Source organism: Pieris brassicae, chromosome 5, assembly GCF_905147105.1.
Source record: "Pieris brassicae chromosome 5, ilPieBrab1.1, whole genome shotgun sequence".
NCBI lineage: Eukaryota > Metazoa > Arthropoda > Insecta > Lepidoptera > Pieridae > Pieris > Pieris brassicae.
The window spans coordinates 6684791-6810251 of record NC_059669.1 but is presented as its reverse complement, the minus strand read 5'-3'; the positions used below and the strand labels follow the sequence as shown (position 1 = coordinate 6810251).

Sequence of the window (125461 nt, the reverse complement as noted above, 5' to 3'; positions counted from 1 at the left end):
CATTATGAAAAAAACCCGTGTAAAACCGATCTAGCCTAGCGAAGAAAAGTTGTATCAATTGTAAAAAGGTTGGCATTGCACTCACGAGCCTGCCAGGCTGCGAGTGTTAACATTAATATCGAATTATAACGGCTTTCGAGATAGGTTATACGTATATAATGTGACTAGAAACAAGAATTTTCCAGAGCTCTGGCTTGGCAGAAACTGAGTGTAATAAATTCTTAGCTCATAAAAACGATACATTCAAAACCTGAGTACATCGAGCAAAAACTCAGTTAAGTTGGGCATAAGCAATGTTTTAAGAAAAGAGGGACTAATTGACGACGGACGCTTGTGGTATATAAAAAATAGAGTCAACACTTAGGCCGACTTCATATCGTCAGTCAAATTTTTCTGTAACGTCGTTTTTTCACATACGACAGTAAAATTCAACGCGTAGTAGTCACGACTTTGAAAATTAATCTAAGCATGGTTGGGCGGTGGTAGCACTTCGCCTCCTGCCCGTTGTCCTCTGTTCTATGAAAATAATTAAGAAAATGAGACAATCTTGTATACGTACATTTATCGAAACTTACTACAACACTATTGGAATGGTAAGCATAAACTTGTTTTGGCAAAGTTTTACACAGTCTAAACACGAGTAAAGTTCGACAACTTAAAACTCAGTTGCAAGCGAAAGTTTAACGATGCAATATGTAAATTTATAGTTTAAATATTAACTTGTACATAAACCTTTGTTACGACATTTAATATTCAGTTTTATTTATTCAATATTCGATTATGTCAAAGGCGTTCACGATATTTTAACCAGCATAAACTTATTGGTGGTAGTGGGATTTGCAAAGAAGATAAATATTCTTTCAAGGTTGATTGGTCACGGTATACGGCACCCGTGAGAAGCCGATGTGGTTTTCATATTACACAATAAAGTCCTACGGCCGCTTCTATATGTAATCAATATGTTTTATGTTAAATTGCCTGAAATATAACGATTACCGTCAACATACCCACAGGAAAATCTGCGAGTGAAAGCATTATTATTAAAAGTCTATATTCAATTTCATCTTTTTGTATTATAGGCTCTGCTGATATAAAGAATAACAAAATGAATACAACTCAATATCGATAACGTAATGACTGTAATAATAAAGGCCATTAAAAATGACATTGAAAACATTAAATATCACAAAGTTAACATAGAAATATAATCACGCCATAGAACTAAATATACTTTTATAAATACAGCGATCGCGTGAGAACTAGGATTTATATGATAACGCAATGAACAGTTTTTATAAGTATTGAAAATCTGTAATCATGTTAACATTTTGTAATCTTTGCCTATACGTACGTAATATGTCGAATTTGAGATGTATTTAACATCTTAAATTAAATATTTTTACTGAACATCGTTTTTTATGTATAGCTTAATTACAATTACATCTTTAAATGGTCAATAAGCACAATATGGGATTGGTAAAGTCCAGACCTACGGATTAAATAAATATTACCGACATTGTTCCTACATTTTATAGCACAGTGAACCTTAAATCAGGAGGATTTAAACAACCAATATTGTTGTTGATTGAGATACCTAAAGAATTATTTGTAACGTTATTGTAAGTCACAAAAACGATATTCTTAACACTGAAATCGTTAAGAGAAAAGACAGGGTTATATATCATATCTATGATATATGGTCCGAGCATTTTAGAAAAAATGAAATATAGTATTGTAGTCTGCTAAAACACAATATGTATAAGACAAAGGGCAATTCGTTATCAGGACTGGGAACTATGCATCATTGAAATAATAGTGCAAAATAGCAGTTAATTTCTAGAGCATTGACATTATTAAATGAAAAGGCGGTCTTCGAGCGAACGCTTCCAGGCGACCACTCACATTATATAGGTTCGCAGTGACTCGTGTATAAGACATATTGATTTGTAATAAATTATTATTGTAAAGAATATGCGCTAGTTGTAGATTGCAAGAATTATATTTAAATAAATTTTGAGTACTTTTTAGTTATTATCAAGAAAGCCTGTGAATTTATATCCCGCAAGTATGAAGCAGTTTCAGACTGTACTGCCCCTGTGATGACGTCATTTCATGATTAGGTGCACATTATTGATGGGTTGATGCATTTGAGGTACTTGAACCCGTCAAGGAAGGGTTAATAAAATGATTTATTACTGGAGAGTGGCCTGAGATTTAATTTCGTTTTGTTTGATATTAGGGACTCATTGTTATCTCACGCGGCTGAAATGGGGGCTCGAAATACACGCTTTAAAGACAGCATTTGATTTGATTTATTAGGCATTGACTCTATCCATAAACATCCTTAATAAAAGAATTTATTTTATTTTTCTATAATTATTTATTTTAACTTCTGAATATATGTTTGTTTAAATACTGGTTTAGATAATTTAATGTACCATCTAATTTATTACCTTCATTTTACCAGGACCTGCTTGCACCTATTTATTCTTATATAGAGCATGCAGATAGCCTTTAGCGTTCAAACCCAGGTGAAAAACACCTCTATACCAATAGATTTAAATGCGCAAATAATATGGTGAGAAATACAAGATTTCTTTAAGCCAAAAAACAACAATAATAGTATTGTATATATATAGATATGTCTGCATATAAGTGTTATGATATCTTTAATATATAGTATATATTATATTAGATGTAAAAAAAATACGAGACTTTATGTGTATAAAGTTACAAGGTATAGGAGAGCAGAATACAACAACTATACAGTGACTGATATGAGGACACTGATTTAGCACAAACAAATATTTTTGGTGAAAAATCAATTTCGTCCAGACAAAATGAACTAAATTGCAAACAATTCCTTTGTCTGTAGCCAGTCGCCGACGGAATCTGACGAATCTCCAACGTTATGGTACACCGAGACAACAAAGGAACTCAACAAGTGCAGACGCCAGGGTGTAACCGGGAAATTAAAGGGACCCTACCCACAGGGTTGGCATATTCAAATTCAAACCACTATTCAATATTATATATTTTTATATAAATATAATAAGAAGAATCATGATCAACTCTATTGTCGGTGTAATTTGTCGGAATTTATACCTGGAAAGTGTATCGTGTACGCATCAAATACGTAATTCATTTGATGGAATGAACATTTAAAAAAAGGAATTAATTAGCAATTAGGTTAGCACATACTCCAAAAATATTGTACAACAAAACTTTGTTAGAGATAAATAAAAGAAAAAGGATTATTTTGAAGCCTACTTTTTCACTGGCTGAAGTAAAAAAGTCTTGTCTAGTATTCACATATATGCGCAAATAATCAAAAAAGTAACGCGCCCATCATATACCCAAACCATTTGTCGAATAGGAGTCCATTTATCTTGATTTATAAGTATTAAGAAGCCATCATGATAAACTATATAATTTTTATTACAAATACCTCTGTGAATCATACATATGTTAACAATCCGTTACATATTGTTTGCGATTTTGTGATGAGGCAACCCTACACTCATAGGATACCCTCCCGGGGAGGTAGACGGGAATGCTAGTGGCAATTTTTTCTAGTGTCTGCGCTCTCTATTATATATAAAATATAGCTGCAGTATTGTGACGGTCGCGGCAGTGTATTTTTAATAAAATACAATTATTGGGCACCTTCCACTTAACAAAAATGGATTAAAACAGATATCAACTATGCAATGTTAAATATATTTATAAGTATCTGTACTATAACTTGTACCTTTTCTAAAACAGCAAAACTTTGCATGTCTAATATTAAACCGTTAAAACGATTTTACATTCTAAGACATAAATAAATATATTTTAAAGAAATTGCAATTTCTAAATGTGCGATTTCATGATGCTGCTATTAAAGTGAGTAATTTAACGGAATAATAACAAAAGAAAATCAGCAATTAGAATGTTCATTCTTTGTATATAAATGCGCAAAAGCCACGATAATCTTATACTACGAGATATCTGAAGATTAAAGAACTATATTATATAGTTCTAAGTCGTTCAGAAAGCAACTGCTTTCGTTAGGTCTTCTTGGTTCTCGGAAAAAAATAAGACATTGTTTGTATTATCTAGTTAAATGTAGTAAGATAATATACTCGGAAGATTATTCTTCTTCTTTAAGAAAACATTTGCATGCCTATTTTTATATGGCTGATTGTATGGATTTTTATAATTAATCAATCTGAATTTACCACCTCTTTACGATTCGAATACAAATAAAATTACTACAAATTATGTACGTTATGTATTTTTCTTACATTATTCCTTATAGATAAGTCGCAATCGAGTCGAAGGCAGATGAAATGCGAATAACCCCTGATATATTATTTAGAGCCGGTTTATGACCTGACCCAACCTCGAAATTATTTTCCTGATATTACGTCATCACGATAATGTTCATACTTAATGTCTAAAATAGTAAAATGCTGTAAAATGGTATCATCAGATGTATTTGGTTAATCGCCGACGGGAAAAGTATGTTTTAGGTTGACTAATTAGAATATTGTTTCTTAACACTGGTTGAACCCTAACAGAACCGTTCGAGATTTTATTGAAAGAAAAAAGAAAGATAACACATAATAAAAAAAAGATGTTAAAAGAGAAAGTGCTAGCCCCAACAATAGGACTTCGTGTCGTGGGCAGCTAGTCTCTTCCAGTTTACATATTAATGATTTCACGTGAAATACGATTTTATAATTAAACTTCTGTTGCACAAGAAGAATACAATTCAGCATAGGACAGACAGAGCAGATGTTGCTTAAGATTGTTGAATGTATAATATTTTGAATCAATCGTGAAAATTTAGTTTTTAAGAATGTGGTGGAAGATGTAGCTAACATATAGGTTTGCGTTGCATATTATGTTGTGATCGGTGCTTTGTTCCAAAAAATTCATTGGATATATTTGTCTAACCCTCAAAAAGTTTATTTCAATTGCAATTCACAATATTAAATTAAAAAAAAATCATTACATTAACCCAATAAGTAGAATAGTTTGGTTTAAGTACAGATTACACGCGTATTATTTTGGAAATAGAGTTTCTGGCGCTATGAAATGTAATAGAGAATAGCACTATAATTATAACTGTGAATTAGAATCATAATCCAGTGGCGCTACGACTCTTTGTGGATAGCACGGGTCTTTTTATATAGCATCCGTTTTTTTGATCGTATACAGAAGTAGGTCAGCCGATCAGACATGCCGATTTCCTCACGATATTTTTACTTCGTTACATGTTACATTGAGCCAGGGATCGAACTTAGGGGTGAGAATCGCACGCTGAACCTCTAGCGCTCAAAATTAATATCCAATCTCAAAAGTTTATCGAATCTGGTATTTACTTTTTACACATTACTGCAAATGCTTTTATTTTTCAGAAATCATGGAGTTTCACCCCTTCATGAACTTTTGTTAAAGTTTCTTGACAACAATACTACTATCAGTTACTGATTTTGTTGGTTTATATATATATATTTATTTATATATATTATATTTTTATACATAACTATTCATAGAGTGCGAGATTCATTTACAAGTTTTTGATTTATCGTTAACGACTATATTTTTCATAAAACAGTTGCTTTGATCGACTCATAACAATAACCATTATAGATATGCTCTTTTGTAAACAAAATTGGAGCGAATAAATATTATAGGTATTTATTGACAGTTGGATTTATTGTTGAGCAATATTTTATTCTTTAATATTAACAATTCATTCCATGAATCCGGGGCGAGGTCATATGAAGCACTCACAAATTATTTTAACGCTTTAGCCTCGGGTTATTAGGACATTTGAAAAATGATAATCTTTTCAATAAAACGTATTATCAAATGTATTATACAACATACGAATAGCGAATATGTTACTTGACTGTAGACGGACTTGTTATATCCGAATGCATGTCCAATGACGACGGTTGAAATTTAATTTAGTAAACTTCCCCGAATTACCAATGGTGTTACTACTACACAATTACTGCAAAGAGAAAAAGCGTCCTTATAGCCTACTATAAACTAAATATTTAACTTTCACGAAAACGCGTAATGCGCTTAATATAAACCCCTTCTCTAAATACATGTAACGGTTTAATTAATATTTAATGTACGAGTTGTAGCGGTAATCTTTTTAAGGAAAAAATCAAGACAATGGATTTCAAGTTCCTCTTTCCAGCAGAAACGAGGTCAAAACTGCAGCCGTGGTTGGTCTCATCGAAGAAAGCATTGACCTATTTACATAACACGGCTTGACTTTGTTTTTCCTGCATCTATTTTAAAACATAACAGAAATAGCTGCAATCGATTTATGACGCGGTACTTGATATTATTGATCTGCAAATCTTGTTTAGCACCTGCTCTATTTCAGCTTTATGAACGTTTTGATTGCTTGTTTACTTCCTGATCCAAATAAAAGGCCATTTCAAAATGTAAACAACTCTTACATCCAACTAACAGTGTTGAAACATTTTTTATACAAATGCCAGCGAAATAAGGGCAAACGTCTGATATAAAGTAAACAGTATTCTGTTACCTCACATTTTTGAATACCTTCATAAGGTTTTTCTAATCAACAGCCATTAAAATAAGGTCGGGTATAAGTTTACAACAATGTTTGTTTTCGTTTGTTCCTGCACCAGCAAACCGATAACCTGTGACCTAGTTAAAGCTAGAACATGACCTGAGTTGACCTCTCGGCCTAGGTTAGCGTCACCCGCATCCCTGCAGTCAGCGTTATCAACATTGAGCTCAAGTCTCTCGAGTCTCGACGCTCATGTTGCCCTATATTGCTAGACAACATTCAGCTTTTCGTATTTACTAACAAACCCTAAAGAAAAACAAAACATTTCTACGGAACCAGTTGGTAAGCCTCTACGCTTGAAGATATAGTAGATGTTTATGAACAAAATTTTGCACCTTATGCTTTGTTGAGCTGCTAGATACGAAAACTTGTGTTTACATAGCATTGAGTTTAGTTGATGGAACTGATATAAGACTTGCTTTATGACCTATTTCAACCTACATCCAAATGATACCAATTGATACTGGAGTTCACTACTTGTTCACTGTAATCTAGGCAATCTTAGTAATTGATAATGGGGGTCAAATCTGAACACATTAAGACAAAGTGGACAGATGACAGTTGAATAAGGCTCAATCAGACTGCATACAAGTGGCAGCCACGAGTGACCCAATTACAGGGAAAATTGCTTTCTGACCCGTAATGTCCCTTAAATGAGATAAACATCGCTGACCCTTATTTTTATGTGAACGAATAAAAACATAGAGTATCATTTCTGTCATTTAGATCATGCAAACCACGCCATGCAAATTTAGAGTGCCATCAGTGGCACTTTATATAGCTGCTGGTTGAGTTTCTAGGTGTTTGATAAAAGTACACCCCTAGAAACTCAAACGTTATTTGATTACCAAAAACTTATTTAAAACAGCAGCAAGTGCACTATTAAACAAATTTTATTTAGTCAAAAACGAAGAATGAAATTTAAATAGAAAATAAACATGAACTTTTATTAATACCATATGATGCAATATTATTTTATGATGTCATGCCATGTTTTAATCAATATATAGATATCATAGCGTAATTGATATATTTATACTCATTAGCAAACGCAAGAATGTACAGGAAACAAAAAAATATAATGATCATAGATTTTTAATTTCTTGCATTATGCAAGCTGTATCAAACTGAGCGACGCAGGTGTTCTAGGACTAAAACATCTAGTAACAAGAACAATGAGGTTTACGATAACTATGAAATTCAGATGCTTCATTTAAGTTGTCTATATTCTCACGACATACCTGCATTCTGCAATACCGTCGGGCTTATTTCGACGTGCAATTTGCGTCATATAACCCTATAAATAACTGAGACCGATGCTTCGTTGAGATAAAACGGACGCCAATAAGCAACAACGAATTCCTTAAAACCATCTTATAGGATAGGCTAGATCTTAGTTCATCCGTATGTTATTTCGAAGGCTTACGTATAAGTTACTAACACGAGTTGTATAATGAATAATAATTACAAGGGTTTGTTTGATTGTAAATATAACATAGTTAATTTATAGTAGATAAACTTCTTTTGTGGAAATATGAACTATACAAAAGTTTTCTGTCCACTGCCGGACGTCGAACAAATTTACCTTTGTTTAAGGAACATAATACAACGGTAAATATAATAAATAATTGTGAGTACTACGAATTTACATTATAACTATGCCATTTCAAATTATTGATTTTAACTAGTAGCAAAACAAGTAAATTATGATACGAACTAGTGCCCGTGACTACGTTTGTGTCATATACTATTTCTATTCGTCAACTTTTAATAATAGATGAATTGTTAATTGCAGTCCTAAGATAATGTGTCAGAATCTTAAGAAATCACAAAGGTTTTTAAAAATAAATTGAACCATCTAATGTGCACTCAAGTCGTAAATTAAATCATAAAACATAAAAAAAAACATTTGGTTAAGATTTAAACTCAGCCTGATTAAACCACGATAATGAAGAGCTATAGTGAGACTATATTCATGAATAAGATGCTAACAGATTACTGAAACTCCATCTTTAAAAAGTCGCATTAAAAATAAATTCAGGTCAATTCCGTATTATATCTAAATTTAGCCAAAGTTGATGAGATGCATTTAACAATTGCAAGGTTCATGAACGGTCATGATTCATTTAAGTCATAAGGAATTGAGATTAATGTATTGAGAAATTTATTTGACTGGTACTCTCTCATTTATTAATTATGAATTCTCAAACAAAGTATATATAATTTATAACTTATCGTGGAGCGTTCTCACAATTGTCAAAGAGGTTTAACAACATTAGGTTAGAGGTTAAAATTTTACAACAATGTAATTTAAGAGGTTAATTAATACATTGTAATCTACACAACTAATATATTACTATTTTGGAGCCAACAGACATCGCAAGAGACGATGGCAAGCGGCCGGATGGGATGTCGATGATCCCTTGGAAAATGGGATGGGCTTTATTATGGGATGACACTTGTGTGGATACGTTTACCCCGTCTCACCTCCTTCGGACAAGCAAAAAGCTGGGGGGGCCGTGGAGCAGGCAGAAAATAATAAACGGCACAAATATAAGAGCCTTACCTCAAACTTAGATTTTGTTTCCTTTGGAGTAGAGACTGTTGGGCCGTGGGATTCAAGTGCACAAACGCTTATTAAAGATTTAAGATGGCGCCTGGTAGATAGTGACCCAAGAGCTGGTACTTTCCTGGCTCAACGAATAAGTATCGCAATACAACGAGGAAATGCTGCCACAAAGACCAAACTCTATACATTTGTTTTAATAATTTTTATTATTACTTTGTAGGCCAAGGAAATTGTAAATACAAATTATACGTATATACTATTAAACTATACATTTAATTAACAATTCACACAGTCAACAAGCAAGCTTGGCGGATTTAGTAATGGAGTTACTGGAAGCGCTATTTCTGTCTGCTAATCTTAGCAACTGTTTAGGCGAACTCCAGTTAAAAACAAAGCTGTTTTCAGTGACGTAATGCCCTAGATTTATGGGGTCAGATCGGCAACACCCCCCGCATTTAGGTTGCGGCGAAGCACTCTGTATAACGAGTAAACTTTGTCATAACCGTGCTCTAGTTGCATCTACTAATTTTGGCGAGTTGCTAACTCAGTTTTGAATTTTTTTAGTAATTGATTTTTCTATGGCAGAGATGCCATACAGCCTACTATGATAGGCGGAATACTATGATGCCAACGTGTGATAAATTATGCGAATTGTTTGTTTCACCGAAATATTATATATTGTACTAGTTTCCATTTACAGCTCTTCCCGCGGGATTTCCTGTATTAAGTTTCTTCGACCTCTTCAATAAATCTTACATAGTCAATTTGCATAAAACTACAATTAATATAGTTTTTGACTTTGTCGCATTCAAACAGACAGAAAGCCCGGAAGACTACATTTTATAATTTCTAAGAATTAACAATAAAAATACGTTTACATTTGTTTACGAATTCGAAGCCGTCACCTCGAGAACTAACGAAAAAAGAACGGTTTCTCAATGTAGCAGTATAATATATAAACGTTTTCTCCTGTCGTAAAAAATAAAATTTAAGTGCTTAGAACTTCTTCTTTAGTTGCGTTCTTCATTAATGTTGTTGTGTTGGTGTTACATATCTTCCTTCATTCCCCCTATCTTCGGCAAGCCTCAGCACCTATGAAATACGAAGGACTGTAAGGAACTTAACTTGGTCAGTCCATTGAGTGTGGGATCGGCCATTCTACCGGTCACCACAATTTTCTCTAAGTTACTCTGCGTGCTACATGACTAAAGAAAATCCTTTGATAACACGCTCCAGAAAAATGGGTCATCACTTGTAGTTCTATGAGAATTGAAAAATTCGTTCTTTTCGCTGTCCAGGGAATCCTGAGCATCCGCCTCACAGAGAAACACCTCATTGAAGGGCATCTATACTCCTCCTTTCGGATTTTCAAACAATCCAATTTTAGCGCCGTATTAAAAAGATGGAAAACAATTGATAATCGTATAGAAAGCCTCTGTCGTGTTGTGTCGTGTAAGACTCGGTTTAATACAGAACAGTTTTATCTGTTTACCAATCTAGCGAATTTTCTAATTGAAATGTATCAAAGTTTGATTGTATAACATTGCATTTTCAGATTACCTCAAACTTCAAACGCTAATATGTTTGTACACAATATTGAATGAGATTAATTATATACTGCATCACGCATTAATGCACCTTTACCAACGCTTTGTTCGCCACTAATGAACTGTGCATGTGACTAACATCTAGTTAATGATCGGCCTGGATCTGAATGCGCAGCTGCAAATAACCATTCATTATTTAAAATAAAGAGACTGTTATATGACCTATGACTATAACTTATACATCCTATGACTATACGTATAGATATCCGGCAAAATGTTGCGATATAATGGTTCTCCCAGGAGGCCAAGATACCATGTCGCAAATGGCTTGTTAAACTGTCATGTCATACTCTACGGCTATATGGATGGCTATTGAACGTTGAATACCATGAGTTCAAGTAAGTGTCTATTCCATCACGTTTTCATATTTCAAGAACATCCCTTTTGTTAGGAAAGATAATTAAATAGGAAAGGACAAAAACTGTGTTATGCAATTTCATAACATGTAAACTATTGCAATGTAAAATTTGTGCTTTCATTATTAATTTGATAATATAAGTCACAACTACTGTTTTTAAAATACGAAACTGAAATTATTTGATGTAAAACGTTTATTTTTGTAAACGATAATTATGTTGTAATCATTACGGGCGGTTTTATATTAGTGGAGCTATACTGTGTAATCTCTTCAGAACATGCAACAAAGAATACTATAGAAAACGACGAACTCGGTTTTAATTAAAACAGCTTTCACAGTTTCATTAAAGGGAATTGAATGGCAAATGTTTTTACATTGTCATTTTATCCAAGTAAAGTAGCAATAAGGAATGTAAAGATAGTTAAAAGTTAGTAAAGTTACCTTGATGCGAAACAAAAGAATAAGGCAAAAGTAACCTACCTTTTTTATTAGGATTAAACGTAACAAACTGAATTCCGTCTTTATAACTTTAGTAACGTAGGATTAAGATTAACAACATCGGTCTTATAATAACATTAACACCTTCACCAATTTCTTAGAAAAAAGTGTATTTAAAGTACTTACATTATGACAACAAAACGTATTGTTCACTGCACACCATGAGTCACAAAGCGCGTGCCAAGAGCAAAACTGTACTAAGTACTGCAGCCAAAATATTTGGTCAGACCAGATATAGGAAGCCGATGAATGGTTAATACACAATGCCATGTTTACTATAATCTAAATTAACAAGTATGGTCGCACTATATACGCTTCCAGCATGTAAGGAATGGAGAACATATTAAAATAGTGTGAGATTGTTTTGCCTTAGACGTTCTGTAAGAAGACTTTGTTGTATCCTAACTCTTATTAAAATATGCGAATTGATACAATAGTAAAAATGTATATTATAAATAGCTGCCCCCGCGAACTTCGTTTCTCGTTAACATGACTTTACTTCGCCTACCCACGCCTGTAGTACATATCAACATCGAACATTTTGCTATGCTGCCCCAGAGACAGTTCGGTTTTCCAAAATGAAGACTTTTTAGTTTGTTCTGTGAATTTTTCTCTATCATAAGAGTTCATGTCATAAGTTTTTAATTATCAAATAATAGGGATTAAGTGTAGAGGGGTGAAAATTAAGAATTGTATGTTTGTATGCTGTATCATAAAACAATAAAAACAAAAAAAATATAATAAAAGTTAAGGGGTGTACCACCCTTATTACTTAGGGTGTAAGATAGTTAGTAGCTGATTCTCAGACTTACTGAATATCCATTTAAAAAATCATAAGAATCGGTCGAGCCGTTTCGGAGGAGTATGGGAACGAACATTGTGACACAAGAATTTTATATATTATATAACAATAGAGGTTAGGTAACGAATGATACATTCACTGCAAAAATGGCATAGAAGGCCTTTCGGCCCATAAATGTTTATGCAACAAATGTGCTTGTCTAGGTATTTTGGATTTAATTCCCACTAATTTCATTTTGTAATATATTTGTACATAGCAATGACCTGAATATTCGACCTATATTGGTGATAAATATTCGATTTATGAAATAAATACTAAAACTAGTACGTAAGTGATTGTATCTCTCAGCAATTTATATGCTCGAATGGTTCATGAATTGCGTTCGTTTCAGCAATTTAAGATGTACATAGTGATAGATTTATTGAGATTTAATTTGAAAATATAACACATGTAAGTCGTTTATGTAAAACCTGTATAATCTATTCAAATGTAAGAGGCAAACGCCAAATAAATCTGGATAATCTAGACTATTTTTTTAGTACTTTATTTTCCAATTCATGTCGACTCTTGTACGGTAGGTGAGTATAATCGAGCCAAATAAAGATTGCATAATGTTACTCACATTGTGTTTGTATATTCGGCAAAATCGATTAATTTTTAAATTATATTTCGGCTATACCGAGCAATTATATTTTCTTTATTTGAAATCGAATAGCAAGTTAATTTTTGTATATTAAAATGATACTGCAGTATTGGCTTTTATCCTATTTAATAACGTAAACGAAAAATCGCGGATAAGAACTTATAATAAGTCAATTTTAACGGTCATCAAAATGCAAACCTAATTTAGAATTACTACTTGCCAGCTAGTTGCTTTAATTTAGTTTCTCAGAAGTCCGGCCGATGTTTTCTCACAAGTCACGACTCAAAAAGTGTAATATGATCTTAACAATGGTCGGTATATAAAAACAACATGCGAATGTTTCAGACAAAGACTCTTACTGTACAAACAATTAAGTAATAAGTATTTTAACAAAATATAAAGATTGGCAATCATATTTTAAGTTATTTGTGCTTTTTGGTGTGTAAACGCTTAATTTTCCTGAAAAACTTAAACAAAGCCGTCTTCTTTGTTATACAACAAGATATTTTCTATAATACTAACACCTGGTTAATGGTAACAGCTCAACTATGGGTGTGTCATAGAAATACGGGTTAAACAATTACCACACATACAATTAAGGGCATTTGCGGATGTTAGCATTCATTACTCTTGTACATTTTAATCGATATTGTTGTGTGTATACAATGCTCCGACACGTGTAGATTGTGTATTTACTCTTTATAGATATAAAAAGCTACATACAACAAGATGTTTTCATAAAGTCAGAAATAACATAATTTGAAAAAAGACATGAAATTAATGTAATGCTTGTCATAAACTATAATAGAAGAAAGAACAAATGCCGCCGTAGAGTTCCAAGTTAGATCTGCCCGATATCAATTTTACAAAGGTCGCAAGTCTGAAGAAGTCGGTGTTCTGTAATTTCGAGTCAAGACTTAAGGGTGGTTGCGACTACGGCAAGTTACGTAATTGGTATAAAATACATGTGATTAAATACCTGACATAATAACATTATTTAAAACGATATCGTATCGATTGATGACAAGATTCATGATTGATGCCTTCTAGGTGTGAACAGTTTGTTAATATTTTATTCAGCGGCACGGCACGTTATAACTGAGAGTGAACGTATGCTGTTAATCGTCTTTATACATATTAATTTACTTCTGGTTGCGCCAACGGAAATTACTTGGCCTGTGTATTTTTGTATATTCCATCCAAGCTGTACCAGTTACAACAAGGCGGACACAGGTTCTGAGCTGGCAATAACAATTGGCAACATTGTGCGACCTACTCGTGGGCCAATGCGGAAATTGAGCTTTAAATTTTGCTGTACATATTTATTGTGGACTTTGACTTTGTAGCATTCTCTGACATAATGTGGTTCACATTAAATAAATTTAAAATTTAGTAAAACCATAATTTTTATATATGTACTGACATATATTTAACAACTCTTAATATTGATTTTTGTTTTCTCATTAATAAATGACAAAAATTATTAATTTATCATACAGGTTACAAAGGCCCGATTTGATATATTACTACCTAGAACTCCTCGATGCTTAACCCGAATACGTACAATCAATAAAGTACATTATAATGAAGCCTAAAACCATCGTATTGTATAAGCAATGCATTTAGACGCAGTGTTGCAAGAGGAAGCCAGGCAGATAAGTTGTCCCAGTTTCTCGGCTTTAAACCGCTAAACAAACTGGCGTTCTGTTTGTATGCTCTTACACATAAAATAAATAAGACCTCATTCCTAAACTAATTTTAAATGTTTCTCAATGGAACGTAATATAAGAAAGAGCAATGCGCGATATTATCAGCGCATTAAAATTAAATAATTAACGCATTAAGTGTTCCTACGGGCAATACTCGTAAAACATTACAATTATTGAATTCTCCTTGATTTTATTTACAAACATATAGCCTCACATTTATTTATGTTATTATGTTACAGCATGTTTTTTTTCTTCAAATATAGTACAGCCTCCCATGCACCTGACACGTCGATATTTATGTGTCGGGGTTTCATGTTCGAGTCGACAAATTTTCATACAAATTTAGTTTTCTACTTTCTACATATACTACTGATAATGCATCTTGACAAGGTCCCCAGATATGTTTTCCAACACACAACAACTTACGAGTAAGTGTAATTCGGTTCTGTACACACAGGAAAATAATTCTATAATTAAATGCTATATAGGTTTACTGCTTGACATAATTTTATACACTTTTCAATAAATATTGGATTAATCGTAACATAGCAAGAAGTCCGGAGTATATATTTTCAGTAGATTGAAAATCTAATACATTAAAGATTATTTTAGTGTTTTAGTAGAAAAACCTTATTCAGGATCATATTTGGTCGTTGAAACTTCAAACAAAAATTGAATTTAGGTAGGATGTGTTATACTATCTAATACATATATCTAAAATATTTAGTCACATTATTAGATAGTACATGTTGTTAGTCTTTTTTTATGAAGTTTGCGTAGACTATCCGATTTATATTAACAATGGCAGATCTATCTCAGGCTCAGGGGAACGTAGCACTCTAATTGTTAGTCAAATTTTGAAATTGATTGAGTAGTTTTTGAGATTTTCTCCTTTACAAACATATAGAAACACAAATCTTTCCTTTTAAAATTTTAGGTCTATAAATGATTTATCTAAAGAAACAATCCAGGAATTCAAAATTAGGAGGGAAATAACTACTCTTTACTAACTTGTATCCCCACATAATATTTGATATTAAATATAACTGGTAGTTTAACTATCGGAATAGTCGCACTTTCATTTTAAACTATTACTATAACTTTTACTTTAGGAATTTAAATTTATAACCAAGGTGTGTCCAAATCATCAAAGTGAGGTAAGGTAAAAAGGCTCTAAAAACGTAAATGAAAATAAAAATAAACCCAATTTATTTTTATTTTCATACCCAACCCTCAGCTACTCAGGTGTTTAAAATTCGGCCGTGTATCATCCCCATCATTCCCCAACCCCAAACTACAATGAGTCAAATAAAACCGTAAGTTGAATGATAAATTTACTCTTTGATAATTTCCGAGAATACATAGTTGTTGCAGAATAGGTTCGTTGCCCTTCGCAAATAACAATATCAGGTAAGGTACAAAAGAAGAAATATGAGCGTGCGCTCAAAGCCTTTCGTTGTATTGCGGTTGAATTTAAAAGAAAACCGCAGAATATTCATGGAATCAACGCTTGCAGACAACTTAATTTATACTCGTTTTTTTATGCCCAACTTCTATACAAATACTTTGGTACCGTTGTCTCTGATTAATTAAATCTGAGCTTATTACATAATATATAGCTTATTCCATGTAACATTTACTTTTTCTTTATAAAACAAGCCTTTATTCACACAATTAAAGGACGAATAACTGAAGTGTATATCGATCGCTACAAAAGTGGGTTCATGTAAACAGCGTATTTTTAATAACACTTTAGCATTTATTAATCATACAGAACTGATTAGTTATTGCGTATTTTACTGACAATGATTTTATGCAAGCATAGCATGTTTTAACGTAAGACACTACATCTATTTAATATTCATTCAGTGGTTTTAAACAAATGAAACATTATAATTTATTAATTATAAGTTATATTGCGCAATATGTTGGATTAAATCACCTATTTAAAATTATATATTTACAAGTCCAAGAACTTCAGCTATCAAGGCAATTATTTTTAAGACCATACTATTTGTAAGGCATAGGAGATGAAGGTATTGTTATCAATTTTATTTAAAACAACAAATTGACAGATTTCGATAATTTTATTTAAAATATTACTACGTAATAAGAGTATTGAAGTTAGATATTTATATAGCATAAGCAGTGTTGGCCTAATGGGTTCAGCGTGCGTCTTTCCTCCCTGAGGTTGTAGGTATGTTCGGTCCTGGCCGTGCACCAATGGACTCTCTGTTTATTTGCGCATCTGACACTCGCTCGTACGGTGAAAGAAAACCATCGTGAGTTAATCGGCATTTTTATTAACTTAAAAAATCGATGACATGTATCAGACAGAAAGCTGATAACCTACTAGTACTATGAAATAAAAATGATCAAAGGAATGGCCATCTGAGGCCAAGGTCGATTTAGGGGTGTAGCGTCATTGGATTATAGTTGCATTAAGACGAAGGGTTTTGTTGGAAAACCTGCAAATCTTTAAGGCTCTGCATTCAAAGATCGTGGTGATAATTGTTACCTAAGGGTATATGTGTATTTAAGTACTACATATGATAATCCATACTATAGTTTCATAATATGAAACCTTATAAGACACATGTGGGCCGTTATCTACGAATACATAGTAACCGGCTTAGTTCGTGACCTGCGGGTCGGTTGGGCAAGAGCCTATAAGAATACACCATTAACTTGTTTTAATTCTAAAGTGATGCTACATGATATCTTCAGAGAGACGAGATGTTGATCAACGTTTAGATAAGATTATTCAAAAAGCTTTTGTACCTAGATCCTATTATATTCTGCGCATGAAAGACAAGCTATAGGTACGTTGTACGGATTAACACAAGACTTATGAACTACCAGTACCATCCTAATTACCAATAGACAAGATAAATAGGTATATCTACACTAATATAATAGTTTGTGAGGTTTAGTGGATCCCTCTCTTTAGTGGAAAATTCATTTACCAATTGAAAACTAATTTTTTGTAAGTCCCATAGTCAGTGGCGTAGCTAGGTTACCAAGGGCCCTGGAGCAAATTAAAAAATGGGGCCCCACTGCTATGTAAACTGATTAGGTTTTATCAAATAAAAATATGAAATATACAAATACTTTAAAAATGCTAAGCTACTTGAACTCTTTTTTATGCACTGTACGATTCCTGGGTCATCAGAGTGCTTTAAATAATAGAGGATTTTTGGTTTACTCTATATTACTCCACTCGCGAATAGTGAACAATAGAATATGAGCAAAATAAAAAAGTGCCAATTGCTATGTACCGAATGAATGCAATTTAACAGTCAAAGAGAGTACCTACGTATGGCTATGCTGTCGGAGTGTAATTTAGGAAATTGTCACGCTTATTAGTGATTTAAATGTACAGCCATGGCACGTTCATGCACTGCAGGGTAAGTTATAAAAATATTAAATAGTGCTCGAGTAGGTAGGTACTCTCTGTTTACTAACGACGTTAAAGAGAAACACAAGTGTCGTTAGGGAATCCCCGGAAAAAAATTAGCACCGTTAGTGTTACCACATTTTACGGTGGAGACCATAAACGATCTGCCCGCGGACCTGAATTATGTACCTACTGCAGGTGACTTGCATTTTTTCGCGTTATATAATAAGATGTAGACGAAAACTATAGATTTGACACGATTTATTGACTTGACGGACATATAAAATAAAATAAAATTGAACCACTATATTGACCAGTACAAAAAAGTGTATTGATATTAGCATTAAGAGACACCATTAATTTTTAACCGTTCTCGAATAAAACATATCACTATCTGTCAAATTGACAACACTGCCAACCTACAGAAAGAATTTAGGCGAATACCCTAGGCATAACTTTTGAAATTCTCTCAACTGACTTGTCATGAATAAAGTGAGGTTGCAACCTATTTATTTCGGAAATGGGAGAAATTTAAAAGTTCAGTTCGATCGAGATTACTGGTATGGATTTCAGGGCCTCCTGAGCTTGAGGGTCCCGGGGCACTGCCCCGCCTAGCCTCTGGGTAGCTACGCCACTGCTCATAGTCTATATATTTATTTGGATTATTAGTTTCAGTAGTCGGATTTGCGAAGTAAGTCGTAGAATAAACGTTCGGCGAAAACGTTTCTTGCCTTCCACCAACACTGCCTCCACGATGTAAGGTTTATCGTTGAGTTCTAGAATAAGCTGTGGAGTTTGATAATGCCTACGGAAAACAAATTCTTTCGCAGCGTCTACCTGTATGTCTGTTCGCTCAACTACTTCACGAACTGTGTTGTAGTTTTTAACAAATCTAAAATGACTCAACAGGAAGGGTCAAGGTTGGCAGTGTGAAGCCGAGGTCATAGCTAGTTTATAATAAGTCTGCACTCTGCACAAAGCCGTGGAGAGTGTAGACTTACAAGAGGCAGGAGGCGGACAAGCCAAACCAGTTCCAATGCTCCCCGCACTCCCCTCAATAAAAACAGCTGATTGTCTTCACAACAATGAGCTGGAGAATAACATTATTATTATTATTAAAAGTGTACCTTGTAATTTATGTGTATGTATTATTCTATACAGTCTTTATAGCATTTAACTATTGCGTTTAATCTAGATAGGTCTACTTACTATATCGTATATAGTATCGTCGATACTATCGTCAATAATTTGAAATTTTATTATAGATTTGTAACTAGAAAATGGAAGGAAATGAAATCAGAATTCGAATATAAATCGTCTAAACGTCTAAAGCAACAACTTTTTAATAAAACGATTTCATAAGAATGCAAATAAGGACCATGGTTTGATGAATTCATGCATAGGTGAACTAGCAAAGGGCATACTTGCCTTCAAGTTCATCCAATACAAAAAACACTCGTATATTAAACTTGGTAAAATGAATGTCTTTATGCAGTTAATTGTCTTTGTTTCGCTGAATATCACGGATTCATTATATTCAAGTCAATATCACTTGTGTCGTAGTTTCACTGGGATTAGTTTTGTAAGCAGTCACGACACGATTTCTAGGTAAATATTGGTTCAGTAAGTACTGCAAAGTCTTTGTTTACAATGTTAAGGCTTTAACGTGTTATTTACATCACTTTCCAGTGGCCTGCGAACGTGATAATCGTTGCACTGCCTGCGCACTTTGATGCGCTGCTGCGTCAAAAACATACGAGCTCGAAAGTCTAAATTCGCATACTCGTTTTTCTTATTATGATTCGTGCTAGTTTTTGTCCTTGTCGCTAGGCTAGATCGTTACATCACAATTTATTTTACATCCTTTTCCTGCATTTGACAGATACGACACACTGTAGAGTAAAAGTGACAGCCGCTTAGGGTTGCCAGAAAACTAAAAGTTAATTAGGTACGAAATATTACACGAACTAATATTTGCTACTTGATGCTGGCGACAATACTTATTTCATACAATTATGACTTATCTCCTACTATAATTTTCATTATTTGAATAATAAAACAACTTCAATTGAAAAATAATAGGATATGGGGAACGAGGTGTTATTTTTTGAGTGAAAGTTAGAAATCAGTAATTTTATCAAGGACAGCCATCTCCATTATGTTTTCATAAAATAATAAGAAAAGTCGCAATGAAACAACAACACCTGATAGTTTTATAATGCTTGCAAGTAGTAAAGTTTAATTATATTATATCACATGGTAAGGTATTTACAAATATACAAGTTATGTTGTTTTTTGCCAAAACTTTGCAGAATTGCGAGGTATTTTGCCTTTGCCTGAGTTCTTTTTAGGAGCAGAGTGAGATTCACTGCCGCCACCTGTTGCTGATTCATCATTTTCTGCTTGAGCCTTCAATGTCTTCTTTATGTATAATATCTGTAAATATTTATATAATTGAATATTATTTATTTATGCATTTCTACAGCTTATTATAACTTATCTAAATTCTAATAGTAATATTAATTGTAATAATAATTTTGGTGTTCCTGCAAAATAGAAAGATTATAGGAGCATTAAAGGACTTTATAAATTATTTAGTTTTGTGACATTACTCTTGTTTATCATTTTCCCCTATCTTTCAAGAGTCATGCTTTGAATTAGCAGACTATTTTTATTATTTATTTAGTTGTCTCTCATAATTATTGTTTTATATTGAGATAGTGTTAATATCTGCCCCAAAAGCTGCTTCTCTCTAGACATCTAATTCTAGTTTCAGTGACATGGTTGGTTTGCAATTCCTCACGATTATTGTTAACTCTTCAAACTTTTAGAAATTTGGATTTATAAATTTGGGCTCAGATTACCTCTTGATCAATCCCTTGCTGATGCCTAATTGATCTTTGTTTGTGATTATTAGCTCTCACAATATGACGGTCTACTGATGTTAGAACAGCTTCACATGCATTACACCAGCCAGCAAGAACATCTGCAATGTCAGCTGCATCTTCTAAGCGTGCATCACGGCCTAATGCAACATCTACTTCTACACGTTTGCATTCTTGATCCAATTTACCATGAATTATATCTGAAAATAAGTAGTAGTAGGCAAAAATATTTTTTATACATAGGTTTTGTTATAAGGAAATTAATTTCTTTACCAGTTGTTTCTAAGTATTATTTAAAAATAATTTGATAGCAAAGTAAACACAAAGAATAATTTAATTTCTTAGCATTTTTTTGTGTCACACAATGCAATCAGCATAGTAGAGGTGAATACAGTTTTCAAAATAAAATATACAACTTGTCCGTAATGGCAGCCTACAAAGTTATCTTTTAGAGTAAATGTCAATAATGCTACAGTTTATCATTGTATAGACAACCAAGCTATTAAATGAATGTTGAGGAAATATAATATTTTAGAGTTTTTGGAATAAAATTGAATTATCATATATGGACTTAACACATCCATACATGATCTATCCATAATTATAAATTTCTTTAACTAATTAACACTTACCAGCATAAATAGCTTCTATAATTAAATCTTCTAAATCTCTAACATTTTTAATATCTAATTCTTTTAATAGCACACTGTACGGAATACATTTTTCTTGTGTGGCTAAAGTTGCAATTGTCAAATGTTGCAATTTCTTACACTGATATGGAGTTAATTCTAAATAATCTGATTTATTCTCCAAAAATTCTTTGTAGGTTCCATATGCAAAGAGGTTTAGTGTTTTAAAATGTTTTTCATAGGGTCCAGTTTCAAGCTGAAAAATACAAAAACAAAATTGCTTTATCTGCATATTAGTTTAATTATTCTCCCTATTTTTATCCATTCTACTTAATCAACAATAAGTTAACCTCTTTAATATTCGGCATTTCTAAAAGTTCTCCGAAGACATGAACTCCAGGTGCTTCCAGAACTTGTTTAATGAGTTCGGCACATGCAGAACCCTTTGCACCTTTTGCTAATAAAACAAATTGTTCTAGAGGATGATTAGTAGCAACGGAAAGAAGAGACGACGCATCGTCCTTATCCATAGACATTGAATTCATTTTGAAGAAAATTTTATATTTTAAGCAAGAATATATTGTGGACTGTGTAACAATAAACAGTACTAATCTACGAAACTTTAAACTAATTTATTGATAATATTTATATTGAACATAAAACGTTACAAGTTAACAATTACAATAAAAGTCAAATATGACATCTCTCAATTACGGAGTTTTATCTTTGACAACGATTAGATACAGAATATACTCCACCTATAATTATTCCAATGTAAATTTAATGGAACTGTGGTGATAACAAATATCTGTTTTCAAAATATTACATCACATACATAGTACTTTATCCTTTTTACAGTTCCGTTTCAAAGCTAATTACACCAAAGTAAAAATAATGATATTATTGCATGCTTAAAGAATATTTTATGCCTATCGAGATAGTCTATGCTGTTGACTATTACCTTGATTAAAAAAAGTTAAAACCATAAACAATAAAATGGCGTCTGGTTTCTTGTGTGTGCGATAATGGAATTGTTTTCATGATTTCCGATATTTGATAGACTTTTGTTGAATAGCATTATATTCCATATCTTGGTTGATTGAAAAACGTGGTAAATTACGTTTCTGTAGTCATCCCTATAAACTTCTACATAATATTACGTGCGTGTCAGTGAAGTTCATAGCGTCCTGTGCCGCCTATAAAATAACTTGATATGCATAATTTGCTGAAAATTATACTATATTTGTCAAATAAGTGCGTAAATAACTTCATATTAGTAAAAAATAGTGATATAAATAGTCTTTTTTGGATTTCGGCGGTCTGATTGACGGACCGTGTGTTGCGTTAGTGTGCTTGTGGTTGTGAAAGCGTACGTGAAAATATAATGGCTAAACTGTCATGACACTACTGTTTACTAGTGTAGAGTGGACTTGTGTTGGTTTGTTTATATTTCGATGCGGTGAAAAGTAATAATTTGCGAAAATGTGTATGCCCACGCCAACTAATGTTTCTGGTTTCGCTTATTCGTGGGGCTTCACTAGCTCTGCGGATCTCACAAAGGGTGAAGTCGAAACACCAAGCAGTTTGAGTTATACTTTAGGGAATACAGTAAGTTTATTATTATAATATTCTTAAGTCTCATCATATATGCTGGTTTTGACAGTTAAAAAATAAATGCAATGGTCATTGTTATTTTCTAATATATTTATATAATAAATAAAAATATACAAAAAAAAATTTTGCTATATTTTTTTGCTTAGCGCCAAATATTGAGTCTATTTTTGCATGGTAGTCTCTAGAATAAGAATAGAGCATTAACAGACAAAAATATTATAATAATTCATTTGTAAAACAAATATGTACAGATGAATATGGATTTTTCTTTTTAAAACGAACCAATTATGATTACAATACTTGTAATAAAGAAAAATTATGATTACCATCCATAAATCTAATTTTGTAATTGTATTTCTTTGAGCACAATGCTTTACATATCAAGTCAATTATTTTAAGGTTATTAAATATAACATGAAGTTTTTAATAAAATCCCTGACAAAGTACAAGCGTTGCCCATTCATAATTTCAAATCACATGTAGTAAGCTTCCAAAGCTTCTTGCTAAAGATTATAACAATTTAATTAATTGCTTGAAAAGTAACAACTTAAAAAAGTTACAACAGTTCTCAATTCAAAATATTTGGTGATTAGTAAACATCAGAACAAATTTTACATGGCTGAGTTTCTGGCCTAGTTCTTCCTAATCAAAATCAAACAATCAAGTAATTGATATTACGCAATTAATCACATCCAATTTGGTCTTTATTTTATGTAACTACTGATAAATAGTCATCTTAATTAATCTTTTATAGGTGTCTCCAGAAACAACACTTACTGTTATGTCCCATAAGACACCTCAAGTACAAGAAAAAGTTGGCACAGTTGTTGCATCAAATGCTGGAGCTCAACTCACTAGAGTTGTCACAACAGGAACTCCAGGGTCTGGGCGAAGAACGGCTATGTTTGTACTGAATGAACCAACACAAACACTAAATAGGGTTTCTCAGCAAAACCAGACAGCTACTATCCACAGTGACTGTTAGTATTCTTTATGTTTAAAACCTTTTTTAAGATACTGTGTTTTTACACTTGTACTTTTGCCACTCCTAAGAATTATAATATATAATATTGATTTTACTTAATAAATTAATATATAAACAAGTGTTTATATTAAGTTAATTAATTATATATAAACTATTGTTAATGCTTATATTTTTTTAAAAGAAAATGTAACTCTAATAATAAAATCCTTTACAGGTGCAACTTTAGCATCCAAACCATTTTTAACACCAATTGGACCTATACAATTAACTGCAGAAGAATGCAATGAAATCCTAATGAAAAGAGCCCTACAAGCTCAAGGTATAGCAACACCTGTAATAGACACCTCGCAGCTTAGTCAAACATTATTGAATAATGGTATAAAAACACTATCAGAAGTGACAGCACAGCAGACTCAACAAGAAACCATACAGACATCTGTTCATCAGCAAATCCAGCTGTTACATACAAAACAAGAACCTGGAACAAATAATTCACCAAAAGTAAGTATTTTTATAATTGTGTCACATATATTTTAAAGAAAGAAAATTAGTTAACTTGGTTAATATTAAACTAAAATATTAGCTATGTTGTTGGGTTTGGTTGCAGGTAAAGGCTGACTTTGTTTTTATCAAAGTAATACATAATTAGTATAATATAAGACTACAAACATTTCATAAAAATATGATTTTCACTTGTAAACATAAATCAAACCTGTTTAATTCTGATGAGTTCCTTTTTTATGTATTTCATATTAGACTTTGATTTTAGAGACACTTAGTTTTAGAAATTGTATAGTAAGCAAGTATTAGATGGTGTATTCACAGACCGAGATAATGAACAACACAATGCAGATGCAAACTCCAACTCAGCCAATCAAAGAGCGACCATACTCCTGTGATGAATGTGGAAAATCATTTCTCCTGAAACATCATCTTACTACCCATGCAAGAGTTCATACAGGTACTAACGTTGAGAACTATCAAATGTATGTAATATGTTAATTGCTTCAAACCAAATATTTCCTATCTCCAGAATTTTTTGCAGTTTCAGTTTATTATTTATGTAATCAATTAATCAAATAAGAAACAATATTAATTTAATTGTATTGATTAACTAATTATTATCTAGATTGTTTTACTGTAAAAATTTAATTTCAGGTGAAAGACCACATATTTGTGGGCACTGCGGCAAGGCATTTGCCAGGAAACACTGTCTCAACACTCACTTATTACTGCACTCCGCAGATCGACCTTACAGGTGCCATGAATGTAAAATGGCTTTCACTCTAAAACATCATCTTGTTACTCACTCCAGGGTATGATTTTTTTGTATTTTCCTTAACTGAGAACAGGAACATTAGTTTATAAATAAGTCTATAAATATAATATCATTGTACAGGTACATAGTCGTGACCGTCCATTCCTTTGTGGTGAGTGTGGCCGCCGGTTTCCCTTAAAGCGACATCTAGTGACGCATAGCAAGTATCACGCCGGTGAAAGGCCATACGTCTGCAATGACTGTGGAGAGAGCTTTGCCCAGAAGGTTTGCTCATTAATACTATGGTAACTGACTATCTCTGTCTACACCTAATTTTAATAGACCTGCTAAAATTGCCTTATCAAACATGGATGTAGAAAATAACCATCATAACCATAATAATAAACATGGTAGTACTGTCTCTTTCCATGTTTTATAATAATCACACATTCAATATTTAGAATTTTTGTCCAACAACACGTAAAAAAATTAAATACCCAATATTTACCATTGCTGTACGAATTCTTACTAATTTAACATTGAATTGTAGGAACACCTAGTAATGCATAGTCGTTTCCACGGCTCGTTGTCGCCATTCGTGTGCGGGGAGTGCGGAGCGGCATTTGCAAGAAAATTTCAGCTTGTTAACCATGGCAGAGTGCATGGGAAAGTGCCCCATGCTTGTCCAGTCTGTGGCAAGGAGTTCCTGCAGAAGAGGACACTCGTAGCACATTTGAAGTGAGAATTTCAAGATGAAACCATATTTTTACAAATTTCTTTAACCATCCTATTGTTGATTAGAAAAAATATAGAAAACTATAAAATTAGTTTTATTGACATAATTTAAAAATAGTCAATGCTTTTTAGACCTTAAATAGACAAATTCACTAAAATGTTTGAAACTAAATCTAAAATATCTCTTTGTATGTTGTTCCAGAATACACACTGGAGAGGATGCAGTAGCGTGTTTCGAATGTGGTGAAGCATTCAAAACAAAACCAGAACTGCAACAGCATTGCAAAATGGCAAGGCACTGCCTCTCTACAACAGCCCAACAACAACAAGTTCAACAACAACAAGTTCAACAGCAGCAGCAAGTTCAACAACAGCAGCAAGTTCAACAACAGCAACAGGTTCAACAACAGCAGCAAGTGCAGCAGCAGCAACAAGTTCAGCAACAGCAAGCACAACAACAAGCCCAACAGCAAGCGCAACAACAGGCACAACAACAAGCACAACAGCAAGCGCAGCAGCAACAGCAGCAGCAACATCAGCAAACAGTCATAAAACAAGATGATTTTAAGCCTCAAATAGTACAAGTAAACATTCCCTACATATTCTGTGTGACATAAATAATTAAAGGGAAAACTATAAGTTAACAAATTTATCATGACTTAGTTGAATGGTAATGATTTTATGTTGGACACAGAAATATTTTTCAGCAGGCAGAAAGTACAGCGAAATTTCGAACCTGGTCAAGAATGAGAGTCACACTCTGAAGCCAACAGCTATCAACTATTAAACCTTATATATTTTTGTAATAATTCTGTTGTCACAGTGAATAGTACCATTGATAGCCAATATATCCGAGCAATATTATTATTAAAACAATATTAAGGTTATGCTTTCTATACTAAACTTCTATAACTTTGTAGGTGATTGGAGCTGATGGACAAATACTAACTGAAAAGGCACCCGGATACGCCTGCCCTGAGTGTGGTTCATGTTTCAATAACAAGGTAATTTATCTCCTATTATTATTCATTACATAATTATATACAGGACTATAGAAATATTAATGTAGTTATATATACATATATGTATATAATAGTGGTTGAGTCCAATAAACAAAAATTTCAATCTTTTACAAAAATCAACTACAGATTACCTTTTAACCAATTAAAAAAAACTCACTTATGAATTGTCTGTGTTTTTGATGTAAAGTTATGGCCAATTATATGTCGCCTGTTCCCGTGTCGGAATACCAACAAATATATGCACCAGAAAAATAAACAAAGAATGTTGTACACCATAAAGCATTAGAATAAACACTGTGTCTGAAATATATTTTGGTTAATTATACCAATTCGAAATCGATGTTCATAGGACAACGTCTGTTTATACATAATCAAAAAAAAATTTTGCAGGAGGCGCTGTCTTTACATGTTCGTTTGCATGCGGGCGATCGTACGTGTGTCACCGACTTATGTGCACTAACTGCTGCCTTACAACCCGGATTAGTTGCACACAGTAAGTAATATAATCTTTTTTGGCCTTCATATATTTTTACTATATATACAAGGCTGTGTGTTCAAACCCCGACGGCACACCAATAGATATTTCTATGAGTAGATAATTCAGACCACGGATTTTAAAAGATTAATAGCGCCTTGCTCATTTTTATTGGCCGTATATAAAGTATTATTTAGTAAATGTAATCAATTTTTTTTTGTCTTTTCAGATCAACCAATACAAATAATATCGTCAAATCACCCCAGTAATGTTGTTCACACGCAAGTTATAGCAACGGTAAGTAAAAATATTTATGAAATACAAGCAAAGCAAGGGAGCTTCTGGCATTCACCTAAGCAGCGCGTCATACAATCAAAGTTTAAATTTTTATGAATAATATGGCTTGTTTGTTTATAATGTAATATTACAGAGGACAAATTTCGTTGTTTTTATATGTATAACTTAGGACAATTGTCACTTCACTTGATTCACTTTTTTAATTGTGTATTACAGAATCACCATATAACACCTCCAAGACCGAAAGTACATTTTTGTGTTGACTGTGGAAAGGGCTTTGCTGCGAAACATGGATTGTTGGCGCATCATAGGAGGTATTTATTTTATTAAGAGGAATTTTGAGTAACCTATACTAATGTTGTAAATCTGAAATTCAATGCTCTAATAATCTTAGAAAATAATTGAAAGAATATTTTGCTGTTAATTAGGATTTTTGCTAGATATAAGAGAACCTTCAGTGGTACTTTTTTGTTTAATGACTTTCATGGTGTACAGAAAATAATATATATTTTCATTGACATATTATGCTAATTTTGGCTAGAAGGCAGAGAAGGATTTTTCACCTTTTGCACAGTAAAAACATGTATATATATGTAAGTTTTAATGCAGTATTGCTTTTTAATTTCAGGCATCCAGAAGGTAGTTGCACATTAAGGTCCCACGCTTGTGAAACTTGCGGAAAAGCTTTCTTCCAAAAAAACCACTTAATGCTGCACCAGCGACAACATATGGATCTGCCGCCTAGGAATGTGAGTATTATAAGCAATCTTTTATGAACTTTTATGAATTTATTGATAGAAAATATGGTATTCACCAAGTTATTATTAAACATATGTAATATTTGTGCAAACATTATATATGTATTTAAAAGACTGGATTAAAACGCGCTTATTTAACTTTACAAGTTCAATTTAATATTCAACCTAAAAACTAAACCTTTAGTAGTGTCTCAAATAGTTGTAAAGTTTAAATAGTGTGTGCATAGTGTAGACAAATATTAGGTTTTTAAAAACAAACATGATGTTTTAATTTAATAAATATGGTTCGATTTTTAGATCAAAGATCCATTTTGTATAAAATTGCTACATTTTTTATTTGGAATAATTGAGTATCGAATTAAATATTATACAGACCCAAGTACAAGCGCAACAGGTGACCCAAGTGTCGCAACAAGCGCAGCAGCAAGCAGCGCAACAGGCGGCACAACAAGTTGCCCAACAAGTCCAGCAACAAGTCGCGCAACATGTACAGCATCAAACAATGGAGTTGGACGAGCAACCCGCGCATATACAAGTGGTAAGAATGAGCACTTTTATGTGTATCTTCAAATTAATCAAAATATGTCCTCAATTACTTTTGTATATGTACCAAGTTAAGCCATTTTGCATAACAAACAATCTGTAAATAAGTTATGCTTTTTTAAACGAATCATTATACATTTTAAAAATTATATTTTATGGTAGTGGGTTTATCCAAGCAGGGGCCTCTGTTTCAGGTAACAAATAGGTCGGGCCAAGTGATTGGTAATCAGATACTGGTGGGAACTGTGGGAGGTCGGAGACTGCTGCCTTCACAGTTACATATTGTATCAAGAGATGGAAAGCCCATACATCATATCACGCCCAAGAGAGAAGGGTATATTGATTTAGTATTTTTAATTAATTTATTTATTTTTATTTACTTTAAAGAGTGTTTGGCGCATAGTTTTGATTGGCTACTAACTTTTTCTTTCACAGAGTTGCATAGGTGGCTTAATTAATCTTAAAGTTGCAAATTATGTGCCACATTTTCAACTTTACAAGGAATCTTTATCTTATTTCGCTAATTTCTATCATAATTACAGAAATGATGTCAAAGAACTTGGAAGCTTAGTTGTAACAGCTGATAGAGGCACCGGTCTCGTTAAATACGAAATTGCACTGCCACAGTCAAACTCAGTAATGCAAGTACAGCAAATAGACTGAAAAAACAATATAACCCTACCTAGTAGCCCGGTCACAGTGTGATTAATGTGTCAAAGTGTGTTAAAGTGTAAATATTAACAAAAGTGTAAAACTGGAAAATGATTAGTGTAACAGCTGGCCTGAAGAATGTCTTAAAGGTACTTTAATTATTTATGAAGTCAAAATGGCTTATAACCCATACATAAACACATAAATGGTAGGTTGTGAATGAATAGCGTTTTATGTCGTTTGGAAAGTGTTCAATTTTATACAAATGTCTAAAACATGAGTTTGCTAATTATGTATTGGAAATAATTTTTAATTTAAAATATAACAGCAAGTCCATTATAGTCTCTTCCATGTAAAAAGTAGTTTAAATGTCCATATTGATTAGATGTGTGTAGATGTGTCCTGAAATATTGTTCTAAGTAATAAAAGCACAAGTTTTTTATTTGAAAACAACCAACATTACAGTTAAATTTTAGTATATTAATTTACCATTTGTTTTACAGAAGCTGATAACTATTATGGCAATAATTTTAATGTATTATATTAAATGTTCTAAAATTTAGAGCATTGTCTGTAAAGTACTTGTCTAAATTAGTTTAGAATAGGCATTGTACATATCAAATCTTTTTATTGGCTTGTCTTTTAAGATGTGGTGAACATTGTATGCATTTAAATTGTAATGGCCTCTTACTGTATAAGTACATAGTTTATTGTGGCAGTTAGTGCAATTTGTCTTTAGATCTGAAATTTATGAAATTATGTTTCTCTATAATATTAAGTATCCAATAATTACTTAAATTACTTGAAATTGCACATTTTGTGTACAATATTACTTAATTTTTTAATGAAATCAAATTCAGATCCAATCGTGACAGCTTTAAAAGTGTGTCTTCTGAAAATGTAATGATGTATTCATTATATTTTAGCATTATGTTATTTCTTTTTCTTCTTTGCTAATACTTTGAAGTTGTTGACATTGGATATATCCAATTATCTAGTCTGTGATGGAGTTTGAAAAAATATGTTTTTTGACACTGGCCCAATTGAAACAATGGTACTATTGAAATATTTAATGTACAGTTTTAACAGTTTACAATAAGTTTAAATGAAAATATATATTTTTTAATACTGCGTGTGCTGTGCTTAGGTTTCAACAACAACTTTAACTTCAGTTATAAATTTAAGAAGCCAGTGTCAAAAATTTGAACAAGTGCTTCCGACTTCATGTTCATAAAATTTAATTCTAATATTTATGTTACTATAACAATAGTAGAAATGCTATTTTAATAACACAAGGTTGTCACTTGCATTATTTTTTTAAGTTTAAAAGGATAATTTGCCAAGGTTTGTCTATAAAATACTTCAAAATACTGCAAGTCTATAGAACTCTTGAATATGATTTTAAAATCTCTGAACACCGTTATATTGCTCTAGGCGCGTAATTTAGTATGATCTGTTAGATCTGCACTGGTTCTAGGTCCTTGACCAGTAGAAGTACAATTTTTCATACCATTGCCGAAACCTTGTCAAGTTATGTGACAATATCAATATCAGACAGAACTTTCTTGAACTCTCTAAAATAGTAGTAACACACTACTCCAAACAGTGTTCAGATTGCCACAAAATTACAGAGTAATTATATAGTCATTTTCTTTTTCCTAAAATACAGTTACAATGCAATTTCTTGGTTTTATTACAGTAGCATGCCTATGTTATAGTAAAATAACAGATTTTGGATATTTATAGTTTTATTCAGAATTTATAACAGTATTATAGTTTACATAATTTTACTTGAAGAAAATATATGACACAAATACATATAATCTAAAGTTTTATTTTATATAAGCTGTGATGTTATTTGTGCGATAAAAATGTTGAAACCTTTATTATGTTGTTTGCCATTTACTTACATTGTAAATATTATAGGGGTATATCTATAATTTTTATATTAAATGAAATTATACATAATTAATGATGAACATGTTTTTTATTTAGTACTTTCATTTTTGTTTAAACAATGAAAGATGATATAATATTTAAAAGAGTCGGGTTAGATACACCATTTAAAACTCGAGAATAGCTGGACCTGATTGTGATGATATTTATTTTGTTGGATCTAAAAATATATATATATAATATAAAAATCTAAAATTTTCCCAACATAATCTTTTTGCACTTAATAAATGTAAATAAAAATGTATCCGAAAAGTGACTATATTAAATCGAATAATTGACCTTATTTCCGTTAGTTATTGTTAAAAAAACAAGCACATTTTTGTTTTCATATATCACTATATGTGAGTGACTAACAGATACACAAGACTGCCAGAGGTCTTTAATATACTGACAAAATCTATATACATATATAAAAATGAATCCCTATTTCTCTTGGTCACGTGAAAGGCTAGACTGATTTCGCTAATTCTTTTTTAGTTGTATTTGTTACTGTCAGGAGAAGGTTCTTATGAAAGAAAATTTAAGAATACTTTTGTTTCGATAGCAAATTTAATACAATTCAAACTCTTATCATATAACCTTATGGCGTGTGCCCAAAAAAACCGTGCCAGAGCGAAAATGAGCTTAGCTAAGACAGACGTTGAAAGGGAAAAATATCAAATTATTCGTAACCGCTGAGCTGCTATTGCGATCGGGATGCCCAAAGTCGTCACAATCATGCCTCTGTGTCAAATAGGGACACTTCTAACGTTTGCAATTTTCTGAAATCTTTGGCTAATTCCGCCTAAGGGCACGTTCAAGTATTACGTCACGCTATTTTTGGAGATTCTTAACACCCCTCCCATGAAACGCGCCGTCCAACCCCAGTGACTCTTTATACCTAAAACTTACCATTATGTGGTGGAAAGTACTGGTAAGTGGAAAATAGTATTATCGACGCGTAATTAAATTCCCGCCCTGCATCGGAACATAATACTTGAACGCTCCCTAATGTCGATATAAAGTAAACGGTTATTTTACCAAATCAACGTCTATCGATAGCATTCTATTAGAACGTTCCTTTTGATTTTTGTCTTGTCATAGGGAAGCCCCTCCCATAGTACAGTCGTGCTAAGGTGTACCAACTCCCGAAAAATATTTTTTGTATTATCATTAATATTATTATATTTTTAATTAGGTATAGCACTTCTATTTTTTTAATTTATTATTTAATTGCCTGGAAGAGATCGCTTAGTGACACCAATGCCGCCCGTTGTACCATATTTTTATTGTTAATATTAATATTGAATGTGTGTTGTGTGAATAAAAATAATTAAATAAACACATCGCGGTTGGTGGCCATATTTTTTTGTTTTGTTTATGAAATACGGAATATACCACATTTATCTTAACACTTTACGTCAATTTATCCTTAAGAAATAATTAACTGTTTAAAAAGTCCTAACGCGGGACACATTTAGAGAACTTCGTTAGAAATAAATACGGCTAATGTATTTAATATTTTTATTTACAATTCAGATTTAAAGTTGGCTGCTTCGGTGATTAAACGTTTCCATTATGGTAGGCCTGAAATTAAAATACAAACTATTATAATTATAATAATTTGATGCGACCGGACCAGATAGACAATGTTTACATGCTTAGTTTTCGCCCGCGTGGATTTCGATTATTTTGGCAAATAGGCTTCAACAATAATTGATATATTTACTTAATTTACATAAAAACATAGTTTTTGGGATTATTGCATTTTTATATACAGATACATTGTATTTAAAAAAAATTGAATAAGATTGTTATAGATTAGTAGACGCTAAAGAAAACTTACGATTCCTTCTCTTGCAGTCCCTTAGTGCTTCATTAAAAGCCTCGCACTCCTGCAGATTGTCACGATTAGCCGCGCATTGCAAAAACTGTGCGATCTCGTAGGCACAAGGTCCGCTAGGTTCGGTGCCAAGTTGATAGTTTTGCGGAAGTGAGTGCATGACTTCTTCACGGCGGCGGCCCGTAAATAGACTCGAAATGGCTTCTCCCGCTAGATGGCCCTTAATGTGGTCATAATACATGTTTGAAGATAAGTGTTATAAGTACCTAATAATATCTAATAAACCCTTAATGTACTTTTAGTTTAAACGCCTTAATTTTTATACACGCGTGACGCAATCATGGATAACTTATTTAAATTGGTCGTTTGATGTAATTCTATGTAAAGGTCGTTGGCCAAAAGTTTTGAGGAAAAGGATAAAAATAAAAAAATAAATTATAATTAGAAAAATCACTATTATACTTCTAGTTCAAAGGTATATGTCATACCATAGTCGTTCCTACTGTTACTCCACCAGCCACAGCCGCTGCATCCCTAAAAATGCTACGACGAGGCATCGGCGTTACAACGACAGGAGGCGCTCGCGCCGGCGCGTGTTGGTCTGCGCGGGAGTAGCGCGACCGAGAGCCACTAGAACTGCAAAAATACGGAGATGGAATGCTTGCGTTTTCTGTGTGCCAGTACCCAAGATACCCAATGTATAGATTTGTAGTTTGGTTAAATCAAATAAAGTCAACAACTCCCTAAAGATAACTGTTGGATCAGCCTCGTTCTACAAAGTTTACATCTCAAATTAAGCTTCCACTCAATGTTATTTTAGGATGACAAACACAATGTGATGAATAAAATATAATTTTAAAAAATCCTTTATTCATTCATTGTCATATATATCAACTCAAAATCCCGATCTTATGTCTATTTAATGAGTTGAGCTTGAAAGTACAAACATTTATAGACAACACAAGTAAAATATGTGCATCAAATAAAACCTTCACTTCCATTCACTTGCATGCTCACGGTTTTTAAATAAAAGTAGGATAACATTTTAATATGTATTTATTTAATATAAGTCATTCTAATAATTAACAATAGTTGTTGTCTAAACAGCTACTACATATGTAGCTAAAAGGATATTAATAAAATAATATTGACTAAAATTTATCTATTATAATCATTAAAAAATTCTAATAAACAATAATTGCCAGGTATTTGTCTCCTACAATTGGAAATCGAGACTTGAGGTAGCCAAAGAATTTAGCCATGAATACAGAATTTTAAATGATAGAAGCTATTGCATTGAATATTTAAAGATGGTTGTTGACTTTGCATTGACGAAGAGCTTCATTGAATCCCTCGCAAAGGGAAAGATCACTTTGCTGTTGAGCACATTCCAGGAACTGCTTAATTTCCCAAGCACAGGCTCCTTGAGGTTGCTGTGTACCCTGGTATTGCTGGTAAGTGGCTTGGGCTGGCTGAGCAGCCTGCTGCTGAGCTGGCTCACTGCTACCTCCGCCACTAAACATTCCTGTGAGAGCGCTTCCAGCCACATGACCCTGTAAAGATAGAATATTATAACTTTATAAATACTTTAAAAATTGCCAGAACAACAAAGAAAAATTACTAAAATTACAAATATTTAAATCATCCTAATGCTTGGGATTGATTTGCTCCAGTTCAAACAATTTGTATGACTCAAAAATTAGCGATTAAAAAGAGAGCTGGAAAGTTACTTGTCAGTTCTTCTTGCCCGCTCGACACACATGACTTGCGAACTGGTAGTAAATGTAAATTTACAAATTAATAAAGCTTCTTTTCTGACATTTATAAGTGTATTTGTTTACCTATATGAATAAACTTAGTTTGAGTTAAAAATTACAGTAAATATAAATCATACTGAAATTCTAACACTACTGTTCTCAGGACAAATGTCTTAATGTTATTTATACATAATTAAGTAAGTCAAAATAGCAGTTTTGGCTTATTATGTACCCTATCAGATTTGGTACCATATTAAATAATAAGTTTGATCCTGACTGTTCACCTATGTACAATCAACATTTGATGGAATAAGCACAAAAATAACAATAGTTGTGTTTATTAGTAATTAAGAAAAAACATGTTTACTTTGTAAGTAATTTGCTAGAAGATAGAGAGATAATTATATTTGGCTATCAGCCAGAATTATTCACGAAACAAAAAGGAAATATTTTTTTTTTAATTGCGCAATATTTCCTATAGGTTATAATATTATTTTCGAAAGAAAGCGACAAAGTGCGCAATTTATTTAATTACGTAACGAATTCTTACCACAGCTGATCCTACGGCTACACCTCCTGCTGTTGCGGCCATTTGACTGAACATAGAAGGTTGTTGAGGCTGAGCGGAGCTAGTTGCCGGCATAGAAGGCGGTGCAGGTGCAGGCACACGGCTTGGAGGAGGAGCAGCCCTGGAAATTCCATCAATGTCTTAGGTTATGTTTGTCAAGAAAAAATCCATGTAGTTATTTAAAATTCACCAAATACATACCGCCTTTGGGGCGCTGGTGGGGGACTTGCAGAACGTCCTCGTCGAGGCATTTTTCCAACACTTTACCGCTTTAGAGTTTTTATTTGATTTTTATTGCACCACGATTACGAACTTCAATGGAAGTTTGAACTGACTGCGATTCGAATTACTTTTTCCATATACTGTCATATCTGTCAAATTTCATGACAGTCGCGAACTTTATTCCATAAATTTCTAGAATTATTGGACATCTCTGTCTCTAACCAATACTAAAGAAAGAGAGAGAAAATGTGGCAGATAAAGCTAATCTTAAATTCACTGTGGTAACTGCTACAGATCAAAATACAAAATTCTTAAGTTTGTTTTATAAATATTATTTATAATACTTCCAATACCGGAATAGGTTATTTGACACTATGAAAAAATCTAAAACATGGCTTTTTAAAGCGTTACGGAATAAAAGGATTTGTAAATAATAATTAATTATAATTTGGGATGGGATGAAGTTTTCTTCATGCCATGTTTTTTGTCCATCTGGCCTAAAGAAGCGTTTTGATAGTTTCATAAAATAATGAACGTTTTATTTGATTTTTGAAGCCTAACTAATTCTTAACAGAAATTTCTTCTATAAAAAACTTATGTTCTGAAAACACAATAAACTGAAGTGGTTTTAAATTCGTGTCAATTGGCATGTTCAACATGTATTTTTTATTTTATTAGAAACTTCTTTCAAAAATATAATGAGCGTGAAACCAAAGTAGACGAAAGAAGAGAAAAATAAGACAAATCATTTTGTATTATATGTAATCATCTTTTAAACGATTAAATTCAAAATTTCAACCTTTTGAGAGTTATGTTTGTGACTAGTTATTACTTAGAGCTGCCTCTACGATATAAAACATATAAACCACGATAAAAATTACAGGGTAATAAACTCTATTGCATAATCTTCTATGCCTCTTGCGTTTTGTACTAAATGGTAAACCGCTTATATGACGAATAAATATATTAATATCTATTTTACAGGAATTATGTTAGCGTCGTCTGTATGATGAGGATTGGTTATAATATATCCATTGAATATAAGCTTTTGCTTACCCATGATTTTCTTCACGTCTGCAGCTGTTACACGAGCTTTAACAATTTTAATAAAAATTACCTTTTTATTATTATTAACACTGTAATTTTTTTATAAAATCTTACCTTCGGCTTCTACCTGGCATAATCAGTATTTAAAGTGGTTGGAGGAAAACATTTTGCAATTTATTTTTAATTAATTGTAATTGAACATTTATTGCATTTTGTTGCTATGGTATTTAATTTGAAAACTTATGTCAATATAAGTACCATAGTTAATTTTATTGTTATTGGAAAGTATCAATACTTTTTGCCGTCCGAATATAATTTTTTTAAATAAAAAGCAATAATAAGTATATTTAGATAATAATATTTTGAACTTATTTTAATAGACTGCGCGGAAATAGAATTGTAATATTCGTAATATTAAAAAAGGTTAAGAAAAGGTATTGTATACAAAGATAAATGAATTGTTGTATATATCTGGCTTATTATACAGCTATGCTTTAGTTCTTTTATTACGTCAATTATTACTGTAACTCCCGTATATCTATAACGTATGTAATTTGACATATGGGAGGCAGATCTAGCATTAAGCCTCGACGGAATCTTACATTCTGATATAACTATCTAGATTATTTAACAGCATCTTTTTATTTCACTTTCAATAAAACTGGGTAACTATTTATATATACCTGAGTCTGTTTCATTGTAGCATACAATAAATATTTTGCACAGATTCCTGTGGGAGATTGCAAAGGAAGATCCGCATGGGATAAGATAAACGTCACATGATTTTTTTCGGTTAAACTATGAACGAATGAACACGATGAGATTAAGATAGCAGATGTTGATGGCAGCATTATAAAGAAAAGCCTGCGCTCAACTACCATAATCATAACCATAAGCATAATCTACGATGGCTACTCTTGGTATTCTGGGGAGGAGAGGCAATTCTGCGCTATTTGACAAATTTTTACCGCGCACCACCGTTAATTCCAATTCGTCTCTTTTTTCGACCAATTCTTGATAGGCCGGCAAAGCACTTGCGAGCATTTTGGCAATGTGAGTGTCCATGGGCGGTGGTACCACTTATAAGGTGAGCCTCATGCCCGGTTGCCTCCTATTACATAAAAAAGAAAAAATTGCCTGCTGGAGAATTGTTCAATTTATCAAATTTGTAGAAATGATATGGAATGTTATGTTTAATATAAAGTGCTTGTTAATATGAATTCAATTTCTTTTTTTTTCGAAATGTTTCGTCTGTTTCAAATCTGAATCAAGTAAAAAAGATGTTTTTTTTTATAAAAGATAGTTTAAAAATCTATATATAAAAGTCCGATGTTATGAAGTGGTTCATATTATACAAATAAAGCCTTATTATATATTAATTATTATATACATACTGTTTAGACAAAAATATGGAAAAATGATGCTTCGCCCTGCCCAATCGAAGATTAACTGTCATTTGACTTACTCGATTCTATGCTGTCAGTAGTAACAGATGTCACTCATTTCGCACTTGTGATCTGTGGATCTGTGACTTGCGGTGTTTTGGCAGTTTTCCTTTGAGTCTGAAACCGCGTGATTGTTCCTATATTGACTAATAATCTAAGCGGAGAAATTAAAATAATTCTAAGTGAAAATGGGCGAAATCGACAGCGGTTTAAATATGAATATAGTTTTGGTTATATTAGCTACAGTTCTATCATGCATTATCATACAATTCATATACAAGAACATTTTTGGCAACAAGAAATCAAAAACAGAAGAAGAAACTTCGATGGATATGGGTAGGTTTTTTTATTAATATTTATAATCAATTGTAGGATGACTAAAATTAATATTTTTGTCACATGTAAAGAGAAAGCTCTTTGCTGCATTACAACAAAAACCCATTTACACGTGGTTTGCCGCGCAAAAGCACTGGCATACATATTGCTTTTTTCGCTAAAGTTAACTGTTTTTTCCTTTAAAAGAAGGTCGTACCGTCATCCTAATAATCTTGTACCGTAACAAAGACTAAAGTTGAATTAATCTTTTCATTACTGTGTCTCTTGAATCTTAGTTAGCAATGATAGCCATTTTAATGTAGAACATACTTTGTGTATCATACTTCCATTTCTATTTAAATAGTTACTCTACTTGTTATTAGCGTAACCTTACATAAAATAAATGCTTTTTGGATGTTCACACTATTATTCACATGGTTATGATCATATAACCATGTGCTTATAATGGGTCAATGATTGAATGATATACATGAGAGGAAAAATCTATTTTTTTTATAATAATTTGTAAAATATATATCTATTTAAGCTTTTATGCATCAAACTTCATCCTATTTCAGTAGTATTTAAAATATGACTGTTGATGGTTCAGAAAATAATCATAAGGTTAGTACATTTCTTAGTGAAGTAATAATACTGAATTTGTTTTTCACCATGTGGAGAAGTATAATTTTAACATAAGTAAAACTCTTGTTTACTAGTGTACCATGACCTTCTCAACCAGTTTGTTATGCCATGTTTTATATGTATTTAAATTGGCCTCTGCCTTATCATACTATATTGTTATGATGTTTAGAAATTTAAATCAAAATCCTAAAATATTAATATGGTAGATAACACACTTTGTAATTATTATGAATGTAATATATTATTATTTAACATGATAAATTAGTAATTGTATAAATTGATATTATTTCCTTTTGGGTGGTAGTAATAGACTACCACACAAAAAGGCATTTACTGAATAAGCTATAATTTTTTTGCATACATGAGGGTTAAATATATAAACTACAGACCTAACATAAGAAAATATTTGTTAAACTATTTTAAGATTATGAGGCTTATTCAGTTATTTCCTATGAATTGCCTTGAGTCATTAATGACAAATTATTTTATTGAATGGCTTGTTATACATTGGAGGAGTTTGAGGACAGGAAAAAGTACAAACTTTTCTATGTAGATAGCAAAGTAAAATAACTTATAAAAAAAGTCTAAAAAGAATAAAGTCAAGTTAAAGCTAAACAAACATAAAAAATGTCATTATATTCTCACTTTATTTATGATTGGTCATTGCCCAAGTCTACAAAAGCAAAATGAATGAGATGCTTTGTTAGTTTTTCACACGTGTTAAAAATCGATTCCGTATATGAGCGATTAGCCACGAAATAGTTTGTTTTCAATTCGAACTATTTTTAAAGCTCTTAAGTGTTTACCTAATATTACGTATTACTTATTACAAATACGTTCATTTACGTCTTTATGTAATTTTTATCTTTCTTATCATATTTTATGGTTTTAAATATTTGTACGAATTTTTAATCACATTCTTATTATGATAGTATTGTAGTAAAATTCTTTCGTCGGCTATATCAAACATTATAAAATAATTTAATTGATATTTTTTTTTTAGTAATTAAGTATCGACTATATGACTTTAACTTCTTTAAAGTTTCTTATTTTTATATATTTAAATTATAATGATTATTATTCGGAGCTATATAAAATATTATTATTTAAAGATATAGAATTAATTCCCATAATCTCAGATGAATTTTTTTACAAGTCGGTTTCCATAGCTGATCGATATCTGTACATATTTTAGAAAAATATAAAGTTTATTGGACTAATTTTAATATCAACATTCATTCAAGGAAATTGTCACAATAACAGTGTTAAATATTAACCAAAATGTTTTGTTCTGTTCAGCATATTGAACTGTATTCATTTTAATTTCTTATGTAATTTTACAGTGGAACCAATTGCACCAACGTCCGAAAATACTGTAACCGAAAGCCGTCCGACCGGAAAGAGCAAGAAGCGCGGAACATGGAAACAGAAAACAGAATTTTCTCACCCTTGGCTTCTTAAAAATCTCAAGGGACATCCGGGAAACGTTCTTATGGTGGATTTCTCTGCGAATGGGAAGTTTATGGCTGCAACCTGTGATGGTAAGCATCAAATTTTTATTACGCTACACATTCTTGGTGTGCATCTGAAATGTAAAGGAAATAATAGTATTCACTATTTAAATTATTTAATTTGTCAATCCTTAATATGTTGATATTCAGTTTATCAAAAAAAATCTTGTTGTGAAAAATACGCGATACTTTAGATTTTACGTAAAATGCCAAATGTGTGTAGTATGGTGACGGTTGATTAACTTGATATAGTGCATCTAATGATTTCTTACGTTGTATGATCTTTTAATATATAATAAGGCTGTATAGTTAACAGTGATTAACACGCGTTCCGCTTGCACTAAGCTAGGGTTGTAAAGTTGATTTAACATCCGGAATAAAATCGGTTACATAATGACTTTCCCGTTACGCACCACTGCTATTGTACAACTTTTCAACTCTTAACGTAATTGGACCTTATTCTCAGATTTAACTTTGTTTCATAACTGATTTGTTTTTGTTCAGTTTGAAGGGGCGCAGTCATTGCGATTCATATTTTACTTACAGTTTTCAGGCATATTTTGGTTACGAGTTTTAATCTGTTGTCAGTTTCTAAGGAAACATAATTGAATAGATTTTATATGCCTATTACTTGAACGAGGAAACTGTCGACTATCTCCCCTAGACCTTGAGGGTTTTTGTCCAATTTCGTTACTGTTATGTGTAATTTGGAGGTCCGTTGAAGTCATCTGAAGGATATATAAGACTTTAATAAAATTTAAACCTAAATTAAATTTAAATAATTTGAAATAGAAACTTATATTATAAAGTATAATTAATTTAGTATTATAAACACGGAAGTAGTGTGTGTCTTTATATGTACCACACTTTCAGTTTTCATGAATTTTACTACTCGGATAGATAGGAGAAAAAAAATTACTTAGTATTGTAGAAATTTGAGTTCAATTAAATTTTTCCTTACGCCAGAATCATTAAATAAAGGTTTCTTAAGGTTAAGGTTAATTCTCTTAAGTGTTTTCAAAATGTTCGCGCATTTTCGTCTGAAGGTGCTTACAGATATTTCAATGTCGTCTTACAGGACATTGAACTTAAAAATAACAAGTGTTGGCAATACATAATTAATTAATTGGCTACCGGTAATACATTATTCATTTTTAAATACCGTCTCTGTACATTATAGTAAATCGTTATTTACAGTATGTACGGCAGTCTTCCACCTGTTTATTAAAAGAAAATGTACTACAACTTACAGCATTACTTAGAGTTGTTCATTAGAAGTAAAGGCTTATTATTTTCGAAAGCAAAAACATCTATTTGCCGTATTATTTTGTAAATATATATTTTCAAAAATGCAGCTGCCGCATAGTTTTTTTCTAGTATAAATAGTGACTCGAATGATGCAGAAATTATTTGTTTACATTAGTTGTTATTTAAAGTGTTATTACTATGAAAATTTAGTAGCGGAAGGGAATTCGTTTCTTTGTAGGCATATCGACTCCTGTTATGCCCACAATGCGTCTGTTGACTATTATAAGATTAAGACTACGCGTGTGGATCTATTGCTTCGATAATTTCAATTCGGAATGTAAGCGATCGGTAGGCTTATTACCAGCTATATAAGTGATCACGTAGACAATTAAATATTACGGACATGATGACGGTTTTAATGAAAACATTAGATTCGTAGACTAAAATAATATTTTTTTAGCTTTCTGTTGAACTATAAATAATTGAATTGAACGGAACGGAGTTGTAACATTTAATTAAATGAATCATATTATGATACAATATTCACTAGACATGTTTTAATGAGCGTTTACCGTTGTTTGAATTCGGCGATGTCTGATGCTTTGTTAAACTTTTATTTGTACATAAAACTAATCATTTAATTAAATAAATAGGTCAAAAGCTCACATTGAGCTTGAATAATGTTTTTTTAAAATTGTTATCTAAAGGCCATAGATTATTATTAATAGATTGCAATCGAATAGTGACGTAAATGTCAAAAGCTGAACGCGCGGTCGCTAACCTCTTAGCGTCTACAGATCCTGAGACGAATCATTTGTTCAAATGAATACCAGCGATGTGTGTCATCTTTTACATTAGACATCAGTCTAAAATAGTAAAACTTTCGTTGTCATGTGTCTCTTACATCGCAGCGTAAACATAATTTGACAGAAAGAGACGAAATAGTTTTAGTTTAAATAATTAGTTGTTCTTTTTAATAATAGGAAAGTTATCCCTTTTTGTATGAGGCTAGCCAAAAATTGTGGGTAGGTTTTCTGTGTTTTAACTGTGTTCTGGGTTTAGACACGCATTGCTGTTACTGCGTTTTAAATATTTATTTTTAGTAACTTCAACGGGTAATTAAATTATTAATTACTCTTTTAGCAGTTATTTTAAGTTATTGTTAAATTAAAATGTTGTTTTGTAAATGGCTTATTTAAAATCAGACTTTATCTCTGTATGTCTAAATTTATATTAAACATGTTCTATTTTTAGTTTGAACTTTCAATATGTGAATGAATTTGAGTGCTGAAGCCAAAAATCACAAATTAGCACATCTCTTTTCAATCATTGTATGAACTTCTTATTATTATTTTTTATTTAAGTTCAATTATTGCAAATGCTTTTAAATATTCTATTACTGGCGCCATTACGATAATAGACAGATTAGAGGTTGGCACGTACGATATTAGTTTGGAACTGGATTTGTCCGAGCCTGGTGGGGACTTTCTTTTCACAATTAAAATACCTATGTCTAATGAATCTATTTATCTTTAGCATTATGCAATGATTTGCATTCTAATAACCTAATGTTTAATTCCTTAATTGGTTTTAACTTAAATTTTTATTATTTTTTAATCAAACAAATTCGGGTCTTTAACATCGCCTACCGGTTCGAGCTTAGGTTAATAACCGTATAATTATAAAACATTTATAAGTCAGTACCGTTATAGGATTCGGCATTTGAGGAAGGACAAATGCACAAAAATAGCGATCAAATATTTTCTACTAAAACTGGTTTTGAATTGGAATATTATGTATATGAATTTCGTTTACGAGTTACGGTCATTGAATAAATCAAGAATTTATTTAAATATCACATGACAATTGCGATAGTTTTGATGGTGAAAGCAAGAGAAATATATGAAGTTTGTTTTAGAGTAGACAATTCTTTTATGTCTATTAGTACATAGTGATTACGTAACCATATTATAAGGTACCTTGAGGTACACTTTTGGGCCAAATATTTTTAGGATACATTTTGTCCATATTGCATGTTAGAGTTATAGAGTTGGCTGTTTGAAGTTTTTTAACCCCTAATTAGGAGAACAGTCTTCTGTGCCTTTACCAACTGTATCGTTTTACCGCCACTCGAACTCACTCTCTTCAGATTGACATTGAACTACTATGTCAACAATGTGGATATTAAAATATTGCCATTAAAGTCTATCGAAACTTCCGCTGTGTGAAAAATATTCATAGAGAAATTACATTTAAATCAAATAGCTTCCCCTAGTCAAGGCTTCTTTATAATAAAAAGTGCAATAATGTTAATCGATATTTGTCACTAAGTACCTTTTAGACCGACCCAACGAAGGTAGCGAATAGCGATAAAAAATAAGGAAAGAATTACGAATAATTTAAAGGCTTTGTAAAATTGACTTCACGGTAGAAAATTTAATCTACATATTATTTGTATGTATGAAATTGCTACAACGCGGACTAAATCGAATAATTATTTTAAATATATATTTATAATGTCGTTATAATGCGGTAAAAACAGTGAAATTAAACATACAACAAGGATAAAATACGTAACGTATTTATTATTAAAGCGATTAATTTAGTTGTAGCAAAGGAATAAATGCGATATTTTTTCTCTAGTACAAAAAGCGCTTCCGCGATCGCTGCCAATGTTATCATGGCCTTATCTGATGCGGTCCAGTAGCACCGAGGACGACCTAGTCACGGTCAATCGTTACGAGTCATCAGCTATCTTTGACTCGTGATGCTTGGGATCTTAAACTGAATTTAAAGTAGAAAATCGCGTTATATAGCTAATTATATATTTTACATTTAAATATATGTTGGAGTAATGGTCTTTACTATCAGGTGCAAAAAGATAAATTTATAATATTCATATCACGCCTTTTTATAACGAAAGTGCTCTTAAATCATTATTGAAACAACATTTCGAGATGAGATGGCTATAAGTATGTAAGCTTGTTACATTTAAGATATAGTATTTATTCAACTAAAATCTCAATACGAAAACTCATCAGAATTGACATTAAGGTAAAAAAATAAAGCAAGGTTCCTTGGAACTCTGTAGTTGATAAAACAATGCCTGTAGCACGCAATAAAATAAATATTGACTTTGTATAAATTCTTTCGGATAAAAATGTAAGCATGAAAAATATCAAGATATGTAAATTGAAAGTTGCGGTTGTGCCCTAAGTGCTAACTTTTCAGTTTAAATTGTTATAATTTCGAAAGTGAAGTTTCACGAGATGGTCATGAACGAAGCTTTCAAAGGCGATAAGGTATTTTTATAACATCTATTCATGGTATTATTCGCAGTAGAAACGTGATAAGCCATATTTTTCAACAAATCAAATTTTTTAAATAAAAGCAATAAAACATTCGGTCTATATCTTAGCCTTCCCGGGATTATAAATAATACCTTACTGCGTTCCATTAAAGTTCATATTGCATTACGTTCATCGTGATCTCATGTCCATAATATATGTCATACCTCCTTAATATTTTAAGTAGTTTATTTTGTGCATCAAATATATATAATATATATATATATTTATATATAGGCTGAAATACTAATTGCGGAACTCCTCATCTGTGCTGTGCTGACGTAGCGTAGTCTTCATCCCGGTTCCGAAACATAGCTGGCAAGTATGATTACCCACTCGCTTTTTTCCTTCTTCTTAATCGTGGGCGATGACATTGTCACTTACTTTCCATGTTTCAGTTGTCACAACAAAAGGCTGACTTCTGCTTCCAATAGATTACTAGACCAAGTATTTTGTTAGAAGCGCTGTTGTGTCAGAAACTCCAATTAGTTGCTCCAGATGCTTATCATAAATCCATCGAGGTTCCTCTGTCTTCTCGTGAATGTTTATTTGTAATAAATAACGTTTATTTAAACTGACTCGCGCTAGAATTATCGTATAGCATTTTATATGATTTAATCTCAAAATATTAAATATTCCGACTCACGTTAATAGAATTGAGTGGATTTGTAAACAAAATCTCTAGTAAAACTTAGAATTGCATTTGATAAAATTAATCACGATCTCTTAATTATAAGGCTTAGTAGAATAAGGTAAGGAAATCGAATGGATTTTTATGATAACATTAAAACGCACTCACACATTACACATTTCCAGACACACCTCACCCAAAAAATTATTAGTAAATTGCCTTGGGTAGAACATAATGTAACTCTTCGTTTATATGGTTGAATCCGTTATGGCTTTATATTTTTTTTAATTTAAAATTGTAATAAATAAATATATATACATAAATAATACCGAAATATACTTAGGTGGGTCGAATTTTACATTCGCAATCGCAGTCAAGCAGTTTATTAGTTTGTTTAGTTATAGACATAAGGCTTCTATTCGGGCTATATTTCGTCATATCGGGTTACTTCGTTTCCCTGTATGTTAACGACATAAATTTAGTAATCAACTTATATTCGCTGTCTATACTAAAATATTTAAACGTAATAGACGACTATTATAAACTCCAGTCTGACCCTATTGCCCTGTGCTGCTAATCAACTTACTACTTCTATAAATATTAATAATTGCCGTATTTTTACATATACACATAACTTAAGACCTATAATAGTTTAATAGATATTTCCTCCCTAAAACGTGTTAGCCGCCCGCTAAGTCTTTGTATAAATATGGATAATAGAATGTATCTCAGAATTTTATACTTCAAATTAAAAGAAAGTTTACATTTACCATTCAGAGCTTTATGTGAAAATGTTAGTCGACCTCTTGGTGCCTGAACTTCAAAATTTTTCTGCCTATAGCAAAAGAACATGGTTCCAGTAGGACGGAGCAACGTCACCACGTCCAATATGTCTCCGCCACGAGTTCGTGAAATTTTCTCAGGCAAATTGATCTCCAGGAGAGGTGACATAAATTGGTCTCGACGCAGTCCTCCGATTTACCCCCTATGGGTTTTTTTTTATTATGGGATAATCGTAAATCTAAAGTTACGCCAATAAGCCGACTTCTCTGGCCCAATTGAAAGAAAATATCCCTCACGAAATGGTAGCCATAACGGAGTCCACCTGCCGAGCCGTCTTTATGAGTGCCACGAACGCGAGGGCCTACGTTTAGACGGTATTCTTTTTAAGAAATAAATTCCCAAAATGTGTACTAATGAACAAACACTTTTTTGATACACGACTTACTTTTTTTTAAATCGACTTACTAAATATGAACTTTCTTTTGAGACCTTGTATTTTGCCAGCGTATTGTTTTAGATTACCCTCCTTTATAATACATATGTGTTAGTGTTGACATAAATAAATAAATACCACTAAATACATAATAATTTCCGAGTTCAATTAATAGTTCTAATATCTCATTCAAATAAAAATCTTAGATAACAAATTCATATTAAAGATAATGCAGTGAGTCAAAGTAAAATACCTAGTAGAACCTTTTACTTAAAAACAAATTAAATATATTAAGAAAACACTTTTTAAACTTTAACTTTTAAATTTTTCCGACGTTTAGATTTAAAATTATGTAAATAATTATAAGTTTATAATAATTATACATAGCTTCAATCCGTTTCCGTGTAAAAGCCATGTTAACAAAAGACAATACTAAATGAAATATAGTTTTGTAACGTTACACATGTTCGTAACATTATAAAAGAAAATTGTTCTTCGTGTGCCAAATAGGTCTTCCCTATGTTAATATTGGTGCGCTCCAATTTTTATGCATGGACGCAAAACTTCATTCCTCATAATAAAATAAGTAATGAGTGCTGTAGTCAATAAGGAACAAAAAATTTTAATAAGCTAATATCCTTGTATGAAATCCGAACGATATAATACAAAGATGATTTGATGGTCGTGTCGTGTCACTCATGGTCGCAACTCGCATTGCCATTTCACAAGTATTGCGCCGATTTTAAATTGATTAAATTATATTTTATTTATTTCGTAATCTTACAGCTAACTTAAATTATATATAACAAGAAACAGTTATACAAAAGATATGTATTGCTAAAGATGTATATATACAAAAAGGTTCAAACATTTACGAAAGGAAAAAACAATAAAACATATTAAATACATTAACCTAAGTAATACCTTATTCAGCTGTGTTGTGTGATGGTGTGAAAGAGAGGGTATGTATTTGGGGTGTCCTTAAGCATATTACGCGATAGCTTAATGATGCTTATCGTAATAAATCTACTAGGAAAAGAACTATATTATGTTAAATAGTATATAGTCATATTGAGGAATGTTTGTCAAAATTAAAAAAAAAAGAAATACAAAATTGCAGCAGGTAAAGCGACAAATTTATATAGTACATAATAAATACCTTCCCTAATTTGTCTTCATTTTATCGATACCAGGATAATTGTTGAAGCATCAAAAAATAATTTTCTATTTTGATTTAAAATGAGAATTTATAGAAATAATGATAATTAATTTTGACTTTGTAATCATAATTATGACAATTATCATTAATTATTATTAATGCTGTCATTGTCAGATGAAAGAAGCCTTGATTGTTAATTTTAGGTGCAGTTTTTACGAATAACAAAAATTCGTTAATAAATCTCAAAGCCTGAATAGAATGAACGGTTTTTCGTTCAGACAACACTATCTGCTGTCTACATAGAATTTGAGTAAAAAGAGGTTATTGTCCAATTATAGGTTTTTTTAGGTAACGAAACTTTATAATCTCTTCCTTATTGAAGAGTTGATTCAGTGAAGGGCTGCGTTTCCCAAGAAGCAGATACATTTTACGACTGGTGGCATCGTGCGGCTCGACGGCGATTTATGAACAATTCATCTAGTGCGCTATCAAAACACGTCGCTTGTAAAGCAGATTGCAAAGGGCGGAGCAGTTACAACTAAACTTTCTTTTACAGAATAAGCAAACGTCATCCAATCTTAAATTTCTGCCACCCATTATGTGATACACGGAAACTGTTGACTTTTCAAAACTCTTTTTAACTTTAATTCTACTGTAGTCTAGCCAATGGAAACTAATAAATAGTTAATATATTAACTTAATACACACACACTCACTAATCTCTTTTTAAGAACTGGTAAACCCTTAGGGGATTATTATAGCGCTAATAAAAGATAGTACGAATTTTGTAGAATTAAATTATTCATAAATGTTGTTTATCTTTACCGGTATCAATGTCTATATACGAACAGACGGAGTCATGACTCATTTTGACCGCGTTTCACCTACATTCATTGTCACATTGGCAACAAAGATTGGGGCTTCCGTCTAATACATTAACTATTGTAGTTTAAAACTGACATAATATAAACTTATGTGTCTTCCTTTATTTGCAGATAATTATTTTCAGTTTTGACGTAATCAAATAATTTACTTTATATATTATAATGTTGTTTAAATAACTAACCGACTAAAGTTTTAACTAAATAACTAACTTTAATAGAAATTATGTTTAGTAATAGCCTAAAACACAAACTGTGGTAATCTTTGTAAAATATTTTGGAAAGCCATTCTAATCATACTTGATCACGTCACGACAATGTCATGTTAACAGTTAAAACGTTTAAATGTCCCATTGTGTTAGAGCCTTCGCTAATTTAATGGATACCGGAGTGCGTACGGCGAGTTATGAAACTAGATATGATATAAACATAGGAAGTTATCTAACGCACTAACTAGGTTTTTAGGTAAAAAATGTAACTAGTAAACGCATGCACTATAAACGCAACACAAAACTCTTGTTGTGCGATACATATATTTAGTGTTTCAATATTTAAATTAAATTCCAAAATATTTTTCAAATTCTTTTAACCGCCAACAAAATCTGTATACTGCCAAGGAGATATACAATGCGATATTGAGGGCTGGGACTAGTCGCAAGTTAAAGTAGTAGGTAAATAATACCCGTAATGTATGTCACATATTATTACGAAGTATGAAAATGCTGCGTTTAATATATTCATAAAATGCAAATAAGTATGTGGTCGTACTACGAGGATACTTGTTTTGTTTTCTTTATTCTCGATACCTGTATAGGTACCTACTCTTATTATTGGTGTATGGACAGTGTAACAGGGTTAAATTATTGTACACAAAAGTTTAGTAGGCAGTAAAACAGTTCCTAGGCCATTTAAATTAAGTGTGAATTGCGCTTAAGGTCGAAGGTTTGAAGTTTGTTTTCGTTGCTGGTTAAGCAGAGGTCACACGTTGCTAACTGATTTCAGAACGCGTAGGCTGCAGCCTCGAACGCCTGACCCCCTTACAAAACGACTATCTTTAGGTTTACAAAACTTCAGCGCGTTCTCTTGTTTGCTAAAGGTGATAAGAAAACTGAAAGACTTAGCACTATGACTCCCATCGTAGTTTAATTATAAGAATTTTTGGCTTAATCTCCCTCGAAGAGTATTTATTAATAATTATATAGTCAAAACCATTTACGACGACATAGTTTAGAGCAATATATCAGTTATATTGACCAAAATCAAAGGTTTTTTTTTTTTTTTTTTTTTTTTTTTTTTAAAATAGGGGGCAAACGGGCAGGAGGCTCACCTGATGTTAAGTGATACCGCCGCCCATGGACACTCTCAATGCCAGAGGGCTCGCGAGTGCGTTGCCGGCCTTTTAAGAATTTGTACGCTCTTTTCTTGAAGGACCCTAAGTCGAATTGGTTCGGAAATACTTCAGTGGGCAGCTGGTTCCACATAGCGGTGGTGCGCGGCAAAAATTGCCTTGAGAAACGCTCAGTCGTGGAACGTCGGACGTCGAGGTGATACGGGTGGAATTTTGTATTTTGCCTCGACGTCCGATGCTGAAACTCAGCTGCAGGTATTAATCCGAACAACTCCTCTGAACACTCTCCATGGTAAATGCGGTAGAAGATGCAGAGTGACCCCACATCTCTACGCAACGCCAAAGGATCGAGCCGCTCGGAGAGGGATTGGTCATCGACGATTCGAACCGCTCTTCGTTGGATACGGTCAAGTGGAAGGAGCTGGTACTGGGGAGCCCCCGCCCAGAGGTGAGAACAGTATTCCATGTGGGGCCGTATTTGCGCTTTATAGAGTTGCAGGCGGTGGCCCGGAGTGAAGTACCGTCTCGCCTTGCTGAGCACACCAAGCTTTTTGGAGGCTAATTTAGCCTTTCCCTCCAAATGACCGCGAAACTGAACGTCGTTCGATATGTCAACGCCAAGTATTCCGATGCTGGCTGTGGCTTCAAGAAGAGTGTTTTCGAAAAGAGGAGTAGCGACAAAGGGTATTTTTTTCGCGGAAAACGCGCAAACTTGTGTCTTCTTGGGGTTAAATTGGAATAGGTTTAGTCTACCCCAGTCCGAGACTCCACGTAAAAGAGTTTCGACTTCAGACACAAGTTTGTTCCGGTACTCATCGACAACTGCCCGAGAAATACCTGCCCGGCCAGTGTAAAGAGTATCCCCAGTGCTGTCGTCCGCATAGCAATGAATGTTGCTAAGTTGCAACATGTCATTGATATGCAGAAGAAACAGGGTCGGGGACAGAACACAGCCTTGTGGGACCCCAGCATTCACGGGTTTAAGGTCGGAACATGCTCCGTCGACGACGACCTTGATGCTCCGATCGGCTAGAAAGCTGGAGATCCAGTCGCATAATTTCTCAGGAAGCCCGTAGGCTGGTAGCTTCGAGAGCAGTGCTTTGTGCCACACCCGATCGAAGGCTTTCGCTATGTCCAAACTAACCGCTAGTGCCTCCCCCTTGGACTCAATTGCCTCTGCCCATCTATGAGTAAGGTATACTAGAAGGTCGCCAGCTGAACGACCACGACGAAAGCCGTACTGATAATCGCTAATCAGCTGGTGGCCCTCTAGATAACTCAAGAGCTGGCCATTAATAATGGATTCCATTATTTTGGAGAACAAGGAGGTTATTGCGATTGGGCGATAGTTGGATGGATCAGTGCGATCGCCTTTTTTAGGGATCGGATGTATCGAAGCGGTCTTCCAGCACTTCGGGACAGTGCCGAGCGAGTACAGGTACCGGAAAAGGCGCGTCAGGACCGGAGCCAACTCAGGAGCACATGTACGCAGCACAATTGGAGGGATACCATCCGGCCCGCTCGACTTATGAATGTCCAAGGAAGATAGTGCTCTCCGAACAGCACGTTGCTGGAATGTGATTTCCGGCATTGAGTTATCACACCGCGAAATCGCCGGTGGTGATCTCCCCCGGTCATCCAAAGTCGAGTTGGACGCAAAGAGACAGCCCAAGAGGTCGGCCTTCTCCTTCGCAGTGTGGGCGAGCGAGTCATCCTCTCTGTGCAGCGGTGGTATCGATGGCTGACAAAAATTCCCTTGTACAGCTTTGGCGAGAGACCAGAAGGCTCGAGTCCCAGAAGGGAGTTGGGCCAATCTCTCGCCAAATCTAGCGATGTGCTCTGACTTTGCCTTAGCGATTTCCCGTTTGAAGGACCTGGAGGCTGAGTTATATGCTTTTTTATGTTCGCTGGTATTGGCATCACGAGATATCGCCGCCTCCGCCCATGCATTAAAGCATTCTCGCTTTCGACGCGATGCCGCCTTGCAAGAACGCTTAAACCAGGGCTGTGACCTGCTACCGATCGGCACCGCAGAGAATGGAATAAAAAGTTCCATGCCCTGCAGAACCACTTCGGCGACAGAGGCAGCGACGGAATCTGGAGCTTCCGACGAAAAGCACATAGGCCCCCAAGGGTAGGACGCAAAGAAAGACCGCATCCCATCCCAATCTGCTGACCGATAGTGCCAAATACGACGACAACCCGAAAAACGGGGCCGAGGAGGGCGCGTAGTAGGCACAGTACTCCGGACCACACAATGATCCGATGAACCCAATGGCGGGTCAACAGAGACTTGATAGGTCTCCGGATGTGAGGTCAGCAGAAGGTCCAACAAAGAGGGTTTATGACCATCCACATCTGGTATTCGCGTAATCGCAGGGACCATTTGTGACAGGTCGTAAGCTAAAGCAAAGTCGTGAAAGGATCTTCCCGCGTGATCGGTGGTTTCCGAACCGAGCCAATCGGCATGGTGAGCGTTAAAATCGCCAAGTATCACGATTTCAGCGGTAGGAACCCCTTCGAGCAGGGAATCTGTAGCCATTTGGATGTGCTCAATGAGTCGCTCAGTTTCGGTATTTCCGCTATGGGACCTATACAGGCATGCGTAGAATCGCGGATGGTCATCGCAGTCTACGCGCAGCCAGAGGCTAGATAGGTCCCTTCCTTCAAGCGACCCGAGGCGACGAGAACAGATATCCTCTCTGACGTACACGCAAACTCCCGCCCGCGGCACAAATGAATGTTCCAATTTGTACCCCGGGTAGGAGAGGTAGGAAGTATCAGCCGGGAAGGATATCTGAGTCTCAGTAAGGAAGAATAAGGCCGGCTTCGCAGTTTCGAGGTGAAAGTGAACCGCGTTAAGATTAGAGTTGAGCCCCCTAACATTGGTAAAGTCCACTGAGAGCGTGGAAGGGGATGCCTTCGGTAAATTCTTCCGTTTGCCCCGAGATCGAAACTTATAGTTTTTTGAGCAGTTTTTGCCCACCCCAGAATACGAAGGGCAGCCTGTGCATCCACCACCGAATACTGATTGTTCCGATGATGGACGCTCAGAGGGGGATTCTCCACAGCGGAAACGTGTGGTACCCCCCTGGGGTAATCTCTGTTTAAACTGCATCTTCATATTCTGGGGGAGGGGGGAATTGATGGGCTCCGGGAGTCTCACTCACCGCACGAAACGCGAGTACAATAAGATGAACCTATTGCATCACTTCACGCCGGTTTTCTGTGAGACAGTGGTACTGCCCCGGTCGTGCCTGCCCGATTGGCTGAAGCCCGAAAGCAACAGCATGGCACTCCCACTACAAAAGGTCCCGTGGGGTAAAAGTATTAGGTTTTTAATAACATCGTCATTGGCTGTTACGACCAAATATGAGTAGTCGATGTCGTTATAACAGTTTTCGACTGTATGTCTCTAAGGATCAGTCAGCTCTCGGTTTTATTTTTTTTATTTTGATAATTATATTTATAATATTGGTTCTGTTCTTTGTTTCATATGTTTAATTTCTTATTATATAAAAGTAAGATATAAATGTATTTTTAAAATAAACATTTAACTGAGGCGGATAATGATAATAAAATGAAAATAGTTTTACTTTTAATTTAGGACGCCTTGTTAAAGTATTTAATTAAATTTTCATAAGAATTTTTTTTGTCCTTTAGTGTGCGCTTTTAATACAAATACCGTTTTCAATTATATATTTTATTTTACATTATGAATGGGTACATGGGAAACAAGCTGTAATAGACCGTAAATTTTCAAGATTGTTGGAAAGTATACTCATAACAATGTTTAATTATAATATCTTAATAGTTAACATTGATATATTCTAGAGTGTGGCGAGCTGCCTCAACAATTGAAAATAATAAACAAACCCACTTTAAACACTGCCAACGTCATCTAGACGTAGTACGTACTACCCAAAGTGTACTAGCTACTTATAAGTTTTAATGCTCAAAATACGTTGATTTAATATACTTTTCGACAAAGTTCATACAGGTTTTTGAATCCCACATCAATTGAAGCCTCTGGTCTTGAATCACAAAATTGTCTTAACTATTATATAGATATGTCTGAATGTAAGGATTTTTCTACTACCACTACTGAATATTTCCAGTAAAATATATAGTCCCCATACATCAAATGTAAAGATTGTAAAGAAATTAAGTATTCGATGTTACAGTTACAGTATTTAATTACATAGTATATCACATGTTTGCTAATGAACTACATTGTTGCATATGTGCAAGTAGTTCCTTTATTTACACTCGCAAAAAAAAACCAGAATGCTATTTAATCATTGTACCCCAAAAGGAAGGATCCACTTATTGGTGGTATGGGTGATGTTCGAAATTTTTTTTTTTCTGAGATTCTATCTTGAATGATTTTCGTTTTTTTGAGTGATGATTGATGATGTTAAATTTTAGCACCCGAGTTTAACATCCAATCTTACATTTCGAATATTCGACCTGGGCTTAAGTGGCTCAAGGTTTATTACGGGGTTATACACCGTCAATATATTTTTTTACAAAAACTAGTCAGGCATTTTCTTGTGAGCTATAAGCCAAATAATATAATTAGTTTGCAATATATTTTTAACGCTTTTTCATTGTTATTTTTCATAACGTTTTAATATTTTAATGTCATGTATTTTATAATATTATTATTTTTGTTATACTATTTTTGCACTTAATAAAAATTCTAAAGTTTTGGTCTTTGAAAACCTCAATTTGTCAATGTTTCTATCCTTTATATTGTATTTTTTATCAACTTATTTCTGGAAAATAACAAAAAAAAATCACAAACAATATGTGATTATTGCGTCATTTATATTTTATCTTTACGGACTCCCCAACCATTTCCTTCACTTCCTTGTAACCATGTTCGATAACATAGCGTGAATAGATATTACATAAATCGTAATTTGTAAGCTAAGCGTAATCATGTTGATAACGATATCACGAAGATATCACGTTTCTTGAATCTCAGTAAGATAAAGTCTTGTTGCAATGTAAGGTTCTACGTTTTGAATAATCGTAATTAATTAAGCCTCATTTATTTCTTGAAGCATTCATCTGTATTTACAAAATATTTATATTTCTAAGGACCTCTTATTGAGTATAGGCCTCCTGCATCGGGATCTCTCTCTATCTTCAGCATTTTTCTCCCTATTTTCCTACCTTTTTTTCCAATTATTCAAATTATCTTTCACATAATATAATTTAAACCCTCGTTATAAAAACAAATATGCCATGTTTATGAAACAATTTCATTCGGACCTATGATTGTTTTATTAAATCACATTATTTACTAATATGTAGATATAATGTAAAAGTGTGTCAGTCAACTATTAAATATATAGGTAAGTAAATTCAGTAATAGAATGAATGTACACTTTTTGGTTTTTGATGAAATGAATGTATTTTATAATATTACAAGTCATATAATTTATTTTGGTGTCTCGACGCTAAAATTATTGAGGCTTTAAATAACGGTAATGACAAATAAAATCAAACGCAATACAAATTGTTTTTGAAATTATAATTTCTACTATTTGTATAAAATTGCCTATATTATATCAATGCTACCGCAACGAGCCTACATCATACTATGATATCAGAGATGACGTTGCTATTACTAAGGTCAACACTACCATGTATACAGATAATATTAGATATTTTAGGACAATATGCTGTGTAGTTAATGTTAATTAAATTATATAAGTTTAGATTGACCTCGTCGTAAGAGTCTCGTAAGAAAATCTTTGATGGATTTTTTGGTCGGAAAATGTTGTATTTTATTGAGCTTTAGTTACTGGATTTACGAATTGTTATCGAATAAACAATATTCTCACTTTCGATAGTCACATATGTTAAATCTAGGCCAATCATGAAATTGTAAGAAAGAATATACACCTGTGAAAATGACATGAGAACTTACGAATCAGGCGCTAACAAACAATCAATGCTCGCAATCTAGTAGCCCGCGACTTCGCGGTCCACGCGGGGACTTTTTGTATCGACATATCAGCATGGGTCCGTCAAGCGTCCGCAAATATACAAAAATCAATGTAAATTTAAAAATATAAATTAGGTATGGATAAAAATTATATAATAACACCCATGTCCCTCAATTTCGTAATCATCTCAACTTTTTGACTACATATTTAAAAAAGCAGAGCAGCAAGAGAAGAGATAATATACCGCGATGTAACTAGTACAAACCGAGTACAAACAAATTTAGAAAATAGAGCATTGTAAACCATCTGTGCAATTTGAAATACGATGTTCATAAAACTACAAAGTTTTACATGTATATAAATACATTAAAAATTTAAATTGAAACCTGAAAGATTTCCGCAAATGTTTATGTATGTACAAAATGATTGCCTTAAATGTGTACCATCATATCTGTATGTAAATTAAAATAGTACAAACAAAAAACGTCAGTAAGTCAAATTAAATGTAGAACACACACATTGTGGTTTATTGTTATCATACATCGTCATGTAGGAGGAACATAAAACTAGATAAAAAATGGAGAAGGAAGTCTAAGCCTTCCTGTTAATTTCGTATTGCCAACGCCATACGAGAGCCGTCTTGAATTTTTATTAGATAGACATGTCATCGTATGGGATTATTAAAATCGTGTTTAACGCGTATTTTGACCTTCCATTGTTACTTTGCAAATAGATTGTTAACATACGCTAATTTGGTGCGCACGAACGTTTCCGTAAATGATTTAAAAACCGAAAGTGAATCTTGACTTCCGCTTAGTAACGGGTATAAGTCCCGTATACCTCCAGTGAAGCATACGACTATTTAATGTTTCTTTACACTCGACATCGCAAACAATAATTTATTTATTTTTTACAAAGTCATTAAATTATTTGGCTAAGGTTTTAGCTTCTAACAGGGCTTGCTACATGTTCAACGTATCTGCAACGAGTACATGCGAACATAAAAAACGTTTACGTGGAAGAAAATAATGAATAATGATTCTCTTCAAATACAATAAACTTGGTGTCGGATAGCAATCCGAAGAAGCAAAAAGGACGTCCGCTGTTAACACGTATTAACAAGCATATTTTAAACATTTGACGTGTTGTACCAACTACAAGTCTACGAAGCCATAACAGTGTTGCGTAAATAAGGGTAAGCTTTTAAGGTAAACAAGCTTATGATATAATTAAAATTGCGGATTAAGTGATATAATATATGCGGTCGGCGCTCCGGACTACTTTCTCTTGAATTCGGTCGCGAAAGTTGCTTGCCGGCGACTTTCTAAAAGTTCAGCGCATTCACGGCTGTGTTATTGTTTTGTATAGGACCTAGGTGGGGGCTCGCGCATATTCGGGGTCATATCATATTTACTGATGCGAATTTTGCGTATCATTAGAATAAATAGTCCTTAATGCTGTATTAGTAGCTGGCCCCTCCGCACATATCGGTGAGCACATCTGTCATACGCGTATGGCAAATAGATCGGAAGACATATCCGCAGATAAAGTTTGCGATGTTAATGATAATGTAGGTAAAGCTGCTTAGCCCCACAACACAAGGCAGTCACAATATCTATTAGGCAGGACACAATATTTTTTATATAGATCAATTAGTTATTGAGGATAAATAGAAGGAATAATTTCAATGCGATGGGAAAACAAATGCAATTCTGATATTACAATTCACGCTCACGCTACGAGTATGATTCAGTAAAAAAAATTGTTTGAATTATTGGGTGTGCCCGATCCGATGATATCTGGTAATCATACAATGACTTTATTATGAATTTATTATTGAAATGATGATTCAGTTTTACCAATAAACTCCGTTTTTAGTTTGTGCAAATTTTTTGTAATAATGTTATTTTAAATTCCAAAAAGAAAATCTATGTAGCTATAAAGATACGACTTACGTGGAAGATTATAAAATCCTTAAATTACTAAACATTTTTTTTATTAAGATAAGTTAGGTTTTGCTATTATATAGGTTCAACAGACAACAAACATTTTTTTATTAAGATAAGTCGCGGAATATTGTTTATTAGGTTTAAAAAGCTGTTTCGAAAGCTTCGTTGGGCCACTTTCACTTGTAATAACTGACGTGGCGATTTATTGAACGTCGTTATTTTACCTCTAATATGCAATTTTAGCTTTCTAGGCAACTTGTAACCATAAGAAACCAATAGCAATTACTATGTAGGTTCTAAGAGATATTAACAATAATACCCTTAAAATTATTATAAACATAAGAATTATTTTGTTTAACGACTTAAGGAATATTTACCGGAAAATCAAACCATAAATTTTTAGTACCAAGCATGTCTGTCCATAAAAGTTTTGAAGTTTACCAATTCTTAAATGGCCGGCAATGCAGTCGCGAACCCTCTGGCATTGAGTGCCCGTGGACAGCGAGCGGGCGGTTATTACTTAACATCAGTTATTTTATAGAATTCAACTTTAAACCTATTTAAAATAGATATTCAGTCATTTATTATCACATGATACTTCAAATATAGCTACAATATTTTTTTATAAATTAACAGTAATCAATGTGTTTGTAAGCCGCAATCAACCTTGTGGAGAGCGTTTTGTGTCCACATTAAACCACATTAATATTTTTTGGAACTAAAATATGAAAACTTAAAATGAGATAAAAATTATTATAACTATATCATACCATTTAATTTAATTAGATATACTTTATGTAATTCTAATTTGTATCACGATTACTGATTATATTCAAGTAAACAGGTTGTTAAAGCATGGCAATAATTAGAATAATTATCATAATTATTTATATGATATATTTTGCTACTATAAATTGTTTTAAAATGGTAATAACATTTTTCGCAACCTTTGTTTTTGCTTCTGTATCGTGTTAGTGCTGCCATCTTGTAAGATTTAGCGAACGTCGTTGTTCAGTTGTTATGGTTCGTTAGTTCCCGCTGCGTCGGATAGATGGCGTTAGAAGTATCTTTATTAATGTACTTTTAAATTCTGACCTACACCGTTCTTAAAATATGTCTTATACGTAAATGTTATTTTTAAGTTAAGTAGTTGATATATTGTGGGTCAGGCATATCTCTTAGGTTATATCATTTATATAAAACTTTTCCGTAAATAATTGTTCCATCAAAAAATTTAAATTCTAAATACATTGGAAGTCATGGTATTCAAATACGGGTGTAATTACTGTAGGAAATACCTGCAATGAATATTTCGTTAATTCTATAGTGGTGGATTACCAGACAGGAAAAGGCCGAGGTCTGTTGCCGTGGCAACGTCACGCGGAAGACAATACAGCCTTGATGATGCACAGACGTTCTAGAATTATTCATATTTAGATGATTCTATAGATTTTAATTTATGGTTTTTTGGACTGAGTGTTTACAATGCTTATAATTTTAGGATTTCAATACTCGCAATTATTAGCTTGACCTAGTAACACTATTATAGACAGTTATACATATAGTAGTTTTTTATAGATTAATAAAAAAAAGGTTAATACTATTGAACAGTAACGTAACTATGTTAGTATTTTTTTAATAAGAAAGTATAAGATTCCTTGTTTTTATTAAGTAAAACAAAAAAAAAAATTGTTATTTTACTTATATTTAAAGAAATTTACACGCGTTACAATTATCTGCATACTAATATACATAAACAACACGGTTATATACGTTAAAGCATTTATTAAAATTACAATCGACTCATGCGTATCAAGATCAGCTGATCTTGTGAATCGTTAAGTTTACTTTCTACAAACGGGCGGCGCCCGCGCACCTCTGCTGTAACGTTACTTTCACGTTGCGAAATGTTCCGTAATATAATCTCGATATGAGCCATAAATATTTACTTTTATGTTTATTTTTCTGAGAAAGTTTAGCGTGTGTTTTAAAAGTGATTCAAAAAGGAAAATAATTTGAACGTTTTACATAACGTTCAAATTATTTGTTGTACAATAATTTTATGTATTTATAGTCCTTGAGTATGAAGAGTGCAGAATTATGTTATAATCATATATATACACCTAATATTTCTTGAAAAGTCGTGATGAAAGTTTATAATGATGTGTTCAAACGTTCTATTAGAATTATTTATATGATTAGACTACGATTTTGATTCCTACAACTCAAATTCAGTCCAATCGCATGTCGCTTTATATATTAACTATTAATGTATTGCAGTGTTTGCATTAACGAATTATAAGACCAAAAATATATATAGGGAGTACAGCGGGCATGGTTCAAATCGGTTTTTTTTTACATTTAGAATGTATTTTGCTAGTGAATAGCGATTTTCCAATGCCCGCTCTTTACTTGAATCCCTTTGACAGATGCTAAGTGTAAGTGTCAAATGTCATCGACTGGACCATCAAGATACACATGACAGATCACATGCTTTTTGTTTGCTTGTCGGTGGTGGTAATTTTATATACTTTATTTTGGCTTGTTTATTCATAGAGACGAGCGCGTTCATTTGCTGGATATCAATTTTATAATTAATTCGAAATTATTTCGCTTTTTGTAGGATTTTTGTTTATACTTACTTAGAATTTTTCATCGAATTAGATGTTGAGTATCAAACATTTTCAGATCGTATTAAAGGCTTATTTACCAATAGTTTTAGTTGATAACAAAATCTCATTTGACTTTTGTAATACAAGACAAATCAATTTATCCAAGACCTTGTTTAGTGCGTTCGATTCTCGACAGCTCTCAATTACATTTTTATCAATGAGACTAGCGGACCCGACAGACGTTGTCCTGTCTTAACTATGCATATTGATTTTGAATTGGTATTATTAACTAAAAATCTTGGTTTGTTTTTCTGGCGCGTATATAAATAGTTTTGTTGGTATTCCGACACGTGAAAAACATAGATTTAAAAGGTTTATGACAACAAACAATTAGGGACTGTAATTATTTTATATTTATTTTATCAATATTATATTCTTTAATATTTGTTCCAAACGATATTCATTTTTCTTACATCCTCTTTGACGATATTTGTAGCACGAGTTCTGTCAATGTTATGTCAATCGCCATTTTTTGCGCATTTTTCTTATTTTTTTCTTTCATAAGAACCCGTTCCTGATAGAAACAAATATAACAAAAAAAGAATTAGCGAAATCGGTCCTGCCGTTCACGCGTGATGCCGTGATCAAGGGAAATAGGGATTCATTTTTATATATGTCGATGACGTCAATATTAACAATATTTTTCTATATATTTTAAATGACCCTACGTTAGCTAATATCATTTAACAATTGTCATGAAATGACTTTTTATATAAGTATACATTTGTCAATTGTTTTGCTATGAATATAATGAATATGCAGGTTCAACAGACCATTCAGCTGTGAATTTAATTCCTTGAATTGCATTTTCGTCTTTCACCCTTAAAATTATGTGTGTTAGAAATAAACATATCAGGAAATATATGCTGTTTTACAATACTTTGATGTAAAATAAGTTACCTTATATTTCAATTAGTCACCAAAAACGAATGGAATTAAGAAACTCCGCCTGCAGGTTTTTTAGTCTACAAAATTTGTTATGACACATTTCGTTAAAACAGGCTTATAATGAACAGTGACAAATGAATAAATGGAATTATTTTAACATTGAACATATATATTTAGAAATGCATTATACGATGTTGAGAAATGCATATTGTATTCTTCTAAATTGTTGAACAACCTTGGGTTAATATTGACAATAATTCACTGGTTGCAAACAGTCCATCACTCAGGCTATTGTGACAATTAAGATTGGAATGTTACTCGTTAAAATTTTATGCCACTCAATGTTAAAAAAAATATTAGTTGAAAGACAGTGACCGCTACTGGGCAGTAAGGCACACTTGGATACCCGACTTGACGGTTTTTAATTATTCACCTAAACGTCTTAAAAAATATAATTATGACAGCCTACCATGGCCTAATGGGTTTACGTAATTAATCTCAAAATAATGATAGGGTCAATTACGGGCCAATGTCTCCTAAATAAAGATCTCTTTGTCTTTGGCGCGACAGACAGTCCCTTGTGCAGAGGCTGTTTTAGCGCAGAGGAATCAGACATCCACCCAACGAACTGAAATCCTCGTGAGGTCGCTCTGTTAACTAGCGAAATTCCCAGGGAACTTCTGAGCTTCTGGATCGGGGTGAGCTGGCTTAAATAGACAACGCAGAAGTGACCAAAGGAGGGTTTAAGTGCGGGAACTGAGTCTACACTACATAGATACATACTCAAGTTTTTTCATTTATCATCAAAATACATCAAGTTCGTTTTTGTTTAATTTGTACTTAATTCGTACTCATTTTACTAACTAAATATTATTACTATGTTTGTATCTACGTGAATAATAATATTATGAAGCATTGAAACCTACTTAAATATTAATGGCTAATATTATTTAGTTATCACAGCTAACAACAAAATCAGTTGATAATATTTATAAAGATAACATTTGTTCTCATTAGGATACCTCAATAGATAATGAATTTAAAATAGCTTATACAGTTATATCCGTTAGCCGGAACGACATACTTGAAACAATATGAAAAATTTGACCCTAATTAAAATTTTCATTGTTTGAATTTTTTTGTTGTTGTAATGAAAGAGTAATATTGATTTAAATAGATGACTTGAATGTGATTCTTGATATTTATAAAAAAAACTTTATGTTTTTGAATTCGTTTATTTTGTGACAATAAACTAATAAATTTATATAGTATATTTGTCACATAGTTATGTAGTCTTGAAACGGTTATATTATTGAAAAGACATGCATTAACGCGTTAATTTTATTTAAGATCTTAAGTAGGCCTAGAAAAATATATCCTATATCTCTAATAAATTTATCCATATGTTACGAAGACGGGTCGACTGCAATGTTTCTAGATTTTTGCACTACTTAGAGAACTTTTCAGCAGGCTGAAATATGATTTCTGACCGTTTCAAGAGAGGGTCAATCACTTTTCTATCCGATCCCCTAGCTCGTAACACATACAACATTATGCTTATATAACTGACATATTATGTCTTTAAATAATAGAGATAAAGTAAGCAATATAAAAATACAACTCTTAATAATATTTAAAACTTATAATTATATAACTTAAATATAGTTCTGCGTGCTTACGATGCGCGAGATTACTGTACCCAACGGTAACCATTGTATTTTTCCTGAATTTTAAATGACTTTTACCGAGTTTTGGCATCATTTCAATTCCGTTTTGACAAATAAGTAAAAGCAAGTCAGAAAAATTAATTGACGGTGATCATGTTATAAACATATTTATTTAAAAGAAAACAAATGTTTCTTGAAATAAATTCATTGGTATTTCTATTTCTTAAGTTGTTGAGTCTGCGACTTAAGCTCCGACTTTAATATATTATAAAGTCCGCTAAGACCATGAGAGAACATAATATAACACGCAATAAATAATCCAATGTAATTTATTTAATATGAAATAGGAATTACAATTTTATGATTGTTCATGAATTATATGTAAAATAAAAAGAGCAATGTTTATCCTAGTGGCTTGACCGTGCGCCTTTGAACCCTGAGGTCGTCGGGCGTTCAGCAATAATTCAATTAATCACAGTTGTACACCAATAGGTTTATTTCTCTAAGGTCGCATTTTACACTCGCTTGTACGATGTTGGAAAACATATTTAGGAAGAAGGTATGACTGAAAAATCCACAGCATTTGTGGCACAGAAAGCTTGATCACTAGTAAGTGAGGCAAGTATGCCTATTAGGGAAATTAAGCGATTACGGGACAGAAATCTGTGGCTGAGACCTAGAATGTTGTAGCGTCACTGTAACATATATATCTAATATTTTACTTTAACTATAACTTGTTTTTATACATTTATATAAAAACAAGTTACGCAATCTTGGTCAAATATAAGTCTTTCACATAGATTTGATTATTATTATTATTACAATAAAAAAACTTGGACAGTTGCATATTTTGCATTCTGTAGTTTATATGTGACGGTTTGTAAATCGCAACTCGCGTAAAGCTTCCACGTGTTTTAAACAAAAATAAATAAAGAACTTGATTTTATTGCAAATATTTCTGACCTTCACGTGTACTTACCCAACACGTGCCATGGGCAAATCTTTTTCCGTAACTGACGAACCATTTATGGCAAAACAAGTGTTTAACGATTTCACATGGCGCTTACATAAGACATAATATATTATAAAGAAATATAGTTTTTGGTGTGCCAATTGTTTTTAGGAATAAAAATTCACAGGACTAAATATAATGTTACCCTGTTTGATCCTTGCAGTTCATATTTACACTGCCATAATAATAATAATAAGTAATATTCAGTGGCGTTACAACCTTATATGGTTTTATTTTAATTTTTTCATAGATAAGTAGCTGATCATATTGGGTACATGGAGACTAAAACATGTCGATTTCCTAATGATGTGTTTTTCCAGAAAAAATAAATTGGTGCCGTGATTTGAATGCCCGACTTCAGAGTTCGCGCTTATAAGCCTCTTGACCAAAGCGAGCAGTCTGCACTGCCTTGGGTCCTAATAATCACTGAAACACTGAATTCGCCATATTGGTTGAAGGCTCCTTTTGTCTATAATTAGACAACAATCGTGCATTTTGAAGGTTTGGTTGGTATTTACTATGAGAGTCACATTCTACGTAGAAGTAGGTACTTTCTCGTGATTAATAACTCTCTTCTATTTTATGGAAGGAACTGACTCTGGAGGTGACGTTCCCCATTTAATGATCTTTTATTACAATCGATTTGTTAAGGAAAGCAATGGCTAGAGTCTTAACTTGCTTGATACAAAGTTTATTTTACTGACGTCAAGATGGGGATTTCTATTAAGCATTGAACTTGACAGTAATTATATACCTGTTTGAAGTTCATGGTTTAAAGATATCAGCAATTTAAATGAGGCGCAAAATCATTTATTTGACTTTGTTTCCTTATGTATTGTCCTATAAGTCGTCTTTTATTGATTGAATGTAATATTATGGTTACACTCCTCCATAGTTATGGTTACTTATTGGTTTATTATTTTTTTAATATCTATAATATAGTATATAACACATGTAAATTACTTTTATCCTATGCCTATATCTTTTATTATTAAGAAAGCGTTCCAATTTACAATACGGAATTATCATACGAATTAGATTCCATATGTTGAATAATATCAATAACAAATTGTTATATTCATTGATAATATATGTAATCCAATTACGTGATTAAAATAAATCATAACTTAGATATATTTCTTTTATATAATGTAAAATAATGATGACTCAATCGTGGAAATGCCATTTTGTCTTGGAATTTATAAATGTCGTAGGAATTAGTATTTACCTCCACGAAATAACGCTTGCTACTTGGTAGTTTCCTTCCTTTTAAATTGGTAATACGTCGTAGGTTGTTGAGGAAAATTGAAAGTGTATGGGAAAATATCGAATACACGATGAATAATTCCTTAGTAGTACATTTTTAAATTTAGTATTAAGACTTCTAAATAACAAATGAAGATAGTATCGCTGCATTTTTCATATAAGGCATGGCCCGGTACAGCATATGGTCGGCGATTATAGAACAATACTGTTGCGGTTTTCACATAAAGTATATTTTAGGATACAAATTCTATTTGTATACCTTGTATTTCGAGAATAAAAATATCTTTGTATAATTATGGAAACACGTTCGTAAAATGACTCATTACCGAATTTGATTTGTAACGAATTCAACATAGTAATTGATATTGAATTTTTTCGGTAAATTAGCGCCAGTCAATTTGCATATAGTCTACAATGAACTGTAACGGGACGGAGGTGAATGACCAAGACTTGTTACTGGCAATAATTGTTTATTAGAAAATATTGGAGATGCAAAATACTGAATTATTTTACGCGTATAAATGTACTTAAAATCTCAATTAGCTAGTATTGTTTTCTCTTAGATACCTCGTTCGTCGAAGAATACCACGTTACGTGGTATTTATATCTCGTGGGATTTTCTCCCTACAACGCCGAACTTTATGTATAGACATATGGCAACGAAAGTTTCGACGTTTTCTCATCTAATCTCCAACCTAACATTTATTTTAGAAATAAAACCTTAAATTGTATGGGTGATGCATTGTAGGTAATGTCAAAAAAGCACCACGTTACTTTGATAATAGTGTAGTCTATAAAACGTGCAACGTGATGAAGGATATATAATATCCATAGAATTAATTAATGTATTACGTCATTTTAAAATAAATTTGTAGAACTTATTACACTTACTACGTTTAAAATAAACACGAGGACGAAAATTTACGTTCGTTATCTATGATAAATCTATCTTAACTCGTAGATATGGTGGTTATTCAAATACGTCCCATACATATGAAGAATAATGTGATAAGAAGTTTTAAATATATATTCAACTGACATAATCTGTCATAAGTTATATTATGAAGAAGAAAATTGAGGTAAATAATTATTAGCTGATAAATTTATATACTTGAAATTATAATATATTTATTGAGCCGTTAACATGGTTAACTGAGGCAGGATTCCCAAACAGCTGTTGCCTTTTGTATTGACTTTTTTTATTACCTTTCGACTTGGTTCTAAGAAGTCTGTTCTACCGGGGATGAAGGACCTTTTGAAGGATTATATTTTGAAATATACGGGTCTAAATCCAGGTAAATTTGTTTTGTTCTTGTAGATACTTTAGAAAATACTTTTTATATGACTCTGAGACTTTCCCAGAATTTTGTTTTTAAAGGAAGGTAATTGAGAAGCGTTATGAAATTTACTTTAAATTTTGTAAGAATTTTGCTTCTTTAAAGACACTTATCGAGGCCGGAGTCCATCATGAGCTTTAGCTCCCGATGTGGAGCTAGCACTTTATACCGTTGACACCGCTTTCTATATCACCCATTAAGACAGGTGTCATCATGGACAGACTCAAGACCAACCACGTCGCTGGGCGAACGGTTTCGAAAATGGAGCTTCCAAATAAATTCATCGTTATCGCAGTTCTCTTTGCTAGGAGCAAACTCGGTGCTCTCGCTCAATCTCGACAAAAACTACGCCTCAAAAAAGAGGACCCTATACGGGTAAGCTATCTCGGGCCAAAAGTCCGTCAAATATCTAACTAGATAGCGGCATGTAGGTACTTCCGTAAGCACATAGCCGCTTCAAAGTCGTTCAAATAACTTATATATTTCCCATTTAGAGTTAAAGGTTATCACGAATATATACATTTAAAACGTGTGAAATCAATGTGCAAAACCTTACATCCCAATAATATCGCAATAATGAAATAATTGCAACTATTGGTTAATTTATTGTGTAATTCTTTGGTTAATACATGTTTTCAACTTTAAAGGGCATTTGATTATTAACAAATACCGACATTCATACTGTTTTATATATTATAGCTCATTTGAACATGCTTCCGAAGAAATTTCAAAGTAAATGCATCTGTTCACTCTCGTTTATATACATTCGCAGGGACAATATAAATTATTAAACTATATGTGTCATTTATTATAGGGTAAACTTTCTACACGTCGATTTCTCATTGAGGAATATATATTTGATTGTATTGAAGTTAAGGAAATAAGTATACAATTAGGACAGCGTTAGAAATAAAATAAGTTTAGATTTATAGATATTTAAGCTCGAAAAAGATTCCTGTAGCCTGTGATGGCGAAGTGAGCAAAAGCAAGGATATAAGGCAGGCAAGTAATTCATCAGCTTCGTTCGTTTCTTGCTTCTTCGGTCTAAGACATTTCAGATTTTGGCTTTTTTTGATCGTGCGAACACTTAACTGCACATAAAAACAAAAATGTATTCGTGACATAACCTTAGAGAGACTCCTTAATATACCAACATTTCCATTTAGTTTTAATAAATAGTAATATTTTCATTTAAAATTGTCTATGGCAACATTCCCAATATTATGGTAATGCCCTTACCGACACGTGAACGCTTCAAAATACTGGCAATGTGCCGAGCTCTTCGGGAAATCCGCGACATGCCTTGTAAAATTCAATATCAACCTTTATTTTTAATCACCGCTAAATATAGAGAAATATCAGATTTTGTCGTCATTATGACGCGAGGAATTGTGTAGTAAATAAACTTGTTTGTTGAATACTTGATGTTTAATGTTTGATGACGCCAGAGAAATCAACGAGATATAATAATATTTATTTGTCTATTATTAGCGTCTGGACGTACTCGGAATATAGGTTTTCGTATGAATTTTAAAGATTTATATTTTCTCTTTCTTTCAATAAAGGAAAATCACACGTTGCTTGTGCTTTGCATTGGCGTTGTTTCCTCGTTTACTATGGAAATAGAATACAAAACAAAGAAACAAGATCCAATTAAATTAATACATTAACTACAAAAATATAGATTACTAAATTTAAATAGTTTTTGATCTATGAAACAATACAAATGTAGGGAAATCTTATAAATTCATTTACGAAATGTCTGGACACAATTGACAAGCGGAGCTATATTTGACTTTGCAGTTGGTTTGGAGTTGAGTTTCTTGTTATACGCACAAAGAGCTCTTAGAAATGAAAACTTCGGCACGTTTTTCCTGGAAAATCTAAAAAAAACGATCACGTTGGTGTTACGTATAGCCTTTTTTAATTTCGTAAATCCAAATAGCTTGTAATTTATTGTATATAGTAGGTTATTTAGCTTTATATGCAGATATAAACATTGTTTAATAATTGTTTTATCGATTTATGGTAGTAGACATATGGATGGTCTATTAATTTAAGCGACTAGTTCTTATAATGTTTTATTATTACAAATAGCAAACAAACAACTTTACATTATGGTACTCCTAGAAAATGTTAAGTGATGAATAAATCCAACTAACAATCCTAATTAAATTATAGTAGATTTTAAACAAACATGCAATCGTACAATAATTACAGTCGAGACGACACTGCACGTTTCATTTGTTTATATCACGTGTCGTAAATAAACGTGTCAAAGTTTTCAAAGCAGATATGGCGTACTGCGTAGTACTTTATAGATAAGCGGGCAATGGGCATATGGGAACACTGTACGATGAAAATAGACCAAGCGTCTAGTTATGATAACGTGTTTACGATAAATGTTGATGGTCTTTTGTTCGTGTCATAGCTTCCCCGCGTTGAGAGCTGTAGCACCACATATTTATATGATGGTAAGGTCTCCATCACCATTACATAAATGCAGAAATTTCTACGTTTTGTTTTTTTTTTAATTGTCAATATCAAGCTTTTTCGACTCAAGATCAAGCTCGACTTTGACAATGTTGGTAATTGAGTGATTATGAAAATATGAATTAGCAGATTAGATAGCGAATTAGATCAAAGATAGTGTCAAGACAGGTATTGACAATAGCGGCCTCTATTTAGAAACTGGTGACCCTGGTGTTGACGTCTTCCAAGCCACGGATTGGGATTGCCGGTAAATGAGTCAACGGTAGCGTGGAATCGGTGAATCACTATTGACTTCAATGCAAATTCCATTGTGTGACACAATTGAGGGTAATGAAATATTTGTATAAACGATAAGAAATCATATTCAGAACAAAGTAAATCACAAAAGAAGTGTTGAAAATATTTTGAAAGAAAACTGCGATTAAGTGAACAGAGAAACAAAGACATTAACCAATGGAGTTTATATGTATCATTTTAGTATTGTCGTATATAGTCCTTACCTAAAATTATTTATAATGGCCGTACTCAGTCGCCCCTAATAATATTTAATTATTTAATTTTACCTACGAAATTTATTGACCACTGATTAAAAATATATAAAGCATTAAAATCTTTCAATCTTTTAGACAAAACGAAATCATCTAATTGGGCTTTAAATATTCTTCACATTTTAATATAATTACACTTATTTACAAACTCGTCGGTTCGAGTGCTTTTCAGGAATTGCTTCAGTCTAAACAAAAACGTAATTTTTTTGAAGTTATACTTTGGGTGCGTTAGGGAAAAACGATGTTAGTAAATTTTTACAATGCGCGCGCGCACCGTCATAAAGAACCGACACCCTAACTTCTAGCTAACTTCAGTTAGATATAGTCCATGTTTTAGTTTAGTCTATTGTTAGTGATGTTTCTGCTACAAACGTAATGTCTGTCGTCTTGTTAATGTAGTATAACTTCTAACGCATGTACATAAGCACACACACTTTTTTTCCTGTATCCACTAAAAATCCAAACATAGCTGTCGTTTTTGTTTACTTTAACTTGGCTTCAATGTGAGCGCATAAGTAAACGTGTCTCGTGTATACTCGTGCGTGAGAAGGCGGTACTATTGGGCATCGTCCAACGTTACTTTTCCGGTTAAGTAAACACGTTTGAACATGACAGTCCACTACCGTTACGTATTGATGCCAACATCTAGTCAAGAAATGTGGATTAGAATTTTGAGTTTTAATAGGGTTTAATCGTTTTTCACAGTACAGCGCCGAAGGGTACAATTGTGATCAAACAAGTAGATCAAAATACAGATTTGAACTATACTATGGAATTCGGTTGATCCTTGTTATTGGGAATTTAAATTTTGTAAAATGTCCATTTAGATCTGGTTACAAACGTATACCACGTACGATATGCGGTGTCTTATAGAAAACCCTTTTGAGACTGCAATAAAGAGCGTACCATTTCCTTTAAGGCCGGCAATACACCCGTTCGTATCTCGGCGTTGCGGGTAGGTATTTATGGGCGGCGGTAAAAACTTCTTTCTAAGTGCCGACTGCTTGTTTGCCCCCAGACCAGAGAAAAATCTCAGTTTATCCTTTTCAATAAGTAAATACCATAAAATGCAATTAAGTTTAACCGGAACAGTAGAGTAGCTGAAATTAATTTTTCTCCAGGCTCCAACTTAGGGTTCGAAATTTAAAAATTAGTGCGTGACCGACTAAGATACGCTTGAAAACGAATTACGTGACTTAATGGGTAAAAATTATTTGCCGTTCGACTTCCTTGACCCACTTGACGTCGAAATTGGCCAAGCTACTTTCACCATAAACGTCATCTCATTACAATAATGACCCAATGCCGGTTCGCTTCTTCGATATGGCATATTTTGAGTTAATCTATCTACGAAGAAGATTTGTGTTTTTATTCAATACAAATAATGTCAGCTCCTTCCACTTGATCATATTCAACGATGAGCACTTTCGAATCTTCGACGAGCTTTGGTCCCTTTCTGAGCGGATTGATCACTTGGCTATGCGTAGAGATTTCGAGTCCCTTTGCATCTTCTACCGCATTTACCATAGAGAGTATTCCCAAGACTTGTTCGGATTAAAATCTGCAGTTGAGTTTTATCATCTGACATCGTATCACATCGACGTCCGTCGTTCCCCAACTGAGTGTTTAAGACAGTCATTGACACTTACCACCACAATGTGGAACCATGGATGGCCATTAAAGTGTTTCCGAAACAATTCTGCTTAGGGATCTTTAACCGTAAAAAATCTTTAAAAAGCCGGAATGGCAAGACCTCGGGCATTGAGAGTGTCCATCACTTATCATTAGGTGAGCCTCCTGCCCCTTTGCCCTGATCTATAAAAAATGAACGTAAGAGCAAAATGTTCTCTTTAACTTATTATGGGAGCAATAAATATCATCTTTATATGTTCCGATTGATTTTGTTTGCAAAAAAAATAGACGTTGGTCATGTTCAACTCTGTAGTTGAGGAGACCCTATAAAAAAATATCAATCGCGAAATCAGTCTTTCAGGTCGTCTACCGAATGGCAATGTATTAAAGGAAGTTCAGTTATGAATACTAAAATAAATATTTTCGTTTTATTTCATATAGCATTGTTATTTATTAATTTTTATATATTTATTTTTAATATAATCTAGTTGCATGTCTGCCTTCGGAATAGGAAATGCAATTAACCCACTGATACAAACTGACGTTTTTAAATCTGGAAATTCAAAATACGTGTAATACAAAACACGTATTTGGGTTCCGAGATCGAGAATAGTATAGCACTAATACAATTCACTTCAATTGAAGTTGCTATTATTAATAGATCTATAATCATAATGTTCTATTATGATTATAGATCTATTAATAATAGCATGTTTCATTTTGACACAAAGGGTAAGAATCGAGCCTGCGCTAAGCATATACCTTATGTTGAATGCAATACATTTTTGAAGCTATACCTTAAAAACGGATATAATCCATTTTGATTATAAGATCTGATCAAAGTATTGAGTCGAATGAACTTTTCGTATTGGGATGAATTTAATGTATTATAATATTATATTTTTGACATCAAATTGGCTAGTGATTAAATGCAATTATGATGAAATTACTTTCGACAAATCTTTTGAGATCGCTCATGCATTATAATCTAACTTTAGCATTCGTTAGGATATGTTTTTAGTTCCGGTAAGGTTCTTTAACCGTGGCCTACTAACCGCAATGTTAAGGTAACTAAAAACATACAATATACAGACAAAGAAATACGTCACCTATGAATGAAATAACACGAGATACTGTATTGTAAAAAGACCACACGTTTATAATACGTGACAATAACAAATACATAATATTGAAAAATAATGTTATTATTCAAGATGTTTATTAGCTGATACATATATATTTTAAGTGTCGGGTACTGTAATGGAAACCACACGTGTTATTTTAGGTTTCATAACGTGGTCATTTTCTTAAAGATTCTTTATTGCGGTAGTAAAAGGCTTATACAATGGTTTAGAAATGGTTATTATCTTATCAATTGTTTAGTAAGTCTTTGTTGAATATATAAGAGAGCAGGTAAAGCGGTTGTAAATATTAAATCGGCTTTCATAATCTATTTGTATAACAATTGAATACTTAGTGCAGGGATTTTAGATTTCAATAATACAAAGAAATGTCTTAACTTTGGAAAATTTAAATATCCTTTTTACGGATATAAATGTTTAGCATTAAGTACTTTGCAATTACAACATGTAAGATTGCTAGCTTACACATTTGTGATGAATTAACCTGATGGACTTACCCGTGGCGTTAGTACGATATAGGACAGATATTTCTACGTTTTATGGTATTGATTTAAACAAAGATTATCTGCGCTGTCGAAATTTAATATTTTTGTATGTATCTGTTGGTTGCTATAAATATAATCATATCATAGACAATTCTACGAGACATGGCATAAAAACGCGCGTCCTAGATAGGTATTTCTAATAGTGTTTGTAGGAATGATCATTCGATACCGTTGATGCTCTGACACCGTTTCGAAGGTTATCGGAGTCAGCGACCAGCGCCCACATGTTTGTATAAGCACACATGCGTAGTACGCAAGTGATGGGTCGTTGAAGATGTTAGTCGTTTCTGTTCAAGTTGTTAATTTGTACTATATAGTGTCGTTCAGTACTGTTTCGTCTCTTATATTACATATTAGAGTTGTTAGACAAATAGTTGGAGTTTACCTAGGTGTCTTCATTTGTTAATAAATACACTAACGTTCTCTATTCTCAGAAACACTAATAACATGTAACTACAATTAATATTAGGTTTAGTATAATTACTTTCCTTGAATTTATTATTGTAGGTCTTAAATATCCAGGGATGTGCGTAAATCAATAAATCTTATTAAAAAAGGACACTGAAAATGTACAATGAACCATTAAGCAAAGCATTTGATATTTCGTATAGATTTTAGTAGATGTCACGTTAAACGATCGTAAAATACAGCTTTAGATTAATGTACCGAAAACCTTGGCAGCCGTTCGATGAACTTTCCGAATCGGGTTCACGTAAGTTCGCTAGCCTTCGTTCCTTTAAACGGGTTTACAATTTTTATGTATTTAGACGATATTGTTTACTTATTCATAATAAAAATTGGACCTATGTAAACGTCTACAATGTTGCTGCAAGCGCTACAATAATGAATTTTTAATACATATACATTATGTTAAACACATGAAAATTCGCTCGAAATGAGCCTGGACTCTATCAACGATGTGTAGTAGCTAGTTATGGGTGAAGTAGGACACGTACAATGTGTTAAATTAGGTCGAAAGCGTTGAGTTAGTTGTTTTCATACATTTCATAATATCTCTCCCAATTTCGTGTATGCTTATGACGTATTTAACAAACGTGTTGATCTGCGCGAACGTGACTTGGACCTCGCGTTGGAGATCCTTTGTTGATGCAACATTTTGCGCTGTTATGCATTAACAAATTATTTACGAATTTCTGGACGTTAAGCTTTTTTGATTAATAACAATCATATAAAGTCGTTCTCTATATAACACGGAAAGGATTAAGTTATTACGATTTCGTAACGATTACGTATGAGAGAAATTCGCTTTTCGTGGTTTTTTGCCTTATCTCTAACTATTTTGCCGGATGAACTTTTTAGTCTAATATTGAACGATGTGTATACTACGTATAAATTATATTTATAGTAGTAAGAGCAATGCCCGTCCTTTCCCGACAATCGCATGAACTCTATCATGTAAACAAAACTACATTAGAATAACACGCGTGTATTTTGACACTATATATATTCTACGCAGTTAGACTTACAATATCGATAACCTTGTTTAGTTAATTTATTAATGAGCTATTAACTAATGAGACCATAAAACGTCGTTTACCTGATTGAACCTACTTTTAGCTTAATGCTTGGTAATTATTCTTCTAAGACATTTTAAATAGATTTTTTGTTATTATTAATACTTTAAAACTATTTAGCTAATTTTTCCCTCATTCTCGGAATTACATGATAAAATTAGTTTTCAAGGCTGTAGTTCTAGCTCAAGGCGTATATTTAATCAATTCGAATATGGTTTTTTGCTCAGTACCTTATAAACTCTCTTACAAACTGCATAAAATGCTTAGTTAATTGCGGAAAATTCATCTTGTTGCTACAATGTATATAAAAACATAAAGGCTAACAAGAGGGTTAATTGTCTCAACTCGTATTTCTACAGAAAGTAGTTTATTATTGTTTAGAAAAATGAGAATAGGCTGGTCGATCGGCGGGTCCCGTTAACCAACGCGCTACCTACGTGACGTATAAAGCGTGGGCCGCCCCGCCACCTCGTCATTAGTAAAGCGCCCGCGCGCGCGATTGCACGTACTTATCGTCTCCAGCTCCGCGCTCGCTCGCTCTCTCTATGTGTATACAAGCCCAGCAAGAAAGATGCATTTCTGTACTCATTGGCACGATTGGTTTTATCAAGAGCCCAACGTTGCGGTGGACCCTGCCGGCGCTGCAGCACGCCGGCGCAAGCCCCGCGATAGACGCCGCTCCCCGCCCGCGCCGGCGACGTCGACGCCGCAGAGGATCTCCGCCGAAGAACTAGCCGAGGCCCTACGCCCACATCTGCTATCCCCCAAGCGGATGTGGGCCCTGGGCTACCCCTTGGAGATAGAGCCCAACTCGTCCAAGGCCGTGGTGTATATTAACCCGCCGCCGCGACCTCGACCTCCACAGTTTACATCGTTTGACGTTAACGCGCCGGAATTCGTCCCCGGTGGATCCCAAAGTGACAGTGGCAGGGGGTCGTGGGGATCGACCCCCCGCTCCGAAAGTGATGAAGAAGCGGATGCAGTGGAACATTTATGTGTGCGTTGTGATAAAATGTTTAGAGTAACTCGTGACGGCGAATATGTTTTTGAAGACAATTGTGTGTATCATTGGGGACGTATTAGCAGTGATTCTCGCCACACGTGCTGCGATGCGCCTTTCGGTTCGAGAGGATGCAGTGCGGCACGCTTTCACGTATGGAGCGGCACTAAGCCTGGCATGAATGGACCACTTGAAGGATATGTGCGTGCTCGATCACCAAGAGGAGGTATTTATGCGATAGATACAGAGATGTGCTACACAACGGCTGGTCTCGAGTTGGCCAGTATTGCCGTGATAGCAGCAGACGGTCGACTTGTGTACAGGTCGCTAGTAAAACCCAGCTTCCCGGTGGTCGACCACAACACACGCTTCTCAGGCATCAGGCCGCGCGACTTGGCGCGCGCGACTAAGACGCTTAGAGATGTTCAAAACGATATACTTGGATTCATCGGAAACGATACAATATTGATCGGGCACGCCTTAGACAACGACCTAAGAGCTTTAAAGTTATTGCACGGTGCAGTTGTGGATACTTGTGCATTATATCCTCACTCCCGAGGCTTTCCGCTACGTCGATCTCTACGGGCTCTATCGCAAGAGTTGCTTGGCCGTAGCGTGCAACGAAGTAGCTCCGGCCACTCGCCCCTTGAAGACGCTCGCGCAGCCATGGACCTGGTTCTCCTGAAGGTGCACGAGGAACGCGCACAGCAAGTCCTTCTTACGAATCCCCTTCCAATTCTGCAACCCTACGACCCCCTTATTTGTGCCGCCTAACTCTTAAATGATAATTGACAAGTTTGTTTGTAAACAAATGCTGCAAAGTTTTATGCATGATTCTCAATGAATATAGACGTATATTACGTTGACGGAGCGCGCGTACCAAGGTATGTGCCTTCGAATTGCTCCATCGCAATAAACGTAATATTTTTTTTATAAAATTGTTTTCTTTCTCTATCTTACACATTTTGAGCAGCTGATAAGTTGTTGCATGATATCTGGGAAAAAATGTAAACATAAATATTATGAATATGTCGATCGCATTATGATTAATGCACAACTCATACAGCTGTTCTCTATAGCCGTCATATGACAGACACTTTCACTCAGCTGGATTTCTATTAGCTACATAATGGGCGAGTGTTGCGAGCGTGTATATTACGGGGTGATTGGGGTTCATGAAAGGCTTATCTATGATATTTATAGGTGTGGCTTTTAATGTGTCTGTTTTTCTTTATGAAATTAATATTTTGTTTACTTTTGGGGTTTAAAGTTAAAAGTAAGTTCATGAATATTATGATCCATGTTGCGTGTAAACTTTGGTCATTATTTATAAAAGTATAGACTGTTTTCTGAAGAAAACATCACATGATAAACAGATGAGTTCTGATAACATCTTTACAATCTCGATAATGAGTCGATGTTGCCGGTAATTATGACTAAGCATAAAGGATGTGAATATAGAATTTATTTTTTCTCAGCTGACTCAGCCAGAATACCTTGGCTTCTAAGTAGGACGGCTCAAGCGTGTGTTCATCCTCATATTATATTTCAAGGCGCTTCGTCACACGACTCAGTTACACTAAGCATAACAAAGGTTACTCTTAACCATTTTATTCAAAATGGACAGTCAGCGAGCGACCGTGCACTCAGAAGCGAGTTACATAAAGCTTACGTAAACTAATGACGAAATCTCGACTTGATGAGCACACCTAATTATTTCAAGCAACTAACGAAACAGCACCATTTACTTATCAGATATCTAAGTACAAATCGTTAGTAACGCACACAGCGATACACTTTATTAGTTCTAATTCAGCTGATAATTCGACGGCATGCAACTCGGTAATTGTGCGAAATACATGGTAATTGAATAATTGGTAGGAACGGTGATCTGGAATCTCGAAGATTTTGACAAGGTCAATTGATACTTCGGCGTAAACACTTAAGATGTCGGATCACCAAATGAGTGCATCGGCCAGGAAAGAGTAACGCCCTCGCGTCCGGGCGGCGTAAGTATCTTGTTGTTTCGCCGAAAATTATCGTAAAACATTTGCTCTGATAAAATATCGTCTTACGTAGTCCTCCTACGTATCTAATAATCCCAAAAGGCCATTTAGCAAAATATAATTATATTTCCTCATTTGATACCAATGATAACAGTAAAGGCAAATAGAACGGTCTATCTTATCGCTTACGGCATAATATTTTCTTGAATTTGATACATAGATATGAATATAAATAGCTTATTAAAGCATGCCAGCATTTATCATGTAATCGTATTAAGTCTTATGCCAAATATTGTGAGCAATATGGTGTTACGTGTATTTTCAATAAAGTTGTTAGTCACTGCTTCGAAGAATTAGTTGTGGACATGCCCCAGTCACATCGAACGAGTTCAAAGTGTAGGTTATGTTTAATAGCGATTTCTATACATAATTTATTCAACACTGACCTGGTTTGTGCCGGTCTGAGTTTATTTTGTGATATCTAAGTTAAATTAGTTTTAGATGTCTGCAGGTTTGGACTTTGATATTAATATACGCTTCATGGTCGGTTGCAATACCGTATAATATAATAATTCCCATATTAGATAATACTAACCCAGTTAAATATATATAATTGTTTCTGATCATTGATTGACCACATAACCTAGTTTAAATCGGACAGAGACAAGATTACTGAATTTGAATATGGTATTCAAGAGTATAATATTTAGCAAAGATTTGTACAATACAGAATAATATTGGTATGGCCCTGGCGCCTCGCAGTTCGCCCCCACAGAGTCTTTCACAATAAGTTGCACAGTCTCTTTCGACATAGCCTCCGACACACCTACCACCGAACCACCATGACACCACATAACCTATGTCGTCAACGTTATTTCCGCCTTAGTATAGGTTATTTTAACTTCTATGAGTTATCCATTTGACGTCATATATTAGTCGACCTCTCATACTTAATAAGACTGGAAGTCATGATAACGTAATCGACGCCGTGTGTGGTAGTGGAAGGAAGAAGAAATAGGAAGTTATCAAAATGATCCTACAGAGAAGGTAATAGAAAATATGTACAGTGTACACATCTTAATTAAACATTTACATAAAAACTTTGAGCTGAGCTCCGGAGCCTTGAATTTATACGACTAGTTTTTGTTAAAATAAGCTTGTTATGTGAGCCAATGTTAGCGATTATTTATAAACATATATACAGATGACTGTTGGAGGTTCAAGTTTTTTATCTGCATTAACTTCCTAGTTCCCTTGAAGGTACATTGAACCATGTTGAACTAAGACCGCGTTGGATGGATGGATGTATTACGCATTGTAAATTGCGAATTTCGTTATCGTATTGATTCTAGAGCTTATCAAATGTAGGTCAAACAGTCTTAAACCTTGTATATATCGGCCCAGAAACATGTATGTGACGTGAGGTTATATAGATGAGGAATATTTAAACATATATATAATAAAAACATGTTTAGGTGTATCTAATGTTGTAATACCTGTTTTATTATTTCAAAGCAGGGTTGCAAATAAATGTAGGTTTCGAAGGCACAAAAACCCATGGTATGTAAAAAATGATTTGTTAAAAGAAATCTTAAACCAGTATATGAGGTTATAGATTGTTTGTCTCTGTGTCCATAGCGCGTTTTTTGAATGGAACAAGGAAAAATATAATCACACTTACGTACGTCCGAAAACAGATTTTTATGGTATAAAAAAACATCGTAAGGTATTATTACTAAAGGCACACTACACATGTTATTAAACCCTCAATGGTCGACTAAAAAGTCCAGGCGAGTGAATCATAACAGGTTAGTGAAGGATAACAGGTTAGGATTACAAAAGCATTCCAAGAGAAGCCAAAGGATGTTCTATACGTTTTTATTAAGGTGAACGAATTTTTAAAATAAGATCAGCATGAAACAAAAACATCGAACGAGTCACTTGTTTTTTGTGCAGTGATTTCATCATTACATGTGGTCTACCTGGCTAGTCGTACTATAATTGTTGCTATATTTTTGTGTGTCACGCATACCTACCGCTCGAACAAATGATTCTATTATTATCCAAATACATAATACATCTAAGTTCATTTTATTAGGCAAAAGTTTGAAAAGAAAGAAATGTAATCATTTCTTAAAAAAATATTATTACATTTCTTTATATAATATTTAAAAAAATGTATGATTCGTGCTACATATTTTTTATAGATTTAATTTACTTTATAGCCGATTCTATGAAAAAAATATTAATAATGCTATAAGTAAACATTGAATCACTAATCGACACGCGACGCATGGTTTAACGCATATTTCCTTAACATTATATGTTAACTCAGGTCAGGTTCCCGTGGTGGAGAAAAACTAATAATTTCCGTGTAATATGTCCCTTAGCTTATATTACTTGCCGGATGATTTTTCCACGGATATGGCGTCAGGTGGGTTGTAAATGGTTATTGACGTCGCTATCGCACTTTGAGGAAAATCAAGAAGTTGCATATTGCGTGATCCGAGACAGAAATGAATTTTTACGGCCTCCATTGCTCAGCTGCATGCTTGATTTCATCTAGCCAGTATTGATTATTGGGAAGATAGTTGTTACAGTTGCTACCACTGTAGGTATAGATTTTATTATACGGGTGCAATAGTTTTGTGTAATTGGTACTAAATTTTGACATGATCTTTTTTCAAAATGTATGCAAACCTGTCATAAAATACTATTCTAAAAGAAATTAACCACAACTAACGCAAGGAACTATACTTATAAATTTAATAAGGCCAATCGATATAGGATTATCGTACCTCACCTGGTATTATATCATATTTTGACAAGCGCTTTATTAGTGCATTTTTTATTTGAAGATAATTGTTATAACAACATATAGAACGTAAAATGTCTTAATACTATAGTAGTGATGAAGAGCATTTTATCCCGTTGTATGCAAAATATATTTTTTAACTCACAGAATATTTGAGAATATATGAGAGAGAGAGATCTTGAATGTTTCCAAAATTATATCTGGTAAGTATTCCTTATTATTATAAACCAACATTAGTATGTGTAAGTAGGTTATATATCCATATGAAATATTTTGTTTTCATGTTTTCACAGAGTTTCTTCGATTAACATATATAATACTTTTACAAATTCACCCGTAAATATTCTTAACAAGAGACAATTCAGCTTAGTAATAAAATAAGTCAAGAAGCACGCTATATTACCTAGTACATAACTCCATTTACATAGATGATCGGAAGAAGGAAACTACTTTCACTTTAGAATATAATTAATCCGTTTTTACACATAATGATAAAATCTAGATTACATTTGAAAATGACTAATGAAATGACGGAAACAAAAACACACATTAATCATATTTATCATGATTACTTTCATACAATTTCTCGCTAAAGATGTCAATTGAGTTTTATAGTTCACTAGAAATTGATGAAAAATGGTTTTGTGATGGTGAAACCTCTTGCAAAACCCACTTCGGTATGATTACTGTAAATTAAACATATGAAGAATGTTGGCTTGAAATTTTCTGGTATTTCGTAGTTAAATGCGATATCTAATTTAAATTAAATTATTTAATTAAAAAGCGAAATTATAGTAATTAGTCGTTTATTTTATACTACCAATTAGGCTTGTGTTTAGAGAAACGGAATGTTAAGTTAGATTACTTTAAAAGGCTAGATTTTGTATTTCGATGACGTAAAACTCTCCATTGGTTAAATTAGTTTATAAGCACTACAAAGAGATTAATTATAGTTATATGAATGTTGTTGTGTAAATAAAATATTTTTAAAATTGTGCCAGAAATACGATTCTATTTATTTATTTCATAATCCTAGCTAACATTAAGTGCATACAACATTAAACAATTATACTAGATAAACATATAACCAAAGGTGGAATACCTAATATATACAAAAAAAAAACGTAATACCTAATTCGGCTGTGCTGTATGATGGTGTAAAAGTGAGGGTAACACGAGAGTATGTATGTGTGGTGTGCTCGTTATGCAAGCAAAGCATATTCCACGTTACTTTAAATACATGGTCGTTGTATGTCCAGACTGCGCGATACAAAACTGAGTATTTTATATAAGCATTGGTTATTTTGCCCTCTGGATCCATAAACGTTATCAGATTTCAAAAAGCGTATAAATGGTTCCACAGACCTCATTTTTTGTTTTAAACGATTATTTTTATATTGCTTATTGTAAAGTGAATGCTCGTTACGTTTTCAAATATCCATTGCCGATCGACCGTCACTTCAGTAACCGCCTGAAACCCAAGGCCTTGTTACAGTGACTCAGTTTCGATATCTGCTCTGGTGACCTTTCGCCGGTTCCCGCATTACTGCACGCTCACCTAGTTTATTGATTGTACTCAACAAGTACCAACACTGATTGTTACATTATCTAGAGCAAAAATAACTGTATGACATACGAATACTTTATGATGGTAAGCTTATGGAATCATCTTCATTTATGTAATCAGTTCCCCAGAAATCTAAGCTACGAACTAATGGGCCTTTGCCTAAGGGAGCAAGATTTCCAGATGAAAGAGATTGATTGATTCTTTTTTTGATTAACTTAGGAAATTATATATATCTGACATGGGCTTGGGACTTGGGACACTATATCTCGCTGTTACTAACCAAATTAAGGCCTAAGCGAACTTGTTGACGTTAATATATTTTGCGTTGCCGTACAGTCTATAAAATTCATATGCTTTCTTGTATAATTGGAATATTTATGTAATACTTAATAATAATATAATCTTACGTGTGTGTATTTTGTCTGGAAATATGTAGAGCGGTAGGTTATCACAAGTTCAAATATTATATTCGAAAGAAGTATCTTCAAATGATGTATATGAAGATGGCTAGCGTGGAGCGTATTTTAAAATACCGTTCTGTTTACACAGTCAGGTAGGTAGGTACCCAAGAGAAGATCACATTTGCTTAAAAATTGAAAATATGAAAGGACTCCTTACATGTGTCTTAGCTTATATTTATACCTTAAAATATTTCTTGTATATTTGTCTCTCAAAACAATGCGATGACATCGACTCACTTAGCCTCTTTGAACTTACATCCACTTTCACTTTTGTTATACACGATAGGTTAACGTAAACAGTATTACTGGCCCATATCCGCTGCTTTGCCTTTATACTTTGTGATTCAAAATTTCTAAAGTATTCGATAAATATTATTTCCATGTTTCTACATTGATTTAGAGGTTGAGCGTAGAAGTCTCATTCAAACAATATCATCGGTCGGGTGGTCTGGATTTTTTTGTACCTCATTAATACTATAGAACACATTCGAACTGTCAAATGTCCAATAAGCGATATATCCTTGAACAACAAGTGTCAAGTCAGTCGGTTTTGGCCACGATAGCATTCTGTCGAAGAATTCTTCTTATCCGGTAGACTCTTGACAGAGCGATCGTAATCGCTATGTAGTAGTATTAAAAAGGGCAGATGTGATGCGATGTTTTTCCACGTCGCGCAAGGTCCACGTTTCAGCCAAATACAGAAATATGGGGGATTTAAGTCTTTACGAGCCACGGCACGGTCAAGAAACATCACCATGATTTTGCTGCGATTTATCTTAAATCCAAATTCATGGCTCACTCGTTCCATCCTTGACAGAAGTTCTTCCAAGTGTAGCGAACTGCATGCAAAGAAAGTGGTGTCATCTGCATAACGCAAGTTCGTAATCTCGTATTCACCAATTGTTACACCGTCTGTCCAGTACATTCAAAGCAGATCTATGTACTGACAATCTCTAACTCTTCAGGCGTAAGGCGCAGCAGCCACTATTGATCCGTTACCAATAGTAACATTTGCAAATTAGAAATATATTAAATTGCACATTTGTATTAAACTAGTTTGTATTTTATTCTCTCTTTTATCATTATAATGTTTCCCTCTATATGTTGTGCGCACTTGTCATTGATGCACGTTTTGTGTTTTTGTATGTCGTATGTTCTCTGTAAGTGTATGTATGTGTTTTGTTAGTGTGCTTTTTAAAATTTGAAATCCCAAAGAGATTCATTAGGTCGCACTAAGCAATGGAAAGTGGAGTTTCAAACTACGTATATTATAAATTAATTATTATAATTATTAGTTATTCACACTATATGTTATATAATTGCAATATGGCGGTCATTAGTAGCTCTACCCACCATGTGTTTGTCAGCTACAGAAGTATTAAAGGCTAACGTGAATTACCTCTGTGTTAGATCTCGAAAAATCTTACAGCGATTACGCACAATACTAATATTTTTCATACAAATATTTTAAGTTAAACTAGTTCAAACGCATGTTTGGGCTGGATGAGATAGCTACAAAAAGTCATTCAATTATTAAGTTATTTGATTACGTATATTATGCATATTTCTAGAATTTTTAATCAGTTTACCCATTGGTAAAACTTGTGGGTTTAAGGTCAAAATGTACAAGGTTGACATTCAACTTACAGCCATGGCTGAGATGCATTTTGACATTGTGTACACGTAAATCAATCAAGATAAAAAATGCACCTTTTTTGGGCTGTTGAGGATGGCTATATTCGGATGAATGGCGGTCATCTGGCGGTGGGTAGGTGTTCAAATAATATAGGAAACAACTACAATTTAAAAAACATAGAAAATCGTCTATTGGTCATCCAGGTTGTATTAAACCAAGAACTATTTTAACTTGAATGTGAGTGACACTGTCATAGTTAGTTCAAAATGCTTTTAAACCGAAATAAAAGTATTAAAGAGTAATATACCACAGAGAGGTCTTAACGTTCATAAACAATATAACATGCAATACAATATAGCAGGCCAAAAGATTTGTTTGTAAACAGAACACTACTAATAATTGCAATTTCCCTATTCAATTATAAACCTCAAAAACCTATTGACTGTTTTGTCCTATTTATAAACAAAATAAAACCTTCTTTAACTTTAAAGGGTTTTTATTTATAATTTAAATATAATATTTTCAACTCTACAGATGGATCGGTGATTCTATGGGATGTTCGTGATCTGAACAGCAAAGAACACAGACATATAAGAGTTAATATTGAATTTGACTACGCGTCACACATCGCCTGGAGCCCTGACTCCAAGGGATTCATTGTTCACACAGTCCAAGAAAACCACATCATGGGCTACAAGGTTGAGAAGAAAAAGGATCTCATTGTTTCTGTTGCGCATGTCATCAGTTTTGACAAGGTAAGAGATGATAATTGTTTATTGTCATAAACTGAGGTGCCTGTGACTTCCCAACTACATTAAGAATGAAATTTGAATATAGCAAAAATAATAATTACGTAGTTGAAGGGTTTAAAAAGTGAGCCAAATAATTTTCTTACATTCCGTGGTCCGTGGATCTAAATGCTTCTCATCTTGATATAGTAATATTCTTCTTTAGAACGAGCTAACCATATTGTCAAATTAGGAAAGTAATTGAGGTAACTATAGCATAAATTTATGTATGGGAGCTTAATTTGCTTAGTATCTCTTGCTAACATGGAGAGGCAAAAATGGCATTTTAGGTATGATTATATTATATGTGTCAACTAAAAATCCATTTCTATGAAAGGGGAGAATGGATACTCCCCTATAGTTTAGCTTCTTGATTACGAAGCTTCCTTACTATGATATAAAGAGGCAGTGTACTAACACAAATACATATAATTATATTTTTCTATGTTTAATACGAGTTTTATAAACATTTGATAACATGTACGTAAATGTTATGTTTACTTGAGAAGGACATCTCACTACGACTTAGCGAATTTTCAATGTCATATGTCGTTAATTGTTTCCGGAAAATAACCAAATTTAATGTAAACAACTAAACCGGTTTAATGAGAAAACATATAAGATGAGCCTCTAATGTTATTAACAAACCTAGCCAACTCGTTTTACGGTCAGTAAATATTGTCACAGTTTACTCATTGTCAGTTGTGAAACCGATAGTGATCGGATCGAATGCTAGACAGTGGAACATAGATATGTTTTCTATCTTCTGTAGCTCATAGCCCTGTAGCGTCTAATACTAATCATATAAAGTACTCGCAATGGATAGTTAAGCCTAAAATAAACCAAATTGCTACTAAGCCAAACCATGAAGAATAAACCTGTCAAAGCCCACCAACAGTTTTCTTCACTCCGTGACTGTAAAGGGCCGGTGCGTAAACCAAAATGAATCTAGCCTTCTCAGTTAGTGTTAGAGAAGGATCAAGGAAAGAAGGAAGGAACTGGCAACATAAGTGCTAGGTTTATTGGACAGTTCTTTAAAGACACTCACTAGGAGTGGACTTTCTATTAAGTAAAAACGCTAGTGTTGACTAGTGTAAACACTATAACTGTTTATTAGTAACAATACAGTAGTGTAATGTTACTAATAAACAGGATAAGTACTTTTAAAGTGTATATAATATATTGATCTAAATATATTATTATTTCTGTAGCTTTGAGTGTGGTAACCAATTTTGCAATTACCAATTCTAGGGGGCTTTGTAAAAAAATAAGTTAATTTTGTTTCAACTTTGATTTACATTCCAAATATCAACAAATATTATTGTTTTAATTCTACTTACTTATTACTCAAATTATGAATTTGGATTCTTCAGGACTACAAATTCTATATAATAATACATATAGAATAAAAGTATATGCAAAATCGTAACCTGATTAAATTACCCCACTAAAAGTGACATGCGCTAAGTCGTATGCGCACATAATACAACCGCATTTTCTTGGCACACTTTTACTTTCGGTTTCACTGTGAATAGTTGCGCACTGCGATTGTATGACACGCAGTTTTTGTTCTTTATGTGGCAATGTATGGTGACAAAATCTGATGTACTACTTATAACTTAAATAATCCTATTTGCGATTTTTATTAAATATGTATTAGACATGGTATCGCGGACTTTTGTAGATATTGATGTCTCCCATCACATTGGCGCAGCGTGCGCGATATAGGGATTTAATTGGTATTCATAATCTTCTTGAAAATGTTAAATAGCCATTTTCTTGGTGATAATGTAGGATTCTAATGGTGAAAGATTTTTCAAATTGCTGGAGTAGCTTTGTATACTCAATCAAATATTACTTTGCAACTTTATTTACATACTTATCGCAGGCCGTAAAGTCTGACCAAGTTCATAGAAAAATGTCTTATTCGGTTGCATAATAACAATGCCTATCAGCCATACTCCGGGTTCATTTAATAATCTCTAGCTATAGTTTTACTAAAGTAAGTGCAACTTAACTGCGAAATATATAGCGCTTACGGAAGCTTTGAACAGAGAAGCTTTTGATTTTGTGTATGTTAATTCTGATTTAAATAGTCGTTCATAAATAAAATAATATATTGACCGTTAATCCGGATGATTTTGATTTGTATTTTACTCACCGCTTCAGGGTTGAGAATCGAAGGCTACTGCTGGCTACTGTGTGTACTATTTTTAAGAGAATATGAGCAGCGTAAGTTAAAAGAGGACGTAATAACAAGTATACGAAGGGGAATGGTCATGTAGAACGGATGAATGAGTAGCGGTTAACGAGTAGGATATACTGGGCAACCTGGTGAAGTCAAGTTGGGTAGGTCGTACATACCTGGAGCAATTCCATGAGATACTAGAGAAAGGACATGTACCCATAACCGACGAGCAGGCATGGTACAAGTCATGTTTCATGGTAAAGGTTTGTCAGATCCGTAGCAAGAGATCCATGATCTCTGCCTACACCTTCGAGAAAAAGACGTGATAATATAAAATAAAGAATATTTTTATGTTAAATGTAGAATTACAGATTGCAAGTAAATATTATTAACTATAATGAGATTACATCAAAATGGAACTTTTAATTTGTCATGATAGTTTTGAGGTAGGTCATAATTAATACTATTTTAAATTATTCGTTTCATTTCCATATTATGTATGTATAAATTATATCGTAGAGTTATTACATTCGTTTTCTTAAAAATTATTTAGGTAATAGAAAATGATGCGTTTATAAGAGGTATTCTGTAGGGCTATTCTGAATTACGCCAATCTGGGAGAGCAATTTCTCAAAACCATTAAGTTTACTATGATTTAATCGCTTGTAGTTAAAGATATATTTTTATATATGCCATAAATTATTTCGCTATATAATTAGGACAAAAATGAATGTCTCGTCAATCGCACGTGTTCCAATCGTAAATATAGATTACCTAGATATTTATAAATTATGTATTTCAGTGAGGATATTTAAATTATTGACCTTGGATTTTTATATGGAAATTGGATATTTAATTATTTGCAAACTGGCAGGAGGCTCACCTTATGTTAGTGATACCGCTCATGGAAACTCTCAATGCCAATAACGAGTGCGTTATCTGCTGGTTTATAACACCGATAGTTAAAAACGGATTATTTGATTTTTTTTCTTTAAAAAGTTAGTGCGCTATCTTGAATAGTTCTGCTGTTTAGCATTTCCTAAACATTGTATTGAAGGTCACGACTAGTAAACATTTCTAACAAACGTTTCTAACACGAGTACGCAAATATTTGATGTTTATAGAAACGTTACTCGTGTTTGGTACTTTGCTATTTTGAAACACTAATATTTTAGATTTTGTGGGGCAAATTAATGCGGCGAAATAATTAGACTTCTTACAGTACTTTTTACGAATCCTTTGCTCGCTCACGACTTTAGTGTCCCTTTTTGGAGGCAAACAAGGCTGAGGGTCAGCCATAAGACCCTAAAACCGCAGTCTGAATTAGGTATATTTTAAATGAAAATAATTTTGCACAACTCCTTCCTTTGTTACGAATGTCATTAATTCCAAAACGAGGTCGTCTTATCAAAAACACACCAAAATCAGGTCGTCGTACGTACAATGTCACGAGGATTTAAATGTTTCCGTTTTAAATGTTAGGTTTGAAATATAATTGTATAATTCGTTTTGGGTAAATATATTTTTAAATACCTTATTTTCCTAAAGAAAAACACAATATTGTATAAACAATGGTTTCATAATATTATAATTAATTACGTTTATTATATTAAAAAAATCGATGGCCATTATTTTCGTAATCATATCTTTGTTTCGTAACTTCGCATTGGTAGTTTTGATAATTGTATGATTGCGCGTGCATTGTATCTGGTTTCGATATGCGTAAAGCTTGCTGCGCATACACATCGCATTGATAATACATAATGAGTAATGGTGAATGCGTCATAGATATTAGAATTTGTAAACAAATTATTTAAATAACTAAAATTAATTATTTCTGTTTGATGTTTATTTTTTCTCCTATTGAGTTACCCTTATAATTACCCCAATATACTTGTTTTATTTTTCCAACATTTCCTTACTAGTCAACCTAAAGCTATGTTTTATGTATTTTGTCTTTTTAGAAGTAAACAATTGTGACCTGGTTTATATATATTTATAGATGCCTTCAGAAAGTTGTGTTTCACTCGGATCTGTCTTAAAAAAAATGTATTGAGTTTTGGCGCAAATATATGTAGATGATCTAGTATATAATTGATTTAAATGATTGTGATAAGGTATGACATATTGCTACTGTGTTTTTTAAATACATATTTGTGTTTTATACATATTTTTAAAAATGATATAATTTAACTTTATTTAAAGATTGGGATAAAAAAAACAACTTTTTAAAATGCCCTCACCGTCCTTTAAGCCTGACAATGAGATTTTTTGTGTCGGTAGATAACTGTGTAAAAATTTAATTGATTTTTCCACCTCCATTGTGCATTCACTTAAAACAACTGTTTCATATTTTACTTTACGATTTGCAGATAAATTGTTAAGCGTGGCTGTTATACAGTATCCGTAAGGAATTGGAGGTAGTGTAATAAGGCTTTTCATCCGCAAGGATGGAAATAATTAGCTATAACAGAAAGAACGGTTATCGTAAAACAAATGTATAGTAATGTAAAGTGTAATGTGGGTACCTATTTGGACATACACGCTAATCCTGGCTTAGTATGTTTCTTATATGCAAAGTGCATCAAATAGGTCGTAGATGCCACAAGTCTTCCACGGTCTGCTCCACTACACATCTTTGCGAACTAGCGAACTGTGGAATCGACTCACGCTGGGAGTCTTACTTGAGAGATACCGCATCGAAATGAGCATAATAGAAGTATGGGTGTCCATGGGCTGCAACGGACATTTTGGGCGTCCCATAGGACGTAGGTCGTTTGCTCATCCTTAAAAAAGAAACTTCCAATTCCGTAAAACCCATTTTCACATAAAGAAAGTAAGAATTCGAATTTGGACTAATAACACCTTTGATCAAATGGCTCGATTTGGGTCTAAATATTTGTATCCAACTATCCACCTATCTACCACTTTTCATCACAGCGTAAACAGAATTGAACAGAGTGAGAGAGGAGATAATAGGAACAAGAGTGCATTCCGACTATGCATGAATAGTATCAGGTTGGTTCGTTTTCATAATGCCTTGCGAAAATTAATTTTCAGTTCATCATACTTCGTGAGTTCAATGCATCGCACCGATATCAATGACCTTACGTATGATAAGAGTAATCAAAATGACCAATCTGTACGATTACTCAAGGTTGCCACAATATTTGCTAACGGTTGTTGCTTAATAAGAAATATTTATAATTTATTCTATGTATTCAGATGTTTTGGATGATTTATATCGAATTTAGGTAGGTGTCGCATGGTGTATTGAAACTACTGGACTAACTAGACAGAATCAATTAGTGACAGAACAAATCCATTAGTGTATAGCTGGGAATCGAACCTACGACCTCCGAAATAACATACGCATGATGATGTCAGTAGGTACTCCTCTGTTAAAAATTCATAATGATGAAAATATATTCTACGTCATCATTTTGTATCATTTGTTAAACAAATTAACTTCGTCTACGTAAAATATTTGTGGGAATATGATCCACACAGTAGCGCGAAAACTAAGATTGTCATATATTTATTACGGCTTTAAGACCTTAAACAATAATAAGCTTCTTAATACAACCTTACCATACTTGTAAATATTCAACACTTTTTTAAACTACCCTCTTGTACTTAGTCCATAGAACGCGAAAATGCGTTCTAGGTTTAAACATATGCTTCGACCGTATAACTGTATACGGAAATGATTTTCAAAGTAGGTGATGCTCTTTTGTTTTTTGAACATTGTCATCGCAAATAAACAGAGCGTGCAAAATTGTATCTAATTCATGCATTTAGGTTTTGTTATTAGTTTTTTTGCACATACTAAAACTGGTAATTGCTTATGTCGTTTACTAATATCATTCGATAGAGAATCGAGGACACGTAAAGCGGTTTTTAAGAGCGATTATTTACTTTACAATTATATAATAATTAAAAAAAATATTTTTGTCACACCACCACTATGTCACTACATATTTCCGAACCGATTCGACTTCTACGAAAGTCCTACAAGATACCATTTTCTAAAATGCCGGCAACGCACTTGCGAGCCTCCTGGCAGTGTGAGTGTCCTTTGTATCACTTAACAGAACAGTCCTAAGGTAGTAAGATTTGTATGACTGAAGATTTTAGATGGCCGTGAAGTGATGTTTATTATTAAAATAAACCCTTTTAGATTTACGGCATTTTCTACCTCGTGACAATACTTTATGGCATAAACGATAGAGCCATTTAGTACTCACTTTGATAATAGATGAGCCATTATAATAACGTCCAATACTACAAGGTTACACCACATGTTGAATTTTAATTGCTAATGACCAAATTACCATTCACTCTTGCTTCTACCCTTTATTAATATTTATACTTGACCGTGTAACATTGTTGTTTTTGTTTAATGAAATTAAAATAATTAAAAAAAAAATCTAACCGCAAAACATCTAGAAAGCTTAATAATTTAATAAAGAATTATTTTACTTTAGTTTTTTTTTAATTCTATATATATAGATCCAATACATACAGTATTTAAGCGGCACAAAAAACAACCGTTGCGGAGATTATACAATTGTGTCAAAATAGGTTAAGTTAATTAAAAATATATATTAGGGAGTATCGCATTCAGGTTTTTAAAATCATTTTTGGTTAACTAGGTAAATATTGGTTCTAATATGCAAAATTAATATAGTAAATTACAGTAAATATTTCTGAGGTTCTTAGGTCGTGGTCACTGGCGCACCTATTTGTACTTTAATTAATGCGAAATCTTTATCCTAACCTCCTTCTATAATAATATACAGATAATATGCCATGGTGACACCGTGGCTTACGCAAATGTAGTGACGAAGAATGTTTGGTTCCCGGCGAAACAAAAGTTATTTACCTTTAAAAAAATAAGAATTAATAAACTCATTAGGGATTTGCTTGCTTTGATAAAGCAGTGAATGACCTTCCTTGGGTCTCAAATCTTTTATATTTTTTCAATTATTAATTCAATTCAAATATTTCCTATTTCAATCATTACTAAATTACCTGTGCAAGTTGCATATCATCATATAAATACGGTAGGTATTTATATGACGCTATACTAGTAGCTAATCACTTGATTCGCAAAATACAACCCGTAAATATGAAAGCCAATGTGTTGATATAAAAATAGTGTTTCATGAATGAAAGTAAATAATATTAAGATATAAACATTAATTGTTTTGAGGCCGGGACGTTGCTCCGCTTCTGTATTTATTTTCGGAAATGCTAAATTCACTTTGTATACTGCGTAGTTCACAAATGTACTGAAATTAGCTAGGAGGAGCACGTGCAGGTTCTGTCATGTGGTTAAAGGATTTTTACATTGGTTATTGAGAAGATTAATTCACACTTTCAAATTCAATTACAATACAATTTGTGAACAAACATAATTTGTTTATTTAATATGTGCTAAGAACAGCCTGCCCGCTTTTCCAATCCTAGAAATAAGGAAATGATTAATACAAAAACTGTGCAAGTTATTTTGTTTAAACAAAATTACACTTTCGTCTCTGTCTTTCCAATTGTGTTTACGCCATAATAAAGTAATAGCACATATAGTGATACCAAATTCTTGTCCGACCGCTCGATGCGCTATCGTGTAGAGGGAAAGTTATCGTGTCGACCCATCAGGGCCGGAGTCTCTCAAAGCTCGGTCCTCTCGCCTCCCTATTCACGCTGTTCACTGGCGATAGCCCTACAGCACCCAATGTGGAGCTAGCGGTAGGTACAGTACAGTACGGTAGGTACCGATTACATCGCTCTCTATACCACCCAAAGATAGAGGTGTCATCGTGGACAGACCTCAGACCGCAACCACGCCGCACGAATGAAAAGGAGCTTCCAAATAAATCTCGAAAAAAGCGTTGCAGTTCTCGTTGCCAGAGGCAACATCGGTGCTTTCGCTTATTCTCGCGAAAAAATTCGCCTCAAAACGAGGTATCTCTTTACGGGCAAGCCATCCCGTGGCAAAAGTGCGTCAAATGTCTAGGCGTCACGCTTAAAAGCGGCATGCACTTTCGTAAGCACAGAGCCGTCTTTCGTAAGAAGGCCTCCATTGTACTCTCTGGCCTTCTGAATAAAAGGAGTCACATGTCCCTTACACAAGGTGACATTGTACAAGGCCTGTATCCAACCGTGCATAACCTACGCTAGCGTAGTCTTCCCGCATTGTGCCGCGGCCATATGCACCGGCTACACGAGCTTCAGTCGCGATTCATGAATATCATCATTCTCTATATGAGAATATAGAGAAAATATGCTCAATTTTTTATTAGAGTATGTACCATCTACATTTATATTAAATGATTCGATTTGGGAAATAGGAACGATAATGATTTACATCTCTTGAGATTAAGATCTTTTGTAAAATTTCACGATATAGATATTATTTTTTACATACAAATGGAGTTACAGTTACCTTTTAATTTCTAGGTTAATCGATAAATCATCAAAATATTCAATAGGAAATTAATTACAATTACATTTAATCAGACGAGTAAAAACCTTTCGGTCGTTTTGATAGTCCTCGACATAAATTGCAAAACACCCAAAAATGTGCCTTATTAGACTTATAATAAATACAGTATAAGCAATAGGTCTAAATACTTATATCACTGCTTTGGATAAAGATAATATCGTATCTCTTTATCCTAAATCATCTCTCTCAACTAAAAGCTAAACTATACTGTATATGCTTTTATCTATTCACGCTGTTCTTGTAGAATTAATGTTTTGTTGGAGCGATTAATTTATTTTATTTATTTGTAATAAGGGAAAGAAAATATTGAGGTGACATGTCTTACACCCAATAATCGCTATAAAACGAAACTGAAACGTGTGCAAGAACAAGGGTTGTAACCCTATATTGTTTGAAGGACCAAGTGAAAGCATTTCGAAGCACACATGTAATTCAGTAGTAACTGAAGGTTAACAAACTTTGATTTGTAATTTTCCTAAACGTAATTCTAGTAATATCTGGTTAATTCACGAAATAAGTTGATTTAAATTGATATATAATTGTCTCGATTCGTTAATGCTATTGCGTCTCCTGGTTTGTTGTTTCATCATTAGTGATGCAACTGTTACTAGTTATGACAATTAACTGCGGTTTTTACTTAAAGTTACAGATGGTACGATGTTATGCTTAATTTATTTCATCATTAAATGAAACATCTGTCCTACTTCCATTGCCGATCACTGCTATAAATATATACGCTATCTATAACTGACCAGAAATATTTTTGAAATAAATAGATGATATACTATATTCGGTATCATTTTGACATTATCATTAAGAGTCTTCCCAATTAATATTAAGACTTTGTCCGTGCGTACTGTCTCAGAAACAATCGACATTTTTATATGTTCACAGTGTGAATTCGCGAAAGCGACATTGAATGATCTATGTTACAGCTTATAAATTATGTATAATAACTTAGAGATATGGTTTTCTTTAAATAAAAGAAAAAAGCAAAACATGCAACTTAACATAGTAAACGATCTCTTGTATTTATTGCTTTAACTTTTTAAATGTTTTTTTTTAAATAATTGTGTCTTAAGTGTGTTTATTAAACTATACAATTGTCGCATTGGTGATTAACTGATATAATAGTTGAATAGTTAGTAATAAATAAATCTTTTAGAAAATACCAGCACATAGAAGCTATGGTCTTTCACGCTCCATCTGATAGCCTTTTACGGGGCAGACGTCCCACACTTATATTCACTACTTATATGAGGCATATACACTACAGAGTTTTTAAGGCTTGTAATAATCTTAATATATATAAATCTCCTGTCACGATGTTTGTCCGCGATGGACTGCTAAACTACTTAACCGATTTTAAATTAAATTGGCACACCGTGAGCTGTCTGAATAGGATAGATTAGATCTTTAATTATAGTCGCAATTTTATTTTATTGCAAATTATTTGTCTATAATTAATTGACAGTCACAATTATCTGTTAACTCCAAAAGATTCTAACAGATGTCGATACTTTTCGACTGGATTGAGTAAGTAATCAATAGATGGCACTGCTATGGTAAACCGACAAACGTGTCATATAAGCTACAATTCAATATCATGATTACCACGTGTTATTGAGGCTAAAGTATAAATTAAATTTATTTTGTAGTAAATGAAATACCGTGAAATTCAATGATTTTTGATATTTTTGGTGTTAGCATAGCCAACTACGTGTTACTTAGACCGAAGTGTAAATCAAATTCAAATTATAGTGACAATAATACAGTGAAATTATTCTTTCGCTTCACGGTATTAAGGCTAACTAAAACCACATTAAGGAGAAACGAAGTTCGCGGGGGCAGCTAGTATCCCTATAATCTAATGTATAAAATTGACGTCGGACAAGTATAATACGATAAAAAACACTAACAGGCATACTGAATTTTCAAAAATTTCATAAAAATCTAGGCATACGAAGGTTATGAGATAAATGGGAATTTGCCTTGCAATAACCAGATTAACACGGTTTGAAACTTAAACCTTGGCACTCAGATCAAGGGATTTCGCGAGTACAATAATATTATTTTAATTGGTATCTTAGCTTTTAACGGCGTTTATAAAGGGATAAACATTGTTGTAATTCTGATTATTATAGGTAGAAATTTGTATTTGACAGATAGCCTCCATTTCATTGATTAGTTTTTATTTTATAGACAGGAAAGCGATCAGCCTTCTGTCTACATGTAGATTATTGCATTTGAGATATGCCGGTTTCCTCGCGATGTTCACTTCACCATACAAGTTGTACACTTAAAAATTGCATCGGAGCACAGCCGGGAATCGAACTTACGACCTCAGGGTCAGTGTTATTAGCTGAAGCCAACACTGCTTTACGATAAGTAATACAGTGTCATCGTCTGGATTCTAACTGCTGCATTCTGTATGGACTCGCTGACTCGCGGTAGGATCTCCAAGAAATCAGCATTGTCCTTAATCGCACTATATCTGTTTCGGTTTAATCGTTAAGCCTGAAGGTGTATGTTGCTGCGGTTAAAGAGTGTGTCTGTCGCGAAAGCCGGAATCGTGCTTGAAAGTCTTTCCATAAACAACAATCAGTTACTTATAAGTGTATGTCGTAAGCCTACTCGTTTGTCTTCTGTTTCATAAAACGCATTTATAATGTCCTTGTCCAATGATTATCATAATACCAATATGAAACCGCATCGGATGCGTTGCGTGTAACATCGTGCTTTTGTCTATTGACACAAATTATTATGACTGTATTCTTACAGCTTAACAAAAGCATTAAAAGTCCTGAATAGACAGCCCTGAACCAGTAATAGTTGTTGTAATTAATAATCTTTTGAAATGGCGTATTATTTTTAATCTTACTTAAGCCTATTATAATAAATGAGCTCGTTTATAAGGTACACGGATAACACTATTTTTACAACGTTTTATACCGACGCGATGAGGTATCAAAGAAGGTTTTTTCTTTCATAGAACAGGGGGTAAACGGGTAAGGGGCTACCAGATGGCTCGCAAGTACGTTGCCGACCTTTGAAACTACATATATATAAGACAGACCAATTTTTATGGTGGTACAACGCGTGTGAGTTGTAGACATCTCATGGTCAACATTCTGCAATGGCGCAGATTAAAAGTTACATGATATATTTGAATTTATAAATTCCTTATATTGGTATGAGGAATACCAATTGAATAAACTTTAATTAGGTATGAAACCATAAAGGTTTCCAAGTATATGTTATTTGTACAAATAATATTTCCCAATAACTGATTAAACAGCCGACGGCCGTAAAACAAGGAATTACTCATTGCATTTGGTTATTGCCTTGTCAACGGTAAATAAAGCTGTTCATGACCCCAATATGCTCACCATTTCTGGTGAGCATATTATGAACTGAGTCACTTACAATGTATTGAGACATTGTAATATTAGGCTATTGGTGACTAATCTCTGGACAATGAGGTTCCAATATAACTGAAAACAAAGGTAAACGTAGATAGCAAAACATTTGATTGATAAGAGATCTTTAATTTAAATAAAGATTTTGGCATTGTATATTCATTATTTTTGGTTCTTTCCGGATGTTAGAGAGACTTTTCTATGTATCGCTAAATCGCATTAATAATAATAATTCTTAAGCGAATTGTTATTGGTAACATATAACCACCACGTCGCGCTTAATTTCAAAAGGCAACATTATTTTGTACCCCAATCGGCATAAGTCTCGTAACGGTGAAGTTTCAACAAATTTCTAGTAAAGAATTCATGAAAAATAATCTTGACAAATGAATTATTATGTAACCATAAAGCAAGAGAGGTTGTCCCATGGGTTTAAAAAGGCAGGAGGAGAATCTTAGGTAGACTTGGCCAAGAATGGAGAAACTGTGGAGGAGTGATCTGGAGGAGGCCTTTACTCTTAAAGAAATCCATACAACTAATAATTTGCTACGGTTAAGTATTTTTATTAGTTAAACCTTAATTCAAATTGTTTTTTTATATGCATAATTTTATATATTATGTAACGAAGTGTAAATAAATAAATAAATTGTGTATATTTATAATATTTGATAGGAAGAAATTGGCTATTTTATTTTCTTTCACTCACAGTCCTTGTCTGTGCTTGGGCACATTCATTCATTCATTGATATCTACATCAACACAAATCTCCTTTTATATTAAGAAACACCTAAGGATTAAGCGGAACAGTAACACTGCGTTGGCTTCAGTGCATTGGTACAGTGCAATCTATTTATAGTAAGATTAAATCGCGAGAGGTCAGAGGAAATATACAGGATATTGACATTAAGCGAGTGGGATGTCAGGAAGGGGTGATAATTGATAGCTATAATATACTATTTTACTTGACCATATCATATACGTATTGATGGCGATACATATCTGATTGGGTTTTACTGAACATTATTAAGCATAAGTACGCACTGTATTATGTAATAATGATCCCGAATTAGCTAAACGGCACTTTGGACTGTTAATTGAAACATTACTGAAACTCCTACTGCAGAAACCCGTCGGTAGATTTAGATGTCCTGCAAATGTATCGGTAGAAACAGAAGCCTGGTCGAGACTTGTCTTGTAATTAAAATCAATTAACCAAACACAGAACAAGGCTTTAATAGTTCTTGATAATGATTGAATGACAAAACACTATCGCTTATTATTATGATGTGCGTCTTAATTATTATGTTATATTTTAACTTACGTCAATAGAGTATTTGCAGTGATTTTATGCTATACAAATGTCACGTTCGTATGTATACATAATAAAACATAACAATGAGACATTTATTATGAAACGAGAAAAACAACGTTTTCGTGACGATAGCTAGATTTCGCTAACAGTAAAAATCTGTCACAATGCGATTCCCATGATTGTCGTAACTAATACGAACTCGTTTTACACAATGGGAAATTAATATCTCGACACACAACAGCGGATAAAAAGGAATATTCTGTACTAGCGATGCGCCTTGGTTTTCGATGTATACTATCAATAAAGCTCTAAGTGAGATCGGCCAGACTGCGCGTTTATTTTAACGCACTGCCATATGATGCAAATTACTGGGACGATTATTTTAGAGGGATTCCTATGGAGGCATCGCTCTTATGTACGATTTTCACAACAGGAACTAGTTAACATCAATCAAACTAGCTGCTGTGTTCTCTGGCAGAATGACCAGCGCCATGGAACAACTCTGCTCCTCAGCAAAATGCTGAGCCAGGGCCAATTACAACCACAGCACACACGCATTACATAATTGTTATCTCTCTATTATTATTAATTTCTTTTTCTTTTTGATTGTTGTTATTTTATGTATTTCTGTGTGTGTGTTTTTTGGAAATAAATGAATTGAAATATAATCTGTGAAGGATATGTAGAAAAGTAGTGTGAAAATTTACGTTATCCCGATGCGCGAGATTAGCTCCTTGTGACGGATATAGTCCAGCAATAAATTTCGCCGAGTAACTCAGGTCTAGTTAAACGTAAGGTCTGTCATAGAACGACATTATTTCAATATTTTATCCACCTACAAACTGTAAATGCAAACAAATATTTTTTTTGTGAAATTTCTACGCATTACTGCAAGTATTTTTACTTAATGTATTGTTGAACCAACACCTCGTAGGTATTTTAAGTAGTTTTTTTTAATATTATAAAAACACTTTACAAATAAATAAAATTCTGTGCCATTGATGGTGTGATTTCATCAGAAACCTAAGACTTTCCGGTGAAACGCATTATGCGTTACCATCTAGGCCAAGAAGGCAGTCAATTGAAATTAATACTTTTCACACTGTATGGCTTTGTTTTTGTATGAATTCTTGTACAAGGAACTAGTTGTGGATTAAGCAATTGTCTAACAACGTTTTGCTGCTTGCCAATATGAATATTCTATATTCAGCATGGACTACAATAAACCTGATAGCTATTACATAATTCCTTTATGTACTTTTGAGTAATGGCAATTGTACATGCTTCTGTCTTCAGGTTGGTGTCGTTAATACCCTGTGTTTATTAAGAGATAACTCGATTTTTATCCATCGTTAAAAAGTTATTTGTGTTAAGTAAGCTTTATACATCTTGCATCACCTTTACTTTTATGTTTATAGACGTGCCAATACAGAGATTGTCGCTGTCTTTAGTTCAATGTATATATTGATAAATTAAGGTTATGACAACTTTATCAGTCTAATAACACTTTTATCACACTATCTTTTTACCGCGTAAACGCAATGTGACAAAATTACTTTTTCAGTTTAAAGGGTGTAGATTAGATTAATTTGGTTCAATCAATAAAAGGGTTAATATCTATTTAAACCTAAATTATGCCTAGCGCTATAACTGGATTGAGAATTTGTAATTTTAGTGATACATTAATAACTATATCAGTGACGGTACAACCTTTTTTTAGGTCTGGGTCTGAAATTCTTTATCAGTATTTGTCAATTTAATAAGCAACTAGGTGATCAGACTCCTGTCCTGACACACACCGTCACCTTTTTAGGTCTAAGACAAGCCGGTTTTCTCACGATGTTTTCCTTCACCGTTCGAGCGAATGTTAAACTCATAAAAAAAAGTCCATTGGTGCACAGCCGGGGGGATCCTACGACCTCAGGGATGTGAGTCGAACGCTGAAGTCATTAAAACGATATTTTTTTACGGCAGTTCCTTCGTTTCAGACTAGTCTTTATCAAGAGGCATAATACATATGACGAATGTGACCTAGATGACGTTGACTACTTGATACCGAGTTCTTTGTTTAAAAATCGAAGTATTTGAATAATTAAATCTATTGTCTACTTCATTTTAAAAACTGTGTCATCTTGATCGGTAGACATAGAATAATTTCTATGTATTTATTTAAATAATAAGATATTTTATATCCTTATGATTTGTTTATAACCTGTCGCATAGTACTAGCATTATGTACTATGTTATCCTGAAATACAAATACTCGCGACCTGCCCAGGCACATGCAACTGTTACCCGTTAACCTTGAAAAATTATACACCCTCATGAATGATTCTAGATATTATTCGAGACGTGCAGTAAATTTTGAGGTTATCGCGAACAGATAGACTGATAGACAGAAGGCGGAAGACTTGTTTTTATATAATATAAATGTAAAACTATGCTGTCTCTGAGGTTTTTGTAGACTATAAAACTAAAAAAAAATTTTTTAATCCGAACAGTCACAATATTAATAAAAAAAAATCTTAGTTTTTTGGTTTAATATTGTGATTTTCTATTAAGTGTGTTTTCTGAAAAAAAAAATGTTTCAGTAGATCCAGAAATTATCTTCTACAACCTCACAAAACTTACCTTTTTTTAATTTTATTATTTAAAAATAGTTAAAAAATATTACTATTGAGAATAAGACCGCAAAGTACTATATTTAATAATAGCCGAAATTGGATCCTTAAATGCGTTTATAGACCTTTATTTATTAATTTGTCCTTCTTCGAAACGTCGTCCCTATTGTTTAACCTCAATTTATGCTAAAGATGTACCGTCGGCAAAACAAAAGTGGACATAATAATTCACATTTATTTTGAGTGCATTTATAATAGAGATTTTAAAGGAAAAAGGGAAATTCATCCATTTGGAAATAATTAAATTAGATATATAGAGCGCTTAGTAGCGGTTCGACCATTGCAAGATTTTTTTAAGTTCCTTAATATTAGTGTTTAATTCTGGATATATAAGAATTAAATATACAATATTAATAAATACAAAAATAATTTATTGTTTTTTTTTAGAATTCAATATCAAATTAATTGGTTTACGCCATAATCGTTTATGTTCTAGATCGAATGAGAAGTAGATATTTCTCTGAAAAAGAACAGTGAAATAATAGTATATATATATTATAAAAGTGTTACACAGCTGTCTGATAGCACATTACGTTATCAGCAAGGCGTTCTCACATAGAGACAAAGAAATTTCCTTCAGTGAGCCAAATAAACGTTTCCTAGTTCCGACGTTCAATGTAACGTTTGTGTGCTGAGATATTAGTAATAGTAGGTATGAAACTCTTTCCCAAATCATAAACAACGGCATTTGTTTATAACCCTATAAGACAGATTTTAATATTTGCAAAGTATTTTGTACAGTAGTTGGTTAATTATATTCAAATTTCGTGGTTCAGGCCATTGTTTTCGTAAGCTTCTGGTGTCGAGCGAAAGGTTTAGTTAATAATGGTCAACTTTGTCAAACCTATTAAAAAGGTGCCTTGTACGGCCATCGGCTTCTCAATTTTGGGAAGTAAACTCCAGTCGCCAGCCAGATTTTGCATTGTAGTTGTTATCGCGACCTTCCTCTGAACAATGGCTCGGCTGTGCATTGTGCGATCGTCGCACGCGCAGCCTCGAAAATTATTTTTAGCAGGAAGGTTCGACGTTTCCTCGAGCCGACGTAAACATAAGTTTTTATTAAACGATGAATGATTATAAGTGGAAATAGATTTCCTATTTTGATTTTTCTTGCCTTGGTTTCTTGCGATGTTAAGCGAGAGTCATTAAATTGTAGTTCGTGACCTATGGCTTACGTATTGTTTCATTTCTGTTTCTGTTAGTATAACTATAAAAAAATATAACAGCACAACCCATACAATAAAGTTGTATATAATATTTTGAATTATAATACACTTCTGCTTATCGAATAGTAAAGCAAGCTTCCTTATACTAATCCTGTAACAAATTATGGTGCGGAACTAGGCATTTGTTCATGAATGAGTCATACTACCAGTATTAGGTTTCATGCTTTGTGATTGATAGAAAATAAAGTTGTATTTAATAAGTAATTACTTTAAGAAAACACTTTTTAAACGGATTTAAGCTATGTATTATTATTAAAAACTTATAATTATTTAAAATTTAAAATTATGTAAATCCTTTTAAAAAGTGTTTTCTTAATGTGTAAAAGCTATGTTAACAATAGACAATACTAAGTAATTACTAAACGTAGTATAAAAAACATTTTATACTACGTTTTAACAACAAAAAAAAAAATTGTCTACCGGCTACCTTTAATCTGAAATGCAGATAGAATCACTTATTCGGTTCTTACACTGCAAGTTGTTTGTGTCAAAGTGCGTTAACCCTAAAAGGCTAATATCTAAAACAGGTCATATCGCACCAGTGTGACACGCAATTTACATCGTATGTAAATACGACACTTCTCTGGGGAGATAAACGCATGATCAAGTATTCGTATAGTGCCATGATATGTGCACGATGTGTCAGGCTTATATTATAATAGAACCTTAGAGATAGTATTTGTACCCACCGGCGCGGAGATTGTTAAACGGAACGGGCAAATGAGCAGACGATTGTCTATTGTCGATTGTAAGTGATTGGTGCAACGGAAAGACAAAGCGAGATAAAACCGTTGGCTCTTGGACAAATTTAATTATTTATTTTTAACATAAATGGTATATGTACTAAAAACTAGCTGCCCCCGCGAACTTCGTTTCTCCTTAGTGGTTTTAGTTAGCCTTAATACCGTGACACGAAAGAATAATTTCACTGTATTATCGTCACTATAATTTGAATTTGATTTACACTTCGGTTTAAGTAACACGTGGTTGGCTATGCTAACACCAAAAATTAAAAAAGTAGAAACAATTAAATTTCACGGTATTTCGTTTACTGCAAAATAAATTTAATTTATACTTTAGCCTCAATAACACCTGGTAATCATGACATTGAATTGTAGCTTATATGACACGTTTGTCGGTTTAACATAGCAATGCCATCTATTGATTACTTACAATCCAGTCGAAAAGTATCTACATCTGTTAGAATCTTTTGAAGTTAACAGATAATTGTGACTGTCAATTAATTATAGACAAATAATTTGCAATAAAATAAAATTGCGACTATAATTAAAGATCTAAGCTATCCTATTCAGACAGCTCACGGTGTGCCAATTTAATTTAAAATCGGTCAAGTAGTTTAGGCGTTCATCGCGGACAAACATCGTGACAGGAGATTTATATATATTAAGATTATAAATATAGATGAATAAGGCGTGGATGTTTGTATAAAATAAAATATATAATAAATCAATGGCGATAGTTATAACCTTTATTGGTCTGGGCCTCAGATTTCTATATCTGTTACATACATCATTTCCCTTTCTAATAGGCAAGTAGTTGATCAGCCTCCTGTGCCTGACACACGCCGTCGGCTTTTTGTATCTAAGGCGAGTAGGTTTGCTCACGAAGTTTTCCTTCACTTTTCATTAAATAATACCAGAATATAGTATATTTGAATCATACATTCTTTACATCAATTAATTTATTAGTTTGTAAACAAAGATACTTCGTGACCTTAGGAGATATGATATTCCAATGTTATTATTTTTTTTAAGATTAATGCATATAATATTATTTATGATATGAATATATCAATTATACATTACTTGTTCATATAATTGCCAAATAAAATGTTCGAAGAAAAAAGATATTAAATTTATAATAAGCTATTTCTGTAGACGTCATAGTATGTACACTACATAAAGAACCAAATATTTGATAGTTGTTAAGAAACTTAGGCGATATAAATAAAATAAATCATTGGCGCTGCAACCTTTTTAGGTCTGGGCCTCAGATTTCTGTATCATGATCATACGTTAATCTAATAATGACGCACGCCGTCGACTTTTTCGGTCTAAGGCAAGCCGGTTTCCTCACGATGTTTTCCTTCACCGTTCGGGCGGATGTTAAATGCGCACATAGAAATAAAATCCATTGATGCACATCCGTGCATCGAACCTACGACCTCAGGGATGACTGTCGCACACTGAAGCCACTAGGCCAACACGGCACTTAAGCAATATATTTTATCTTAATATTGCGTTTTTGATGACAGCCACACAAGCCCTGCAGTTATCGCACAATTTTAGATATAAAATCTATAAACCACCACCAAGCCAACACTGCTAAGCAGTGTAGTCCTTTACCACGCGACACTCAACCGGCCGGTACTCGAATCCGGCTGTGCACGAATGCATTAATTTTATGTAGGTCAACATCATAAGAAAGATGAAAGAATGTTTTAGAACAAAAAATCCATGTCTGGTATAGACATCACCTACTTACTATATTTAAAAGAAAATAATAAAAATCGGATCAATCTTAGGCCAAGACCCATATAGAATATTATTATTAATCTTAACCATCATTGCCCGCAGGTCCACGTGGAAGACGTGGTCGGTTTCGGTATATCCAGTAACGGAAAGTTCATGATGTCCTGTTCTGCGAAGACCGATATGATCATCTACGACCTCAAAGGCCAGATCCTGGAACGGCTGGACACCTACTTGATGAACACACATTCAGCTAAGATATCCCCTTGTGGTCGTTTCGTGGTGGCTACAGGTTTTTCACCGGATGTAAAAGTCATGGAAGTCTGCTTCACTAGGAATGGAGATTTTAAACAGGTTAGGCTCAGATAGCTAACGTACAAGCCACTCTTTTTATCGTTAATAAATTAACGATTAACTAAATTATTACCTGGAATTGTCACAATAGCAGAGTCTTAAGGAAACTGCTGATTCCAATAATTTTGACTTCGTCGTTATTACATCATAATTTCAATGTAATCCATTCAATATGTTAGCATTGAATTTCAATTAAGATAAACGTATTGAATTTTATCATTCGTCTCGGTTTTGAATCCCTTCTTCGCCCTTAGAATTAAGAATTCAATATAAAACCATCGAATCTCAACATTTCTGAATTAAAGTTACAAGGTGTCCTTGGTTTAGGTGTAACTATTCCCTTATAACATTTGTAAAATAGATGCTGAAATGTAAGTGTGTGTTTAGTGACACTATAATATTAAAGACCGCCTTTAAGAAAATCTGATAAGCGTAGAACTTTTAAGCACGTGTAATTGGATCTCTCTATATGATTTTTAAACTATCTCGTAAATCTTGAACACGGCGATGATATCTTGATTATTTTAAGCCATTTTTTGTAACATAAAATGATATTGTTTTCGTATTACATATAATCATTTAAAACTGATTTTCAGGTGGTAAAAGCTTTTGAACTGACGGGACACAATTCTGGAGTTTACGATGTGGCATTCACACCTGATACGTCACACATAGCAACTATATCTAAAGATGGCACGTGGAAGCTATTTCATACTAACAGTGAGTATTGCGCAGTTCTGCATAGTTTAGTAAATTCTGTTAAAGATTGGTTTGTCATGCAAATTTAGAGCTTGTAATACAAAAGTAGATGTTACTTACCTCTTGGTATTTATATTAATAAAAATGTATTCAATTTGTTTGTGCCGTAATCGTAAAAACGTATATGGCAATTAAATTAAATTAGTAGGCCGTTTTATGGTAATATAATTAAAGGAGACATTACAGGACATGCTTTCACGCCTTAACCGGTGTTTGATATAACTGAATTTGTACAGAGATAGAGGGAACCTTAGATATAAAAACTTATAAGGCTGGAATTATGAGGATTTTTGCATTGACTGGGAACCAGCTAACTGGGAAATATAATAAAAAGAAATGAAAAGACATTGCGGTGTCTCTATTTTCGCGGATTGTTTATCTTGAGAGAGGACACAGTGAGTCATTTCTGCAAAAACCCATCATCTTTAAGTCGATATCAACTCCCGGGAAGAAAAGACATACTAATTTAAGCGATCTTAAAGTTATAACAAAAATTGTTACTAGCTAGTTGATCGGTTAGAAAACGCCGTAGATATCTTGAAGGGTTTATTTTTAAATAAATCAACAAGGAATTTGTAAATGCACTAAAAAGTGTACGCGTTGAAATACAAAAATTACCACAAACAAAATTTTGTCACTAGTTACATCAATTACGCGCACTGTACACAGTACTTTATCATTTGTCTTCACTATCGCACTATATTATTATCAGTCAGCTGTTTCGTGTAAACCTTTTAATATAATTGAAGCCTAAACAATTTTAAGGTCCATTGGCTTTAATCTCCATACATTACTATTACATAAAACCTTTTTACATAAAATATTATGAAGAAAGTTTATTTATCTAGTATAGACAAATAATGATAACGTTAATAAAGATAACCTTTTCTAATCAAATGGGTTATCTAATGTATTAGAACTGGCCGATATTTATCTATGACTGACCTAAACAACATTTACCAAAGGGTGTAAAAGCTATATAACTAGTCTGGCCATAAATACTTTTACATAAAACTTTTCTGTTTTTAACTTTTTAATAATATTGAATTTAGAACACGTATATTATTTTAAAAACTTCTTTCGTTTTGCGTCATTTCAAATATATTTTCGTGTTCATTATCAAATTATATTATGGAATGGGGTGTTAAAGAAAATAGGATTGCAGTGATCGCTTTGCACAAAGTGGGTATGGAGCCGTAGGTCATATTCCAGACACTTCAAAAGCTTGGTATCAACAGATACAACAACACTTCGTTTGTCGAAAACCAGAAAAGGTCGGGGCGGCCGCGTGCCGTTAGCACTATAAAGGTTGTTAATGCTATTAAAGTCAGAATTCATCGAAACAGAAGAGACGAAAAAATCTCATCGCGAGAAATGAAGATTCTCGCTAGGACTCTGTCGCGTATTATAAAACAAGACCTGAATCTCGGTGCTTATCGTCGGTATACAGGACATGTTCTAAATCAATCTTTACAATTAAAAAGAGAGCGTCGATCAAAACGCCTTTTGTCGCGATACGCTGGATACAGCACAGTAATATCCTAAAGAGGATATTTCGAATCGTGATATTTTTTTCATCGGTCTTTATAGATGAAAATATCACGATTCATGAACACTACAATAAGCAAAATGTTAAAGTGTACGGTCACAGTTCTAAAGAAGCTTCTCAATTGGTCGAAAAGGTACAACGTGGTCATTATCCTGCGTCAGTGATAGTTTGGTGGGGTATGTCACAAAACTTATTTTTTTTTGAAAAAGGATCATGTTGTTAAACCATGCATCACACTTTTTTAAATACATCGTGGACTTTCCAGCAGGATTTTGCACCTGGTCACCAAGTCACGAACTGCTAAAGACTGGCCCTCATCTAGCCCAGACCTCAACCCTTTAGACTTCAAATTATGATCAGTTTTTGAGCACATGCGCTCAGGATATTGCGAAAACTACACCAATATAAGGTAGGCTAGACTATCGAAGCTTTAGTAGAATGCTATCCTGGAACTCTCAAGCATACGGTGCGAAGGCCGTCTTTTGAGAGACTAATTCTTAACCGGCTCTCAGCGCGTAAAAGCCATTTTCACGTCAGATCGTATCTGAAAACACAAAAATTTGGACAATCACTGATCTAAGAATTTTTTAACGGGTAGAAATCTGAATTTGGCTCGATGAATGCTTTTCAGCAACCGTGTTCAGCGAGACTGTCGAATCATACAGGACTATTTGATGTTATGTTAGAGTCTATTATTTTTTCCATATTTAATCCATCTATTGCCGCGTAATATTTACCTAGATTTTTACAAAAAAATTACTGTCAAAGATTTTACTATGATACAATAATATAGGCTAACGAAGTATTTTATATTTTACGAATTGGCTAATTATGTTATATATAAATAACACTTTAACTAAATACATTTTAAAAATTCCTACTTAATTAGCAAAACATAGCAATACCATTAAATGGAATTTGTCGCAAAAAGTTTGTCTTACATAAATGGAATAAACATATGTACTCAGATTTGAAACCATGGCGTATAACTATATTTTATAAATATGTTCTGAATGTCCCAATTTAAGGCCGAATAGTGTTCATTTATTTTAGGTTGGTGATGATGTTGCTACTATACAAACGGAAGCCACGGTCAAAATCATGATTTATCTGATTAAAATTTTCCTAATAAATTCATATTAGCATATTAGGGGAATGATGTCACATACCATAGACAAATAGATTCGTTTTAGAATTTGAGGTAAAATATGATAATCAATTATTGAATTTCACGGTAATCCGTTTACTACAAAATAAATTTAATTTATACTTTAACCTCAATAACACGTGGTAATCATGATATTGAATTGTAGCTTATATGACACGTTTGTCGGTTTACCATAGCAGTGCCATCTATTGATTACTTACTCAATCCAGTCGAAAAGTATCGACATCTGTTAGAATCTTTTGAAGTTAACAGATAATTGTGACTGTCTACTATTATAGTAAAATAATTTGCAATAAAATAAAATTGCGACTATAATTAAAGATCTAAGCTATCCTATCTCTTAAGTTGGACCAGACTGCTCAGGTGTGCCAATTTAATTTAAAATCGGTTAAGTAGTTTAGGAGTCCATCGCGGACAATCATCGTGTCAGGAGATTTATATATATTAAGATATTACACGCAATTTTAACTTACTTTTATTTATTAATTACATATATATTTTAAATAAATAAGTTTACGTTATGAAACATAATCTACGTATAATTTCCTGTCCTCCAGGACTTCGAAGAAATTTTCAACATTTTCACTGAAACTAATTTTCTTTAACATGCCAAATTGTGCTCATTAAGCTTAATTTGTATGGATTTTTTTCTTATTTTAAAATAGACACACAATAGTTTTTTCTTATAATGCTGGTTTCGGTCGCGCACATTATTTAACAAGGTAGTCTGTACAAACTAGGAACATAAACATTTTATGTTTTGCATCTAAACGACAGAAAAACAGCCTTGCTGTTGCTTTACTGTTTTATTATACTACTACTTATTTTTTGTAGAAAAAAAACAATTTCTCAATTCTTTATCGATTAATACTATTCACAATTTTCCTCTTATTTATGGTAAACATACATTTTAAGTGTAATCTCAAACAGGTAAATGTTTTCGATGTAAACTCATGCGTGTATTGCGTCATTGTTTTTCAGATATATTTGCGATATTTCCCTAGTTTTTTACTCAATATTGCTTCCCATACCCAGTCTTCTAATGGGTCAAATTAATATGTTAATAATCGCACTTATTATGAAAGAAATAACTTACGCTTTAAGGAATCGTGGGGGAGTTAAAAACCCTTTTAGCTTATTAAAATATTAATTGAATAGCAAGTAGATAGCAAAAACCGTAAATTCAAGTGAAGTTGCGCAAAATTTTGTTGTTATCAAAGAAGTTCCACATGTTATAAAATGAAGGATGCTGTGACTCTGACTATATGAACGTCATAACCTCAATACCTAATGACCGTATTTTGTACCAGTTCCACATAACACATCTAAATATTCCCGAGGAAGCTGGCTTGACAATTATTGTTGAAGATATTGCAAAAAGATATGAAATGAATGAAGATGTCAAATACAAGAAATCCTAGTATTGTCTTTGGTTAACATAGCTTTTACACATTGAAAGAAAACAATTTTTAACCGGATTAATGCTATTTGTATTATTATAAACTAATAATTATTTTTCATAATTTAAAATTTTTCAAGTTTTCTTACAAGAAAAAATAAATACTGCCAAAATACAAGAAATCTAGGCAGTCGAAAACTTACTAAAAAAATACTTTTCGATTAAATAGGGTGGCGGCCAGTTCCTCTCTTCCGTTCTACGTCCGTGATTTGAGTACTGGCAGTAAATGTAAAATTAGAAGCATTTCATATACATTTCTGTTTTTGACGTTCATAAGTTTACATTGTGTTACCTATATGAATAAATGATTTTGAATTTGAAATTTAAATTTGTTTATCGTAATCCATAATAGTAACAAAATACAACTTTAAAAATTTTCTCCACGTTTAGGCCAATTGTTATCATTTTTATAATAATGCCATAAATAGATAATCTTAATGTGACATTCCCGAGTACGAACGCCCGGGGCAGATATTGGGAGCTAAGCTGATGATAATCAATGAAGACTCAGTCCAAGGCACTGGAAAGACAATCAAATCAAGAAAATTTATGGTATAGACCAAATTCAGTGCGGCGTGCGACTTCATCCCTGAGGTGTAGGTTCGTTTACTGGCTGTGTACCAATGGACTTTCTACCTATATGCGCATCTACAACACGCGTGTATGGTGAAAGAAATCATCGTGAGGAAACCAGCATATAGACCCAAAAAAATCGACCAAATCGACAACGTGTCTCAGTAGGCTGATCACAAAAACCAAATCACGAAACAGATACGTAAATCTGAGGCCCAGACCGAGAAGCCTCTGTATTATTATGATTTTTATAGGCAAGTGGTTATCATTTTCTTCATTTTGCAACACTTGTTGGACGAGGATGGTGAAGGTACTCAACTGAGTATATAGCATATATAAGCTATAACAGAATTAGTAATACAAGAATGAATAATTAAATAAACATACATCCTTGACTAGCATTAGCTTAACATTGTTGGGAGTATTGGTTTAGATGCCTGACTAGAATTAACATTATTACTGGCACTGTAATTCAACGGTTATTATCAAACGGAAACTTACATATGCACTTTTACACGCTCTAAGGCTTAAATGGAGAGGCAGGTTGCTAGAGCGCGGGATAAAAATTGGACACTAGAAAAAACAAAATGTACTTGAAGGAGATGTATAGGACGACAAAAGAAAAGATGGACAGATGACATTACAGAACTAGCGGGGGAAAACTGGATGAATGTTGCTCAAGACAAAGAGAAATGGAAAATATGGGGGCTTTTATCCTAAAAGAGGCCATACAAAAACCAGACCATTCAAAAAGAAATCTAACTTAAAAATTTAAAAACCTATACTAACACAACTAATACTAAGGAATGTAAACTAACCAATTGTTGTATGGATTAATAAATAAAGCTTTAATAATAATATAAAATCAAACGGACTCACCATTATACTTTGTTGCCTTGGTTACGGTGTTAGCACCGTGAACACCGTAGTGACAATCTTCTTCCATATTTTTAAGTGACTTATTTGAATTGGAAAATGTACAATAAAAAGTAGTCACCAAATTCAACTTACATTCATAGTCCATAATTACAATTTTCGAATTGTCAACAAATAATAACAATATGCGTTAAATTTTTCTGTGGTCGTATTGGGAATAATATATTGTACCCGAACGATGTGTGACAAGTATGCCATATCTTTGTGTTCGTGCAATGACGAGCTGACTTCGTATCAAAGTACTTAGAAGTACTTATAAGCTCTAGATACTTTAAGTTGCGAATACTTGAGGAAGATTTTGTGTTGAGTGTTGTCATCACGGAAACACCTGAATTTATTAAGACTTTTTAAAGGTTTCGTAAATAAAAACGTAAAATAAAATGTTTTAAGTCGATGTGATATGATACATATACAATAATCTATAAATATTTGGAAATTAAATCAAAATCTTATATTAAAAATTCTTTACAAATAAAACAAACAATGACGCTAATATTTCTATATATGTTCCGTGATCATAAGTTTATTCTAATAGTAATTGGCCTTCTGTGTACACGTTATAGATTCTGTGGTTCTAAGACATGCCGGTTACTTCACGACGTTTGTCTTCACCGTACAAGCGAGTGTTAAATGCGAAAAATAAGTCCATACACTGCGGGATTCGCACATGTCGTAGGTCAGTGACGAGTCTCATTGCTCTTGATGTTATACAAACGAATTCCAAACAAGCGTAGTGACGTCATAATGTACTTCGAAGGATAATAGGTATTTTACAATTTGATTCATATTAAATGGTTTCTAATGAACGAGGAAAACCTCGGGACTGTCCCATGCATTTGATTAAAGTACGTTTATAGGATATTCCTTCTTAAATAGGATAACGTCCTCTTTGTTTATTCCGAGTCTATAAAATCACATCATAACCTGTTGAGCATGTGTTAGGTTGTGTGTTATTAATGTTGTATTCTGTACAAGTATTTGAATTATTTTATTTTACCCAAAATACTTTTTACTTACTAGTATTTATTAGTTATATTTATTTTTATTTTCGGTATTTTCGATGGTTTTTAAATTTACATCGTGTTACATTTTCCCACGAGCAATAATAAAGCGGAGTCTACATTATCGTTATGAGGATTGTATGTACAATTAGTATTACTTTCCAAAATTTCTGTTCATTCGTAATAAGATTTTTTCCCACGTTTCAAATCCGTATGTTTAATACAAATGACTCATGATTCAAACAGCCTAGTCACGAAGGCAGGAAAATAACTTAACAAGCAAAATGGCTAATATTTTAAACAAAATTAATTGAATTTGAAATGTATTATACGAAACATAATTTATTAAATAAAAAATTAAACTCCAATCGCAAATATTTAAATAGTTTGAATAAACGGCTGGGGTTAAAAATTCCAGTGTATCAAAATTGCTAGAAGAACAAGATTTTTTTCATAAAAACGTTCTTTTTTTTATAAAAACCGGTCTGAATTGCTGGTATATTATGGAACCAAATTGTTTGATAGTATGTACTTGGTTTACGTAAAGCATGTCTTGTTCTATAAAATGCGTAGAATGATCACATCCTTGTTGCGTATCCTTGATGGTTTGTTTATCTTATGGAAATGAAGCGGATCCGAACACTGCAATCGTCTTTATTAACCTGACATTTTAAGGCGTATTTTTAGGCGTTTTGTGGTCTCTTTCTACGCAGTAAGACACTTGACAAAATGCTGGTCTCAGTTCTCTACTCATTTTAAGATCTTTATATACCCTGGATATTCGTAAAATTCCCAGGGAATTAAATTATTCCGGCTCAACAGTTTGTGCATATTATTGATGTATGTTAACTATAGGTGTATATTGTCACCGTTCTACAGCCCTCGTAGTCCAATGCAACGAATGTTTTGTCTGTGTGGACCGTATTATGTGCATCCGAAGCATGGAGAGGTCAAACAACGCCATCGCGTTTTATAATTTCGGTCCCACCCGGTATTAAAAGCTGACGTTCGCATAATTTGCATCTCCTACTGAATTTACCATGGTGTGTTCAGAGGCGTGGTTCGCATTATCTACAGCTGAGTTTCATCATCGGACATCGAGGCAGAATACTCAATTCCACTGTTATCCCCTCGAATCCGTCGTTCCACAACTGAGAATTTTTAAAGGCACTTTTTGCTACTCATCACTACAAGTGGAACCAGCTACCAACTGATGTATTTCAAAATCGATTCGACTTAGGGTAATTCAAGAAAAGAGCCCTTGCGAGCCTTTCGTAAGTGTCCTGTATCATTTAACGTCAGGTGTCCCTTGTTCTTCAAAGAAAAATAGCGGAATATGCAACACACTCTCTAGGTCCGCTCTAACCATGTTATAGGTTTGAGAGTTGATTAGGTACCTATTTATTTGTGTTGTGTGGTCTTATTCCTTTATAAATTCCTTTATAAATTTTATTCCAGTTTGTTAATCCGTTAAAGTGGGTCAAAATCAATTATTTACATAAGTTAAGGAAATTATTCACGAAATAATTATTTAAGTGGTAGATAAGAAAATCCAATCTATTTGTGTCAAATACGCGTAATAATTTTTAATTTATGTAAAAGTTACCTTATCTCGAATATGAAAAACGTTATCAAACTCAAATTTTAAAAAGTTCGCGTTTCTTATTTGATATAGAAATTTTGACGTTACGGTAACTTATTTAAGCCTTTTAGTTCCATGTATGCGAACGCATAGGCCCGAAGCGCACTTAACCACTTAGTTCTGCCAAACAAATTATTTCTAGGAAATTTGATATTATCACATTATTTAAAGTCTCTATAAAGTCATCAATAATGCAAAGTAATATTGTATTATGTTGAATTACAGAGCTTCTATTTATTTGATTTCCAGTATTCCCACCGCTACACTTATAATAAAAAAATATTTAAATACACAATCCATGAAAACGGAATACGCATTGGAAAAAAAAAACATAAAACAATTACAAATATTATGTTCAAGAAAACATTTTATTTACTTTGAAAAGTAAATATTATAATATGCATTACTTATTATAACAAAGTTCAGTTTTCATGTAATTTATAGGAATATTCTACTTAATAAATATACCTATGTGTTGATAGATTGCGTTATAATTTGAAGGTATACTTAAAATATGAGACTTACTCTAAATTAGCTATTGAATGCCAATGAGCAATGAATTCCAGTGTCCTAAATAAATTGGAGCTTATAGTTCAAATAAGCTGTAATTACCAGCAGTAATATCGATCATAACGTTTTTGTATGCAATTTTGATGTAGTTCTAACAATAAATACTGAATATTAGGATCCCTATTTGGAGTAGTAAAGTGATACGTCAAATATTTAATTATAGTACCTTTGTTGTCAGCAAAAATAAGCATAGCTTTTTTTCCTATAATATGTAAAATGACGTTCTGCAATATTTGTAAAAAATATATAATATTCATTTGAAAACACTATTGTAAACTGCTTTTAATCAAGTTTAATATTTAATTTACATATAATGTTTGGCCTGCTTTGCTTACCTTGTGTAATTAATTTTGTAATATATTTTTGTCGTAATTTTAGTATTGGTATACATATATGTATCATACATTTCAGTCAAGTACACACTCGGAGAGTCACCGCACGTGTTAGAAACGGGAACCTATTCGCCAGGAGCTAATCCGCCACGCATCGCTCTCTCACCCAACGCCGAAGTACTAGCTTTGGCGTGCGACACCAACGTATCCTTCTACGATACCTACACTGGCAAATTGTTTGGGACCGTCGAGAATATCTACTCAAGTAAGTATTTGTAACTTCTCCTTGTCTAACAAGTGCAACAATATTGACATTAGTTTTGGGGGTAAAGAAGGCAACTCTTCTAGAGCGTAAGTATGATCGTTGTGTAGACGCAGAAATATGACACATTTTAATGAATAATCGAACATACACGTCGCTTATAATTACGTTCTAACCGTCGCCCTGAAGATGTCTATTTTCAACGTTGGATGGTCAGCCTGTCGCTGGGTGTCGCACGAAGGATGTTCAGAAGAGTTATTTGGATTAGCTGGTAGCAGAGTTTCATCATCGTCGAGACAGAATACGTTATTCCACCTGTATCACCAGACAACAACCGAGCGTTTTTTAAGGCTCCACCACTTTGAGAAACCAGACCTGCTCACCGATGTGTATCCGAATCAATTCGACTTCGGGTCGTTTAAGAAGAGACGAGAGAGAAGAAGAGAGACAATGCTTAAAAGGCTGGCAACGCACTTGCGAGCAATTGCAATGTGAGTCGCAATGGAGGGCGGTACTTAACATCAGATGAGAGTTCTGCACGTACTCCCCCTGTTATATAAAAAAATACATTGTAAAGCTTATGTAATAAACTAACAAGAGTGTAAGATCAATACTCTTAAGTTTGAAACGTCGAAAACTATACGTTAAATCAGATAGATACTTTTATAGAATTGTAATAATAAATAATTATGTGGAAACATTGAGCCGTTAAAAATTATATAAATATTTTACAAAACTATCAGGTGGTTGTTACTGGTTTCACTCACAATTAACGACGTCCTTCTAGAGCGTTTCAAAAGTCATTAAATTCAACCAAGTCAGATAATATTATTGTTTAATATTGAGTTCCCGGTTCATGATCGTGACCCGAATTTGTCAATTTGACCTTCGATATGCTTAAATGACGATAAGTTTGCAATTTTAAACGATCGCTAACCTTAATACTATAGTAACTTGAAATTACAAACAAAATTGTGTCTAAAATTCGTAATTTTGATAATTAGAAGTTGCAAATATTCTTCAAATTCATTCTATTTGCACCTATAATGTTTAGTTAGCAGAAGTTTTTTAAATCAACTTAATTTATAATAACTTGTACATATGAATTCAGAATGTACGATAAATGAAGACAAGATTATGACTTTAAGTGACCTACGTAATGGCATATGTATTATTATTTCGTTAGAATTTTTTTATTATAAATTTAGTTAATTGCACGCGCAGTACCTAGGCTACGTGCCTTTGAATCGGAAGCAATTGATCACGTAAAACATAAAACGCCCTACAACGAACGGAAAGTTTACCTATTTTCATATCGAGGTTATCAGATACCCAATAAATTATTAAGAGCGGTTCGCGACTCTATTGATTTGCTACAAAAGAGGAACTTACGTATTCTCTGACGTCTATAAAGGTCGCCGCAAACACGCGATGCGATTCTTTGAATTTTATAAATAAATCCTATAGGATTATACTAGTGTCATGTAATTTGTATCGCGTGAATTACAAATTACTACTCAGTACTGACGTGAACAATTAAAAATGTATGCAGTGATTTCAAACGACCCGATACATTATGCCATTTTTAAAGTAGATGAAAACTATTTTTTTATATGCACTGTAGGTTTAGGTTTTTTATTTCCTTGTAGTTAACGTTATTTTTAATGAGGCTATTCAGGATAAAAGATTCAGTATGGTTACATTATTCCCGTTATTTAACCCTTCTTATATAAATTAGCATAATGCTGCCAGCAAATTCGTTTGCAAAAGATAGTAGTGTAGATAGTAAGTATGACATAGTCAAAGTCAAAAATCATTTATTCATATAGGTAACAAAATGTGCACTTATGAAAGTCAAAGAAAGAAATATACAAGCTTCTAATTTTACAAGTACAAGGGAACAATATTTAGAAAAAAATAATTGTGATTTCTTAGCTTTTCGGTTTCGTTCCCTTTACTTTTTACATTAGACTTAGTAACTACAATCATCGGCTGAAAATAGCTTTGTAATAATTTGTAGTAAAATACAAATATTCTTAAACTTTTTTATTGCTACTCCTCTTAAGATTCTTAATTCATTCTAAAGATCATTTTCCTTAATAACTTATTTATCATATAGTTTCCACCTTACAAGCAAGTTTATTATAATTGGTTTATTTACGCTTTGTGTTTCAGGTTCAATAAACTACGTATCCTTCGATTCATCAGGTCAGTATTTGTACGTGTGTGGCGAGCGGGCAGTGCGCATACTTCATAATGTCTGTGGTTGGTCCACTAGTATTGATACATGCATGAGACTTCTTGCAACTAAACAGACCTCTGCCACAGTTGAAAGACTTAACAAGACCATCCAGGAATGTAAGGAGAAGTTAGCAAAGTTTAACAACTAAAGCCCTTATATCTATCTTACAATATATGCAAATTCGTAATTGCTCGAAATGCCAAACGGCTCGTTGCAATTTGATTTGTATTTTTAATATAACCAAGTCAAAACTCTGTTAAATGAGTTTAATTATAAGAAGCTCATGCATTTAAATAGTAGTATTTGAGGGTAGGATTACTGACCTATTAATTATTGTATCTGCTAAAAAATATTTTTTCCTATACATACAATGGTAATTCTCAGTTATTAATAAAAATATTACATTGTTTCTACTTAACCAGAGGTTTAATTAAAACTGCAATATAATGAGTAAGTTTTGTGAATGGGACCTTTAATAATATAATTGGGCTTTTAACTCTACAATGATACAATTTTGACTTTTGTTTATAGGTAAACAAATTTAATATATTGAAATTGTGAAAAGTTCGAGAACTAATTAGTGTTTAAATATTTTTAAGACATGCATTTACGGGAAATTTTAGTTTTTTTTAATCTTAGTTTTATTTGCGCTTGAAGGCTATGTTTACCATCTGACAGTGTTTCATTCTGGTTTATGCGAGGTTCGATAGTCATTTGTGTATTAATTGGACTGAACATCAACTCAACTGTACCACGGAATAAATAAGTTTAAAAGGCTCATTTTCAAAGTCGAATTTCGTTTGAGAACTATCTTGGATACTGATATGGAAAATCTATGTAGCATGATTGTCATGCACGCTTTGCTAATGGAATTGTTGTTTGCCTTTTTATTTATCCGTTTCGAGGTATGTGCCATACTTGAGGATTTCACTTTGTCAATTTATAAAAGGGTTCTATTGTATCCAACAATTTATAAAATGTATAAAAAAATTGTCGATCGTCATGATTTGCGTGTTATTGTATAAATTTGTACTCGAGTCGAAATTTTACAGTCCAATATAATTCTCTCATAAGAATTTTTGTTTACTAAGATCTTACGAAGCTAAGCTAAACCTAAGATTTAGGGTTTAAGATTCCGATAATGTAAAAAAACGTATGGCATATGACATACGAGAGTCCTAATTAGCGCTAAGTTTCCATTCTGAATTCCAGCAAGTTTTAGCATTATACATCAGTATACTTATAAGCCATGGAATGTCTTTGTAACTTTTTTACAAAGCAAAAAGAAAACATTATTGAACTAATTGTTGTTTGTAGTGCATTTATCGATAAGACGATTTCTGAAACTGCGGACGGAAACTGGTATATTGTTAGGCCGAAATTTAGCTTTTCATATTTGAATTATTTCACGTGTTCCTACTTGTAAACTTTAATAACTATTTTGTAATTAAAACTGAACTTTTACACTAAATTTATTTTGAGAAGTGTTTTCGAAATTGATCTCTTGGTTTAATAAAATTTTGTATTTAGATCTTGTTTGATTTCACCCAACTTCATATTTGAACCTCTTCCGTTTTGGATCTCGCTTACGGCCAAAACTAATATTCAATCTCAATCCAATTTTAGCCTACTTAGATCGACAATTCAATCCATTTCTACAGAAAAGCATGCCAATATTCATATCATAGATTGAGTTACCAATCTATTTTTTCAACCAATCCTTCAGAGGACCGATCAGAGATTGAAGATTGACCTCTGTATGAAATCGGTATTACGATCATCCAACTTTATATTCATTAGTAAAATGTGTTCATTTTCGTCGTCCTCCAGTTCTCGTGATAGTGATTTGGAAGTTTTAATGCAATTACCCGATTGGGATAGTGAAGTTGTTGGTGATATATCATCTGCAATTGATAAGCTAGCTTACGAGTATGTTTTTATACACCAACAGAGTACAGAAAAATTACATGAAATTGCTGGATTTCCTAGAATTGTTGCCATTGATTGCACTCATGTACGAATTCAATCATCATGTAAGTAATTTATATATTATTTAACATTGTACATTATAGTATGAAGTTGTAATAATAATAAGCAGCATTATTTTCTTTAGGTGACGTAATTGGTGAATAATATCGTAATTGAAAAGGATATTTATCTTTAAATGTACAGGCTGTGTGTGATGCAGAAATAAAATTTATTAATGTTGTGCCCCATGGCCTGGTGCCGCTCATGATGCAACAACTTTTGCAAACTCAGTTCTACAAGTTAATTCAAATTGATTGATAAGAAGGTAGAACTTGATAATTGTGCCAACTAAATTAACATGTATATTTGTTTATAGCTTAATATCATACAGGTCTACTGAGAAATCACTGGATGGTTGTTAATAGTGCTTACTCAAATATACCATATTTATTAACACCATTTCTCTGGCTGACCAGAGATATGATGAAGTACACATTAAGAATAGGAATACTATAGACAGGTAAATATATAGTATAATTTAGAGTGTTAATAACTATACTATGTCAAAAAGTTGCAAGATATGTGACCCAAACGAAACATGATGTAAGGTTAAAATATTTGCCTTTTTCAGAACATTTGGAGTATGGAAATGTTGCTTTAACATTGTATTTTCACTAGCTAAAGTTCAAGCTATTATTATTGCCACAGCTGTTATGCAAAATATTTGTAAGGATTATAAATTGTAGATATACCGGCAGAAGTTTTAGTTCCAACACTTGGTACAATTTCAAGTCAAGAAGTTAATGAAGGAAATCAAGACATAACTGAAAGAACAAGCCTTATTCATTATTATTTTGGGAAAATTAATATAATTCTATGTTCTATTCTATATTCAAGTTATGTAGTTAATCTACCTATAAAATTAATTTTTTATTTATTATAACCATCTAATGTAATGAAATATTAGGAAAAAGAAATAAAAACATAACATAATATAAACTTTATTTCATTATATTCTTATAATATGTAAACCAAACCCTATAAAATAGTAAACTATACTATGCTAATTAATAATATTCTCTACAACCAATTACTTCCTTAACTTTTTTTTTTTTATTAAAACATTTCTAACTAAGACTAGTTTTTCATTAGTTCTAAGTTCTTTATTTCTTAATATTAAATGTTTGTTTTTAAAATTTACATTTATTAAATTAGTCTATAATTTTTGTTTAGTCATATAATATTCTGCTATTGCTATATTTCATTCTTTTTTCCTTTGATACTTCTCTTACGAGCATTCTTCTTTAAATTCTTTCATTTTAGACGAAGTTGCTGCGGCAATATCCTGGGACAAGTGGTAGCGGTGGCGTTTAGTCGCTGCGCCAAGCGAATCCATTCATCGTTTTTTCATTTATAGCTAGTGGCGTTGGTGGCTTTCTTATTAATTGTTTTACTTTCTTGTATTAGGTTAAGTTAAAACGTGCATTGCTTCTTAGACAGAGGTCGACCTTTTACCTAATAAAACACATTTATATAACATTAATATGACAAAACACTCAAAGGCGGGAAATCAGCGTCATGCAAATAAAATAAACCAAATACTTACGGTTTCAACATCCATTACGACAGAGATTGTAGTTGTATAATTTATAATATTATGTTAATTTGTACTTAAGCAAACCGCACTTATATTTAGATTTTAGAAAATAGCGGGCACAAAGATTCATGAAGCCATGTTGACATTTGTCAGTTGTCACAAAAATGAAACGTTCCGTTCCTTACTAAAATCATATTACCACAAAAAACATAAATTATCATATTTAATAATATAAATAGAGACCTTAAACGTTTATATGAGTAGCTATAACCAAAAATATTTGTTACTATAGATACATAGTCCTACTTATTTTATTTTATTCCAAAAACAGCAACCTTTTAGTATACTTGAACAAACATATTGCATTTAACGAAACGCGGTCGAGAGGGAAGGATCACGCAAAAGATGACGTGCAATCTATTGTCGAATAAACAATCGGGTATTATAGATTGAGGATACATTATTAATTTTGGGCGTTAGAGTAGTCGTGTATAACCCAATGAATAATTTCCCTGGAAAAATCTACGTCAGAGCCTAACTTCTGTAAGTTAGGCTCTGACGTAGATTGATAGACGTTCCTGTGAACAAGAGCATACCTTTGTCACTTCTAGGCAAAAACGTAAAAGGTTTGCAAAAACACACAGTGAGGAAATTTCTGACTTCAGGGAAGAAATGAAAAATATTATTACCTCGTGGGGAGAGAAACATCAAAAGCAAATGGACAAGCTATTCCCAATGATTTCTGCCCTTAATCTGAGCAACTCAAATATATAATTACTTTCCTAGCAGAACAAAATTTAGAATTACAAAAAAAGAGTCATTAGAAATAGAGAAAAAAAACGCGATGAACAAATTTTGGTTTTAGAACATAAAGTAAAAGATACCGCCAGACAACAAAAGAAGACAACTATTGAGATGAGAAATGTACCTCTGGAAGGTAAAGAATCTAAAGAGGACCTCATTAAACTAATGTCAAACCTTGCGCAAAATATAAAATCTGAACTGAACAAAGAGGACATAAGGGATATATATAAAACAAGGAGAAACTTTTATCTCTATATATACTCTCTACAAAAACAATTGTAATCGAACTAACCTCTACGGTTATAAGAGACAAACTGCTCTACGCTACTAAGAAGTTTAATACTGGCCCAAATGACAAACTTTGTGCTAAACACCTCGGTCTTAAGAAGGATCCTGATGTACCGATCTTCCTCTCGGAATCACTAACGCAGAAGGCAAGCAGGCTTTACTTTCTAGCTCGAGACTTGAAGAGAGTGAAGAAATACAAGTTCTGTTGGACGGCCATAGGACTTGTATATCTGCGAAAAGAGGACACCTCTACCATAATACAAATAACAAATGAGGCCCAAGTTCAAAACCTAATGAACTTAGACTGACTAACCGCTAAATTAATTCTGTGTCAACCATTATGGATTAGTGTGCTGATTTCAGGTATTAAAACTAATTCTAATATTTTCCACTTAAGTTTATGTAATTCATATGTACTGTCTAGTCAACTTACCTCTTTCAACGCTAACGTACACTCCTCTCATACTCTCTATGTAAATAGTCTTAAACAACTACCCATAACTGCTAACTTTTCCACAATCGGGCCTCAATACCTACCATTGCATAAACACATCAAAGTAAATTACCTGATCTCCAATTCGGTTCTCTTTATCAACACACTGCATTTTGATATCGCGAAATATTGTACAATGTGTTAGCGCCAAAATGAGAAAACCCAATGGACATTGATATAGAAATGACCGATTCTAAATTCGAATGCAAAAAAAAATCCCGGAAAGCTATTTTGGTGGAGAGCTGGGGTTCACCATTACAAATAAAGTTTTAAAAATCCCCATCGATCCTATGTGTCCTACAAAAGTTATTCGGGGTCAAATTTCAAAGTTTGAGGTTTTTTGAATTTTTCTCGAAAACGTTACGAGTTACCATTCCATTAACCCTAAGAGTTACCATTCCTGAGATATCGCAATTCTAAGAATCACATTATACATGATATGCACACATCTCCACGTCACCTGTGAGGTGGAGATGTGTGTACTAGTGTAGTGTACTAGGTGCATTTCTTTAACGTGGTTTCCCCTGTAGGGCTACTCCACTAACTGTCGTGACAATTTTTGGATAATTTAGGGAAACAAGACCCGTCAAGTTGTTAACTATTGTTTTGATTTCTTTACATATTTTAATCAGATTCATACTCTTGAAAGTTTACTTCAACATTCATGTCTTCTTCTTCCTCTTCCTCTTGCAGGATGTTTATAAATTGTTCAAAAGTGGCTGAGTCATTGGTCTCTTCATTAAAATCCCAGGAATCTTCCTCTATTGTACTCAACCGCATATTTGAGCAAGACTGACCTTGGCAATTGGTACACGCTCAAGAACACGTCAACCCCAACCCCCTTTTTTACAGCCACATTTGGCCACACAACCTTGTTTGTTGAATAGTGTTGAGGAGTTTTTCTGGAGCAGGTGGGAGTAAAGTTTGAATCGATACTAAAGTATTATCTATCAATTTCCAACCCCAGTCTTCTGGGTTCAGTTGATTGCCTAGACATGTTTGAACTTGATAGTATACTCGATACAAGAGATGAATAGCATATGCCGATGTTGGAGGAAGACATGATAGTTGTACTTGTTTCTTGTTTCGCGTAATTTTTACAAAGGTTAGGTATCTGTATTTATCAATGCAACGATTTTTTTTTGGAGCTCCATAAACCGCAAGCAGAAAGCGAATTCCTTCCGTAATTATTGTTTAAGGAGTGGAATAAATTTCTGTAAATACTTTAGCGCAGTCACTCAAATAATTTTTTTCGAATAATTTAAATACTGAAGTTTTTCCCCTTACATTGCTGACGAAGTGTCGTAGCCGGTTTCGGCATTTGAGATAAGCAGATAAACTTTGTGAAGAATATATTTCTGTACGCTGTTGATCCCATCCAGGTTTCAGAAAATACATAATAGTATCCATTGCAGTCCTTGTAGTAAGTAGTAGTAACAAATCAACATTTTCACCAACTACAATTGTTGTGTTTGTTGCATTAAAGTTTTCTATTGCTGTTTCCATTATGAGGACATCTGAGTCATTTTGAGCTTGTTTCACTGCAATATTCGCAGCTG

General features: G+C 33.2%; 5 protein-coding genes across 10 annotated transcripts; 2 read left to right on the top strand and 3 right to left on the bottom strand.

Moving 5' to 3' along the window:
* Nucleotides 1-20398: 20398 nt before the first annotated feature.
* Nucleotides 20399-22387, bottom strand: LOC123709708 (COP9 signalosome complex subunit 7b). The gene is made up of 4 exons (XM_045661218.1): nt 22055-22387; nt 21708-21960; nt 21055-21275; nt 20399-20626 (listed from the first exon to the last, which is right to left on the bottom strand). The coding sequence occupies exons 1-4, from the start codon at nt 22247-22249 to the stop codon at nt 20474-20476; spliced, it is 822 nt and encodes a 273-aa protein (XP_045517174.1). The 5' UTR covers nt 22250-22387; the 3' UTR covers nt 20399-20473.
* A 324-nt stretch (nt 22388-22711) lies between these two features.
* Nucleotides 22712-31980, top strand: LOC123709370 (zinc finger protein 665-like). 4 transcript variants are annotated; one of them, XM_045660649.1, is made up of 16 exons: nt 22712-23312; nt 24073-24298; nt 24518-24804; nt 25129-25264; nt 25462-25619; nt 25703-25846; nt 26112-26299; nt 26499-26880; nt 27217-27300; nt 27709-27811; nt 28023-28090; nt 28307-28404; nt 28719-28839; nt 29222-29386; nt 29571-29725; nt 29934-31980. In XM_045660649.1, exons 1-16 carry the CDS (start codon nt 23187-23189, stop codon nt 30052-30054), a joined length of 2562 nt encoding a protein of 853 aa, XP_045516605.1. In that variant the 5' UTR covers nt 22712-23186; the 3' UTR covers nt 30055-31980. The 4 variants fall into 4 exon arrangements, with proteins under 4 accessions (XP_045516605.1, XP_045516603.1, XP_045516602.1 ...); XM_045660647.1 differs by having other exon boundaries at nt 25114-25264; nt 26499-26874; XM_045660646.1 differs by having other exon boundaries at nt 25114-25264.
* A 1507-nt stretch (nt 31981-33487) lies between these two features.
* Nucleotides 33488-37667, bottom strand: LOC123709373 (coiled-coil-helix-coiled-coil-helix domain-containing protein 10, mitochondrial-like). Of its 2 annotated transcripts, XM_045660651.1 has the most exons (5): nt 37529-37663; nt 37424-37459; nt 34309-34456; nt 33824-34040; nt 33488-33564 (listed from the first exon to the last, which is right to left on the bottom strand). In XM_045660651.1, the coding sequence occupies exons 1-5, from the start codon at nt 37546-37548 to the stop codon at nt 33554-33556; spliced, it is 432 nt and encodes a 143-aa protein (XP_045516607.1). In that variant the 5' UTR covers nt 37549-37663; the 3' UTR covers nt 33488-33553. The 2 variants fall into 2 exon arrangements, with proteins under 2 accessions (XP_045516607.1, XP_045516608.1); XM_045660652.1 differs by lacking the exon at nt 37424-37459 and having other exon boundaries at nt 37529-37667.
* Nucleotides 34861-36507, bottom strand: LOC123709371 (coiled-coil-helix-coiled-coil-helix domain-containing protein 2). Its single transcript, XM_045660650.1, has 3 exons — nt 36347-36507; nt 36128-36266; nt 34861-35373 (listed from the first exon to the last, which is right to left on the bottom strand). Exons 1-3 carry the CDS (start codon nt 36394-36396, stop codon nt 35125-35127), a joined length of 438 nt encoding a protein of 145 aa, XP_045516606.1. The 5' UTR covers nt 36397-36507; the 3' UTR covers nt 34861-35124.
* Nucleotides 37668-38940: 1273 nt separating the features above from the next.
* On the top strand, nt 38941-120281 carry LOC123709637 (transducin beta-like protein 2). Of its 2 annotated transcripts, XM_045661098.1 has the most exons (7): nt 38941-39195; nt 41163-41360; nt 85826-86046; nt 106011-106259; nt 106856-106979; nt 116328-116513; nt 118686-120281. In XM_045661098.1, exons 1-7 carry the CDS (start codon nt 39048-39050, stop codon nt 118898-118900), a joined length of 1341 nt encoding a protein of 446 aa, XP_045517054.1. In that variant the 5' UTR covers nt 38941-39047; the 3' UTR covers nt 118901-120281. The 2 variants fall into 2 exon arrangements, with proteins under 2 accessions (XP_045517054.1, XP_045517052.1); XM_045661096.1 differs by lacking the exons at nt 85826-86046; nt 106011-106259; nt 106856-106979; nt 116328-116513; nt 118686-120281 and adding an exon at nt 76418-77744 and having other exon boundaries at nt 38952-39195.
* Nucleotides 120282-125461: the final 5180 nt, after the last annotated feature.

Bases quoted from the DNA above. Each gene is read 5' to 3' on its own strand.
- LOC123709373 (XM_045660651.1), bottom strand. From the start codon at position 37,548: ATGCCAGGTAGAAGCCGAAG. The intron at 34,457-37,423 runs GTAAGCAAAAGC...GTATTTTTGCAG, and splicing joins AGACGTGAAGAAAATCATGG to TTCTAGTGGCTCTCGGTCGC. The intron at 34,041-34,308 runs GTATGACATATA...GACCACATTAAG, and splicing joins TAACAGTAGGAACGACTATG to GGCCATCTAGCGGGAGAAGC.
- LOC123709371 (XM_045660650.1), bottom strand. From the start codon at position 36,396: ATGCCTCGACGAGGACGTTCTGCAAGTCCCCCACCAGCGCCCCAAAGG. The intron at 36,267-36,346 runs GTATGTATTTGG...TGGAATTTCCAG, and splicing joins CCACCAGCGCCCCAAAGGCG to GGCTGCTCCTCCTCCAAGCC. The intron at 35,374-36,127 runs GTAAGAATTCGT...CTATCTTTACAG, and splicing joins TAGCCGTAGGATCAGCTGTG to GGTCATGTGGCTGGAAGCGC.
- LOC123709637 (XM_045661096.1), top strand. From the start codon at position 39,048: ATGGGCGAAATCGACAGCGGTTTAAATATGAATATAGTTTTGGTTATA. The intron at 39,196-41,162 runs GTAGGTTTTTTT...GTAATTTTACAG, and splicing joins AGAAACTTCGATGGATATGG to TGGAACCAATTGCACCAACG. The intron at 41,361-76,417 runs GTAAGCATCAAA...GGTTTTATCAAG, and splicing joins TATGGCTGCAACCTGTGATG to AGCCCAACGTTGCGGTGGAC.
- LOC123709370 (XM_045660646.1), top strand. From the start codon at position 23,187: ATGTGTATGCCCACGCCAACTAATGTTTCTGGTTTCGCTTATTCGTGG. The intron at 25,265-25,461 runs GTACTAACGTTG...ATTTAATTTCAG, and splicing joins CCATGCAAGAGTTCATACAG to GTGAAAGACCACATATTTGT. The intron at 25,847-26,111 runs GTTTGCTCATTA...ATTGAATTGTAG, and splicing joins GAGAGAGCTTTGCCCAGAAG to GAACACCTAGTAATGCATAG.
- LOC123709708 (XM_045661218.1), bottom strand. From the start codon at position 22,249: ATGAATTCAATGTCTATGGATAAGGACGATGCGTCGTCTCTTCTTTCC. The intron at 21,961-22,054 runs GTTAACTTATTG...TGTATTTTTCAG, and splicing joins AAATGCCGAATATTAAAGAG to CTTGAAACTGGACCCTATGA. The intron at 21,276-21,707 runs GTAAGTGTTAAT...ACTTATTTTCAG, and splicing joins TATAGAAGCTATTTATGCTG to ATATAATTCATGGTAAATTG.